Below are 144,179 nucleotides of genomic sequence, written 5' to 3'. Positions count from 1 at the left end.
GCTACCACCTATATATATTCCTTTGGTTTATTTACCACCTGTGGCTGCAGCAGTATTCAGCATGAGCCTGCAGCACTTTAACTCATGTGTTCAATGGATCATCACAATTTCTTTGCAGAATGATCCATTAAGACAAAGCATTTCTTTACAAGATGAAGAATCACGTGCTTAATTGCCTTCTCTGAACAAGCAGAAGTAATTGCGAAGTATCTTGTATTGATGACTCCTCTACACGTAAGCCCAAAAGGAGAAATGAATCTGAGATGAATTCAGTATGGGACTACAGAAAACAGTCACTCTGCAATCAGAGCTGTTTTTCTTATATTAAAAAAGATTACTCAACTAGTGCTGAGTGTTTAAGAAGCAAAAAAGAACTTCAAGAAGCAAATGAGCAATACATTCAGCTGAATACTGTTGCACTCCAGTGGGGAAGAACAAGGTTTTTACTATTAATTGCCTAATCATACAATTCCCCCCTCAACTATAGCAAACCATTTGCATGGACCATTCAGAGACAAAGTCATTTGCCTACAGCTGAGACACAGCAGCAGATTTATTATGCTCATGTACATCAGACATTTCCAAAACATCATGTGAAATTGTACAAATATCCAAAGAGGTCACAGCTAGGGTAAAGTTTAATTTTATTGCCTGATACTATAAAGCTGTATTTTCCTCCCTAGGTTAGCAGGACCTAAGAGAAAAATTATCTTGATTTCCAAAGGCTATATCTTGCTTAGCTTGTATTTCAAAATAATTAACCCTAAACTTTAAAAGCCACACAAACACAACATCCTAAGATGCTAAATGGTTAAAATTCTTGCAATTTTAAGCCTGCGCCCCTCTGTTGCACGTTCCAGTCAGTCCCCTTTGGTAGTCATTAGATCCATTACTTGCAAGCCAAGAAGGGTTGTGCAAGACAGATGTCACTTGTTTCTTAACCTTTTTTCAAGGATTCAGGAAAAGCAGAAAATATTTTGAGTTCTGGCACCAAGAGTGAGAGCTCACAGCTGAGGCTCCAGGGATAGGTCCATGACATCACGTCAACTGTACAACCAGCCACAGATGACCAATGCTGCAGGACTTGAATGGTCTTAATTAGAGTTTCTCAGACAAGTTGCATGCCAGATACTTCACGTGTTACCAAAACTCTGCCTAAACTGATGACCATCTCCTCCTGCTCTCACACAAAGTGTGGGGCCCAAAGTTGCTACCAGCTGCTGCTGTTACCAGTGGCAATACTGGTGTAAACCGATTTTGGGAACCATGCTTCTAAGTGAAGATCTATCATCAGCAATGGCCAGTTAGGAGATGGTGGGGGGCAGAGGAAGTTCCAGCAGGAAAATGAAGGATTTATGTAGGAAGGCAGTGCTTGCTAATACCACCAGGCATGATTGCTCCCTGCGGGCACTGGTCAGGGGCTTCCTGTGCTTTGTACACCATCCAGAAGGCACAAGGACCATAAGAGGAACTGCCAGTGCCAAAAAAATGCATTCTTTGCACTGTTGATGTGGTGGGTTGACCCTGGGTGGACACCAGGTGCTCACCAAAGCCACTCTGTGACTCCTCCTCAGCTGGACAGAGGAGAGAAAACACAAAAGACTTGACTTGGAGAAATTAGCTTAACTTATTAGCAGAGCAGGATAATGAGAAATAAAAAACAAATCTTAAAAACACCTTCCCCCCATCCCTCCCTTTTGCCCAGGCTTAACTTCCTGATTTCTCTACTTCCTCCCTCTCAGCAGCACAGGGGGACAGGGAATGGGGGTTGTGGTCAGTTCATCACCCAATTGCTTCTGCTGATGCTTTCTCCTTAAGGGGAGGACTCCTCACACTTTTCCCCTGCTCCAGCGTGGGGTTCCTCCCATGGGAGAGTCCTCCATGAACTACTCCAGCATAGGTCCTTCCCACAGGCTGCAGTTCTTCATGAACTGCTCCAGCGTGGGTCCCTCCCACGGGGTGCAGTCCTTCAGGAACAGGCTGCTCCACCGTGGGTCCCCCACGGGGTCACAAGTGCTGCCAGAAAACCTGCTCCAGCGTGGGGTCCTCTCTCCACGGGTCCACAGCTCCTGCCAGGAGCCTACGCTAGCGTGGTCTCTCCACAGGGTCACAGCCTCTTTTGGGCACCCACCTGCTCTGGTGAGGGCTCCTCCACAGGCTGCAGGTGGATTCTGCTCCTCCGTTACCCTCCGTGGGTGCAGGGCACAGCTGTCTCACCATGGGCTGCACCATGGGCTGCAGGGGAATCTCTGCTCTGGCACCTGGAGCATCTCCTCCTCCTCCTGCTTCACTGACCTTGGTGTCTGCAGAGCTGTTTCTCTCACTTATTTTCACATCTCTCTCCAACTGCAATTGCTGTTGCGCAGGTTTTTTTTCCTTCCTTAAACATTTTATCCCAGAGGTGCTACCACCATCACTGATGAGCCCAGCCTTGGCTGGCAGTGGGTCCATCTAGGAGCCGGCCAGCATTGGCTCTATTGGACATGTGGAAAGCTTCTGTCATCTTCTCACAGAAGCTGCCCCTGTAGCCCCCCTGCTATGAAAACCTGGCCACACAAACCTAATACAGTTGAGTTCATGTAATGGCAACAAAAAGGAAGCCAAAGAAGCAATTGTGAGCATGGCCTGGCTTATGGCAGAGACCGCTAGAGAGAAGGGCCGTACAGAAATGCAGTAAGAGAGCTCCCTGCCATGTGAACCCAAAGGCTTTTAAATTCCTGTGGAAAATTATACCCTGTGACAAACTCCTGTGGCTAGTGGAAATTTCATCAAATACAGTAGCATGGGAGCAGAAAAGCAAGCTAAAAATAAAGCACAGCTTCAAAAAAATATTAAACACATAGTTTAGTTTGTGTTCATTTACCAGACCAGAATATTAATAGCTTGCAAATATTTGGAGATTGCCAAATATTTCTAAAAGAGTTTGTGGCTCCTAAAACATTGATCAGTATTAACAAGATCATGAAATTCAGAATGTCCAAGTGCATTTCCTTTCTTTCACTAATGCTCTCTCCAGTGCATTTCAGTCATGTAGTGGAGACATAGAAATAGCATCATCAGGATTACTAAACCAAGGCCAGAGTAAGAATAGCAAATAATCAAAAAAATATTAAGTAAACTATATATACCCTACAAAAATGACTAATGTTACATACATCTGGAGGAAATTAGAGTTAATTTGAACTAATGAACTAACCAAGCAGGGCCAACTTCATAGTTGCTATTATTTGTGGTGGCCAGCACTAGCAACAGTCAAAAGATACATCCATATTTGTATGCTACATTTTTTAGCTGTCACTGCAGCTCTACATAATTAATTTTATCACATCCCACATCATCCAGACATATTGCCTAATATGTAAATATAAATTGCTGCATTTCTTCTTGTCTCTCTCCCATCCAAACCACAGATATCTCCTGTATGTAGCATATTATTAAAACTTCGACGAAGGCAAAAGTTAATAACTGGTTTCTCCATAGGAAAACATTTTATGCTACGAAGGGATTTATTATCTGAAGTCAGGCAGGCTACAAAGTTTGCTGATGAGAAACAACCGCTCTGCCGTATTCAACTGTTTTGACAACTGTTAAATACAAGTGATGACACACTTGAAATACCTAGTCTGAAACAAGATAAGATGAATACTTCATATTAAAAGCTTTCTTGTACTAACGCCTGTTTTTGCATGTATTAGCACCAATAGCAAAACAGCACTTGATACGGATGAAAGTAGAATTGGACTTGTAACCTTTAATGTGAGTCAGATGTGATTCATAGCTCAAGCTATGTCATTCCTATCTGTACTTGCTTATTTTACAATAAATAATGGCCCTTTGTAAATACTGCCTAACTGGCATGGGATCCACAGCCTTGCAGTTACATGCTGGCAGTTCAAGCCTAGGACAAGGCATGAATGAAAAAAGCTGTTGCTGCTGAATAGGGGGGTTCACTAAAGGCACCCCAGAATCCTAGCCACATCCACAGTGGGCCCAACACAGGCATCTCTCCATCTCTCCTGGCTTCCAGCCTGAAGTCACCCCATTTCCTCCACTGCCTTTTTTTTTTGAGCAGCAAAGACACTGAACTGGGTCAAGGAGACAGGGTCAGAGGCTTCAACTGATGAGTTAACCCTGCACTCAGTGGTGAGACTCACCCAGGGTGATGACAGCATGCCATCATCCTTCCAGAATTTCCTCAAGGATAGAGCAGACTAGGGAAAAGAAGCCCTGAAACTTCTCAGTGCACAGACTTGTGCTTTAAAAGATATTAATACAGCTATAATGTAATAGAAAAGGGTGACATGCAACCAGAATGGAATCTCTTTATAGGTAGCTTGCCAATAGCCTACACAATAGCTTGCGTGAATATTGAAAAGATAAAGAGAAGTTTGTTTTCAAAGGCCAGTGGAAAGTCTCTGACAAAGAGTAAGAGCAAAGACTATTATTCTTTACTACTTTAATGTATTTGTCATGCAGCATTTTATACACCAGAGGAGAACACCGTTCTGTCCTCAGATAAACCAACCACGTTAGCAGCCTACCAAACTAAAGCTGAGAATTTTTTTTTTTTGTACTGTGTAGATTTCTTTAAGTCTAGCTTCCAGGCTTGGCTAGCACAATGGATTTTTTTCCTGTTACGGACCATCAATATCTCATAAATATTATAACATGTCCAAGCCCAAGCCACTGCAAGCAGAGTCAAGTGCTTGCAAGCAGTCAATTACAGCAAACAGAGCTATGAATGTTGCTATTTATGGGATTTGTCTCTAAAGGCAATCGCAGGATACCAGTGCACTAAGATGAAACCACACTGTTAAAATCAAAACATTTCACACAACTTCTTCCAGAGCAGGGCAGCAACCCTTCTGACTCTAGAAAGCTACCAGTTTAGATAACCATGGAAATTCAATCTAGAAAAGCAAATTGAAGAAGTAATAGGAAATTTCAGATGGTATTTCAGTAACAATCACCACTAGTTTTCAGCTGTTCTCATTTACACATTCTAGCCTGGCATACCCACTTCAGGGAATAGCTGGCTTCTCTATCAAGCTAACAGCTCAAATGGCAGTACAGACTCAAAGAAGGGTTATCTAGCCCCAGAGTGTATTTTCCAGCCTTGTGGTGTGAAAAGTATCAAAGAGAAAAGAACACCAGGTTTTCTATTAATTAACACTAGAAGCCTTTTGGGTCTGAGTAGGGAAAGAGGCTCAAAGTCAGTGCATTGCAAACTGAAGCTCACCAGTAGTACTATTTTCTGTAATTCTATAGACACACCTGTATCTGTTTCATTTAGACATGGTGTAAAATGCTTTTTTGGGCAAAGCTGACACCTATTTGTCAGTTCAAATCATTACCATAAAGCACCCCCAATTCTGTTGTACAGCAGACCAAAGTAGTGGTAGTCTTTCCACAACACTGCTCCTACTCAGATGCAGCAGCATCACAACTGTGCCAAAGCAGACACAGTATCTTGTCAACTGCTGAAAAATGAAACAAAGGTTCCCATCAACTTCTCTCCTAATATAACCAGCAGGCCCACTCAAAGTGGATGAGGTTACCAGGGGAAAAAAAATAATCTGGAAATGCACGTTAATTCACAGGCAGCTGCACTCTGACTCTTGTGCCAACTAACAGATGTTCAAGTAAAGCTAAGATAAGACTGTGCCCATATCTATGGCGTAAGTAGTTATGATCTGCACAAAGCCTGGCACTAGCTAAATGTTCATATCCAAGTATCTTATTTTTCCCAATAATTGATTTCCTATTTGTAGGGAAAGACTAACACATCATTCATTTGTCCGTACTGAAGATCCATATTAAACCCATCCTGAGAGAATTTTAATGCTTCTATTTCATCATACTTAAGTCTCATTGAGTAAAAGGAAGAGGAATATTTCTGCCCTGCCTCAGACATGCAGAAGCAGCTCATGGTCTTTGTGCCTGTTTTCTTCTCCATCATGCAAGCCAGAGCAATGAACATTTCCGTGCAGCTCACTAATTCAAACACTGGACAAGGGTAATCACATTTCACACTTCATGGTTTAAAATGATCACTATATGGATTAGGAAAGAAATTGTGTGATAGTTTCATATGCAGTGAGACACAAGTTCACAGGTCTGTTAGTAGTTTCCTTGCTGTAGCCTCAAGAATTGGGTATTTGCCACAGCTGGAGTCATAGATGCTGGACACGCACATCATCTCCTTTCTGCTTTATTTCTCTAGCTCCATATTTTTGAAACTTGTCCAGAGCAGAAATCAAGACAACAGTTCCATTGCTCTGAGCTGAGCAAACTTTGTAGATATTTAACATGTTGCACTTTCACATACTAATAATGACTTGCTTGGAAAGTCCCTTGCTGTGCTAGTTAAAATGCGCTGGAAGAGTAGCTTTGATCATCTTCAGAGCTATTCTCCTGCATTTAGTCTTCGGGGCAGATGTATTACTTCAGATTAAGATTTAACACAGTCCCCATTAAGACCTTTATCCATTTTGGGGGGGTTGGATTTTCTTTTTTTTAAGCACAAATTTTGCATTTTAAAACTATTTTTAGAAAAATACATATTATTGTTTTAAGAACTTTTGCATAGTGTCCCCACAGTGTGTCTGCCCAGGTGACTGTCCTTGACAGCTCTGGGACACCCACTAGGTAAAACAGCTGAGGACCTTCTCAACAATTCCCACAGTTTTGGTGGGGAACATAACCACTGTTTCCAGGGCCTGAATCCCCATTCAAGAGATGCTGTACCTTCAGCTGTTGCCAGGCTGCAGGAGTAACAGCAAAGCTGTCTGAAACCGAGCAGATGATATGAATAATTATGCCTGGTTTCTCCCCATCAACCAAAAAGAAAACAGGATTTGTCAGGAAGGTTCATCAGAGGCACACAGGAGCAGAGTAGAGAAATGGAAGAGGAAAAGGGTGTTTTGGCCCATTTCAAACAGCTGCATATTCTTCAGTGCTTTGTCTAATCAGCACTCAAGCAACAGAGCTGCCATCCCTTTAAAGAACGTGTCTGAAGGGAGTCACTCGGCTTCATACCCTGCATCTTTGGCCCCTATATCTCACTCCCTCCCCAGCAATTATTGTTCATGTTATCTCACTTCAGAAACTCCAAAGACTCTCACTCCAGCTTCATCACCCCTTTTCCCAGCAAACAGGCTCCTTCGGCATTCTTTCCCATGGCTAGAGTTTGTTCTCCCTTTAGGAATGCTGCACATAAATTTCACACAATAGGCACCATCTCCATGACACCGTGTGCTGTCTACACAAGGAGGAACTGCAAGTTTGCCACATAAATCCTACCATGTAATCAATTTTCATGCCAACATTTCTGGGTCACAGCAAGCACTCATGCTCTGGGGAGACTTTCATCAACAAATTACTTCAGACTGCTCTAACTCTGAATAATCTGACAATGGATATTGTTTATGCTTGAAGCTCCAGTCAAAACTGGAGCCCCACTGATTCCAGATAAATAGGCAGGTAAACACATCCCCTGCCTGAAAGGACTTGCTACATAATTGATGTCAACAAGCAGGCAGAGCAAAGAGGAGTCATCCAAGTTCAGGAACTGGAAGCACAGGGTTGAAGACAGGCAGAAGAAAGCACTGGCCAACATGTTGTATCACTACAGGTTAAGGGTTACCCACCCCCCTGCCTCCCTATTTGATAGCAGAAGCCTAAGACTGAGCAGGACCTCACGAATTCACACCACAGCCATGCCCCCAGGCAGGTTCAGCTGCACCCACACCATCCCCAACGGACACGATCTACATGGTTTGAACAGCAAGTTGACTATCCCAAATACTGTTACTTTCACCAAAATCACCTTAATGCCTTTCTGGACACCATGGACCAGAGAACAGATTATTGCTTTTGTCATTGCAAACAATCCATTTATTTGAAAACTTTAATTTTTTTGTTTCCAGCCTTATCTTTCCTAAATTACATAACCCCGTGTCTTTCTCTTCAATGTGTGGGGCTCTAGTCTTCTTTCTTTCAAGACCCTCCAAACTAGTCTTGCTGAGGAATTACCACTACTATTTCCACATGGAGTAGGATCCCTTTGCATGTATGGTCACCTCTCTCTGTCTAACCTTGAGGAATAACTGTTTTTTTTGCTATAACATATTGTCTCAGTCACTGTCATTTTTGTATCTTTCTGCAGAACAGCAACTGACTGATTATTGCTTGCTATAACACAAAATTCACATTTGTCTTCCTGGACTACAATCTATTTTCAAATTTTTCCAGTTTCTCTCAGTTATTTTGAATCAGAAACTTGTTGCCTAAAACTCCTGAGCCCCACTCCCAGCCAAAATTTTCCATTATCAGATATATTTAATCACAAACCCCTATTCTATTGTCCAAGTCATCGGGATAATACCAACTGACTTCAGGCCTCTCTGATTCATTCCTTCATTTGAATGATGATCCCCTGATTACCAGAAGAGTACTTTTCTGACCCACTGTTTTATTATACCGTATTTCCCTAGACTTACCAGGCAAGACAATACCAACATTTAATTAGAAGGTTTGATTAATAAAGGACACATTCCCACTGGCTTTATCACCTTTTAAAGACTGATGTAAACTACTCTGGTGTTGAAAAGGGACAGTCAAAATGCTTCCCTCAGCAGAGGACTGGCATAAAACAGGCAGATTAAAACATCTTCAGCAAGCATGGATTTACCAAGCAGAAGAAGGAGAATGACAAGTGTCCCACATTCCCACTCTGAAGATGCTGCCATCTTTTGTCCTCTCTTCCAAAAACTGATCTAGTTATCTGTACCTGAGCATCTCTGAAGCAAATTGGGTTGGCCATTGCTCAGCTATTTTCACCACCGCCTTGAAGAACAGACCCTAAGATGTTCTTATAGAATCATAGAACAGTTTGGGCTGGAAAGGACCTTTGAAGACCATCTAGTTCCACCCCCCTGCCATGGGCAGGGACACCTTCCACTAGCCCAGGTTGCTCAAAGCCCCGTCCAGCCTGGCCTGGAACACTGCCAGGGAGGGGGCAGCCACAGTTGCTCTGGGCAACCTCTGCCACTGTCTCACCACCTTCATCATAATTCTTCAAGAGGACCAGAGAGGTTTGATTTGCTGTTGCATCAAACAAAAACTCATTTTTTCCCCAGTTCAAGGGATTTTGGCTGATAGCAAAGTCCATGCTAAGTGCAGACTAAGGACATGCCAGCAGAGCTCATGTGGAGCAAGCCAGCCTCACAGGCAGCCACTGCTTCTTTGCAGGCCAGATCCTGCTCCCCTTCGCACACATGCAGCCAGGCTGTCTGGTGTCTGTGCTGGATGGAGCAAAACATTATTATTGTTTGCTGCACCCTGTAGAAGGCAGAGTGAAAGAAGAATTGCACCTGTAAATGTAAAGGCTTAGGGTACAACCAGTTTCAACAAAACCAGGATCCAAAAAGAATATAAAAAGACCAGGAAAGGAACAGTGCCAAAAATACAATACAGCTTAATTTGAAAAATATTAGCTGATAGTGACAGTGATCGATATGGTCAATTATTTCCCATTAATTCCAAGGGGAATACAATAGCATGATCAAACCAGAAATCTAAGAGTCCTGGATCTAAAATGATTCACACACACAATTTTCCACCACCTGAGTCTGAGGAACTCGAAATCTGAATTTCCAAAACTGCCAAATTAAACCTTTTTGCAGAAAAATACTGTTTTATTGCACACAGTTGTACTATTCTCTTCTACAGTCAGGCATGCTATTGCAGAAACTATTCCTTGTTGACTCTAATAGCACCATTTCTCACTAACACTGGTCAGTGGAACTTTCACTTTGAAGACCAAAGTGAGTATAGTCATTTGATTTGAATGAAAACCAATTATCTTTGCCTTCAAAAGGCATTTAAAGCTGGAAATCAAGAGAGGCACCTTGTCATAATGAAAACTTTTAGAACAATCCAGTTTCAAAGAGGTTTAAAAACTGCCAGCTGCAATTCCCAGTGATTTTTTCCTTCACTTAAAAACTTCAGTATTTCACAAATCTTCCTGTTCTGCCAAAGCCAAAAATTTAACACCATTACGTATTACTCCATAAAATAATGGCTAGCACATCACTTCCACAGTATAGGAAACAAACCATGAAGCAGTAACTTGGTCTTTATGAGAATCTTTTAAGAGAGCACAACTTTTCCACAGCTAAAACCATCAGCAGCAAAACTGCCATTTACTGCTGCTTTAGCAGGATTTCCTGCCACAGCAAAATATTCCTATTTTGGCCACAACAGGAATATGGAAGTTCTGCTTGCTAAAGAACAGGCTTTATGCCATTTCATAACTCAGCCACCATAGCGTGGGATACTTTAAGTTCACTCTTGTTGAGCGTTGTCCCAGTGCTGTCACATCCCACCCTCACACCAGGTACAGGACACTTTGGAGCAGGGTTCTTCCCTGTAAGCACACATATGAAACTTAGATGAGAGATAAGGAAGACTAAGTACCAACACCAGGCTCATCATCCAACACTGAGCCTGCTCCACACAAGCCACCACAAGCTTGCAGGAGTTATTTTCACCCCTTCCAAAGAGTTGTCCTCTCACACTGGAAATCTGCAGTCACACATGCCACCTGAGAGCAACCACTGCCCATCCCCATGGCAGGAAGAAATGAATGCTCTGAAACCCAGCACTGCAATGGGATGCTTTATGGAGGACCTTTAAAACTGAACCTCTCCTTAGCAGGTCCAGGGAACAACACCATCTAGTACTGGGAAAGCAGTACTATGGAAAGCGTGCGGAAACGTGTTATAATTAGCATCTGCAAAATACAACCTTGTAAAAGGCACTTTTTCTTTTCCTCTCTCCATTTTTTACAGATTTACAGAATTTTTGAAGACAGAGATAGCCTTAAATCTATCCTCTTCCCCAGAATGTGGGTCACAGAATTACTATTAATAGTATTCATTAACTTAACAATGTGTGCCTGCAATTGCAGACAGCTAGCAGTGGAGAGTCCAGCAGTTTGTCTGCAATTTAATAACCGCTTCATAACCTAATGCAACAATCCCCAGGGTGGGAATTTGCACATCTTGACTTCACATTTGTTGCTAGAGGCACAATTTTCCCCCCATCATGTTGCTGATAGGGCTAAGATTGCTCAGTTGTCTCAGCTCCTGTGTTTGTAGTCATTTGGGTATGTATTACCTTCGGGTTTACATGGAGGGGACAGTGCCCATCACCACTGCCACACTCTACCATCTCCATTCTCCAACAAAAAGGGCTCTGCTCAGCACATCACTGTATGACCATCCCACTACAAATGTTTTTCATAACCTCGGTACAAAGGTGGAAGTAACAGGCTGCTTCTCTCTCCCCAGACTGGTGAGGTAACAATGTGATGGTACCAAATGCACAGAGGCACCAGCCACGGACTGGTCGCTGGCAGGGATAGCAACAGACTGACTACACACATAGCTGCTTGCTTTTTAATTGCTTCTTTTTATTTGTTTTTTATTGCTTCTATTTAATTTTTTAAATTACTTTTTTACAAAGCCTTATGGCATCTCCACATCTTTTCAAAGACTGCCTGTGCTCCTCCTTTACTACACAGGCATCTCTTAGCTATATTAGAAGCAGTTCCCAAGGCAGTGGGGGCTGATGAAGCCCAAGGGGGGGGTAGACATTTCCCAAGGTGGCTTTCCCTGCAGTGGAGGCGTTCACAAGGGCTCCCCTGCTTGGATTCTCTGATGCCTATGAAAGGTTGCAATCACTTCCAAGCTCTCTCTGGGGGACAGCAATGGCTTCTCCACCCTTTCAATGGCTTTCATAAACCATGACAAAATTTAATTATGTTGAATACCTTCCTCCATCATGCTTAACCAAAGTTGGACAACAGATGCAAAGAATTTTCAGGAAAATAGACACACAGACACAGTAGCAGGTCTGATCAAACAGCTCTGTGTCCTTTGAAATCATGTTATTTTTTACTTGCATTAACCCTCTTTTTGCTGCTAATTTAACCTTTTAAACTTCAGTGTTATTTGACTCTTCCATACAGCCTTTCCTATTTTGAGGTACAACGTGAGAATCAGTGCTTGGCTCGCATCACTTTGCAATGCCAAAACATGTTCAAAAATAACTGTGTACTAAAACATTTCCTTTTACATGAAGGCTTATAAGCCATTCCTTCCATTTTAAAATTAAACCTAAATTTCAGATCTAAACAGTTCTAAGTCACATTTACAAAAAGCTGATACATGTAAAATATGCAACATTGGCTGCAACTGGCTACAGACTGGTGCCAGTTTAGAATATTTATGCAAGACAAGAATAGACAGAGGGAAATAGCTCTCAAACCTCAAAGAACATGCCCTTTCCCAGGCCCTGTGTTTTGCTTAACGCTCAGTCCATAATCATTTTCCAATCTGCTGGAGGCCGGTGGCCCGGCTGCTAGGGAGGGTACCTCTGCCGACTCCTCCTAGACCAAGGTATGCCTGTCAGGGATTTCTCATTTCCACTCTTGCTTTGTCTCTCACACTTCATTTCCCCATCAAAAGCATACTTTGAATCTTTTCATCTCATAGTTTTTCCACCCGACCCTGGTATCCTCCTAGTCCGCTACAGCGTAACACCAGTGTCCTTGCTATCCTACCCATGTTTCTGAGGACAACAAGCATATCAAGCAGACAGAGGTGTCCAACAAAGTGATAATTTTAAAGTATATTTCTTCATGTTACAGGAAGATATTAAGGAAAATCCTATTCACACTACTCCCTCTTCCCTAGCAACACCTCTAGCAGATGCTTGCATTGCTCCCCTGAGGTTGAACTCTGGAAAAGTTTAAGAATAGTTCATTCTTAACAAGAATGAAAGGCTGAAAAATTACTAGTTTTCAGTTAAGACCAATAAAAGTCTTTTAGATGCAAATTTCTGGTTTCAGTAAAAGGAACCATTGTCTTAAACATTCTTTTTTCACTTTCAAATGTGTCTTAAAATATCAGATACAGTTTAGTTTAAATATACTCTCTAACAAGCCAAATGAAGCATAATACCTTCCAAAAGCATGACTGATTAGGTTTAGATGTTTCATTTCAAAAGGAGATATTCTGATTTTATCCAGGCTGAAGTCAAATAGCGGAAACTAAGGAAACTAATCACTCCAATTTTTGTCAAATATTCCTCCCCCCCCCCAAGATCCACAATTTCATAGGAAGTGTTTTAGTTTTGATAAAACTGCATTCTCAGAAAACCTTTTCATCAAAACTTTCTCAAGCGTGTTGAGCTGTAATGCTGGAGAAACCTTCCACTTGCAAAGGGCCTCATCCACAGTCATCAGCGACGCCTCCTACAGTGGATACCAGTGTTTGCTGGGAGCATCACAGTTTCATCCTTAAACTGTCTGCATGCTCTTGGCAGACAGCTACTATGTCTGCATCAATGCAGCTGCTATCTGATAATCCAAATCCTACATTATTGTTTCCAAAGGAAAAGCATGCTTCCCTTCTTTCTTCTCATTTCCTGAAAAAAACCTATTCTCTGATTCAAGAATCTAATGCTCATTTATCCATGGAGTTGTTTCAAATGAACCATTCTGCTTGGCATTCATATTCTACTTTACTACAGAATAAGGGGTTTTTTTGTATGTTGGACAAGATTTTATTCTGTAAAGCTACTGCTCATCCTGCAAGCTTCCCCTTCCATACCAATGGCTGTTCCTCCCTGTCCTACTCTCAGTTAGGACTATCTGAAGAGCATGTGTTGGGTCCCTCTTGAGTGTCATGCTTTGGCTGGTGCAGCCAACCACTGTCAGCTGTGGCACATTGCCTCCAGTTGCCTCAGGGAGATGAAGCCATGCCCATCCTTCCCAGAGGAATCTGGAAGGGTAGATGAGTTTATAAACAATGACTACCTTGTAATTAGCAGCAGTACAATTACGCACACAAAATACTGGTTTTGAGGGGGCTAAACAGCTGCTTCATAGGAAGTCTTGTGCCTGATGAGCTTGTGTGCCCAGGTCCAGTGTACTGTGCTTATTAATATTTGAAAACAACAGCAAAGAAGCTTCAGTTATAAAGGAGCACTGATAACACATCATTCAAACAACTTCCAACTTTGCACAGACACTTTAAATCATTCACCCACAAAACAACATGTCAAAGGCAGCTTCTCAGCACAGGTCAGATGCTGAATGGGAGGCACATTCCATCCCATAAACATTTAAGCCACCAGTAATTAACTTATCAGAGGCCATGAGGGCCCTTTGGTCTGCCTGTGCCTCCTCCCAGTAGACAGGCAGTGGGAGTGGGTTTGTTGGTATGCACCAGGCATTTCGGGCACGAATCCCAGCTTTGTCCCAGCGTACCCCAGTACGTGGGCACAGCCAGCCGGCACGGAGAAAGCCTCGCAAACCATCTCCGTGAGCTGAGATCGTGGGCGGTGCTCAGAGTCAAAACAGAGGCAGCATGAACAGCGATAACATTTGTTATCAGATTTCTCTAATACTATGTTACCAAAACTCACTAAAAAGCCCACAGGGGCTGTGGGAGCTGTTTTGTTTCTGTGGCACCCTTTGCCCAAACTAGAGGAATAGACTGGATCCTAGCCAGTTCTTTCCCCTGTGAAATGCTACAAGCCTGCTGCATCCTCACCTTTGCACAGATAGTTTCTTGACAGCCTCTGAGTGCATGAGAAGAAACAGCTAATTAAAATCCTATAGTTTATCTTCAGATATAATGCAGAAGAACAACTAGTCAAAATCACTAGTGTTGGGCACCTGGCCATAGGGAGTAAAACAAGCCACCATCTTAAGAGGACCTTGATTAGATTCAGCTCTTCGTCCTTCATTCACACCTCCCCCAAGTGACCTCAGGACTTCAGCCCAGAGCAGGCTCCTGAACAGATCACACATTTCAAAGTTATAACCATCACACAGACAGGTGAAATCAGTCCTCAGCAGTCACCTTCTCCAAATATCATCATCATGCAACAGGGGTCTAAAAACAGCACCAGCTGTGATGAAAAGTTGCAGCAAAACTTCCAGGAGGAAGCCCCTAATCCTGGTCTGCAACCTGAGAGGCCCTCGAGCATAACCTGAGATAGTCCTGAACCATCTGCAACTTCAACCAAAGACATTCACTCCTACAAATATTCAGGTACAAACCTGGGCACTAAAAAAAAAAAAACCCAACTGAAAAAAAATCAGTGGCCAGTAAAGGTATGTTGCCCTTGGACATGCAAATGCATTAGAGTAAGAATGCCAGCACTTGGCTTATTTGGAGCTCTTTGCTCTCTGGCTTTTTGTAAATGGTAAAAACCATTTACAAAGAGACTGAGAATGTAATTCACATCAAAAATAACAGGGGTTTTGCAACACTTCACATGTTCAGAGTCTACCGAGACTTTAATCCACACAACACTTATGGGAGCAAATATTCTCCTCCATCCCACCACAAAGTACAAATACTCACAGGAAGTCTGAAGGCAAGACTCCTTAACTTTAAAATCATACTCTTCTTTTCATAGAAAATATTTTGAACAGAGAGAGCAAGAAAACCCCAGAGTAACTGTCCAGGAAGAGTTTTGCTTTTCCATGTGATAAATTTTTCAGTAAAATCCTTTTCTTGCAAGACTTCTCACAAGAAAGTTTCAGCCAGCTCTACTCAAAATGTTTGTACAGTCCAGGGTGTAATACAGAAAGACACGAGGAGACTGTGGCAAGCTTAAAGTGACTTTCTTAAGAACAGAGATTCAAGACAGGGTTGCAGTCACAGTGCAGCTGATCCCCTCATCTGATTCTATTCATGATGCAGCTACACTGACGTGCATCATGTCATCAGCACGCCGGCAAGCTCTTGTGGCTGTCTTGTTTTCAACATCTCCCAAAAGCATTTGAGACAATTCACATTTTCATCACCTGCATAGTAAGCTCATGAAGCAACAGTCTCTCACTGGGACATACCCTCTCAGCCTTTCCTTCATGATTCACCTGAAGTCCCACTTCATAAAAAAAGTTACACTTTTTCTGGTTTTTCGATTATTTTTTTTTTGTGAGCAGAGAACTGTCTATAAGGATTTTTGCAATTATTCCTGAGGAGCTAAATCTCTGTTGACTAGCATGAGGATCTAACTTATATTGTCCCATCACCAGTGCCCAAGCAGGCAGTAGAAGCTGTTTCATTACCTACATCATCTTCCCGACATCTGCTCCAGGCCTGGTGGCTCCCTGAGACCCTCTGGCCATGCTCTCCCCTTGCTCCTGCAAGAATTCCCCAACCTAGCTGTTAGATTTTAAAAAGTGGTTATACAGTTAATGCCTTATGCAACACATACTTTAATACATCTATGCTTCTCCATTACTGTCCACTTTATGCTCTTCACCTCGGCCCAAGCACTAAGAAGTTTCATATCTAACAAAGCACTGAGGGGCAATAATTTAGACACCACTTGTGCATAGGTAAATAAAGCATGCAGCCAGCAGAGGTTTTTTAATCTGATACCTCTCCTTTCCCAAGAGCCACATTTTATAAGGTACACCTCAATTGTGTCCCTTGACCAATATCAGATCCTAAGTCAATATTTATTCCCTAAAAGCATGCATATTATTTGGCAATATTATGGTTTGTCTCCATGTATTTTTCAGATGGAGAATAGCTGTTCACAGGAAAGGGACTACAAAAAAAGAAAAAATATGGCAAAAAAGAAAAAAGATGACATATAGTCTCGTCTCACAAAATACAATCAACCCTCATTCTCTGGCCTGCCTGGTTTCATTCCAAGAGGTTGTTTTAGACAACTCCAGTTATCTTGTACCCAAACTGTTCACTGAAATCAAAACAAGATTCATCACTGTTAACGTTGGCACATCCCTCCATTCCCCTTAACCTTCCAATACAGTTGCTGTCAAAGTCACAAAGCTTGATAGTGAAGGGCTGCTGCACATTTGCCTTTTTAACTTGAGGGATGTTGGGAAGCTGTAACTCTGCCAGAAAACAGACTCATTTGTTATTAACACAGCCCATATTTAGCTATGTGTCTCCAACGTAAAAAGCACATACTTTCATATTAACAAAGCCCCATCTCCTCACAGCTGAGTCCCCAGAGACTGCTGGATCCCATTTTGCATGGCCAAATAAGGTAAAGCAAGAATTTGAAAAATGCAAACGTGGCCTGAAATCGCCCACAGCTTTGAAAAGCTATTTTTGGATTTGTTAACCTTTTGTTAAACAGAGGATGCTGCAAGGCCTTCTTTTTATTACTTTGCCCTGAATACCTAACTGCCAAAAGTATTTTGGAGCACAAGTGAATTTTCAAAGAGATGAAGTGGTGGGAGACCAAGTCTGAGAGGAGCAATGGGAAGCGATATTGAAGAGAATAATGTTAAAGCTTCACCCAAAATACAAATTATGTGATTTGCCAACAGCTACTGAAAGGACATTCTCCAGGTTAGAGGCAAGCACTTCTGAAATGCACACAGGAGGGAATCCAGTAGGCTATGTAACATACTGAACATCCTCAAGGATTTTAATTCTAGCCTCTCATTGAACTTCACTACCTTCCTTCTGAAGGAGTAGCCAGAGATGTTCGTTTCTAATGAGACAAACTATTAGGTATTTACATGAGAAAAACCAGGATCAGTATTCTGTGATTATGTATGAAATATCTTCTTTGCAAAGGTTTCCTAAGGAGGAACTCTGACTTGGTTTTCTCCTGTGCCTTTTTGACCATGAATACATTCTCTAGCACTCTATGCTTCACAACTTGCCACATCTGAGCAACATACAATTGTTTCATGGAAACCGAGAGATCAAGATCCTTATTATGTGTGTGCACTGAAACTACAAACATCTGGGACATGGGAAAAGCAAGCAGCTTCCTACTCTTCCAGATGAAGTACATGTATGCCAGAGTTACCTAGCTTTACATACAAGTGCAAGAAAGCCACCATGGAGACAATGAATACCTGGACCAAATCTTCATTCAGCAGGGTGAAAAAAAGCATAAATTTCTCAATAAGTAAGAAGTGAGAGCAGAAACTCAAAAATATTTTTGCTATTTGTCCTACTTTGGCGAAGAGTTATATGATTAAGCATTGTGGACATTGTGTGACTGAGAAGCTTCTCTTGTCTTCCCTGAGAAATTAAAACATGGTCATACCATGAAGCTTTTTTTTTTAATCATAGTATCTTCCATAAGGTGACTTTAATGCTGACTCAGCACCTCAGCTGACTACTGATTTTTGTGGCAGCGCATACCATTTGAGTTCTCAGCATGCTGCTTGCTGGTCTCATGCAGATATTGAGGAAATACCCTGTATCCATGCAGAACAAGCAGAATGTCATTAGGGAAAATAAGCAGTTACTTCCAGAAACTCATGTTCTGCAGGAGATTAGCAACTGAAACTGTTAATGTGCTAACATCCCTTTCAGGACGGTCATATTAGCAGCACTCAGCCTACTTGCCCAAATTAAAGGTGAAAGAGCAGCTTTAAAGGTTCTCTTCTCCAGGAAATGATTCAAAATAAAATGTAGCAAAGTAAAAAACCAACAAGTTGAAAAGTGAGAAAGAGTACCTTTTGCCACATAGCATCCAAGACACCAGGGAACATAGGCCAGGTTTATCCAGGGTCACTGGGTTCAGACTCCCAAAACTGCCGCCTCATCATACTGTTTTGTACCTGAAGCCAAGACCATGGCCTACAGCAAAGATCCGAACAGCTGTATTGACGCAGCAGTACCATCCAGGTTTCTAGTGATTAAAAGACTCAGGAGAAAACACCAATCCAACTTCATGAATGCTGGGTAAGTCAACACAGGAGGAATTCCAAAGTTCTTCCTCTATGGGCAAATTACATTGCACATCATGTGGGCCTACTCTCATGACTTCTGTTGGTCATGCCGATATGAGATTTTTGGAGAAGGTAGGAGCTAATAGATTTTTAAGAAGCATAACAGGTGAATTTTTAATTTTTTGAAATAGGCAAGATTGTGAAAACAGAGAAAGGTCTTGATCTGAACACTGCCTGATTTCAGGGTCTTCCTCAGCCAAAACACTTCTCAGTTTGAAGAGTACTGTAATGCTCTCTAGGTGAAAATTGCTATAATTATTTTAATGAAGCTATGAGTCTAATTTTGAGAGTTGGAGGGCTCAGAGCTAACTTTGCAGCAGATTTCAGCCCTGTTCCATTCACTGTGGGATTAGAAAACAGACATAGAAATCCCCCTCATCCCATCCTGCGTGATGAGACACCTCTTTCCTTCCAAGCTAATTAATGCTCGTATGAAGCACCAGGTCCCAGGGGTCACACAGACCCCTTTTCTGCTTCTGGGAGTTCAGGGTCTTGGCCTGCTGCACCCTCACCCATCAGGGACACGTCATGCCAAGTTGGCCAGCCCCCCCTCTCCTGCCTACAGTCATGCTGCTGACCTGCAGAGAGCAGGGCTCCATGGGGAGGCCAGAGCTACACCTCTGCCAGCTGGCTGATGGCCAAAGCAGCTTCTTCTACAAGCCAAAACAAGGAAATACTACCAAGGCTCTGACTGCAGCATGAAACTAGAGGTAAAACTATAGAAGCTTCCTCTTTCTTTTCCACAAGGTTTTAAAACAGAGTGAGGTCCTGTATCTGGGCAATATTTGTTCATTTGCCTCTAATGTAGTAAAGCTCAGGGGTGGAAATAAGATTCAGTTCATGATTTTGTTTAGGTTTCAACTCTTGTCAAACCAAACCCAGGATGCTTCTTGGGAACAAAGCCCCAGAGGTGCTGGAAAGCTTTAGCCAGTCACCTCATATTCAGGAACCTTTGGGGTTTTTTAAACTGAGTCAAGCTGAGGAAGACAACCATGCCATAAATAAGACTTTGTAACATAATCAACAGTTGTTTCCCTATTTAGACTAACTCAGGATTTAAAAGAACAAAAAGGCCATGTGGAAATATGGCTTCTATATATAGACTTGGGAAACAGAGAGAGAAAGAGTGGATTGGATTTATCTGGATATCACATCAGGCTCCAGGTCCAGGACAGAACTGGCCAAAGTTTCCCGCAGAACTGGGCTCCACCAAGTGCAACCATGAGTAGCTGTTCTGGAAGCAGGCTTGAAGGGGGAGCATGGGGTGGAAAATGTTTGGGCAAGTGGCAGCAGAAATATCTTGCTAAAGCTGGTCATCTCTGGAACCTCACCAGATACGTGCCACCAGCAACCTCCTGGGATGTCCACAGAAAACTGCCAAGCCCAGTTCCTTGACTTGCATTTCTCATGCTACCACATCACATACAACCCTCCCCAGGAAAGCCACATCAAAACACAAGACCAACCAAAAAAATAACAACCAATGATAGTCCTACTTTCGCTAACTAGAGTGAATGAAGTAAACAGATCTTTGTGTACATTTTCTATCTGTGTTCTTCAGTACAATGCAGAACAAAAAGGCAGCTTTATGCTTAAAATCTTCTCTATAAATCCTCTTTCTCAGGATAAAGGACTGAAGTGAGGACATTTTCAAACACTAAACTGGAACCAGGTCTACACACATGCTTAAATAAGTTCAGGGCATGCTTACATGACAGGCTTGGGTTGTAGATCAATAAATATAACTACTTCTTCCCCATACTCAGTCAGGCTAATGCTCTGTGTGCTTGGCCAGGTCCTGAGTCACAGCATCCAAGTACAGGTCTTAATTTACCCAGTCAAAGCAAATGAATTTGGGATTTGGCTTCACACACTGTCCAGGCTGAACTTCAGCTGGCTTTGCTCAAGGCCCACCTCCATTCCCTATTGCTCTCCAGGCTCAGCCCTCAGCCTCGCTCACAGGGCTTGTGCTCTTCTCTCTTCACATGCTTGGCCTCCTTCATCCTTGTGTTGGTAATATTCAGGAGGTGTCCCGGGTAACTTACCCACTGCCTGCCTTCTCATACAACTCATCACAGCAACACTATCCAGATGCCAGTGTTTGAAAGAAAACTCTCCCTCCATAGTTTTCTATCCATCCTTCACAAAGAGGCAATGTGGAGAAAGGAATCAATCCAAAGAAAGTAATAACACTAGCCAAGAGGTATGAAGGACAGGAAAGAAAGCAAGCCAGGGAAACAGGGGAGACAAAAGACAAAAACACATCTAAAAGACTGTTGTGTTTAGTTTCTGAAAGCATGTTTCTGGAAAAAAGATCTTTAGTTTTGGGCTTGGGATACATAATTGCTAACTCCCTACATTTGTACCTGAAGGGTACTTTGGGTCAGGGGTTTTCACAGCTGGGGAATATAGAGAGTTGGTGGGCCTGCAAGGAGATCACACCATAGTTGTGAGCTTGGTCATTCAAAGCTCTGTGACAAGGGACAACACGGTGAGAAGCTGAGGACTGAAGGGATTTGATGGTCCAGGATCTTGGGAAACAATGCTGCAGCTTATAGCCCATGCTCCTTCTGAGCAGCAAACGGGCATGCTTTGGATTTTGCTGAATTCCCAGATGAATTGCACTTACATACATGTCAGTTTATAGGCAGAGGAAATCCTCCTTTCATGGTTTCCATCTCCCTACTTGTTTCTCCTCCCTAGAATTTTTCATCCTCTCAGTTGAGCCAAGCATCAAATGAGTTGCATGTGTAGTTACACTCCAAGAGGGTAGGGACTCTGAGGAAGCAGAAAGGTGTGGGGAATCTGTGATCTTCACCTTTCCTTTTCCTTGTAACTTCTGCAGGCTGTTCTAACAACACAAATTAACTACTTTCAATTCACAGCAGTTTTAAAGTTAGAAGTTGTTAAAATCAAAGTATTCTCACATTTGATTGCAGAGATTAAAGAAAGTAGTTCTTCACTGGTTACCTGAATCTGTTTTACAAAGACATCTGAAAGGCATTTTATCAGCTGCTGAGCAGTATTTACTCATGAAACTGTTCTAATTGCTTTGGTATGTGCACCCTGGCTGCTGGAACAGCTTGCTCCTGCTGATACACTGAGCTAAGTAATACTGGCTCATAGGACATGCCACTTCTATACAGCATTCATTCTCCATTCTCAAGGTAAAACAGCATAAAAGTTAAAAAATCTAAAGCAAAGACCTCAAACAATAACTTTTACAAAGCTGTCATCTACATGTTTACGAGAGCATCAACCCATCAGCAGAATAAATCACTGCCATGACTGAAATACTGATCAGTAATCTAGTACTAAACCTATCTTGCAGCTGGAAACTGCATGGGTAAAATTTATTCCTGGTGTCCACTAAATCAGTGAAGTCAATATCTAGGATGGAAGAATTGGCATGTCCTGGCCACAGGCAAGCCTTGCCAATTAGCTTGCAGCCTTGTTCTGAGTAGTTAAGCAGTGGAAGTCTTGTTAGATCAAAGAATCTACTCAGTCTTGACTTAATCTTCTGAAACTAAAGCAGAACTTTAGCCTGTATTACACATGCCCAGGCTTAGCAACAGCTTATAAAAAAATTAATAGTTCTATCTGTCCTTAAGACAAAGCCATCCCAAATACTGGGTCACAATCTGGACAGTGCAGTGGGTTTGAACAGCACTTGCTCTATCACAAAATCCTAGTGTACTTTACCTGACAGAATAGTTACTATAATACATGCTGATGTATACAACACAGAAAATTAAGGACAAATCACACTGATCCTCCCAGCACCTATGCAGAAGTGAATCCCTGTAGATCCTCTTGGCACATATGCCAAAACAGCCAAGCCAGTCCCATTGACCTGGGCCAAGCTTTATAAACAGACTTCTAAACTTCAACTGCTTTGAGCTGGTTTCATAGGAGGTGGGAGTGTCACAGCCCCACATGAAGCCTGAGGTAACAGAGTCCTTGGAAAAAGCAGCCTCAGACAAAACCAGGCCAGACTCAGGGATAAAACAGCCCTGGAGACTGCTCAGAGCCCACAGGCCTGGCCATGACAGTCCCTCAGTACTGAGTCATTCAACACAAGATAAGTACTCCATGTGCGGCAGTAATGTTTCTTCTGCAGAAAGCATCGCACATGCATTGAAGCCTGTGCTTTGTGCAAACACAAGGGCTGTGGCCTTGTAAGAGCACGGTGTTTGCTACAAGGGCAGGTAGGATATCCCTTTGGGAGAGGGCAAGTCTTGGAGAAGGGTGAGGCAGGGTTGGAAGCTCTCAGCTGGGAGGAGAGAGGGCTCTTCTCATTACTGACTCATCCAACAAGAATTTTTCTTGCTTTCTGTACCTGACATGCCACCCAGGTCTCCTCCACTCCATGAGGGCACTGTTTGCAGTTCTCTCCACATCTCCTCTCCAGCTTCAAGCTGTACAGGCAGCCCTCAGCTTCCCTGACAGCTGTTGCTGCTAGTGACAGCCTGCCTCTCCGGCCCACCAAAGCAGCACCTCTTCTCCTGTCACCAGGGCAAGTGTAGATGTTTCCCAATTTCCTGCCTTCCCCTGCCTTCCCTCAATCATCCCACAGATATTTCCACATTTCCATTTTTTTTTCTCTAGTCTTGGTTTGTTGTTTTTGTGTTGTTGTGTTGGTTTTTTTAAAAACAACCCCCAAAACAAGAGCTGATTTGTTTTCTTATTAGAAAGTCTTTTTTGGCCTTAAGGCAACATGAACTTCTCCCCATTTTCTCCCACTGTGAAGGGACCTGACCTAGACGAAAGAGCTTTGAGGCTGCAGAAGAGATTTCCCTGCACGACCTTTTTAATCCTTGGCCTCCATTGCTTCAGTCAACACCACAAGTGCCTTCCAGTATGACAATCATCATTTGTTGCTTAGGAATTAAACATTGACTAAACACATCATTCTGCATAGGCCATTGAACTGGAAGAATGTTTAGTGAGCTCAGTGGCTAAAGCTTTATTAACCATCTCTGGTGACCTCCATGTGCAAGGCAAAGGCAATGCTGAGGCTCAATCTCAAACCCTTTCCAAGAGCTCCTTCTGTAATCCACAATAGTTTTGAAGCTCTAATACTGCGCCCCCCGGCCCCCCCCCCCCCCCCCCCCCAAGTCTGAAGTCTGTCAGCAGGTAGATGCTAATTTACCCATCCCACCATGGTATAAAGTTCATAGTTCCACACTTCATGCCGTTTCTAGTTCTCTCTAAACCAGTTTAGCACTACCCTCAGTGCATCTACTGCTCCTTCTGCCACAGTGAGCTTAAGATCTGCACTCCAAGTTAAAATGCAGATTGTTTTCCTTTCTTTAGCATGCCTGCAATGTTTAACAGTGCTCTAGAGCACAGGTCAGCTAAAGGTGTGTTGAAACAGAACAGCTAACAGACAGGACAGCAAATGGAGTTTTACAAACACCAAGCAAATCCATTCATCCAGGAGGATGATAACAAGAGTCCAGAACACCCCTGGGGGAAGATGTCTCCTCCCCAGGTATCAAAACAGGCATGAAATGTGTCATGGAATAATTATATTCTGAAGAGAAGCCTGGAAAGCCTGCTAAGGTACCAGCTTCTTGCTCTCAGGCACTTAAAAACAAGCAAGGAGAGAACTGACTCCAGAATTCCTTGCATTTTCTGAATTCTCTTTTTCATTTACTTGACACACACAGGAGAGAAAAGCACAGGAAACAAGAGCCCACATTTCCCTCAGACTCAATGGTAACATATCCTGCTCCCTTCAGACCAGGAGAGAAAACTTTTGAGTGTTAGGTGGTCTTTCGTGGTTGTTATTCAAGAACAAAGAGAACAGCTCTACCACCTCGCTGGAACTGGACTCTGTCCCATTTGGCAGCATCTTGCCAATGTTAATAATTTAGTAGGGCTGTTAAGTGCTTTTGAAACTAAAAGGCAGCTCTCAACACTAGTCCTAGACCAATCAGCTTGGGGAAAAAAAAACTAGTCAGTCTGAACACCGTCTCAACCTGCAGCCAGAAAGCCATACCTAATCTAATTAAACTCTCTTGGGGGACACAACTGCATGCGCCAGCTACCTCTGAGGAAAACAGCAGCAATAGCATTAATGATGAGACTTGCTGGGCAGAGCAGATGTGTCCTGACTGACAGGAATCCAGTAAGAGTCGAGAGAGGTCTGAGCATGGGCTAGAGATTCCCATCATGAGAAGCTACCAACCTGCCTCTCTTCTCCTGCCCTACAGAGCACAGGAGTCTTCAAGGAGAATAAGGTGTGGTGCCCTGAAATGTTAGAGATGGTATCTCTGAGTGTATGCTTGAGCCTAACTTTGCCCCCAGGGGTCCACATTCCCCAGGGAGGTGCGTCACACTCCCATGAAGTAAGAGCCAGGTGGGGCAGGACCCCTGCACTTGGCAGGAGGCATTCCCAACTCCCTGCCTGGGAGCTGGGTTTCGGCCTGCTTAGCCTAGAGTCCATCTCCGTATTTGCAGTCCTCGGCACCACAGCAGGAGCATCTCTCAACCTTTAACAAATGCAGCGCAACGCCTCTGTGATCTGGGCAGCTGTAATGATCACCACTGCAATTTTCAGCATATTACAAGGTAGTCATATTTTTCTTCTAAACAAACATAACACCACAAGCTATTTCAGCTGATCACTTTCAGAGCTTTTCTTAGTTTTGGCAAGGCTTGAAACCCACCAAGGAAATCCCACCCACCAGTTCCACAGGCGCAAAGGGTGCATGAAGACCACTGAAAGCATACAGACCCAAGAAAAGCCAGATCCTGGGAACAGGACAAGCAACATCTCTAACAATGAGAAAGTATGTGGTAGAGACCTGGGACACCGCACTGGTGAGCCTCTGGATCTACCGACTAGCACCCCTTGGGAGACAGGAGGACAGCAGTACAAACCTGTCTATTAAGCATTACATTTCAGTGGGCATAAGGACAGTAAAAAGGAATTTCCTTCTCATCTTTTCTAAAGCACCCTAACCAACCACTCACAGCCAGTGGGGCAGGAAAACAAGGATTTCGAGCTAACTGCCTGCCAGCCTTCTGTAGAGGCACATGCATTTAGTGGGAGCTCCAGTGTCCTCCAGAGACTGGATTTCCAGATCATTTCCCTCATTCTCAGCTAAAAGCCTTGCTGTAACAGCTTCTACAGCCTCTTCTGCTCCAAGAGTTGCAGTATAGTAACAGAGCAGAGAACATATTCACTGGCCAATTCTTTTTCACTTCACTTTTGGGTAAACAGAATTTCACTATAATCATGATCTTGAGAAGCCAGTTCCCTGGTGCATGTTATTAACACTGCCTTCATCCTCAGAAAGGAAACAAACCTAGCCCCAAGACAGGAGGAAGGAACTAAACGCAGAAGGGAAATTGAGCTACCTGAAAGTCCTTGTTCTTGGCAATAAATCCAAGAACAAAAGATTATAATTATCTAGTTTATTGCTATAAACAAACAATTTTAGTAGTCTAGTTTTTAGGAATTCTTTCCAGGAGATGGCAGTCAAATAACCGACTGAGAATGCAATCCACCCTTTGCACAAAATCCAGGTGGCATGAAGATGGTACTGCCACATCTCCTTCCAGATGTAGTACTATGAAAACAAATTATTACCTGGTAGGAGTTACTAGGACCCTCCAAATTGCATTAGCTTTTGCTAGTGTAAGCTATCCTTGCAGCAGCCTTGCTCTTCCCTTGTGGATACACCATTTCAGCAAGCCTACACTGACTTTTGGATTCATTTTTAATCTTAAAGCCTGTAAAGATTTGTCTGGTTTCAAATGTTACTGTCAGCACTGAACATGGTTGCACAGTGAACATATCCAGCATACTGGGGGGGGAAATCAGTCTTGAGAAATACCAGTTCATCACTCTATAAACATGTTTGCAGTGTGCAACAAAGCCGGCAACACGGTGAGACAGCTTGTGTCACATCTTCAGACAATCCTGTTACTGAGGGCAGTTTTCGAGACAAATTTATGGAAGGCCAGAAAAAGGATTATTTTTGTGATACACACTGTTTCGTTTTGGCAATGACCAAAGCACATTTTCCAGCAATAACCACTATCACACAGGATGAGTTCAGATCATGATTCCTCTAAGAAACACAAAATTAGAGGAAAAAAAACCTGTTGGCATTTGAGATATTTAGGCTGACATACTAGAGGGATTGTTATTTTTCTCAGGAGAAATGTCTGGCATGTAGTTTATTTGCTGCCAGTAGTCTTTTAAAGGATGCAATCAAGTCAAATTCAGCACTTCTGTAAATGTGGAACTGCATTTAGCATATCAGATGAACTTTATACTGGATGTGCTTCAAAGACTGAGCTTGGTGTAATAATTTGTTCTGTCTCAAAAAAAAGCCCCAAAAGACCTTTATTTTCCATTCCAAAGGGCAAGTTGCAGCACCATCTCTACTGCATACCTTTCCTCCTACCTTTCCACTGCTCCAGCCTCTGAGGATGCTTTTTGTTTCTCTCACACTCGTGATTTTACGTTTTGCAATTTCAAGCTGGAAGAAAACCCTGGAATACTGAAAGCCAACCTTTGCTTAGTTGCTATGAGAAAAAAGTGAACACTCAGTAGCATAAAGTTCAAGAAAAATATTTTTACCATCTTTAATTCTCATTTACATAGAGCTCAACAAAAAAACAATGTATGTTTTTCTCCACCCAGTCTGCCAGATGATGGCTTTGATGCAGGGAGGAATATTACCTCAGGCATTTTTTAATTTCCCTTTTCTTAAAGCATATTGCAAGAAGCAACACGATAGAAAACAACTTGGCTCTCAATTTCTTCTGTACTTTTCATTTCCAAATTTTCAACCCAAGAGGAATTGGTATTACAGTTACAAAAACATTTGAAGTGCCAAGGTGCTGTCTGCAGTAGTGAGGGGCTGGGGGGATGTGGCTGGGCCTGCTGCTTGTCTGCACACACACACCCCCCCGGTTAGCAAACCAAAGAGTATCTGCCACTGACAGCATCAAGACTTCCTCGTGACTGTAACAGAGAAACACCAAAGGCATCTACAACTCTGGTCAAACACAGAAATTACCCTTTCAAATCCAAGCATCATACACCATCCAGGCTTTGCACACACCAGTCAAGCTTTTAGGCCATTCCAGTGAAACCCGAAGTCTGCGCATGAAGAGCAACTCATTTGTTGTTCAGCATCTCCTGAGTCACCAGAACTCTTTCAAAGGTTCATGCAGCAGCTAAGGTGTCTGCCTCAATTATAAAAAGACAGTCTGCACTGACACTGTCATACAGTTTCCACTTTACGCAACTACCAGCTAGCTATAATATCTTGATGCCCTAGTGCCTACGCTACTGCTGGTTGCCTCCTTTCTTCCACCAAGAAACTGCTCACTACAGATACAGCAGCACAAAGTCTCCCCTGTACCAATTCTGCTTCTAAAGTAGATGCCAGGCTAAGCAATGGTATCTTGCATCATATGAGTTTGGTTTATTTTTAAACTACTGAAAACAAAAAACCCTACAAAGTAGACACGTATTCACCCTCTTTGAAGTACTATCTAATTCACAACTGTACACAATTTCAGCCCATAGGTTATTATGCTGAAAACTTTTTAGTTTACAAATTTGGCCATGTAAACAGCTCTGCCACAGGCACATGTTCTCACTGGTCACCGAAAGGCACGCTACCTACTCACTGAGACTGAATTCTTGTTGAACCTGCAGATACAAACCTACATAGCTACGTGTCTGATGGTAGCTTCTCCCTCAAGCAGACCCTGAACAATCCTGCAGTTCTTCCCCCAAGGTATATATATTTCTACTGCAGATAACAGATACACAAGACAGGACATAAAAACAACCAGCCATTTTCTACTCTTAGCAACCTTTGCTTTTAATTTAAAGCAAATATCTAAATTGAGGGAAAGTTGATTTTAAGCATGACTATCTTCATTTATCCATACAGCAAGTTACCTGTTAATGATCCTGGTCACTCTGTCTTCTCCAGAAGATTCCACTTTGTCTGGACTTGGGCAGTGGCACTGCTATCAGCTGTGCAGACCAGAAACAAGCAAACTGGATCCCCAAGAAGAGCAGTTGGATTCATTAACCAGCTGTAGTTCAAAAATCACTTGGCTTCTTTTTCCAGCATTTGCTCACCTGAGAGCTTGACAAACTGACTCCCACTTAGTACATTTGAGAGGCTTTTTGGTCAAATGCTTTCCTGGTCTATGCAAATGACTTGTGTGCCACCTAACTGATCAGAAGAATCGGTAATATTACCATTGCTCACCATCAGAGCCTGCCTGTATTTTGCTCACCTTCCAACTACAGGTGGAATGAGAGCAGTTGGCAGCATACACCAGGTTTCAAACTGGCTTTCTTTCAAACAGCACGAAAGAGTTTATCCTCCACAGCTGAAAATTTGCGTGCAGGTTCAGGAGTATCTCCTAAGGGGCAAATACTAAGCCACGTGCAATTCAGGAAGGAGTCTGTTTGAACAGGTAATCACTGGTTTGTGGCAACAGCGAAACTTGGTATAAAGGGCGTGCATAAATTTGTCGCAGAACGTGCATCTAGTTTTCGCAGTCTCGTTGTGTACTTCATAAAAGGTATCTACTTTGTGCACATACATGCACGTATATGCACATGTGCCCTTGTGCAGCATTGCTGAAAGGCACACAGACTGAAAAAAATAATCTATTAAACCCCCTAGGGAAGCAAGATGATGAAATCATGCTCACTCTTGTGCCCAAAGTCCTCTCTGAGGTATACAATTCCTTGCTTGGGGGAACAGCATCTGGAGGGTGGAAAGAAAAAAAGACCTAACACTGCTATTACAAGATATTTAACCATCAATGTTTTTTTACACACTGGCAACTTATGCTGTTCACATTAGACTTATGCTGCACAGGTAAAAACTTGTGGCCCACTCCCTGCCTACAGCACATTTCAGACAGACGACTGGAACCATGGGCTAGCTATGTACGTGAGTCACTTAATCTGCTCTGGTTTGTAAACATTTACCTCAAGGTCTGAGACTACAGGTAGGGACAGCAGTCATTAGGCTCCGAACAGCCAGCTCTACCTTTAGGATTTAACAAAAATTAAAATCTACAAACACAGCACCCATCAGCTGCCCTTGTCTGAAAACAGGAGGGAATTGGGGTCATCCATTCTCCCCTTCTCCCCACCCCCAGCAGTCCCACATCCTCAAGAAAGGCAAACAGAGTAAACCAAAAAAAGGGTCTCGCTGATCTCACTGGGTTACAAACATCCAACATTAGACTAGTCTCTGGACATCATTATCAGTATTTTGTTTCCTGATGGAGTGTTACCATGGAGCTTCATCACCTGTATTACACAGCAGTAGATGTTGCACAAAAGTTGTACTTGCCTTTCAAGACACAACTGGATCCATGCATTAGCATACTTTTATTCCAGTGAATTCAGGCAGACACAACTGTGCATGCAAGTGCAAGCGTACAGAGTTTTCTAATCACTTTGCACTACTACTTCCACAGAGAAGTTCTCAGCATATCCTAAAAATAAACATGTTGTCCAGGTATGACTCCCCAGGGGACGCAGGTGCAGCAAGACGTGGCACCTCAAAAAACAACCTTCAGTGACACCATACTGCATCAGAAAGGCAACTGAGCTCAACTGATGTTGACTCACAACATAATAATCATCATGTATCAAAACAATCAGCAGTACAAAACACACAGTAAGGATGATTAACTCAAGTTGTACTTTTTATTTTCAGGATTAAAAACCTCAATGATATAGGTGCAGAGTAAAGCAGAAACAAACAGATGTCAGCCCAAGTTTATCTGCAGTTCAGATGAGGCATCCTGGTTTCACAAAACTGAATTGGACAGATGGGCAAAGCACAAACTGCCAAGAGAAAGAAGAAAAACTGCACAAAATACAAATTGGTAACTCCTCTTCACCTGGCTCCCTCTGCCCCCTTCCACAGTATAAATAGCACAAATAAAAAAATCCAACTGCAAAATCCATTTGACATTTAGAAAAATTGAAGAACCATCAAAACTATTTTTATATAGGATGTACATACCAATACTTTTTTTCAGAAGAATACACTGCAGTTTAAGTGAGATATGGAAATTATCACAGGTCTATCAAAGGGTAAGAAGTACTGTTTCAATGAACAACACACAATACATAAATAATCAGGAATAGAAAATATGATTACATTCAGAAAACAGTGCTAAAGCTGACATTCCTATTCTAGTCCCTACCATTAAACGTTAAAGCTTGTTTACTTGGTAAGACTTGTAGAGAAATAAATACACTTACAGAAGTACACATATTTCTTTAACAAGATAGACGTATTGAATCAGTGGGACTGGGTTTTTTAATACAAAATAGAGACTGATTTAACAACCTAAGTCAAATAGCTAACAGGATTATCATTGAAAGGTATGGCTAAGTATATCACTACACTCTTACCATGGCCCAACATACATGTCCTTAGCATAAAATTTATTTGCTCCTCAGCATATGCTCTGGCTCTTCCAACCATCTGTTGAGTGAAAAACCAAAGCTGGAATAAGAATGTCAGATACAGGAAGGAAAAAAAAAAAAATCTTCTTTTTCACTGCTGAAAGGACTAAATCTTGACCCAATTTCAATTTGGAAGTTTTGGTTTGGTTCTGTTCCTCACATTAGACAATTTCTCTGTGCTTAAACAACCACTGAAAATTTGTCTGAAGTTTTGTCCCAAACAGTGACACCTGACCAAAGAATTTGTTGATGAGGGATGGGTAACAATATGCTCAAGTCTAGATGAAAGTCTCACTAAAACTGCATATGGACTTTGTATTAAATTTTGTATATTCAAGTAAACCTTAAGTCACACATTATCTGTCAGACTTCCATGGGTAACCTAATTTTAAATCAAAATGGCCATGTCCTTTATCTATACAAGTCCTAATCCATGGTCTGCTAGATGATACAGCAATGAACTCTGACACCTGAGACAGGTAAGCAAAGAAAATATTTCCAAAGGCTTAGCCAGATGAGAACACTAGATAACCATCTTGGCAGATGCCCTACTTCTGGTTTGAGCCAAAATCCCTGCTCAGTAGTGCTTCTTCAGCTTTACAGCACAGATGCTTTCTAAAGTCCAACATATTAACTCAGTACCAACACAGCAGAAAACGGCATGTGTCAGGAGCAAAGATACTATTTCTCCATTATTCCTTTCTTCTCCAAAGAGTCTGTTTGGCAGAATAGGGGTCTTTTTGCAGTCAGTATTTCTTCTTGGAAGACTCCAAGTCTGACATCTCTCACTAAGCACAGCACCCCTGAAATCTGCCTTGCCAGCACTGTCTCCAGCAGGACCCTCTCCATCACAGCAAAGCACATGCAAGTTCGTATGCCTTCAGCTCCTGAGATAAAACTGGACAGCAGGAATCTGTCTTTTGTTCTCAAAAAAAAAAAAACAAAAAAACCCCAGTATTACAACACCCAGCTCCACAGCTGTTAAATGTATTAGGCCAGTAGTTCCCAAATAAGGAGCCGGGAGACTGTCAGTCAGCAAAATCTAGTAGTAATTCCTCTTTTTTTTCCCCACTTATAAGCACACAGTAAGATGCTAAAACCTCATATATGCTTCCTAACAGCTTTCTCCCTGCTGCTTCCCACCAGGAATACACACAGAGGTCTCCTGTGTTTCAGGTATGCCCTTGAATTGCACATGGCAGCCATCAGCACAGGGGAACAGACATACCACCAGTGTGCTGGGCATTCAGTGAGTGCATGTTAAGAGGAGAAGCAAGAGCCATAAAACAATGTTTAAGTAACCTGAATCTGTAATAACCATAAAAGTAATTATTCAAGAATATGGAATTCAACTACTCTGCCTCGAGCAACTACTAGTTTCCTGGCTTTTCCTCTCCTACCACCTACAAAATGGTCAAGTTCTCAGAACAATTCTTCTGGGGGAGTCTTCCACCTAAACTGTTTAAAAGTGAATCCTACTGCTTGGGGAAGATAGAAGCAAGACAATCACTGTATTCAACAGATGCAGGTCTACATCAAAAGCAAGGAACCCCCAGTCTTCTCTTGCATTCCTGCCACTCTTATTTTCCTCAGGCTCATACGTACACGAGCTTGCAGCAGGCTGTTGGCTGCTTCATACTCTACCCAGCTGCAGCCCACTCAAAGCCCAGACTCTCAGTCAAGTTTCTCAGTACAAGATGCAGCCACTGTCACTCCCCTGCCAGACCTGCTCCACTCTCCTGCCTGAAACCTGCCTAAACACTGCCACACCTTCAACCTGAGCAGCGGATGCAAAGCTACTGCCCTACTTCCTTGATTCGCCCTTCCTGCCCAGCTCACGTTTTAATTTTTATAATGCCAGAAAGGAGAGTCCACAGTCCAAAGTCCAAGTCTAGACAAGCTCTGTTTTGCAAAGCATGAGGGAATCTAGGTACATTGTGGTGCTGTGCCAGAAAGATAAGCCTATTATACAGGTAGTTTTTAAGTACCCTAAAAACAAATCTAAACGTCAGCATCAACGTTTCCCAGAGTATCCAAAGGAGATACAGTTGCCTGCAACTGGGTACCTGCCAATTGCCCAACTCACTATTGAGACTGTCAGGTTCCTCAGAAAGGGGTAACACCAAGCACTACTCTGAAATGACACATAAGTCTCTTCAGACAGTCCAACCTTACAAAAGTTGTTTCTTCCCCACGCACACTTAATCATTAATCCTAAAGCTATTTTCCATTTCTTCCCCCTCTGCTAACACTCTTAACAACTAGCATGCCTTTGTCCTATTTCAAGAGGCAAGAGCTAACAGCAAATAGTTAAGAGAAACTTCTGAGCTTATCCTTAAAAATATCTAACCAGAGCCCTGAGTTACAACCATCACATCTTTATTCAAATAAATACAACAGAAGGACTAAGTCATTACTCTTTACGCACAAATATAAATACCGGTTAAGCCCGATAAATCTCTTTTGAGGTAGATGTATACAGTACAAAATATATTAAGGGTCGAATGCAAACATCCTACTCACTTTACCTTCTCACCTTGTCCTCCATGGAAACTTTGCAAACATATTATTTCTGCCCCATCAGCATTCAAACAAACTTTTCTGAGCTCTAACACAATTCACAGTTAAAAGACCACTGAAACCAAACACATACATTTAACACTATTATGGAGTTTCAGTCAGGCCCATGAGAAAAGTACATTGAGACAAAATTCAGCTACAGAAAATCCAAGTATTTTACATAACTGCAAACAAAACAGTGCTGCTGAAAACAGGTTCCAACAGTTTCATCAACAAGAAAAAAATAGCAAAAATAATAAAAACTGCCTGCTGGGGTTTTCAAAGGAGGTTTTAAACTAGAAATTTGAGCTTTAGTTCCCAAAAAACTGATTTTCATTACCTGCACCCCATCACTGAAACAGAGGAATGGAGAAAGACAGCTTGAGAGACAGGCACCCCCCACCCCCAACTCCCTTAGAAAGAGGATTCAGTTAAAAAAATTCAAGGAACTCTAATGAAAACCATGCAAACAGATAAATCAGATTACACTCTGCACAGAACTCAGCCAAGGTTCACATGGAAGGTTTGCAAACCTTTAAACTTGTCCTGATTTCAGAGTTTGGGACAAGCAAACAAAGAGCCTCTGGGTTTTTGTTCTGGGCTGTCAGACCATGATGGCAGACACAGGATATGTAACAAAACAAATAACGAATCTGAAGATTCCCTTTTCTTTTGAGTAAAATATCTGTAAAGATGATACATTCTATTATAAATAACTTCGAGATTAATACAAATTCATAATCACCAAACAATTTGTGCACCAACAGTTGCTTTAGGAAGATGACTGAACACAGAAGTATCTGCTAATCAGTCACTTTTGCTTTTTTTTTTTAACCCAAGATAAATCAGACTGTAGGACTGCTATCAGATAGTCAATTAAGTGCTGATAAGTACCAACATGTGACTGCATTGGCTCAAGCACGCATGGTCACATTTTGTTGTGAATCAACACAAAAATGTGTATGACTACAGAAAGAAGCAGCAGTGATGCCTGCCTGGGATTCTGTGACTATTGCTTGCTTTGTCACTAGTGGGTACAGGCTGGAGAAATTTCTCCCCCATAGCTGTGGCTGACTACAGGCACAACTTTTGAGTCCAATTTCAGAATTCACTTTCACATTGCAAAGCAGAGATTAAATATTTGGGTTCTGAGCAGTCCCCATCAGCTCCAGTTCTTTGAATACCAAGCAAACTCCCACATAGACCACCTCCTTTCCAGAGAAAGGCTGTCTGGGTGTGAGACCTTCCCCAAAGAAGACTCAAGGGATGGAAAAAAATCAAGTGCCCAGCAAGCAAAAGAGAAAGGTTGCACTGTGGTTTCTCAAATGTCTCATAACAGGAATTCAGACTTGTAAATTATGATCCTCATAATTTGAAGACTGAAATATTCTCCAAATTAATGCCAAAAGAAACACACTTAAACATGGTTGCAATAAATGTATTAAAGTATTAAAGTAAAATAAAAAGGTCCAGAACAACAGTTTGGACTTTGAAGAGGCTGAGCGTGCCAAGCCTTTGCCTGTCAGGCCCAAAGGAGAGCTCGGATATTCACCGCAGTGTAACAGCTTCCCCCTGAACAACAGCAATATTGTTTCTTCAAGTAAGTCAGAGGTAGTGTCTAAAACAGCGTAATGAATACAGCAGCAGCCTCCAGCTGAGCCCAGCTATGCCTGAGGAGGCCCAAGAACAATACCATCTCTGCTGGCCTGGTCACACTGCCGCTAACGGATCAGCAGCCATCCTTGGTTTGATCCAGCCCTGGTGTTGGGAAACGAGTAGGATGCACACGCAAGGGCACGGTCAGTCCTGTCACCAGGGAGACATGCAACATAATCGGGTACATCTGCTCCAGAGGGCAGCTGCTTGTTGGCAGGCAGACACCGTGTGGATGTGTGCGTAACTTGGGCAAACACGCAACCACAGACAGACACGCAGCAGCACTGACAGCCCTTCCCCTTCCACTCAGATCCACACATCACTGGGAGAAGGGACCTGCCTGTAGGTGATGAATCATTCTTCCGCTAGAAATTTTTTTTTTTTTTAAAAATAACCGGAGATTACAAAATGGGTTTCACTTAATAAATAAAAGGTTCAGTGTAGTTTGAAGATGTCCACCGAGGAGCACAAGTGGGACACGGCAATCAGGATGCAGTTGCACTTTCATCCTCTTCTAAAAGAAGGTCGTTTAATGCAATAACTGTAGCAGCAAAGTCATCCAGCTCCACAAAGTCTGATGTAATTATGTTAACACCTCTAACACCTGGTTTCTGTGCTTTCACCCAATTTAAAATCATGGGCAGGTTCCTAAAGAAAGGGAAATAAAGAAAATCAAATATTTCAAGAGACTCTTCCCTATACACACTCTACTTAAGTTAAATAAAACAAAACATGCTGTTTACCAATTATCTCACATTTGTGATCAGGTCCTGACTGCCACCCAAAATACAGCTAGCCTGATGAGGAAAGTGCTTAATGTAATGTGGTCATTAGCTATTAAATAGAAATACCAGTCCATCATCAATCCAAACTACCACACATACCAAGTAACATTTGTAAACTCCGTATTCACCCAGTAGACTTAATGCTGCACTACAACTTCATCCATCCTGGTATGGTTTTACCCAAGAACATATTGAACCAAAAACTTAATTTCACAGCAGACTTCAGTGTAGCACAAAGCAAGGCTACACCTGGCCAGAGATGTTTCCCTGCCCACCTCTGCCTTAGGGTGAGCAGAAAAGAAGTAGTTGGGGGCAGCCCACCGCATTTCTACCAAACTCCTTCCAGCCTCCAGACCCACCCAGAACAACAGGATCACGGAAACCAAACCCAGAACCAAGCCCTCAGCTCTGTAAGGGTGGAGCATCCCACCACACATCACTGTAACCAGAGAAAGGTGAGGCGTGTCGGGAATTCAGTTAAATGGAGTTTGAAATTCTACAGCAGGGAGAAGTTTCAGTCATTTCTTGTTCAGAGTGCAAGTCAGGAGTCTGCCCAAGCCTTTTTTGTACTCTAATATGCAAACTCCAGGGTTTTCAGCACAGTTAAGAGACAAATGATTAAATATATTAGATTTAAATTAGTGCCATAATAGACATACAAAATTATATGAGATGGTAGGCAGACAAATTGGCTAACAGGATGGGGAAGAAAAAAACAGAAAACCTAGAGACCTCACAGCTCTTGTTCCAGGAAAAGAAATCATGAGAAGAGAGAACTTGAGTAAAGGCATAATGACTGTCCCTGTCAAGGGACAAACTAGACCTCAGGCAGCTAACTGTGAATGTTGCACATTTCTCCTTTAGCAAGAGCTCAAGAACACTTAAAATATTCACATTCAGGGAAAAATTTCCATATGAGAGGGTAGATGTCTACACAGAATCAGAAAGACAGATTTACACATACAAATGAGCTAGCAGGTGTAAATGTATACAAGCAACCATGCTTTAGCAAATGGTGGCATCTATTTTAAATTTTCACAGTTTACTTTCAAACAAGTGGTAATGATAGGGCCACAGGAAAGGGATACAGTGACGGCAGGCTTCCAGCCTATCAGTGGTTTATAGTCCAGGCCTCTACAGGAGTCACTTGAAAATAAACTGCTTGCCCATACCAAGAAATTAGATGATTCTTCACTAGTTTAAATTCAGTAATGATCTTTCCTTTAATCACGAGATAATAGTACATTCAATATACAGTAGGCAGATATGTTACATCCATGCTTTGTGTTCGGTATCCCTACCAACCACACCTATTTACATTTGTGCAATTTCTGACAGTAAATGCCAGCCTTAAAGCACCTGAGCACCATCTAGTGTCCAATGCTGACCGCACAGACATGGGCAAAGAGCAAGCCAGAACTGAGACCTGAATATATTGAGACAGACATCGTTTTGTTTTAAATATCTTTTGTTATATTAATTCCATGATTTATACTTCACCTGGAGTTTCCTTACTTCTATCAACAACTTTTGTGACTGAAAAAGCACAACACTTGCTCTTTTTATAAAGGATTTCTAAAAAAGTGATCCTGACTTTGGCTCCAAAATATTAGTACTGTAATTACTTCTAAAGTGACTAGTAATCCTCCCAAAGGGAACATGAACTGGCTGCTGAAGATGTGTGTTTATCTCATTGTATAATATTAAGCTCAGTTGCTGATCAAATTAGACCAGTTGTGACCATGTATACAAGATTAATTTAGAATTTAATATTATTATGACAAGATAAACTGTTAGTGACATCAAAACTGGCAATATTAAACAATGAGCCAGGAAACCAGATCCCACCAGGACTGTTACAGTTCTTCCAGTTTTTAGCAAACAGGCTACTAGGTGATAATGCCATAAAACTAAGTCACATGGATCCCATCCTAGTCATGTTACTAATACGATTAAAAAGGTCACTATCACTCTGCGCTTCTCAAAGCAAAACCCTCTTCTAATGATCTTACCAATTAATTGTACGCCAGTCAATGGTATGAAAACGTCAAATTGTTAATCTAACTTTTGGTAAAAATACCCAAGATAAAATACTGCCCCATGTCATACATCTTTGACCATCACTGAAATTACCAATATTTGTACAGACAAATGCAAATATGCCCACAAATACACGAATTTCTCTGCAGCATAACCTTTTTTTTTCCTCCCTAAATTAAGTTCAGCCAATTTGGAATGAATTAATGATTTGAAACAACAGGTCCAGCCCATGTTTTATGAAGTCATATCACATTCACAAAGAGCTTCAATTATTAGAAAATACACTTATACTGTTTAACATATATACCCTGTTACTTCATTATTTTCAGTAAGTACTTTTAATGACTGCAAATCTCTCACAAGCAATAGTAATGAAACAAAACTGCATACTTTGATCAAATCTTATTTCTAAGTAAATATTTCACAGTTTCTTGCTTACTCAGTGAGTCTTTCAACATGAAACACAGTAAGTAAGGAACTAGGAAATCAAGACAAGTCTTACCTATGAACAAGTGTGTTCTTCAGACCACGGATTAGATGCCGTGCAATAGTATTCACTCGAGGTGTAAGAATTGCTTGAGAAACATGAAAAGTCCCATAACGACTTCGTTCCTCAAGAGTGGTCTCCAAGAACTGTAACAGTTCATGCACGTTGGTTGTATTAGCCCATGGTGCTGGCATTTTATACCCTGGCCACAGGAAGGGGTATTCCCGATACAAAGGGTAGTGGTAGAATATAAGAACCTAACAGAACAAAGAAAAACGAGAAAAAAACACCCCAAAAATCACAACTCTGTTATTTATCATGAAACAGGATATTGCATTGGTTTATGCTTATGCAGTACTGCTGCAGCTAGCATAGCAGCTAGTTAAAAGAGGACCAAGCATAAAGAAGCTGTTCCTAAGTCACAAGTGTCAGTAAATTTGTTGCACTATTGCCAGCAAAGGAGATGGAGATCATCTTGGTTAGCTATGTGGATAGGATTGCTTCAGGCTCTAAGGGTCATCAGTTTTAAAGTGAAAAACTTGCCAGGAGTATACTGAAATGTCATTCAAAGCATTCAACCTAAGAGCATTTCAAAGCACCATCAGAAAACATTACCATCTACCTGAAGCTAAGGATTTTACCTGTCTTGCCATCTTCTGCATAACTCCTATTAAGTGCCTAAAGCATACTGAGGGCTCTAGATACCTTAGTCATGTTCAAACTTACATGCTTCACACTGGCCAAAAGGATGATGGTTTATCAAATCCTCATGACCACAGGCTAGCACAACATACTCATCCAGAGAAGAAAACCATTTGTAAGGAGCACAGGGCCCTGGGGATATTATTACTATCCTTATTATTTAAGGAACATTCTTGGGAGCAAGACACAGTCTAGGCACACCATGGATGGAGGCTACACAGCTGCAAATAAATGAAGGGAAACATGCACGCAACATAAAGGAGGCCCTGGTGGGCTTTAAATTAGCCTACCACCAGTGTCCTTGGGCCAAGACCTCCAAGTGGGAACCACACTCAGCCTCTAAATCTTAACCTTTTGGGTTTGAAAAACATTACACATCCTTTCCCTACCTGGTGTTTCTTCTCCCACATGTACTGTAATGTCACATATTCTACACATTCGGCTGAACAAAGTTTGGATCCAAAGGCTGAGCGGATCCTACTGATCAGGAAGAAGTGATGGCTGTCATCCATGGCATAGAAGTGATTGAAGTCCAAGAAGACTACTTCCTTAGGGTGCTGCTCAAGAAAGGTGTTAATCTCCTTCAGCCCATCCCATACTTTGATGCCAAACAAGCCATGTATGAAGTAAATCTCTTGTCCTATTTCCTCGGGTTTGGAAGATACACGAAGATCAAAGTAGCGGATTCCGCCTTCCAACTGCTCTTTGAAAGTCAGATTTTGAGTCACTGACCATTTCTTCATGATCTTTTTAACCAAGGAAATTCTGGCCAAACGTTTGATGGCTGTGGCTTGGTCTGGTCCCACAGGAGATTTCTCATCAACCCAGTAGCTGAAAGAATCATGTGACCCTAGAAACAAAAGCCAAGAATATTTAATTTTAGAAAACTGACTCCCCCAAAACACACATGCCCATGCGCCCTGTAAACTGAAAAAAGTCCTACATGAACAGCAGAGTTGCAGAAGAATTATGCTCAAGCATGGGTCTTTCAGACTATCCTTTACACTTTAGTCTTCCCTGAATATACAACAAGACTTATGCTTAATGTTCTCACTTTGAACTGTTTTTTTGTGTGAGCTCAAGTTCAGTATGCTCTGAAAATCATGGCCATAAGACAAGCATCAGCGGTAAAGGAAACTTTCTTCTAACCTTGCTTCATTTATAAACTATCAGTCTACCTTCAAAGCTTACCCAGAGCCTGGTACATCACTGATTTGATATGAGATTCCAGCTTCATTCAAAGAATCTGAGGGTTTATTTTCATTCTACCCGATAAACCTAATCGTGACCTAATACTCCAAAGTTCTTGGAACAGATATCATTATACACGTGATGGACAGAGGGATCTACACATGCACACGCCTTACCAACACATCTCACTTTAGCCCCTAGATGGTAAATAAATTATTTGTTTGAACAGTGGGCAACAACTGCCTGAACTTAGAGGCAGAACAACTGAGTACACCACCACTTACTGTGTGGTTCAATACCAAGCTCATGCTCAACAAGTTCATAAATGTGTCTCACCTGGCGGTCAGTGCCTCTGAGTGACCATGGTAAGTATAAAATTCACCAAAAAAGGTGACCAACAATCAAAATCGCCAGTCCCTGTCAAAATAATGCATGTCTAACATGCAGGCTCCTGTAACACAACTTGCACCTTGGCAGACAAACTGCATCTCCAGTATAAAATTTGTGCCTACTAGAAAAAAACTCCAACTGAAAATTGAGTAGTAATTGGCAACAAAACTGAGAAATAATAAAACTCTTTCAAAATAACAGTTTCAGAGTCCATAAAAGATCCCTGGCTGAGCCAAGTCAATAACAGAACAAAGAGTAATAGGACAGGGAATCTCAGTTTGCACTGTACCAGGGCAGCATAAAGCAAAGATGGGCGAAGCTGTTTGTAGCACTGACTGAGGCTGACCAGGGACTGCAAATCATTTACAACAGGCACTGGCATCTTGGCCAAGAAGGTGCAAGCACTCCAGGCATGACTTCCCTGTGAAGCGCCAGCCAGGAAAAACACCACAGGAGCTCCAACAGCCCTGCTTCCCTTTTTTCTTCAGGACAGCAGATAAGTCTCCCACTGAGCCAAACCCCACCTGTTTCCTGCGCAGCCACTCTGCTGAAATACAGGGAAAACAGCTTCACTCCCAGTCACCACCAGAAGCTCCTTTCCCAGCTGCCTCAGGAGTACAGAGACCCTGCACCCTGCTGCCAGCATCTGCATTTTCCCTTCCTGCCTGCCCCAGGGTTCTTGTCCCTGATTCTGGAACTATGCTTTTCTAGAATTTCCTCCTCTATCTCAGCCAGCACCCTGTTAAAAAAATACCCCAATTTGTCATTTCCAATTTTAAGACAACATTTGAGGCATCCACAGCCTCCTTTACCCAACCTTTTATTTGTGTATTTATTGTGCTCACTTAAAGACTGATGCATTTCTTGTGATGTAAAATCAGAGCTATAAACAAGATTATGATCTCAATTAGATTACCTTGTCAGGATTTTTTAATCCAGATGCAGGTACAGACTGTGTGCAAACCAAACATTGGTTCACAACAACCTTAAATGCACTCTTTCTCCACATATGTTCAAAAGTACAGAAAAGGAACTGTGAATGTTAGCTTACAGGCTTTACAAACACTAAAAACTAATTCTGATCAACCCTTCAAGAACTCTTCACAGTCCTTGTAAAAGCATGCCTCTTAGGTGGCTTTCCATTCAGTCTTCTAGAAACAAGTGACAAGTAGCAAAAAAGCCGTTTTCAAAAGATGCCAGCTTACAAAACTATTTAGTACCTGTCACAGTAAACTACATGAAAATGCAGTCATCAGTTTTGGATGATACCTAGATTTTTCCCACCTTCAAATGCATAACCCCAAACAAAAGACAGGATCAAACATCTAGCGAAGTCATTTCAGAAGCAGCCCTGTAAGGCCTGGCTCATACTGCAAGCAGATGTTTCAGTTCCCTACATTTCCCTGTACGGCAAAATGAGCCTTTCAAGCTTCTACAATATTTGGAAAGGAGACTTCAATCACAAGCTTGTTTTCTGCCTCTGCATAAGTCACTTTGTACAAAGAAGTCATGGGGGTTTTTGTTTTTCTTTGTGCGTGTTTAGGTTTTTTAAGTTCCCAATTGCATCAATTTCTTCCTCTATTTAGGTCACTGTAGAAAATTGTTTAACACGCTACAATAAGGACATAAGAAACATTTTATTTTCATTTTAACTAAGACTGTGCAGCAGCCTCAAGAGAGCTATCTACAGAAGTCACTCGCACCATTATGTTCCCTCAGACAGCGACACTGATAAATCTGACTTATGAAGGAATGACAATTTTGTCTGGCATCAAATATATTTTCAACTCTGAGTTGTCTAAGCAAATCTGAGCCAAGAAACAGCTTGTTTTCCTAAGTCTAATCATACTTTATAGCTACAAAAGCCTTTCCCTTTGCAGACTGCCACATACAAGGCACATTTAAGGATACAAAGAACAAATTTCTCCTTGCACTATCACAAACCTAATTTTATTTATAGTCCTAGAAAGCAACACAAAAAGTCACAAGCACATTGCAACTTTTTCAACACATACTTTAAGAACTGCTCTCCTTAATAGGGCAGTTGCTATTTGAGAAACTGAACTATATGTGAGACTAATCTATAGTTTGAGAAGATCCTTAAAACTCCAGCACTGTGACTCTGCTTAAAAGCCTAGCAAATTGAACTTCTCAGCTGCAGTGAAGTCAACATGTATACCTAGATATAACCAAGTAGAACACGAACTGGAACATCTACAAAACAAGCTCTCGTTTTCACAGTTGGTAGAAGACCACCTCCTAAAGAAGACAGGGGAATTTCATCAATATCAAGGCTAGAAAGACAGAGCAGAAGTTCAATTCAGTGGTCATTTAACAGAAGGCCAGCCACCAATTGTGAGAAATATCTAGGCCAAACCTGGACCCAGAACTTTTTCACTCTGGTGAGAGAAAAAAGCAAACAGAAAACCTGAAGCAACAGCACTGGATACTTGTCAGACCGAGGGGCAAGAGCTAGGTGAGGATCCACGTCATCCACCAGGTCCTTCTTTAATTTAAGATCACTGTGTTACATTACCAGCTCAGCCACTGGCTTTTAATATAGCTTAGCTGTGATGTTAAGCTACATGCTAAGCCGATTGCATCATGATGTCAAAATAATCCCTGCTCTCCTTCACTCTACCCCTAAACTCCATGAAAGGCCTAGCCATTCTGTAGCTATGGCAGGAGCCAGGCTGGTTGCTGATACAGCATAATTTCTTTCTGAAAAAGCATAACCTAAACCAAACCAACTCTGCACAATTTAAAAGGCAAAGGCCAGAGCCAACACCAGAAGTATGGAAGCCCCATTCTGTTAGCAGCTCAGTGTTTGACCTGCTAACCACATTCTCAATTCATGTCTAACACAAGGATGTGTGAAGATACTCAGATGCTGTAACACCGTACAGTAACAACACTAGGGCTTGGCAGTTCCTGAACAGAGCAAGCATCACACAACTCTCATAGCAACATACACAGAAAAGTCTTTTCTATGTGTAAGAAATCCCTTCTGATCTGTGTTCCCCACCACCAAAATGGCATGTATCTCCCCAAATTACACTAACCACTTTTCTCAGGGAAAAAAGAAAGCTCAAGAAGTCTTGTCAGCAAGACATTTCAGATAATACCTGAAATCTTAAACATAAATAACACCCTCCATAAATTCATTCCTTAAACCTGTTGATTGTGAACAAAGGAACTAATGAACCTATGTAATTAGAACCTCCATCTTGCAGACTGAGAAATCAAAAGGCACAGATAAGCCAGGAAATTTTGTCCTCGTTGTCCTTCAGGCAAACAGAGGCCAGAACCCCACGCTGAACTGCCTCAAGGGCATGTTCCTGCACATGCAGCACACTTCTTGAGTCACTGTACCTGAAAACGGATTAGCATTCAGATTGCAAACCTTACTGAGCTGCTCTAGTGACATGGCATCAGTCTGGGGCTCAGCCCTTCCTGAAACCAAACCAGACACAGGAAATAAGAGATGATGATTTGCCAATCGCTTCCAATGTTTGTAGCATGAAGCAGCAAATATTAAAGTCAAGCATGAAAGAATCTGTACATTCAAAGAAAAAAAATTAGGGGACTGCTAATCAGCTGGCAATTCTTACAGAGTAACAGACAATAGCTGCTCTATTTTGGTTTCATTTCTTTCATCTGACAAAGACTGGAAGCTTCAAGGAAAGCAGTCACATGCCATCAAATGCCCAGATATTTAACTATCAAAGGCTACGATATGGTTAGAATAGTATTAAAGAGGTATCTTTCAGACACCAGGTTGTTAAAATGACGAATAGTCCTCTTAATTTTATCCCAGTAAGTGCAACCATGGATTAATTTTTATTCATATCTTTAAACCTCTTTTTATTCTCCTTACACTAATTTCCCAAGTTAATTGTATGTTAAACAGATCACTTCTCAATTCAATTTGTATGTTAAATAGATTCTATTTCACTATTCGGGGTGATTTTTTTCGTTGAAGCCTTTGTGCTAATTGTTAGAAAGCAGCCTTTTATCATCACATCTGCAGCAGAGTCTAACTTTCCAGTGTGTCTATTTGTCATGCTACTTAGTCACAGATAGTCAAATTAACCCATGGTGTAGCTCAAACAAATGACACTCATCAACAGAATGTTATTAAGCCTTGAATTCCAACAATTACTAGCTACATCACTTTGTATTATCTTTTGTTTCCACACCAGTACTTTCTGCACGTACAGCTGCAGCACAGCGAGAGGAATGAGCATCATCTCACCAATTCCAGTGTCCTTTTGGGAGCTTGCAAATTTACCTTCAAAGGATGTTAAAAATACAACTACATGTCATGCAAAGTGAAGAGATCATCTAACAGAGAAAATACTTGTGCGCTGCCAATTACTTGAAAACAAGACAAGAACTCTTTTGATACAAGCATGTCTACTACTGTATTGCTAGTCTCCCTGGTTGCAAAGCTGTGGACTACTCAGAAGCAGAAGTTAAAGACACCTTCTGAAAAGATCTGGCTACTCAAGAAACAATAAATTAAAGCAGAAAGGCAGGAGACTGCACCGTCGGTAAATTTAACTAGATCAGAATAATTTGGTTTCATCTTCACATTAGTGGAATATTAATGGCATGAAAAAATGCAAAAATACCTCCTGTGTTATGTTAAACATTTGTAAGAAGCAAAGTCAACATACTGTATCAACCCCCTAAAAGCATTAAAGGGTTATTTATGGACAAAGAAGCACCCTAGCTCTAGTGATGCCAAAGTCCTTTACTCACTAGACAAAGTACATTCCCCATATATTACAAAACACCACACATGACATAGCACAGCAAGTATTACATAGCCAAGACATCTAGAAGCACAGTAATCAAGTTCCAAAACACAGGATGCAAGTGCTAGCAAGTTCAGGCTGTCCCACAAATGTTCTTCTAAACCAAATGTCCGGTGTGTGCCAGAAATGAGGGGAAAACAGGGATAAACAGAAGTGCCTCTCAAAGCCCAGAAGCCCTGAGGATTCAGGTCATTATCAATCCAGATTTTCTAATCAAAAGATTAACATCTTAAAAGCTCTTCACTAATGAAAAGCAAATCGAACCGCTCATATTAATTTTCCCAGCAAAAAGTGAGGCAGGAATAACAAACATCCTACTGATAATTATCTAGAACTGTCAAGACAAGTATTTATATTTGAATAGAATCGTAAAAGAATCCTTTAGGTATTCTTAATGCAGTCTCATTAGGGAGGACAAAGCCTAGTACAGACTAAATCCTCTTAGGAAGACTTCTTCTCCCTATCGAAGTACTACCCTGATTTTCCCCACTGCCCCTTTCAGAGTGGGAGGGACTAAAAGGGGTACAAAATGAAAGGGAGAAAGGGGCTGCTTAAAACTTGGACACAGTTATCACACGGTAGCTTGCTTTTTGGCCAGGAGAAATCTGTTTGGCACTGGTTGGAGTTATTGCCATTAAAGTTTTTGGTGATTTTGCAGTGACTTCCCATTTATCAGCAACCTCAGCTGTCTGCATTGGTAAAGTGGCAGTACTTCTCTAACATTTCAATATCTGAATGGATCCACCTGCTCTGAAAAGAAAAAGCCTTCGGAGTCCTATATTCCTATTTTGTGACCACTATGAAATGTGTTGATGAAGGGCTCATTCTCTTTTGAGAAGGCTCTAGGGAAATTTTTTCTTGTTTTCATTACGCAATACCTTTCCCTCTTATTAGACCTTTTCTGGAAGAGCAGGCAAACTAGAACTTCCACACAACACCGAAGGAGAGCAACAACCATTTATATCAACATTATAGGTTTTCTCTGAAGCAAAACTAGCATGTTCTGCACTCATTTACCAGGCAGTGAAGTCACTCTCTAGGGCACAGAGATTTTAATTAAAAAAAAGGAAGAAAGCTTTTCCTGATGAAAAAACAAAGATCTTCATATGCTGTCTTAAGAAAACATTGTGGCATTTCCACAACAAGTCCATTTTAGCTAAACAGATGACAGTGGTCCTTTAAAAAGGAGAAACTCTAAGATCTGAGGCTGGCTCTCCAGGGGAATTCCTGCACAGACCCAGTACAGTTATTTTGCTCCCTGCCACACCAGTTCCTCACATAGGGGTTATATAAAGGGAGTACTCTGTTACTTGGGAATAGTGGAACAACTTCCATTAGATATTTTCATCAGCATAGCAGTGCAGGTAGTTTAATAGCCCCTCTCTAACAAGAGTTGAGATTTGCTGCTGCAATTAAGTAGACAAAGGTAATAAAATAACTTGTCCTTTCAGGAAAAGTTCATTCTGAAAATTCTTCATTTACAAATCATATCCAACATCATCATACTTATGCAGATGTTTTCTTCTGATGGTTATTACTTCATTGATTGGTAGATGCCAATTAAATTGTTACGGAAAGAAAGCTTAGTGAATCAGAACATTAACCTTACATATTTTTTCCCTTTGAGCTTTAATCCAACAGATGGCCAGTTTAGCTCATTCAATGATCCTTTTAATTAGGACTCCAAAGGAGTACTGTTCGGACGGAGGATGCAGTCTCAAGCTCACCACCGCTTCTCCCTTCAGGAGCCATATCCATAGCACACACCAGCCCATGAACAAAGAAAACCCCAGTGTAGGAAGTTCAGCAGCTTGCCTCAGGGTCATGCAGGCAAAGAGAAAACAAATCAAATCTCTTAAGATCCTAACAGCCAGTTCTTAACTGGACAGGGCTGCTGCTTCTTTTAAGAACCATTTCAGTTCTGCTTGGCCAACTGAATGGCGAGCAGTCCACAGGGCTTTTGGTGAACAGTCGCCCTGTTGGGACAGCAGAGCTGGCTGGAACCGGTGGGTGGGGGGATGCACAGGAGATGCCCAGGGCCCCACCATCCCAAGTGTCTTCCCCCCCGCCCTGTGCCCAACACATGAGCACAGCAAGCACCCAGCAGTCACACTACAGCACCACACAGTCACCCACAGCTGCTTGTCATCTCAGGAAACACCTCCCTCCATGCTCTGTATCCCCTCCCTTTACACTCAACTACAGGCTTGGCTGGTAGGACTGCTCCTCATTAAGACTGACTACTAGCTGTATTTGTAAAGCTTTGTTTTCCAGAGCCGATCACTTTGTAGTACTTTGATCATTTACATCAAAACCATTAGTCTTCTGCCTCAGGCTTTTGGGGTGATCTCAGTAAAGGGCAGCAACACTGGCGTGGTATAACACTGAAAGTTTTGACCACAGTCATACTGACACTACCATGAACAAACTATGTAAAGTTACCCAATTACAAGTTGGTTAGAAAGTTAATTAAGAGTCCATGTGTCATAGGGGGGAATCGAGCAGTTTGACTAGTGCTGCAGTCTGGAGCAGAAGACACAGATTTACTGTTTTAGAGGGCCAGGGACACATCTCAGATCAGTGAGCAGTCAAGTCAAGCAAGCAAGTCAACTACTTCAACTCTCCAATATGGTCCAATATTTTAGCCACATTCAAGCCAATATGATTTTCTCTGTTAAAAAAATGCTTCTGGAACTGTAAAAGCTCTAGCTACCTATAATACAGCCTCCCACAGGCAGCTTTCCACCAATCGTCCAACCTGATGCAGGCAGGAATGGCTCCACATTCCAGTTGCTCTGCACTGGTTCGAAATGAGATCCCAGCCATCCTTCCACACACTTTTGGAGGAACAGCTAACACACCAGAAGGTGACAGAAAAGGCTCTGCGCACTGCCTGAAAGCCATGGCTAGGGAGCTGCCCTAACTCTCCCCAGAAAGGCAAGCACGCTCCACACCAGCAGAGCACCCTGCCTAGCGTGACATTCCACTCTAGGCGTACCAGTACTTGAAAAATTGACTTTTGATGGCAAAAACTTCTTTAGAGTTTCTAATCATCCTTAGATGATTAAACCTACAATACAGAAACATTTATATTTCAGGATTAGAAAAAGAAATCTTAACACTCTAGGACAAAAACATTGGTGTAAGCTTTTTTTTTTTAATATTGCATTTCAAAGTGCTGAAGTAAAACATTTTACTTTTTCTGAATTTTATATTTCTCAGCTCTCTTCTCCCATGACTCCAATCAAGCTGCATTTAGTTCAGATTCAAATTAATTGTTCCCAAGCTAAGCTTAATTTTTACTAATAGCAGGTGTTCCACCAAAGCTATATGACAAACTATAATTGCCCATGTTTTCTAAATACAGCCATTCAACATATTGTTCTTTCCTGCCTCCATCTGCAACACCATGACACATCAGGTTAACCTTCATGTTCCCTCAGGACACTCACATACTCCAGTACCTACCCCAGGGTTAGCCCAATCCCATGAACAGTTGTTTCAAGAAGCTTTTCTGGCAGGAATCACTTCTCAGAAAAATCCCTCTAAACCTTCATCATCAACACAGAAAAACTTTCTATCAGGTGAGGAGTAAAGGAAGGCAGGCAGGGGACAGAAGAGGCATTTGATTAGCTTACTTACATATTATGAAAGGGCACCCCTAACTACTCTGAGTGCTCCTACAAGAAGCAGTGGATCCCCACCCAAATAATCGTAGATTTCTTGTAGAAGACAAGGAAAGAAAATTAGCACTGGGGAAGAAGTCACAGCTAACCATCCTGACCAGAACAGGGGACCAATCTAGGGATACAGTTTGATCAAAAACTGCAAGTATACCTGCCTGTTACCTCATGGCTCTTAATTATTCAAAGATGGAGTAACTCAGACAGGATTAAGTAAATGCATTATAACCAAGACCCAAAGAAAAACAGAAATGCCTGCTCTTCTGCTCATCACTTTCATCCATTACCTTGGAGGCTGGACTAATAAAACACTCAATAAGCAAATGCTGATAGTTGACAGTGAACATCTGCTAGGTTGCTTTTGCTGTCTCAAAACAACAGGCATGATCTTATCACAATCTCAGAAAGCTGATCTTAAGACTTGAGAAAAACTGTTTTGCCCGTCCTAATACAATTCATGTAAAAGGTTGATGAAACTGGGAAGTGGTGTGGTATCTTCAGAAGCAGCAAGATTTCTCAGACTCTAGCACCTAGTTAAACATGATACTGAAAAAATTACTTAGAAAGGCAAGTAGTTAATATGGAACAGTACAAATTGGACATGCCACGGTGCTATGAATTATTAGTGTGCAAGTACAAGCAAGGAACAGGTTCATCTTCTCCAGCAAATTCTTTAAATAGCTGAATTACTTAGAAAGCAGATCAGTGAGAGCACTGCAGCTTTTTCTTATGTTCCCATTTCTCAGGAGGGAAATAAGAAAACTAAGAGATACAGATTAAGAGATGACCAAGGAAAATAGCATCACATTTGTACATGATTTCATAAAATTCTTTAAAGTAAATCATCTTGAGATTAAACAAATACTATACCATAAAATACCCTACTAAAAGTCACATTCACACTCAAAATGTTTAAGAGTTCATTTTTAAACCCACATTCAAAGAGGATTAGTCTGGAATATAATTAAGAGAATGAGTTTCACACAAGGTCACAACTTGAAGGTGGTTTGTTTTGTTGACTATATTATAGTCATGTAAATTGATGACATTTTAGTTACTTGATATTTGGCTACTTCTCTTTGCAAAAGATTCCTTCCCTCATGACATCACACAGGAAACCTCATCTCTTCCTTGGACAAGACTATATTGCTCTAACATTTTGTCTAGAGTTTTGACAACAGAAACAAAAGAAAAGCCCAAACTCTGGAACTAATCACAACCCAGCTGTGGAGAATGACCCCAAATTTTTTTAAAGTCCTACTCCATTCTGAGCACAGTTAAATCAGCATGTAAGCACCAAACTGGTATACTTCACGAAACACCCACCTTAAGCATCATCTGCTACCTGTTGGTTCAAAGGACTGAGCAAAGAATTACTTTCTCTGCCCTCAGGTAGCATGATTTGCACCACACTGAATAGCTCAGGGAATCGTAGCAGAATATAGGTTAAAAAGGAACCCAAGAGGTCACAGCTACCTTTTTGTGAAGCTAGTGAAAACAAGCAGCTCCAAAACCAGAATTGTTTGCAACAAAGAGGCAGAACTCTATGCAGACATCCTTAGCTTCATGCAAGAGGTTAAGAATTTCCCACTTACAATATCATACAAGAAATTGACTCTAAGCAGCTTCCTGTGTATGCTATCAATTATTTCACTTCAAATAGCCCCATTATGCCAACATTTTGTACTTTTTTTAAAAAAAGAATCTTTCATTCTTCAAATGCTGCATTTCTCCAAACTGACCAAGCCAAAAAAGCCCAAAACTAAACAGTTTCATGGCTTTGAATGCTGACTTTATTTAAAGTTAAAACATGTTTTAACGTTTCAACTCCAACAGTTAACATCTCTGCTCCTACATATGAAGGGTGACTGAGAAGAGGGAGAGGAAGATGACAAAAAAAAATCATTGGACTAAAATGTTAAAAAACTTAAATCCCCAAAACATCTACTCAAAATGTCTTTTCCTTGCTTCCAAGTTGCATGAAGTACATGCAGGAAAAGCATAGGAAAATACACCAACTTTGATCACAAATAAACGTACACTGCAAGCATTTTCAAAAAACCACTACTCATTTTAAAGGCAGCACAACATTACTGAAACTACAACTCATTTCTCTGATTTCTCTCCTGCAGTACTGGTTGCATGATGTTTGCAAGTGATGGACAGTGGCAATGGTCCTGACACAATCTGTATCACAACATTCCACAAAGTCTCACAGCACATAAGCTGCTACAGCAAGCAAATTGATTTATTGCTGTTCACTAAAATAGAGAAGGATTTCTTTGCCAGATGTTTCAAAAATCTGCAGCCACTTGAATTTTATACGAACGCCAACCCTCCTTTCTGTTCCCCTTCCATGTTCAAATGAACAGGGTTACATAAAATGCTTTTGCTACTGTCAGGGTAGGAAAGGACGCTACTTTTGATTAAAACTTGGCATTTTGACTGGTTTACTTCAGGTAATAGAGTAGTGAGTACTGTGGTACCCCACAGGAGGTGTGTAGCCCCTTCTCAACATGTTTCAAATGTCCTTTAGTTGTCTCTGCTGGCACAAAAAAAGGAAGTTACTCCGTTTCCAGGGAAGTGTCTGTGCATACTCGCTATATAACACATATCCAGAAGGTTTGATGAAAAATCAAGCTTGTACCATTAGGAACCAGAGTCTAACATCCAGTATCAGAATGAGCTGCTACAACAGCCACCCCTGAAATCTTCCCTATTGACATCTACAAGCAATACCAGATTATTTTTTTTTTCCATTTACCTAAGAAAGTCAGCCTATTCCTGAGTAAGTTTAGGGTCATCTGTTGTCTTCCTCATCTGTCAGTTTATCTGTAAACCAGAAGTGATGGGCTGACCCTTGCCGGTTTCTTAAACTACAAGCACTGCACAGGAGCTAGGAGTTAGTTGTTTTAAGTTTAGCTGCAAAGGGGAAAAATTTTATAAGCAACTCCAGCGTTTTAGTGCCTTCAGTGTAACATCACGCACTGGAATATTTCATAACTGTGCTGTACTCTTTTACCCTCTGACAAGCCACAGACAGGTTCTGCTATAACAGACATTTCCTGTGATGAACCTCCAGTTGTTAAGATCAACGTCAACAAACCTTTCTCCCTACCTGCTTTCAGCCTTGCCTAAACAACCCGAGAAACCCTGAAGAGGTTTCAGACCTCCAGAGGTCACTGCTACCTTTTTCACAGCCAGCGAAAATGAGCAGGTGAGCGGGTCAGAGACTCCCAGCTGTATTTACAGCAGATTAAGCCCTCCCTCCTCTCCTGCACCGGGCGGGGCTCACGCTGGCCCCTGCTCACACCCCAAAACAGGCTCGGACGCCCCAAGTCGGACGCGTCTGCTACAGTCCGAGCACACCCGCTCCCCGGCTCCCACGCCCGGGCCAACACCACCCGTCGGCCGAGCCCGCCGCCAGCACAGGCCCCACCGGCGGGGCAGGCCCCGGTGCCCAAGCGACGCCTCCCCGGCCCGGCCCGCCGCGCTGCCCTACCCGGGATGGCCAGGTTGGAGAGCGGGTAGGAGCGCAGCGCCGCCGGCAGCGAGCCCATCCAGTCCGCGTTGCTCTCCGCCATGGCTCCCGCGGCCCAACGCCGCCGCCGCCGGCCGCCCTCCCTCCCGGCCGGCGGCCTCATCCCCGGTCTAGGGAGCCGAGCCGGGCCGGGCCGGGCCCGGCTGGGTCGGGGTTGGGGCCTGGGCCGGACCGGGGACGGGGAGCGGGACCGGCTGGGTCAGGGCCGGCAGCGGCCGCCCGGCCCCCCCTTATGTAACAGGTGCGGCCCTGCCGGGCGCGGTGCCGTCACAGCGGAACGGCGGCCAGCCATTGGCTGTTCGCCGGTCACCCCGCCCCTCGCCCCGCCCCGGCGGCTCGGCCCGCGCGGGGGGGCTGTGGCGGGAAGGGGTGCCCGCCGTGCCGCAGCGGCGGGAGGAGCCGTCGCCGTGGCTGGGTTTCGCTCTGCGCACTCCCTGACCCGTGGAACCGCTACCGCGTGTGTCGGCTCAGGGGAGGGGGGCGCGGCCTGGCGCTGGAGAAGCGTCAGCCGAGGGCCTGCGCGTCCTCTGGCCTCCTACGGCCCCCTCCGCCGCGGCTGGCGGCACTGGCCGCTTCCCCATGGCCGCGCCTGGAGACCGCGGTGGGCCTGGGTTCTGGAGCCGCTCGACAGCACCAGAGCAGCTACCCCAGCGTAGAGGGCCGACGCCGCGGCCCTAACATGTCGAGTGGTCAGTGCGTGGATGGGCTGGAGCAGTGTCCGCGCTGCGCCCGGCCAGCCGGCGCCACCGCGGAAGACCGAAGGATCCCGTCTCCTCCGCGCCACCTGCTCTTCAGCAGCTCCCTTTCCCCGACAGCCCCACACACGCGTGCACCCCGCCTCACGCTCATCTAGCTGCCACGTAAAGCGTTTCGTCCGAAACAATTTCTGGATTTGCTGCAGTATATGAAACGGATCCTCTTTTTTTTCTCCGTGGTGTTATTACATATCTTTGAAGGATAATGCTTCGTGTGAGCAGGTTCTCTTCTTAACCGCTGCTTACAAATATTATGTGCAAACATACTCTTTCCCTACTCTTCACACAGGATATAGAGACGTCTAGGTATACAACACAGAAGTCTACTTCATCGTATGGCAGTGGAAAAAGATAACGCTGCTCTGAAAGATAACTTTTCACTGTCAAATGACTAAAGGCTGAACATTAAATAGTAAGTGTGTACATTTCATGAGTCGCCTGTTTTGCCTGTAAGGAAACGTGTTAAAGAGAATTCAAAAATAAATACTATTTAAATAAAAAGTATTTATCATTTGACCTATTAAAGTTTGCACATTAGTCATAGAATGTTTTAATTAATACACAGTAAAACTACTAACTGAACTATAAGTATAAAAATGTATCTGTAAATACATATATGTTAAATACGTATTTTCACCAAATACAACCAGAACCTTTCTCCTTCCATAAACTTGCATTTTCCTTTTCAAGGAAGGGAACAAACACGTTTTGCTTTTAGAGCTGTGATATTGAACAATCTTAAAAATAGTGCAATTTCAATAAGAGGTTTTCACAAAGCATTCGTGACCCTGGGCTCCTAGCTCTCCAGGACAAATTTAGGTTTGATAGGCATTCAGCTGCCCTGCAGCCCTGCTCCTCCTCCCCATTAAGACCATCTAGTATGCTTGCTTCTGATGTAGGAGAGAGCAGGCCACACTATGCAAACCCACGGGCATGGGATCATAAACATTTTCTCCTGCAATAAAATTTCTATCTTGAAGCAAAAGAAGGGTTATTCTTTGGGAACTCCAGCATTTTCTCTTAGTTACACTAAGTAGTGTATATTCCTGCAAATTTATCTTCTTTAAATCACTATTTCACGTTGCTTCACTCTCTCTCTCGTTCCCACCATCACAGCTGGGGAATGCCCAGCATGTGAAATCCTTAGATATGGTTGGCAACCAAGGCTGGTTTAGTGTAGCATACGGGTAGCCATTTCACCAAGGCTGGTACATTCTCGAGGACATCTCTGTGTCTTTGGGGCAGTATTTCACTGTGGCTGGTGTAACTGTAAACACTGAAGCTGTAGTCTAGAGCCAAAACTATTAGGGCTGAGCGCCAACACGGTACTCTTAGTGACCTTGTGTAGTGCTAGGGCCTGAATAATAGGCACTGGAAACAAAGTTGACCTCTAGATGAACCTCACAACCAAACGTTATCCATTATTAGTATCTGCTAATTAGTAAAATCTGTATTACCATTAGCATTTATTAATTAGTATCTGATCATTAACAAAATACGTATGCTCACTAGCATGAAGGATGTAGCTTAGACAGAATATAACCAGTAGTGAGGATGAAATGTTGTGAGAATGTGTATCCTACTTCCCTTGTTTAGCCTTGTTCAAGGCTGAGAACCCAAGTGTTTGGCCTTGCTAGAAACTCCCTTGGTTCTCTCACCCGAGCCCTGGCCAGGCTTTGGGTGGAATCCAACAGGAGAATGAAACCAGATGTTTCTGCTCAAAACAAAGGTGCAAGTTATTCTGGCTTGCTGATTTTTGGTATGTAAGGCTGGACCTGTTCACAGCAACTCTGGATGCCTCACCTATGGGTGGACGCACTGTGCAGGATTTCCCACTGCCGGGACAGGCTCTGCAAATCCTCACTGTAACCGGGGCTCCCCAGCGACTGCAGAGCTGTTACCATACGTTGGTAACATATGCAAGTGGTGATGGATCTTTCTTAATTACTATTCTCCCCATCGTGTAGCAATGATTAGGTGCATTACCTTGCTTATTCTTATTTTCTTTAATTAACTGTATATAGTAATAATTAAGTGTACTATTCTGTATTCTTCTTATTGCTTATTTTCTGTATTACGGTTATATCCTTTAATTATTAACAGTAAAATAAGCCTACTCTTTTCACTTCAGTGTCTGAGTTTAATTGGCATCCTCAATCAGCAGAACACCTTGCCAGGCCCTATCCTGCGTTTCCCATCTTTCAAATGACATAAAGAAGATGGAGTGTGTACGACAGACAGCAGAGTCTGAAGGGGAGTGGGTAGGGTGTGCTCTGGTGTGGGAAAAGCAGTCTAACTGCCACCACCTCAGGCAGTAGCCTCTACCAGGAGAGTAGGTCTTAGCAGTCCTCTGCCATCAGATCAGCTAGAAAAGAAGGGAGCTAAAGCTGGAGTGGGGACAGCCTCAAACCTGCTCCCTTCACAGCCTCTCAAAAGTCTCTGACCCTTTGCCATCACTTTTTATTAGTACCAGAGCACGTGACAGCATCAGAATATGGTAGCGCTCCCACAGCACAGCGACTTTTCGCAGCCATTTTCAGCATCCCACGCTACGATGTGCAGCATGAGTACAGCCTGGCTCTTGTGATTAAGATTGTTTCTAGACCTCCGAGCTGCAAAGGACATTCAGACTGTGCAGGACGCCAACAGCTCAAAACCAGGGTGATAGGAGGAGGTGCATCCATTCAGCACTGCAGGGTGAGACTTCAGCTGTGAGCATCAGATGCGATGCTCAGATACTTGCTGGCAGTAACCACTGGCAGAACTTTCTTATGGTCCAAAAATCCTTCCTGTGCTTTCTAGAAGAGAAGAACACAAATTGCCAGTTTCCTTCCCCAAAACCTCAACATCTTTCCATCTCCACAGAACTCTGTAATTTTGATCTGTAATCAGTACCAAGCCCTGCAACAACGAACATTAATTGCAATGGCCAGAGGGAACAAATATGCATTAATAACAGAATTTTATTTTCCGCAGATTAAACCCACAAATTATCTAGGGTCTTGTCACTTGAGACCGTTCAACTGCTCCACTGCAAGCATGTGTTTAAGTGGCTGCAAAAATGCAGCCTAAGCAGGCAGGAAAAACATCGTACTATCGACATTTTAAAAAATTCTATATCAGGTTCAGTTGGTTGTTGTGTTTTTCTACGTTGCTGGAGCATTCACACATGAATCACATTCAGCAGTGAGCATGGCCTGCCTGAAACTTTACTATCCATCTTTCCCAATGGATTATATAGCCGTGTTTATGCCTTATGTGGATTTACTGAAAGAGCTCAGCTATTCCCTTGTGCCTTGGTGCAGAGTACAAGCCAATGTCATGGGCAGCCCAGTCAATCTAGCAGTTCAAATGCCATTCCCAGACCCCTAACCTTCCTATTTTCAAATACATAGTGAAAAGATTAGCTGTGCAGATCGGGCTGATGATATTTAAGGAGCAAGAGGCACATGGTTTACGCTGTTAGACACTTCAAACACAAAAATGTGTTTTATTTTAATTTTAATACGTGCCTCTTGGGCTGCCATGTACAGAATATAAAGCCAGAACAATGAACTTTTTTAAGTGCTTTAAAGCAACTGAAAACAAGTTGATAACATCAAGTGCTGCAGGGAGCTTAGCCTCCTTCTCCTTACCACTTGAATACTCTGATAACACACATCCCATTATTCAACAGGGCACATTGCTACTGTTAAAAAGCTTTCAGTTAATGTTTTCAAAATCTTCCATTTCAGCCCAAAATCTACTGTGCCATGTAAATTCCAAATCCTTACACGCAATTTATCAGCAGACAATAGATCAAATAAGTTATTGAAACGGTTTCTGTGCCATCCATATATTTTAAAGGTCACTTTGCTACTGATGAGAAGAAAACTGCAGGATTCACTCTCACAGAGAGAAGCTAATTGCTCAACATTTCATGTAAGTATACTCAGACTCTTCCAAGCTGTTCATTACCATTTTTACCCTCACTGTAATGGAATTATTTAACATTTAAAACCATCAGACACCCTCAATCACAAAGCTCTGCAGACATCACTGCATTTAAAACACTGCTTCTTCAAGTGCAGTAGACCAAATAGCAGTGTTCATTTCCCATTTTATACCAAGTCAGAAAAACACCATGACTATCACAGCACTTTGCATTTCCTAAGACCACTGCAAATACTTAGCTGTCTATCATACGTAATATACCCTTTGTAATACTGACTTCCCCCCTCTTTTCTGTCCACCACTCACAGCCTGGGTGTCAGTTCATATCAATATATTAACTGCTTCTCTCTCTCGCCTTTGTTTGCTCATTTCTTTAAGCCCAGCCCTAGCATCTGAGAGTCATCTGTTTGACAATAGCGAGCTATTCAATACTTCATTTACACCACATGAGGGTGTTTCAAACTGTGTAGGATGCCAGAGTTAATTTGGAAGTCCTCCTGTTTGGAAATGAACCAAGGGGCAAACAGATACATTTTTTTTCCCCACTGGTTAAAAATCTTACCGGGGCAACCTGGTACAGGAGACTTTGAAAGGACAGAAGTGAAACATCATATGCTAGAAACAGATGGAAGAAGAGTCTTAAGGACATAATCTGATGTTCTCTGAAAACAAATAATCTTTTGTGGGGACTTCCCTGAGCTTTGTCTTGTCTTTAAGGAATCATTTTAAATATAATATGATTTCATATTATTTCCATTAAAATCTCCTTAGACAGGATTAAGTAATCATTATCCCCCTGCAGAGGTTTTTAGAAGCTTTCCATTGGCTTATTGCTCAAAGTTAATTGCAGAGTCAGGAAGCATTACCTACTAACATAAATGGTAAATAAGATGAAATTTCTCCTTCATATACTGCTTCTTCTGGAGTTTAAGTGTGTGCAGATCTTTAATGTTTGCCAGCTCTGAAAAGTGATGGCTTTAAATCCAGCAAAGACTATGTGAGGTAACAAATACCCTGCTCTGGTTAGCAGGTATAATTTCTGTACACAGCTTTTTAAAACAACACATACATTAAAGTGAAGCCAGAGCACTTCACAAGACTTTCAATGCCTCTGCAAGGAGGAAAACATCTCCCTAAAAGAGAAAACTCTGTGGGTCCATATTAAGATGGGCTGTTTCCTCAGGAAATCCCAGACAGCAAAGCCTATTACCAGCAACTATTTAGTCGGGCCCTGAGGTCACCAGGCAGCCTGGCTCTCCCACTGCCACACTACCACCTGCATTACAATGGCTGGAGCACACTGTGCAAACTATAGGGATGCTTCTTAAATAAACAAGCCAAGCTTAATTAATTTACAGGACCAAAAGGCACCTTGTAAGAAAAGTCACTGCAGTGCTGTTTAAAAAAGCCATGTGATTCAGAGCGAGGCAGAAGGTAATTCAGGGTGATACAGACTTGGTGGGACGGCTGTCAGGCGTGCCAGGACCAGGGCATCCTCTAAGCTTGCAGCTGTCCCCTCTGCTGTCAGAGAGGTGGAAAGCAGGTGGAGGATGCCCGCCTGCCCTACGGACCCCACGGGCTGGGGGCTGGCAGCTGGCAGCTTTTCCCCCCGCCCTGGTTAGCAGGGCCCAGCACCACCTGGGTGCTGGCGGTAGGAAGATGAACTGTGGAGCGCTGGGAAAAGTCACTCACTCCCCTCGAGTCCCCGGGCCCTGCCACGGACTTCACAAGGCACGTTAGTAACTGAAAACAAATTTCTTGCTTTTATCCTTTCCCCACCTGCTCCTGCAACATTTGCTGTCTCCCCAGCAGCAGATGAAAACCACTTGTACATAAAACCACCTCACTGCTTAGCTTTCCAGTGTGTTCCTTTTACAGCTACGTAATGCACATATTAAAGACCACATACAGCACACCCAGCTAATTTCACAGTATTACATTTGTGTTATACACGACCTCAGATTCTGACTTGGGTCTGCTTTACAGGTTTCATTGTGTCACGGATTTGCATTTAGCCACATAACATTCAAGACTCATATAAAAAAAATCTTTCTATACCCATACAACAAGCTTTGAACACTTTACTCTTATAGAAGAGCTTTTATCTGACACTCCTGGAAGCCATTGTCAAGCATCTGGTAACTTGATGTGGGCTGAATTATTCCAGGCTTGACAGAACCCAAGTCCAAGCTGAGTGATTTGACCCTACATCCTGGGGCAGCTGATGCCAAAAATAAATGCTGGAGAGGTTTGGGGGGGGGGGGGTGGTGGGGGTGGTGGTGTGTGTGTTTGTTTGGTTTGTTTTCCCTTTAAATTAAAGGCGTCAATTTTGAACGTAATCACAATTCCTGAAGTAACTGTATGTTACGTGCTTACCCTGGTGAGGAGCAGAGGAAGTCAAACAGAAACGTAAGCTCCCCTACGCTAAATTTAGCTGCGGGAAAGTGTAAAAAATGGTGGCGGGCAGGTGCAGGGGGGGATTTTCTCTCCTTCCTTCTCCACCCCGACCTGCAGTGACGGGTGACCCTTCCTCCGCCCCCTCTGGAGATGGCGGGGGGGGGGGGGGGGGGGGGGGCCGCTCGCGTCTGGCCGCGGTGCTGCGGCGCCACCTGCTGCGCGGCGGCGGGAGCGCGGCGGCCGTGCCCGTCGGGATTTCCTCGGGGGGGGTGAAGACCCCCGTGGGGAGGCTTGGACGTGCCCTCAGCCTGGCAGGAGGCGCCTGGAGGTCATTACGTTGCTGGTCGAGATTTGTGGAAGCAGCCAGCGTCCTCCGGGGGGGGGGGGGGGGGGGTAGGGGTGCGGTGTAGATGGATGGATGGATGGATGGATGGATGGATGGATGGAGAGATGGAGGGAGGGAGGGATGGGTGAGTTAGGGTCAGGGATCGGGACAAAACTCCCTGTAGCTCTCCCTGCAGTCTGTCTCTGTTAGCAGGTAGCGGTGGAGATCATGCCACGCCTGAGCACTGCTCAAGGCACTCTGCAAAACCGCAGTGTCAGACCCCTGAGCTGAAGTACCCCTGGGGACTAAAAGACCCGAGACGATAAAATAACCCCTCTTCTACAGCTATTCTACAGACAGTCATCCTCATCTAACGACAAGGAAGAAGTCCTGGCTCTCTACATCCCTCAGAATATCTCTATCCAGCTTTTTTTCTTTTTTTCTGATTGTTTTTTAATAACAAAGAGCTGCCTTCTTTTTCAGTGACTGATAGTATGACAAAAGTTAAACTACTTTGCTTCTACAAACCCATACAGACAAGAAACACTCAGATTAATATTGAACCTTCCATGCATGCAAAGTGTATAGTTTTGGAGGAAGGAAAGTGTTTTCTTTTCAGCACAGATGGATCTTAGTGATCACCTCTTAGTGATGGATTTAGAACTGCTTGTACTCTAAGGTAAATAATGCAACAAAGTATTTTAAAAAGGTCAGTCAGATGATTCTTTCCAGCAAGTCATTCATTCATCTAAAGTCCCGGTAAATACAGTGGTCTGAACCCTGACACTCATTGACCAGTGTTTAGCAGTAAATAAAGCAAATCCCATTCCTAAATCAGAATACCAATTTTAAGCCTGACGTGATTGAGTTTTAGTTGATTTGCATTAATTACAGGAATACCATTGTGGTAACAATACGTTTTCAAACAAGCTTGGAGGGACAGTTTCTTGGCTGGCTGAAGGTAATGGAAGACCACACTACTGCCAAAAGCAGTGCTCCTGCTGTAGCGCTCGTGCCCTGCGTTAGTGATAGTGCAGTGCTGACCTGGCTGTGAACTGTGCAGCCGGCTGAGGTGAACCCACCCTGGGCTCGGTCATTTATTTCAAAGGCACAGCACTTCCAAAAGGACTGGCATTGTCCATTGTCTTTAGGGTCCTTTTTCATTTCAGTCCTTAAGATTCTGGTCCACAGGTGACTTGTACATGGGCCCAAAATTGACTCTTTCTTGTGATTTCACCAACAGCAGCTGGGTCTTCTTTGCGAACACTTCCACCAGGCCCGCACTGTGCCCTCTCATTTCACCAACTCCGTGATCCTGTGCTGCAACCCTGTGACGAGAGATGCAGACTATTTTCTTTCCGTGTAAGGTGCTGATTATTTTTTGTTTGGTTTCGCTGTTGATAGAACATTATATATCGGGTCATATTTGTCAATCTTTGCATAGTAAAAATAATAATTGTAAGAACAGCTCATGTAGGTATCAAAAAGCTTGTGTTAAGCCAACGTTTCCCTTGTAATCATGGTGTACATATGGCAGAGCTGTCTCTGTACAGTTAGTAAAACAAAAGGCTTCAACTGCTCTTCAGGCAGCCTGGCGGAGTGATGTGTTAATCTGCTCCCGTTAACAAGACAGCAAATTCCCAGTTGGTCACCCAATTCAAATTAAGCACATGTAATCTCACAGTGACACTCACAACGGTACTAACGTAATGCATACATAGAGATAGACGATGAAGTAACTGTCCTCAGGAGTGCTCAGCTTCCAACATTAATGCCATTTAAGGCTCTCTGAATTTTAATATGGGTCATTAGCACCAAACTCCTGTAATCACTGTTTTAAAGACAGAGCCTTTTAATCGTGTCAGTCTTCTGCCAGCTGCACAAGGCGTGTAGGCCATGTCACAGGTTTTCCAGTTCGTGGCAGGATGGGGGAGTGCCATCAGACTCCACCATGGAGGTGTACTTTATCGGAGGTGGTGGTGGCTTGAAAGATGGAGGTCTGTTCATACTGAAACAGAAGAGAAAAAACACGCTATCACACAAAAGCCGAATAAAAGACTGTTGTAAAACATTCACAGGAGGAGGTAGATGGACTCTAAGTCATTATAAGAGCACCTGACATTTGCTCTTACATACTGTGACTTCCCTGTTTCTGTTCTATAGCCTCAGCACACCTCCTGGTATTCATTTGGCGTTCTCAGCTCCCACCTCACAGTTTTATTCATGCTTTAAAAGAACAGATCATGGTCCTGGTGAACCATTCAAAACCCTTGCAGAGTTCTTTTGCTCACACTGCTCTCTGAAGGTATATTTAAAGTCCAATAACTTTTTTTTTTTTTTTTGGTCAATTTATAGGCCAAGATAAAGAAAGGTCCTGTCCCAAATCTGTGAAAAAAATCAATCCCATTTTTACCTTCGATATATAGGATTTGCAGTCATGTTTCAAAAGGTTTTTTTATAACCACAAATGATTCATTATCACCATAATTTTTCAAACATTTTAGTTATGTTAGTAAGATTAAAAATAATAGGCTCTTAGATACTGCTTTCATCAATAGATCTCCAAGTGCTTTATTAGGGAATTAAACTTTGGTAATAATTACAAATTCAGTGCTTCTTTGACTGGGATTAAGTTTCAGGTAGTCTATTTTCACATACATTATTCACAACTCAAATAGAGTTGCCCTAAAAGTACAATTTCATTAAAACATGTCCTCAAGTAACCATGCAAAATGAGAGAGCAAAAGCAGCTGTCAGGGAGGCTAATAGAAGTGGCGGGCTCTGGGGAAAAAAATTGACTTGTATTCTTCCCTCACACCCTGAAGCTGCACCAGAGCTCTTTTTTTAAAGTTTATTTTATAGATAACCCATGGAACATATGAAAGGATGGAGAACACTGCACATTTCATACTGCTGTATGAAAAAAGTAGCATTAGTGATACGTGTACTTAAAGGCCTCATGCCCCATGTGTAGTGTCAAATGAAAACGTGTAAACCCAAACAGCCGGGTTAGAGTTTATGCTGTCCTCTGTGCCACCCCTCCCACCCCTGTGGTTCCCGTCCCTAATACTTACATCTCTTTCTGGTACTGACACCATTTCCTGATGCCTAAAGCTATTAGAAAGCTGCAGAAGAGGAGCAGGACGGCTACCACTGTTGGCCAGGGGAAGCGACTGGCTTTTGTGTTCCTCGTGACACCTGGAAAGGACACACGACGCAGAGCTCAGCCCAACGTCCTCAGAGAGAAGGGAAATTTGGGCTTGCTGCCTGTGGCTGGCTGCTTGCCCCAGGCACAGTACTGGTGACAGCGTGGCCCCGGACCAACACCACACTGCCAGGTTCCCAGGCTGAGGATCCCAAACTCTGAGCACTGCAGCTCTGATTTACGGACGTAACCCCCTTTTGTTCTGACAGGGTTTGTGGGCTGATTTCATCCACCCATCAGTTCACATGACAAGATTATTCACACACAGCCTGGCAAGCGTTTCATGCAAAAACCATTGGTTTTCTTTGTTCCTCTGTGAGCTTCTACAAGAAGAGGAAGCATGTCACAGTGCAGCTGGGCACATCTGCCCACCCCAGCCCTCCTTCCCACCACCTTGTTTTTCATGCTGCTGACACAAACCCTGCTGAAACATTTGGCCAGGGGACCAGATGCCTTTTGGGGTGGGTTCTCATTGGCAGTGCAGCATCCCTGCCTTGCCCTGGCTGCCTCTTCTCACCATGGTGCTGGGATTCCCCCGCTGCTCCCTTCTGCACAGCCATCTTTGGGGGTGCTGACAGCTGAAAGAGGTGCCCTCAGGGTCCTGGCTATGGGGGAGAAGGAGAGGAGGTGCACGGTGCTCCTCCAGCCGCCACGGAAGGTGCAGAAGTGGGCTGGGTGCCAGAGAGAGCTGGAGCACAACAGTCACTGGGCGATACCACCTCAGTGTCACCTCCCATTGTGCTGGGTCATGACCATTTGCCAGGCTGGTCATACTGGTATGTCACCCAGCTGGGGTCTGAGCCACAGTGGCAGGTGGTGCTGTGGCCAGGCACCAAGTCCACCACTCTGTGTGAGACTTGAGTGGCCCCTGGGGCACAGGAGCGTGTGACCAGTCAAATTTTGCTGCCGGAAGAAAACATGCACTGGGGCATTGCTTGCCCATGCAAGGAGAAGGTAGGAATGCCACAAGCACGTGACAACCCACAGTGTGGGGACACAGCAGCCGTGACTCCTCTTTTCATCACTTTCCTTTTTTGAAATCCCCTGGTCAGATGTACACAATGCTCCAAGTTTTGTGCTTCTCTGCATTTCTTGATGTGCTGGGTTTGTGTGGCGGGGTTTTTTGTAGCAGGGAGGGAGCTACAGACGTGGCTTCCTGTGAGAAACTCCCTGAAGCTCCCCCAGCTCCAAGGTGGAGCAACATCTGGCCAAGGCTGAGCCAGTTAGTGGTGGTGACTGTGCCTCTGTGATAACATATTTAAGAAGGGAAACCTGAGAGGGGGCTGGGACTTGAGAGGAGGCATTACAAGAAGGACATCTGTGAGAACACTGAGGTCAGTGGAAGAAAGGACAAGGAAGGGGGGGGAGGTATGCTGGAGCAGAGACCCCACCCTGTATCCCATGGTGAGACATCAGGGCCACCCTCCTGCCACCCATGGGGGTCACTGGAGGAACAGAAGTTCACCTGTGGCCTGTGGAGGACCCCCAAGACTCTATGGGAAGAAGAAGCTCTTGCTGTTGCAGTTCAGCGCTGGGAGGATTGCAACACATGGGAGTGACCCACGCCAGAGCATCTTGAGAAGAATGCATCCTGTGGGGAGGACCCACGACAGAGAAAGTTTGTGGAGGACTGCCTTCTGTGAGAGGGACGCCGCATGGAGCAGAGGGAGGAATGCAGAAGAGTGCTTCCCCCCGACCTTGGAGAAAGAAATGGTGGGAATGACTGCACCCCCCCATCCCCTGCCCCTGTGCTGCTGGGGGGGAGAAGGTAGAGATGTGGGAACAAAACTGAGCCCAGAAAGAAGGGAGGGGACAGGTGTTTTTAAGATATAGTAACACTTCCCACTGTCCCATTCTGTCTGTTAAGTGTTGTTGTCATTAGCATTTTGAATTACAGTGATCTTTTTCTTCCCCTAACAAGCCTGTCTTTTGCCTGTGACCATAATGGGTGAGACACTCCTCCCTATCCTCAACTCCATTCCTGAGCATTTTGATTCATTTTTTCTCCTTCCCAGCACTGGGGGAGGAGGGGTGAGTGAATGGCTGCATGGTGCTCAGCTGCTTTCTGGGCTCAAACCACTATACTTACTGCAAGGGCACGCTGAAAGAAAAGGATTTGTAGGATAATGTCTCACCAGTACTATTGAACAAACTGTTGGTAGTAAATAAATCTTTTCCTCTGGTAACTGAAATTGGCTGGTCTGCGATGCTGAAGGACAGGTTACCTAAAAAGATATGGGCACAGAACATATTTTGTAACTTTTTTTTTTTGTTTTAAAATGAAGATTTTGTTTCAAATCCACTGCTATTCACCCTGCTGAAGACTGGAAATAAAATTCCAGAATTAGGGTGTCAAAATTCACTTGGCCAGATGCCTACATTTTTGACCTACAACCCAGTGTTAGACAACAAAAAAATGTGCTTTTATCAAATTGAAGAATATTAGGAGAAAGAAAGAGTATTAGAAAACACCTATTAAGATGTTCCTGCAAGCCAGCATTGAGCTGCACAGCAGTCTGGGAGGATGATAAGCTTTTTACCTCTTTGATGATAATGGAAAAGCTAAAGATATTAAGTGGCTTAACAGCAACACAAAGAATCTGACTCTGCTGTGACTGAGTGAAACCTCAGTCTCCTCTGTCAAGTACTGTGTCTGAACCACAAAAATCATCTTTCATCTGTTTGTAGACAGATATTTTACCTTTTGTAATACAGCTAAGCTATCTGTGTTTAAGATCAGTGCTGCCTAAGGATACATTCCTGTTTTTTCTAGCCATCTCCATGTTCATGTCTTCCAAAATAACAGCTAAAATACGCAACTAGACGATGGCACAGTGTTTCCAGAACTGCCACAGCACTTACGATGTGCCAGGGTTGTATTCTCAGAGGAGCGTGTGGCGTTCCTGAAGCTTTGCGGGGATTCAGTGATGGAATCCTTCAAACCTGTACAAAGAGAAATAGTATCCATCAATTAATTATTTTACAAGCCTGTACATGACTTCTTCATTAGGCTCAACTGTGGCTATTTTATACCCTTCACTTTTCTCTGATGCAAACAACAAATGAAATAACAGAGATACCTGAAAATCTCAATTATAATTGCTGATTTATAAATCCAACAAAAAAAGCGCCACTGTTTAAATGATGTAAATGAGTAACCAGACAGAGCCAGGAATATCTCTTTCATGTGAGCTGCTGGTTCTGATTGAAACTGAGTACTCAGGTATGTATGTGTATGTGTGTATGTATTAAAAAGCCCTATGAAAATCAGTCTGATTTTAGGGCACTTCAAAAATTTACTGAGAGTTTTGGACATTCATTCAGTTCAGTTCTTCTTTTCTCCTTGTTATTATTAGGTGTTTGATTTTATGGGGGTACGCATGGTAGATATGGTGGTTTTTAAAGTTATGTATAAAATAGGAAATGCACTTAGAGATCCCATAGCACCGTGCTCTACACAGCACGCTGATGAACATTACTTATTATTATTTCCATAACGACTTGAGTTAGATCCTCCAAGGATTGAAGTGATAATTGTAATCCCTGTTGTCTGAGCCGGGTGGCCCTGGGAGGGCACAGGAACACACGTTGGTATGCCTCGGCGGGCGTACTGGTGCCCATGTGCTCTGAAATTGCCCTCAATTACAGCTGCCAGACTGAGGACCCTTCAAGGCCATGCCTCAGCTGGTGGTACTCCTGTAGGGAAGCTGACAGACGTGTGGCGTGTGGTACAGCCTGCAAATAGCAGTGTAATTCAGCACGCTTTTAGCAAAGATTGCAACCAGCAAGCTGTGCAAGAGCAGGATTGTGGGGCATTAAACGTTGTCACAAGGGTTTGGTCTAAATGCGTGGTTGTGGGTTATACGCAGGTAAGCAAGCACTGGAATGCTGCCAAAAATATATTCAGAAAATGGAAAGGGGCTGCTACATTTATGCTTCATCCAAAAGATGACGGCCATACAAATGCGAAAGTATGTTGACAGGTCCTGCCTCTTCTGAAAGCACAAAGACAAACCAAGACATTAGAAAAGAAAGTCACTTCTGGTTTTCTGCTGCTGAGCAGGGATTTTGTAAAGGGAAATATCTATGAAAAATTGTCCAGCTTCAGGATTTTTTTTTATTGATTTATTGATCTTTAATATGGCTGCCTTTCAATGTTCTATTAGCCAACCTCTATTGCCCCACATTATCTCATTATTTCATTGCTGCTCTGTGATTTTATTTCGTTTCTCCAGTAATTTGTTTCATTTATAAACTAGGCTCAGTACTCACTACATTTGCCTAGCAGCTCTCTCAGTTTTAATATTATTAAATTAAATACATCTAATAAAACCAGGATACTCACACATTTTTTCGTTCCTCTTTTGCCACTGCAAATCCTTGATGGCTTGGAAGACTCAAGCCTTTTTCTTCTAACTCAAGTGCAACTCAACAGGGGAATTGCTTCCCTGAAGTGCTGAAAAGCTGGTACACATTACATCACCCAACTTTTGGTCTCTGCTCAGACACAACTTTTCCATGTTTAGTAACAATTTTTGCATGGTGATTTGATGACTATCAACTAGCAGCTGAGAATAAGCACTGCAGACAAATGTTTGTGGCAAAGGCATCACAAACTGAGGACCACACAGAGCCAAGTACCTGCTGCTGTACATTTGCAAGATACTCCAGATCACTGTAGATTTGCAACCCAACATTTGCTAAATTGGTGCTACATTTGGACTTTGCAGCACCCGCCCGTAACTGGCTTCATAACTCCCCTGTTACAGTCCTACAAAGCAAAAGAGATGCAACTTCTACTCACGTGCTGTTGTCAAACTGTCACTGAATGCTGCGGCGCTGGTATAGCTTTTTGTCTCTGCAGTAGAAATCAGCTCTCCTGCTGAAAAACATACAAGCTTGTAAAAATTGCTGTAGAGGACCATATAATTTGTTTTTACTTTTCCCCTCTTCCTCCCCTGAGGTCAAACAGTTGTAATTTACTACTTGAGATGCTGGCTTCCCTCAGACAAGCACCTCACAGCTCTGTGTCTGGTTTGAAAGTCTGTTTCAAGCTAGAAACTCAAGAGGAGTTTGGTGAGATGGATGAATAAACTTTGACAAAACATATGGGGCATTTAAGCACGTATTTTTGGATTTCACTTGAATTTCAGCTAAAACTTAACAGTTCCAAGTGCACTGACTTGTTTCATCCTGAAGCCAGTAGAGTGATGAACAAATGTACATAGATTAGAATTTAGACAGTTTCACCAGCTCCAATGAGACAAAACTGTTTTCCCAACCAGCAAAAAGAAGTTTTGAAGAAGTTGGTGTATGGGAGTCACAACTGCGATGCCTGGTGCCAAATGCCAACTTATTCAACATTTTCCTTCAGTCTTTTTTTTTAAGTGTTAAGTATTCTAAAGCTCAACTAGCTATTTATCTAATATTTAAACACAGACAGATGGTGGTTAGTAAGTAGACCTCTATTTTCCCCAAGAGGACTATTTCACATTTACTAAAAAGAGTCCATCTTTCCTACCACCTGTCTCCTTTTTTTGAAAAAGTATCGTTAAGCCATCTGAACAAACCTGAGAAGGTGAAATGCAGCTGTAACCCGGCACTCAAACCTGAGCATCTCTGGGCTCAGAGATGGAGTTATTGTGGAAGCTAAGCAAAGGCTGCAGTTTTAACAGCCTTGGTTTTGTCTCCCCTCCTCCTTCTCCTGCCTATATTTGTGCACTCTTCTCTCATATCAATATCCATCTGGCTCTTGGATTTTCGTTAAAAACTTGCAAAATAACAGGAACTGAACTAAACCAAACCCCTTTTTACAATGGCAGACTTGGACTTGGTGTCCTGACTTGGCTACAGCCCAAAGGGTCTGCTCAAGAATCTGATGGTGGCACCAGTGTGAGAACCAGCAGTGGATCAGAGAGGAAAAGCAGTAACCCAAGGTCTGCACACCACGACTGCCACGCACCAGGGGTGTTGGTTAAAAGGAAGTTCTTTCCTGGGCTATTTACAGAAGAGAAATGTCTCAGCTCCAGCTTATGCTATGACTTTGACCTCGTACCTCTTCAACCAGTGAAGATGTAAAATCCGGTAAGGAGAATCCTCTCTGTTCACATTGTTTATTTATAGCCTCTGTCTAGAAATTGTTGAGACAGAAGGGCTTTCAGTCCACTTGGATGAGCGCTTTGCTGCCCCGCTGTCAGCCGGGCTGGGCAAGTGTCTGTGCTTTGGGGAAGGGAAAGGCAGCATGAAAAGCAGCAAACTTTAATTTCAGTGTGGCTGCAAACTGTGTTCCTGCCCCGGCATAATTTCATCTAGTCTCTTCATGCCCTGGGGCTTTCCACTGAGTGATCCAGTTCCTAAACAGCACTCTGCTGGGGCAGGAAGAAGCCTTGTGTCCATCATCTTCTTCCCGTATTACCCCACACACTGCCTGTCGCATTACTCACATCTCTGGGTAAATACTGCTATAGCCTAATGTAGGTTACTTTAACTGAAGGTTGCAGGATTGAATTACACAGCTTGAGGAGGACGTTCAGGCTTGTGAAAGTTAGTCTCTTGCAATCAATCTTTTTTTTTTCGTTTGAGAGAACAAGGCTGCCACAAATACCAAGAGCCAAATCCACTCTTGCTGGCTGCTGCCTCAGCAGAGGACGATTTCTGAGCCAAAGCTTTAGTGCTGCTATGGAGGGGAAAATGGTGTTTGACAACGACTTGCCTCTTCCTCTTGCTGCCTGCGCTGCTGTCTCACATGTGCTATTTTGCCTCCAAAATGGGAGTATGTGCCATGCCTGTGTTTATTCAGGCTGCGTGGCAGCAAGCACACACCTTGCTGCTGGTGAGGGCAGCCCCAACACCTTCTAACTGCTGCTTAAAACCAGCTTGTCCTACAGGGATCGAGAGCTGGACTTCAAAATGGGAAGAGACTTTAGAGAAAAAAATGTTTGCACGCACGCTGTGCTGCAAGAAAATGCACTCTGCCGGGACTGGCAGGCATCAACCCTTTATTTTGGGATCAGAAGGCAGGGGGTGCACAGCTCCACCTGCTCTCTATTGAGGCTGCTGCCGTGCTGTTGAGTGCGTGCCAGCTGCTGGTGCACGTACCCCTCCCCGGGGAAGCGAGGTTGAACCCTTCCAAACAAGTTACCCTGCCCTCCACTGGCCTCGGTGTCACAAGCCCGGAGAAGAAATCACTGAGTTGAGTCATCTGCTGTAAACATTTTGTTTATTGGTGCTTTGTCTTTGTAGTCCTGTGCTCCAATGTTTAGGTTGCAATTTTTCTAGTTCTAATGTCATTCTATTTGTGTATGATATTTAATTAAAGAGATAAAAAGGATAAGTATTGTAAAAATATATACTCAATGCCTGTTCGCTTGCTGAAATTAATGCATCTATCCTGAACGGAGCATTAAATAGATAAAAACAAGACAGCATTTTTCTTGTATATTTTTGAACTGTGGACTTAGTGTATAATGCACTAGGAAAAGGCCTTCAGTGGACATTAAACTGCTTGCTACAAAAATTGCAAGATGGTTATTGTGCTTATGTATCTTTCTCCTAGGTTCTCCAAGCAACAGATAAAGCATTTTCGCTGAATTGATTACCTTGTGTCGTGGAAACAGGAGCCAAGCTTGCTTGACTTGTGAAATCCAGAGAGGCCAAAGATGTTGACTGGTGCTCTAAAGACAAACAGATTATATAGCATCACATTCAGTCGATAGCATCTTTTAAAAATAGTATTAATGAATGATAAAACAACCTGGATCAAAGAGCTTGCAGTAGCTCTTGGGTAAATGCAGACTCTGCAGCAGGAATCCCACTGTTGGAGTTAGGGTTAAACGCCTAAAACACATCCCACAAATTCAAGGGGCACTCAGAGACAGCTGACATTATTAATGCTGACCCTTTCATGTAGGCTAGCTCTGTGCATTATTTATTTGTTTTCATACACAGGGTTCAGTTCAACTGCTGTGGGGTGGGGTTATGCACTTGATGGTGGTCCCCTGCCTCGCCAGGGCCTCGCCAGAAATGGTCCTGACAACATGCATCAGCTGTATAAACCTAGGAGATCTCCTACTTTTACAGGTTTTCTCTCAGTTGCTGAAGGTGGTTCTATAGCTATCCATATGCATGCTCTGGTAAAGCAGTGTTATTTACCTTATATCATTAATGACTGAGAATGATGCATTACTATTGGGTCAAGGAAAAGTGGTGGGCTTAACTTTTGTATCACATGCACCTTCCTGTCATAATAGGACAAACTTATTCATAGTTGTGTAGGGGTTTTTATTCCATTTTGTAAAAAGGCATAAGAATAATATGTGATATTCAACATGCCATTCTACATGCTGTCCCAACGTGACAGTCTGAGCAGGGTTTGTGTCAGATCTCTTCTTAGGTAACTTCATAGCTCACAGATTCCCGCTGAACAGCACACAGGTACCGTCAGTACTAGAACACACTGACCTTTCCCTGGCATGCCTCCGGCTCTGTATATATGACATTTAGGCAGTGGTCAAGCAGAGATCCTACATGTTGACTGAAAATAAAGCTGCCCCCCCCCCCCCCCCCCTTACTTGAAGTAGTTACGACAGCTGAGAGAAGTGCTGAATTTCCAAGGTCTACAACAAATCAAAGCAAACACTTTTACTCAGGGTGAGAAAGGTGTTTATTCTGCTTTACAAAAAGTGGGTGATTCAAAGGTTCAAGAGTGAGAGAGCGTGTCACACTTAATTTCCAAATAATCTTTCAATGCACAGCCCAACCAAGTGGTCCAGCGAGAAACATGAAGCACCTGAGGTAACTGTGCTGTGAAACCCCTAAGGAAACAAAGGTTTTGGGGAAAAAGGTTTTGGAGCCCCTGGCACCTCAGCTCAAAAAGCAGAAATGAGTTACATAGTTTTATCCCATATAAACAGATGCACCTAATTAGCATGCATGTTGAAATTACGTATATGACCTGGTGGTGGGACCTGCATAGGTCCATCCATGAGGCACTTCAGAGACTGCAACTCTGACAGGAAATTTCAGGGACGCTTTGCACTGAAAATTTCTCATTGAATCCTCAAAGAAGAGGAGCAGGAGTTATACCTTGTAATTAAAGGACTGTTAACCAGCCAGCCAAGGACAACAGAGAAACCAACCCGCCTAAGCAGTATTTGCATCTTGAGTGAGAGATTTTTTTATTTTTCCCAGGAGGTGAGGCAAAACGTCACCTGAGTTGGTTAGAAGGAAGGATTAAATCTCCTGAAAGGGCTCCATGAAGGAGGTGATCTATGAAAGCTCACACACCCCATTAGAAAAACATATCTGGGAAGGCAGCCAGAAAATACCTTTATCTGGTCAGGCATGTTGGGAGGCTATTGGGCAGAGTGACTCTCTGCAGATAAGCTCTTAGCATAAGCAGGTAACCATCAGCTCTCCAGTTGCTTTCCTTTGTAAGCATTTGTACCTCCTTTGACTGTTTTGAGTGTTGCTCTTCCTTTTGCATTTCATCTTAACTTTGCCTGCGCTAAGGAGGATTTCCCAGTAGCTGTCTACATACAAGGACTCCTTACCAAAGATGTAGCAGGTCTGAATACCAGAGCTGGTGGGGCACCTCGAGGTGTGCCCAGCTCCCAGTAGGTTTCTGCAGTGTGGCAGGTGAAGCAGGGTGGTGACCTGACACAAGCTGCAGGGGCTGCTTTGAGTGATCACCTTTCAGAGGCCAGCAGAGGAAAAGTCTCTCTCTCCCAGGGACCCTGGGATGGCTTTCTGGTGCCCAGCAGAGTATTGGCTGAACCCCCAGGGCCTGACACACAACCTGCACTCTCAGAAGCAAATTTACATAGGAAACCACACTTCTTTCCATGACGTTTGTCTAGAGCACTTCTCCGACACACTCACATAAACCCCCGCTGAAACACAGCTGCCTCCCGTGCAGAGCAGAGCAAGCCACTCCAGGAGAGGCATCTCCAAAGGGCTTCAGCTGAGGTGTGGAGGGAATGAATGATTTATCTGTCTGCAATAAGCTGATAATAAGACAAACTTGCAGGGGCAGAGCGCAGATTTACCGAATTTACACAAATTAAGAAACATCCCATCAGTTCTTTAATTAGGCAAAAGTGTTGAGGATCTTGGCTGTGTGCTTAAGCAGAAGGTAGAACCATTAGTAGGGCTGTTACTTTTAATTATCAGTTCAGTGCTGAAAGAGCTATATGCAAATGCCAGCTGAAGCATCAGAAATAACATTAAGTACCCCTCAAGGCTGGAGTTTAATTATGCTTGGGCTTAATTACGATAGATTACATCACCAAAATATCTATTTATTCTATTTTCTCTGAAGTCGTAACTGCAGAAATGGGTACCTCATTACCCATCCAGGAACAAGTTTGCAAAACCCTTTCTCCAACAGCTTTAGGAATTTATAGATGCACCTCTAACATAACCCAAGTTATTTAATTCTTTAATTTGTCCTACCTTCTGAAGCCATGGAGGTAAAAGCTTTGGATGAGGATTCATTAGACTTATTGTCTGTAAAGAAAGAAAAAAAAAAAGAAGAAAGGAGATCTTGAAAGTAGGCTTTTGTTAAAAAGGCTGAAAATTTAGTTTGGGGTTTGTGTCATACTGTGCATTAGTATGGCACCTTCACAGAACATAGCTGGGAATTAGTTTAATTCTTTCCTTTCTGTCACATCTAAATACATTAACATTTTTATACAGAGTGGATCTATCTTAGTGTTAGCATAGCCTGCAGGCAAAAACATAGACTGCTTTAATTGACAGCTCTCCGATTTGAATACATTTCTACAAAACTGCAAATTGGGTAGAATGAGTCATTTTGGAGAAAAATGGTCATTTACCTCCCTTCCCTCTGAAGCTACATTTCCAAAGGAGTAAGTTCTGGCTTTTGAGACAGTCTTTCTTGTGGAAAAACATATCAGTAAGTGTATCCACAGCCACAGGTGAACACACTGAGCTGCAAGTAGTCACCACGGTACGTGACGTAACCTTGGAGGCTGCCAAGGGACCGGCAGTGCAGTCGTATTATCTGTGCATATGTAGTCAAAAAGAAAGGTGCAACTATGCATTTGCACCTGAAGAGCAGGCATGCATAAGGGGGTGCTAAAGGAAATAAGTCTGCCCTTCTCGCAGGACACCCTGCATCCTCAGAAGTGCCCTAAACCTCTGCACCGTATCCTGATTTCACCAGCTACTTGAGACAGTATTTCTCCACACTTTTCAGTAATTGTGTAGCTAATTCTTACAGTAGAGGTTATAGGGAAATTTCTCCATTGTCCAAAATGTTCAACTGTTTTGGGGGCCTTTTGCAGGTTTCACTGAAGATGCATGACATATCCCTCACTCTGAGGGTTTGATTTACCAGAGAGCTGCATTTCACCGGTGCAGACTTTCTGCCAGGAGTGCTCAGTGAGAAACACATGATTATAATAGCTCACTGGTGCCATGTGGCCAAGCTAGTGTATTTTTGGATATGGGAAGTGCAGCAAGCTATTGCCTAAACAAACAGCAAGTATCTTATGTTTGTGCAGGAGTTTCTTAGTTCATTTAGAGGCTTGAGCAAAGGCTTGAGCTAAAAGACCTGATGGAAAGTTCAAGCTGTGTGATGACCTTGCACTATAAAGCTTCCATACTCTTGGCATTTCTTCAGTATTTTAAATAACAGAATACATGTGTTTGGTGTTCTTAATGTTTTACATTTCAGATGGGTCTTATCTATGAAAAACCTACCAAAGGAAACAAATATTTCTTCTGATGAAATATTCCGTGTTTCATTCCCGAGGAAGGAAAACAGGCATGCACATGAAAACGTCTTATGTGTCTGGTGGGTCCCTTGCAACATCAACGTTGATCTCAACTGATAGAAACCTTCACTGTCTTGCAAGTCTTCTTGTTCAATAGAAATTTCTTGGGGAAAAAAAAAAAAAAGAAAAGCTGCAAGACCCTCTCATTACACTCCAAAATGTAAATCATAGCTGTGCAAAATATTGGTACTGAAAAGCAGGCTCATATGGCTGCAGGTTTCTTTGCTGAGACACTATCAAAGATGTGGCAAGAACAGTGTGGTTATGGTGAGCCATCATTCCCATCACTGGCCATTGCAGGGGGCTATGGTCACGGCTGTTCCCTAGCTATTCCCTTTCAAAGGGCCTGATACTCTTCCCTTCACCCAGACGGACACCTACAGGCTCCCCACGGCAGGAGTGGATGAGCAACCACTTCTACCACTGCACCTTTGTCCTCCTGACAGGTTGCCTTACCTCCAGGCTGCTCCGTCAGGCTTGCTCTGTCCACGTACCACAGGAGGCTTGGCTTGGGAAATGCCTTCCTCACGATGCAGCTCACGTTAGGCTATGGGGCAGTAAAAGCTAGTCATTAGGCCTCGTCATTCCTTACCTGTCTTCCAGCTTCCAAAATCCCTTATGGACAGAGCTTATTTACTCCCCATCCTGCTCAGGGAGGAAGCACTCCCTCCCTCTTTATTGTGTTTCTTTCCCTCCCACCATTTTTCTAGTTGCAGACACTGTTGAATGAGAGCCCAGGGACATCCTCGTCACCCTAGTCCAGGGGGTCTCCAACACCCTCCAGTCCTGTACTGTGGCTGGAGAGAGGTAGGGTGACCCCCCCATCCTCCCACCCCCAGCCCAGCACCTCAGTGACAAACACCCTCATGGAGAAACACTGGAATCAGTAATGGACATGGTGTGTGTGGGCAGAATGAGACGCCTCCTCATTGCCATGTAAATCTTTCTTTTGTTAGGCAGATAGACAAATCCTATGAAAAAGACTGCCTGGCACATTGATGTGTTGAATATACAAAATTAGATACCTTTGTAGAGGGCATGATATGCAAGAGGTTTCCAGAAGTCACAAGGAATCGCATGCTTTAGATGCACTTGTCCTGGCTGTATGCCAATTGCTCCGAAAATCTGTGTGTGTGCTCAATTTAATTTCTCATCAAGCAATAGATGGGAAGAACCTCAAAATCAAGACTGGATGAAGGGTTGGGCACTAGCAGGGTGGGAGGTCTCATCCTCATGCTGCCTGGGTGTTCCCAGTTACATTTATTTGCCAGCTTATGGCACTAAGAAAAATTGCCTTGCCCATTTAAACAAAGAAAAAAAAAAAACATGTGCTACTCATGCAGCACAAAGTCGTCCTGCTCCCATTTTCAAAGTGGTTCACACATTTAGCTGAAAGTAAGCTTGATGCCTTGCAGCCAGAGGTCAGTCATTTGGTATGAAGACTGAACCTACCCAGCTGAAATGCTTTCTTTGCTGTGGTAAATAACCTCTGAACTTGTAGTGTAATTGTTTTCCCCTCTTTTCTCTTCGTTTTTCCCTTATTTTGCAGACACTTTTAGTTCATAATATTTTTTATAAATGCTTCCTATGAAGAAATACAAATCTGACATCCAAAGTAGAATTATGCCCTGCAAGAAAGGGTGGAAAAGGGAAGGAAAGAAGTTTGTTTGGAGGTGAAGAGTGGACAGAGGCTCTTGGAAAGGTTTCTATTGCTCAGTCTCATAATAGCAGCATTCCTTGCTCTGCTGAACAGGACAGTGTAGACAAAAGCCTGCAATGCCCAACACCACACCTAGAAATAGGTCACCAGGAAAATGACACTCATTTTGCAGAACCAACTGACTCATAGCTTGTCTGAAACAGGTGGATATGATTAATACAAGGTTCTCTCTGCCCACAAGTGCTGTTTCCAAGGAAAACTTTCTTAATTTGGGATGCTCACAGATCAAAAGCTTCAACCTGGATGGATGCAACAGGTGTCAGAGTGGCTTGCTAGTCAGTCATATGGGCCATAAATACATTTTATGCCAAGTAGGGCCAGCACAGTACAGCAGACCTTTAGGTTTTGCCATTACTGAGCATGTGATAAAATAGAGGCCCCGAAGCACATATATAATTGCTCGGTTCTAAATAGGGGCTCTCAGACTTAGATTCAGTCACTCCATTGGCATCTGATTGCTCCAGCTGAGTTCTGCTTATAGCATGACATGTTATGCCTGACACAATCATCACCTTTCCATTGATACATGAGGCCTCAGTGCCCCTAGCACCACTCACACCCCACCTGCTCCTCCCTGTCCCCAGCAGGGTTGAATGGCAGGCAGGGGCTGCCACTGCCTGGCCCCTTGGAGCTGCATGCTGGGTAGCCAGTGACCTTCTTCAGAGAGGGATTTTAAGCAGTGTGGAGAGGGCAGCTCAAGGCTGCTGGGTGGTACTCAGCAGATGGGAAGGGAAAGGGAACATTGCAGCCCCCTGCAACATCATCAGCTCCTCACAGCCTCTCAATCCTGTCCTGGAGTCTTCACTAGGGCTAACAGAAAACCAGATCTTGCCCACACCATGAAGAAGTCCTTAGCTAGCTCCAGTTTGTGGTCACTGAAGCAGTTCATTTCTGTGGGGATGGGAATCGCTCAGAAGAAAGGGCATGAACAGCTGACATTAGCTCATTGACTTGCTTGTCGCCCTGTAAACTCAGTCAGTTTGAAGGTCCTGCCTGTGTCTGATTCAGCTTAGCTTGCCTGGCCCTGCTGGGGTGGGGTGGTGGCAGTCACAGGCATTACTCTTCACTCCAAAATTGCTCACCTGCGGCAAGGTGCCAGCTGAGCCCTCCTGCAGGCTAACAGAGATCTCAGGGTAGGCTGGAAAGCAAACAGAAATGTGTTAGTGAAATGGATAAACAAAGGTCACAGTAACAGCCCTGTTTCATAAAAAAGTGGAAATTAAACCCTACATACACTTGTGATGGTGTGCCCCACCCCCTGTTTATTTCCTGTAACCCTGCTAAAGTGCTAACCACCAGTGGTGGTCATAATGGATGTGTCTGGCCATGATGGCTGCATCCGCCTCAAAGTGGATTCGGGAGAGACAAATAGCAACACAAGAACCAAGGGCTAATTTGAGCAATGCGCCCACCTAACCACAGGGCTGGTCAACGTCTGACTCAAGCCAAACTTGGAGGACACTAACATCTATAGTCGGTGTGCAAATATGACTATGAGTCGATTATCTTACTCCATAAGTAGTGGACAGCCCAGGGCCTGCTGAGCTCTCCTGCATGGCAGTGGGCTGCACGCCAGGATCTCCCACTGAGTAGGGATGCATCTCAAGGTTACTCCTTGAAGTTGAAAGAATCCTTATGACATCAGCTACTCAGTAAGTGAATTAGTAATAAGGCTGTCGAAACTTTGAAATCTTAGCTAAGTGATATAAAGGATTCATTGCACATATATAGTCCTTTAGACATAAATTATTGACCAAGTCTGGGACTAAGGCTGGATCCATCTGCACCTAAAGTCCCCTCTTAGAAGGAGTCTAGAACACAAGTGGGTCCTTTCTGAGCCTCATGACTCAATGGGAGGGCTTCCCTGACAGTTTTGTCTGACCCTGTCCTCTATGCAGTAAATACTCAAGCATACTTTGCCTCTGAATCTTGTTAACCACTATTGTGTTTATCTCTGAACTTTGTTAACTCACTGTCTTATATCAATAAAATATACTGTTGTTTCTCTCTTATAAGTGAAGCGCATAACTCTATCCATGACACTACCCACACATCTAGCAAGATAAAAGCTTGCATAGCTCCAGTTTGAGGTCAAGGAAGTGGTTTACAAGCATACATCAGCAGCTACTACCACAAGATCCATGATGTATCACTGCCTGTCTAAACTACTCTTGAGTGACTTTGCTGGAGAAATGAGCTGAAACCATCCTGCAGTCACGGCTCTGGCAGCAGAGCCACCCTTCCTGGGCCTGCTGAAATAAAACACTCCCCAGTTGTTGGTTCCTCTGGGTGTTTGCTAATCAAAGTCATCTGCAAAGGCTTTAACCATCCCCAAAAACATTGATTAATTTTGGGTACCAGCTATCCACATGCTGTCACCTGGGCAGACGGGTGACACCAGTGTCACACCACAGACGCTTCCTGCCTTGCCAGGAAGCCCAGAGCTCACCTTCACATCAGAGCAGTGGGTCTCCGATGACCACATCCACAAGAAATGGAAAGAGTGGTTTCTTTTGTTTTCACAACATTTTGATTCTAGGCGCAGCTGACTGTATAGACAAAATCTGTCAGGTGCCATAAGCATCTTTAAATTGGCATTTCTAAATTAGCCATTGAGATCACTGGTTTGCAGCAATATTAGCTGACTTGTTAAGTAAGGACTGTTGAAACTGTGCTAATATATAACAAATCTCGAAAGCCTTGGATAAATTATGCTTCTGGCCCTTACTGGGCCTTAAAACTGGATTGGAAGCAAGTGCTGTCCCTGAATTACTTAGGAAATCTGTAATTCTTTCTCTTTCTACCCTAAACCTCACTTTAATCTCTACCGTTAAGATAATTTTATTTTCTTTTTTTTCCTAATCCTGTTAATGATATAGAATCACCTCAGTTCATTACATTCCCCTCTGAGGTGAACTGATCATGTTTCTCTGCTTTCCAAGAATCCACAAAGCATTCTCCTTCTTTTCTTTCATTTCCATTTTTCTGTCTGGTGTTGCTGATGGATTATGTCTGGGAGTGACCTATATTTAATTATCATGGCCTTATGGTTTTCTGGACTTAGTGTACTTTTTGGCTGGAATTTCTCTCTCCCCCCCCCCCCCCCTTCTGTTTGGACTTTTCTTTTTTTGGTGGATTCTTCCTAACAGGAAGTGAATGTCTCAAGATTTCATCCTTGTTCCTGCCTTGCTAAAACTGTACAGATGGTAGTGAAGCTGGCAGAAGACAACCATACTTTTTCAGATGTAAGAAAAATTCTGGTAAACTGGATCTTCTAATCTCAAATAAAAGTTGGTTGGGAGACTAAAAAACATCTAGTCTAGTACCTGCTCTTCCTTTTTATGAGAATGGGTATGCTTTTCCACATCTCTACTGGATGCTGTCCTCTGTTTTCTCAGAAGACTTTTGCTGGGTAACTGTTCTGGCAGGCTGCTCTCAAGCATAGTTCTGAATGAACTAATAGATCTTTTCCATTTAACATCTCAGCCCCTGTTAACAGTTTGACATTCATTTGTCTTGCTAGGATATTTACCGATGTTTTGGGTCTAGCAGAAATTCAATATTTAGTATAGTAGTTTCTGCTGCTGAGCTTTTCCTCTTACAAAAAGGAGAAATCGATATTTGGCAAAGTTAGACATGAAAAGGCCATACATTTTCTCAGAAACTTGTATCTAAAAGAACTCTATTCTAGAAAAGAAATATTTTAAAGCATTTCAGTCCAAAAGTACCCTCTTAAAAAAAAAAGCTCTTTTGATTGAATGTCTGTTTTTACTCAACCTGTCAAGACTCTCAACTTCATTGAGAGACTTGTTCATGCCTTCCCCATCCTTCCCCATCTGCTGCCCAGTTCTCAGTCACACTCAGGCCACCTCAAGCATTGTGAGAGGATGAAATGTCCTATGACTGTCTCAAAGCTTGCTTGTGTCTGTGCAAACCTCCAAGAGAAGCTGCTGCGGCCTGTGAGCTGGTCTGGGGGATGCTGCCCAGGGAAGCGGGAGTGTATTGAAGGATGCACCCCCCACTTCTTGGCGGTTGCATTGTCCGGACTCTTTACATAAGCCTCAGAGGGGCAGACGTGACTGAGCTGGCCCCGTCCTGGAGCGGTTTGTGGCTCTGTTGTGCAGGCCAGACCCCATGCACGCATTGCTAATGAACTGACGAGGCAAACATTCCTGCTCTTGACTGAGGATGCAACAAAACCTGTTGGACCAGAGAAAAAAAAAAAACGAAGGCGAGCAGATATGCTGATCAGCGGGTATGATGAACTTAAAAAGGCAGCAGAAAATCTTGCTCATTGTGCATCTACGATCGAAGCCAGATCTGTGTGCACCCACCACCAAAGAACTGAAGGCTGAGGACAAATGGGACGCCGCTGGATCCATGATGGTGACTATTCTTGCAGCCCTATCCCACATCCTTGCTTTATTTCTGCCTTTTCCTTCTATTCTGTCCTATCGCTACCCCTCTTTACTTTTTTCTTAATATTAAAAACCTATTTTGGATATACGGCATTTGACCTCATTTGTGTCTTAATCTCGCTCTTGGGATCATATCAAAACCTCCCCCGACATTGGATCAGGACAAGCATCTATGGAGAAGCACCACTGCCACCTGTTAGACTTGGGTTGTTCTCCCTGTCTTTAGCTCTGAAGTGTTTGTCAGAGGGATCCTACACAAGGAACTTTCCCCAGGCAATTGTACCCTCCTCTCCTGCTCCCACTCATTACAGCACAGTGGTGCACTAGCTGCCTGCTCTCCCTGCCCTTCTTTCATGCCACCTGACTTGTGAGGCTCAATTGCACTAGTGTTTAGGTGACAGGGGGATGCTGGCTTGCTGACATGGGAAAACCTCTCAGGTTTCAGTTTGCTTGGTTCTCTAGCTACATCCATTCTAATGGCCAGAACGACAGATATAGCCAGTATAATGTGCTCTTGACATTGTCTATGGTTGAGATCCTGCCCTGGCTATTTGAAGCTGGGTCTACCTGCTAGGACATAAATATTCATCTCTTCATTCCCTGGCCATCTTTGGCACAAGGAATAAGACAGGTGCTGTTGTCTGAAGTGGCTGTTTGTCTGTTCCCACCTGTCAGCTGGAGATTGCTGGATTATTCTGGCCACTGTCTCTGCCTGTTCTCTGCCCACCTCTGCCCTGCCAGCACATGGGCACACGGGCTGGCAGAGGGGCAGATCTGGATCACCTGCTGTCGATCTCCCCTCCCACTGCAGCACGAGAGAGGTAAATGGAGAAAAGCTGGTATGATGCAATCATAAACAGTGTGACTTCAGCGAATGGTAACAGAAAAGAGTGAGACAGCATGCAAAATAGTTATTTTACCTGCAAAATATCAGATGTGAAAGGGCTAAAAGCACAAAAATGCACTTCCTCCAGGATCTGGATTCTATTGGTCTGAGGTCTGTGATGCCTTCCTCAGCACCCACCACAAACCAGCTCTCAGGGAGCCCCTCCACCTAATCCTGCCCTTGAGACACCTGCAAAAGAGGCTGACGGCACAACACTCCAGTCTAAAGCCAGCCAGAACTTACTGGGAGCATCATAGGCTGTACACCACCAAGGGCCACGGTTGCTTTCTCTTGTTTGCCTCTCTTCCCTGTTATATGCTGATGTGGGTGCATGCACAGACAACGACACGCCTCGCAGTAATTCAGAGAATAAGCCAAATAAAGCAACCTCTTTGGCTAACAGGTACATAAACGCAGGTGAGAGCATCAGCAGGGATGGAGGGGAGGGAGAGGTCAAGTATGTCAGTATACTTGAATGATTACCCAGGTAACACTGTAGCTATTTGACAGATGTTGATTTTTAAAAGTAAGACCCATGTCTGAATGATGCAAACGCAAGAGGAAATTTCAGATCATTAACTTCTATTTTTATTTCTCTTGCATCAGTGACCAACATCCCACAGACACAGGTTGCTTTTTTTTTTTTTTTTCTGCTCCCTGTTGAATCTCTCTTTGCATTCAGAGCATCAGCCTTGCATGGCTGTGCTGTCCTCGGGCAAGCAGCTACAGTCAAGGGACTGTTGAGAGAGCTGTTGTTTAACACCTATTCATTTTAGGAGCATTGGAAATATGTTTTCCAGACCCAACTGCTCTATAAGCAGAAAATACAGCACGATTTTCTTTGGGCAGCATTTTTCTGATTTGGTTATATCTCACCAATAGTCATGTAATTCCTAAGCCACTAGAAAGGGAACAGAGCAAGTAACTAAAGATGAGGAAGGCTTCCAGCATGAAATGCCAGCCCACACTTTTGCAGTACACAGGCCTTGCCATTCCTGACCAGTTTGAGATGCCCAGGCGGGACCTCATTTTAAGAACCAGAGCCTTTGGCAGCAGTTGAACATCACATGCCTTCGAGGACATGACTTTGCACAGTGGTAGTTCCAAACCTCTTTAGCTGCTTACCAAAATTTGGCCATGATTTCCTAAATGCAGACAGCATGGTCATTTTGTAACTGGGTCACAGAGATCTTGATGACCAAGACGCTTACCTGTAACCCGCAAAGTGCCAACATAAGCTTACATATCAGGGTGAGATAGTGCCAATGTGCCTGCCAGTGATGTAGATATATGTGCAATGGACCTCTTATTTTTGATGTCAGAAACTGAAGGAATGGCCTAAAATTCTTCCTAAGAACATTTTAGCTCACTGAAGATGAAAAAAATACAGTGTAAATATGTATATATAAAAACCCCCCAAAGTGTTTCAAAAGCTATGGCCTTCAGAACTAGAGTATTACTTTTCCAAGCTAGCAGTTGGCATAAGCCCCTTACCAAATACTCTCACAGTGGTGCTGCTCTTCTGGACTCTCTCTGGGTGGTACACCACATGGCAGGAAAACACCCTGCCATCATCCGTGATTTTGGTGGGGAAAACCTTTAGGGTGTTATTCAAGTCCAGGTGGACTCTTTGCCCAGACAGCACACTGCTGTTCCTGTATACTGCAGGAGAGGAGGGGTTCTTGGTCACAAGTTCCTCTTCCTTGCCATTTCCCCCCTGTGAAAAGAGCAACCCACACAATAGGTGAAGACCAGACCTTTCCACACCCCCCACCCCCCCCCATCCCAATATATTTGTAGGCCAGTTCTGTTCTCACTATGAAAATTTTCCCTCTCACTCTTAGAATTGCGTAGTAGTAAGTGCACATTTTTTTCCAAATACATTCTCTCCCAGAACTTCAAAACCAATAGCGGTCATCATCTTGCCAGTAAACTATGGAGTACATAGCTGTGTCTTGTGAGTCCTGGTATCTGTAGCCTGCAGAGAGGGCAACAGAGCTGCTTTCTCACTGCAGCAGTCTTTAAGTTATGCTGAACATTCCATACATACTAAATACAACCAAAATTCCAGGAAAATCCTTGCTCTTAGATTTTAAACAGTGAGAACCTGATAATAATGGCTAAAAAGTAATCTCTTAATGCCTGTGTGCTAGCCACCCTTAGATATAGGTGCAGCCAGCACATCCTGGACATCTGTGCTTCGGTACATATTTGCAAGCTATACTCTGAGTGACACATATCAACATATATATCATTGTGCTGGCCTCTGAGTTTCTTTTTCCCCTCTGCTACTTTGTGGAGTGAGCTAGCAACCCTAAAAAGTAGTAAAGACAAGGATGTTCCTTACAAAAATTTTAAGAATTTTGATATTAAGAATACACTACAAAGGAGAGATCTACATAGATAATGAGCTGGGACAAAAGACTAAAAACTAAAATATTTGAAAATCACCTTCAAGAGAACCCTCAACAGTTACAGGTCCTTGGTGACGATAGGTAGAAATTAAAACACAAAGCTCAAGGACACTGCTGGCTGGTACTTATCCCTACATACTGAAATGAATGCTAAACGGTTACATCATAACATGCATACAAATATTTATCCAGAAAGTGAGGTTCAGTACAAAAATATAATGAGCTCTGTATCTCACAGCAAATTGCTTAAAAATAGTTTCTGTGTGGTTAGCTAGATAACTGGGTTTGTGTGTCTTTGGTATGCATCTGTGACACCGAGGTTAACAAAAACATTACAGGCAGCTCCCTTATATATTTTTTTTTTTAAATTGTTTTTCAAAGCAGCCTGATATCTCACTACCCTATGCAGTAACCATGTTTTTTTCAGCGATACTAAAGCTTCACTACAGCAGAACTCCCTGAGAAATCCCACAGAAGGAATATTTTAGTTCTGTTACGTTTGCTAAGCTCTTTGCCACTTCCCACAGACCTGTTCTACATGTACTTCTGAAAATTAAAAGCAATTAAGATGGAATTTTCCCTCGTTGTTCCTTTAAGAGTTATTGTTTGTGATGTCTATGTTGCAAAACCGTGTTTGTATCTATTCCCTTTATTATCACAGTCCAATACGACTGATATATTTTGTTTAGCAGATTCTGCAGGACACAGTAAAGTTTAACATTTCTCTTTCAATCTGCAAAAATACCCTGTAATTCCTTCTGAAATTTATACCTGATATGAAAAATACTTACCACTAGCCATTTCAAAGGATAATTGGACAAATTTTCTGAGGTTGTGTCCTCAAGGCATGGAATTACTAAAGTCCGGTTTAACTGCACTTCCTTCATGTAATGCTGGTCCTCTTTTATCATTGCAATAACAACAACAAAAAAAAAAGCCCAAGAAGGAAAATCAGACATGTGATGTTCATTGTGCTTTAAAAACCACTGCTGACTAGTCTTCTGCTCAAGGAACAGGCACATTTTTGATTAGGAGGGAACTGTAACTTTCCACCATTACCCGTAGACATATTTGTTAAGTGAAAGCCCTGCATCTGATTCTAGATGCATTTTCATCACTCTAATTCAGCTTTACTTGATTTTTTGCAAAATTCATAAAAATTGTTACTTAACTGCAAGATCAAGATGTCTCCTTTTGGAGGTAAGAAGAGTTTGAGACCTCAATTCTTGTCTTCCATTTTTTTTCTGAGGCAATAAACCTTCACATCAATTTTGTGCATCTGTATTTCTTTTTCGCTGGAGATATCTGCAGAATTTCTTTTCACTAAGCAAGGTGTTCAGCCATGTCAGGCAGGTTAAGATTAACCCTGTTTTTCAGTGTAAATGCTCCTTTTGTTATTCTCCAACCTGCCCACTACCACAAGCAGAGAGCTTGTCACTCTTTCCTTTGTCATAAATTTAAAAAAGTATTTCAGCATCTCCAGTCCACCTGTGGAAGGGCAGAGTGATGCACTGAACAAAGCACAGCTGTAGGCCAAACATCGAGTCTGTGTGCATGCATATGCATTTAAACAGGAAGAGCAGCGGTGATGGCCACGAGATGCTACAAATGTCCTGGTGAGCACCGATGTCTCTGACCCTCAGCCCGGCGGCTGGCAGTATCCCCATGAAGCCCACCATGCCACTCACCCTCCCTGCTGCCGCCCGTGCTGCACAGACCACCTGCCTTCCCCCTTTGCTGTAGGCAGGCATGAGCCCACACTGAGGGGAAACTCTTCAACTTTGCTCCCCTCGTAGCCCCAGCTTGCGTATTGAGATAGAATGGATATATATTTTATTTATTTTCTATCTTGAGGGGAGGGAGAATATCTAGCAGTCCTGGACTGTTATATTACTCAGCAGTGAGGAGTTTCTGGTGATTGTAACTTCCTTTATGTCTGGCACCCAAGCATGGAGTGACAGAGCCAGCACGCAGCCTCTGCCACAGGGACACAAAGAACGGCAGCACCCAGCATGGTGTCCAGTAGACCCGGTGGCAGAAGCAGCTTATCTCCACTCTTCGCCAAAGTGGAGCAGCTGAGGAGCCAGCTATCACGGCAGGACACAGAGCGCACAGTCACTAAAGGGGCTGTATAATGTGGAAGGGATAAAGAAAGGGCAAAGGAAGCAAATCTATAGCTTCCCCAGGAAGAAAACAGGAGATTTTGCTGGGACAATCTACCAGGCAAAAGTGCCGTGTAGTGGTACAAACATGAGTAGTCAGCCCCAGGAGCTCATTCTGCAAACAGCCTCTGCTTGTTGTCACAGTCACGTATCCCAGCTGCTTGTTTTCCCTCCGTCTTTGATTCCCATCTCCACTAACATCCTGTTGGCTAAGGCCCTCCATGTTTGTCAGTCCTATGTAGGCCTGCTGCTCTGTGGGCTTTTTGCAGTATCTACAGGTTGAATCCATCTGGATTCACTTCACTTTGATGTAGTTGAGAGCTGTACTTCATTAATGACTATCACCCTTCTCCATCCCACTCGTAGGCTGGATTAAGGTCTTTCACCTTCTTTTGAGTGGAAATGGTTCATTGCAAAAGATCTGGTTACCTTAAAATACAAATCTGCAAGAGGTATGTTGCAAACTGAATTTTTTAGTTCTCTCTAGCAAGCAGTTATCAGCAGCACAGCTTGCTACATCATGCAGTTGCTGAAAGAAGTCACAATGATGCCAATATGAACGAGATGCCCACGTTTAACATGTAGACAGCAGTAATGGCATCGAACATGCCAGTATCAACCAAGGGCACCGGCAAGAGAAAAGGAGCAATGCCTGATTAGCACTATTACTGTATTGTAAATTGTAAAAATCCCATGAAGAACAGAAGCATGGGAGGGTTTCATGCAGTTATCATCACTGTATTTCCCTGCTCTCTTTGCATGTTCCAACCCCTCTGCCCTGTGAAGCGCAGGAAAATTCCCAAAGGGGACCCTACTGCAGCACACCCCTGTACAGCGAGTAAAGTGGAAGCTTCATCCGTGGCACGATTATCCAGCACGCGCTGTGTAAACACACCCATCCTCTATGGGTTCCTCAGAGACGCTGTCTCTAATTTTGTCTTTGTAAGTTCGTCAGGGTAGGAAGGTGCTGCTGGGTTGCCCCTGAGGTGTGCCTCCGGGGTAGCAGCACCAAACTGCCTGGAGCCACTGCCCTGCAGGGGCCATCAGGGAGCCAGGAGGCAGCTTGGGTTAAACATCCCCGTGCATGAGGCTTGCACAGGACCTCCTCCTGCTGCAGGACCAGTGTGATCCAGCATGGGGACCAACGTCCCTCCTGCCACCAGCCTCACCTCACAGTGCAGGCCAAAGAGGCAGTGGGAGTGCTGCTGCCTTCTGCTACCCCTAACATCACCGGCACCCACCCTGCTCCTAACCCTCCAACACATGCTGCAGCTACAGCCCTGGGCACAAGCAGAGCGAGCATGTTGGCCTTGCTGAAATTGTAACAAGTTTGTTGCATTTAATCCTTCTTGGCTTGTTAACAGAAACCTAGGTCGGGAAGAGGTTTCTGGGGTCATCAAATCCAGTCCCCCCTGTGCACAACAAGCTTGCCCAACATCCCTGCACAGCTCCATCTTCACGGCATTTGGACTTTTGCCCACACTGCTGGCATCAAACAGCTGTTCCCAAAGTTGCTGCACTTATGGTTGCCACTGTTGTTTAATTTGTAGTCAAATCCATTCATGTCCTATTTAAACCCATTTCTTCCTTTGCCAAGATAATTTAAATATCCTCCCTGGCGTTCACACTCTCCCCTTAGGCTTACTTACTAAGAGCAGTCATGCTGTTTTCCAGCTTCCTCTTGGCTTTCAGAAGCAGCCAAGTTTCCGTGATTGTCCTAATCAATCCCCCACTTTGCTCCCGCTTTTTTTTGACAGTGGGGACACACATCCCTCTATTGAGCTGACACCCAGCACACCTTGCAGATGCCAGCCTTCAGCTTAAGCCAGACAAGGGTGTTTTCTCTTTCTGGTGCTGCATGCCCATAGCAGCAGCACATCATGCTTTGGAGATCTGGCAACCTCGGTCCCACCATACCCTGAGCCCCTCGTTTAGTCCTCTCCACAACATGGTTCTCCAGAATGAAAATGTGGAAACTGCCCATCTCACCACCTTTTTAGCCTTGCTACCTAACTTTGTATTCCTCCAGACAAAAAAGGTTTCCTAGTCAGGAGCTGGATAACAACAGCTAAAGAGTGCCTGTAAATAGGAAACTGTGTAGACAGTGGCATTCAGTGGTACCATTGCAAACCCCAAACACGTCACCATCACTGACGAAGAAGTGTTCATCTATGCTGATATTTGTCTCCCTCCACCCCACCCCTGTTACAAAAAAGCAACATCTCAGTCATAATCACTTACCTTCTGCCTTGACAATAAGTTGAATTTCTGCAGCCTTTGTCCCATCAGGGTAAGTAGTAAAACTGCACTCGTACAACCCGCTAAGGGAGATGGTAACATTTTTCAGATGCAGAGCCCACTGATTGCATGTGGCATTTGGATTGGGAGAACACAAAGCCTCCGTAACATTCCAGTCGCAGCACTTCCACGTGCTGAAGGACACTGAAAAGTTGTAAGAAGCCTCAGGAAAGGTGAAGTAGTGGGTGCCATAATCGGGGTGATGAACAGCTATTCTGGTAAGATGGTTGTTGTCTTTCTTGGACCACTGTGTCTGTATTATGTAGGTGGTGTGTGCCTTTGGGAAGCTGCACACCAGGGTCACGTCAGCACCCGGCAAAGCATGGACCACATCTGTTTGTGTGATGACACCTTCAGGCTGGCCTTAAAAACAAATGGGACTGTTTTCAGTGCAAGTAATGTTTAAACAAAGCTTTCTCCTAAGCCATCTTTGACATGAATTGATGTCTTAGCCACAGACAACTACAACTGTAACAACAGGCCTTCCAGGTAGGAGCTTGACAGCAGATCTCCACCAATACAGACTGTGGAGAGAAAACTGGGAGAGCAAACGCACGCTTCTTTGGAAGAGGACCCGGAGCTCCCATCATACTCATGGTAGAGAAATGGGAGCTCTGAGTACCTCTGTGAAAATAGAAATCTTTCAAGTAATATAAATAAAGCAGAAGCTGGGCCCAGTTATTCCCCAGCTCTTTCTGCAAGAAAAAATGAATTATCCCTGCTGGCTGCCCTGCACTGTTCACTCTGCCCATTGCCATGGCCTTCCCTGCTTCAACAGAGAAAACGATTCTTTTACCTCCACGTTATTAAACAGCCCCTGCATGGCCTAAACAAGTGTTTGTTTCAGTGTCGGAGTGAGCTGCCTCAGTATGTATGGTTTCTTCCTCGATTAATTTCATAAGGCATGTTGGTGGTCCTTAGTGTGCTGTATAAAGGAGTAATGGATTGGTGAAATGAAGGGGCTTTCAGCGGGTGACGGTACTGCTTGGGTTTCCTGCTGCTGTAGAAAAATTGATTTCTGTCCCTTTCTCTCTCTGTGAACAAGAGGCTCGCAGTCCGCAAACCCCTGTATGCAGAGTGCTGACAAAATCAGGGAGATGAAGAATTTATGGATGGGGCAATCATAGTGAGACAAGTAATCAGTCACACCCACAGGGCTATGCACAAAAAGGCCCTTTATCAAAAGGGCATGCAAGTCCCCAGAAAAAAAAGAGTTTGTGCAGATGTTCTTAGGTACAACACCCCCACCCCCCAATCTCATTTGTATGTTATACTCCCTGTGTATCAAATTTACTTTGGGAACTTGCCCCGCAGTGCCACCAGCCATACCACTGACTACTCATGCCAGCAAGAGCCCACCACTCACCTTATTTACTTGAAAAAAGCAGGTACCGATTTCTTTCCTTTGACATCTGCTCTGCCATGTGGCACAGGGCTCTGGAGCTCCTGAGCCAGGGGATGCCCTGCCAGAGGCCAGGCAGCCTTGTCAATGCCCTGGAGGGGGGCTGACATGCCCCCCGCTCTCTGCCAGCTCAGCTGGGAGCGAGATACGGACCCAGTGCACCCCCTGCTCTGGTTTGACAGGGAAGGAAAACAAAGACAGAGTCCCACATGCCCACAGATCTGGCTGAGATTCAGTACCTAACCACTGAAGTTGATATGAACATGTGGAGACTCCGTGCATGGAGAACAAAGCTACTGAATGCCCATGGCTAAGATTAGTCTCCATTTTTTGTTGCTGTGCATGATCTGTTCATCTTTTAATTGACTTCCAAGAGATGGGATGGTGTAAGAGGGTAAATAAAAATAAGCCTGAATGAGAAGTGCTGTGAGAAAAATTACTGAAAACTATTTTTGCCAGTCCAAGGAGCTTATTATAGCAAATGCTCACTGATTTCACTGCAAGATTTGCATCAGTAAAAGTTAAGTAAAAAGCAATTAGCAATCTCGTGATCAGACTAGCAGGCAAGGGACACCTAGCAACTTATCTCTCATATTTATACTGATGCTGCATTAGGTCAAAGGACCATGTAAAGAATGCCTACTGAGAATTGCTTGAATATTTTATATTAAGATGAAGAAGTTACATATATAGAAACAACATTTTAATTTGTGTTGTTTGTTCGTAGTCTAGCACTTTTAGGTTCATGCTCTAAACTTTTTGTTAACATCGGAATAAAATTAGTCTCATTTTATTCCAGCTTTATTTTTCCAGATCAAATACTGTCTATTAGCCCATACATGTGCTCTATTTGAAATTTAATGGAGTAACTCCCAGGCCTTTCTGATCTCCACAAAAGGCAGGATGGTCTCCACTTTCACCTTTGAGTAACTTCAGTGAGGATTTTATCTCAGGGGAAAAATCCAACAGTCCTAGGGAAAGACTAGATAGTATTGCTTTCCTGCATGTATATGTCTTGAGGCTTCTAGTTCTTTCTTTGCATTTGAGAACTTTTATTTTCTATGAATACACATTAGAAATATTTTCCTTTCTTTTAAAATCCCGTTTGCCTCAGTGATGTAGAAAATAGGAACGGCTTATGCCAGATTTTGAGATGCATCTTTCAATGCCAGTCAAATACATGAGCTTTTTGCTTTCTTAACTGGAAAAAGGCATATCCTACAAAATTCTTCTTTCTAGCTGGTAATAAGTACTTCTGCATTCAGCACGGTCAGCCTGTTAGGGGGTGGGGAGTGGAAGGGTTTGTGACTACCAGGCTTTCGCTTGGTTTTCCTCGGATCATTTTTGGTTTAAGCTCCCTCTGATAGGGGTGCAGTTCTCCTTACTCAACTTTTCTGAAGGTTTTACTCCCAATGACAAGCTTGTTTCTCAAGCCTTTAATGCAGCATGTAGGGCTGGATGGGAAGGAGGAAGGGAAGAAGCAATTTAAGGGGTTGCAGCTGTACAATTTAGTCTTGCCTTTAAGTGTTTCAGCACTTACTCTCTCTGCATACACAGGTATGCGTGTGCATGACAGAGAGATAGATATTTTTTATTTGCTCTTTGAAAGAAGTTTTCCTTTCTGCCCATTGGAGACGAGCACATGTTGCCCTAAATACAAGTGAGCTCACCTCAGTGATTATTCTGGTAAAAACAGGTTAGGCATTTTGAATAAACTAATCTGCTAGTCAGCACAAGCTGTTTACTCCTTACTAACTGCACGTTATAACTAGGGTTATATTAGAAAGTTGTCAGGAAACAGAAAGTCGTTACCAGTAGCTACAGTTTGCCCTAGTGAGACACTCTAAGCCCAGCTTGCACATCCCACCCTGCCCCTTGCCATCCGCCATCATAAGCTGAGAAAAGGTGTCCTGCTGACAAGCTTACCTGCAATCCTGGGCACTGAGAGCAAACAAAAGAGGGAGAAGAGACACCTTTTTTCCATCTTCACTTGATGAAGCTTCGGTAAACATGCAACTCTCTTGGCCTGCTTCTGGCAGTGTCTCGGAAAAGGAAGATGAAATGGTCTGCCCTGTGCAGACAGGCAGATGTGCAGCACAGTCACACTCGTCATTTTAGCGTGACTTCAAAGAAATGCTTCATTAAATGTGAAAGCCTCAGCTTCCTGCCAGAGTGATAACATTAGTACATCTTGTGAAACCTTTATGTTGAAAATACTACCTATAGTGTAAGCCTATGTTGAGCCCTCTTTTTTTTACTTTGTCTTTTCAGGTAAACTCAGAGGAAGCAGTTTGCTGGTTTACACTCTCCCAAACACTTGTCAGATCTCTAAGGCTGAAAATATGGTACATAAAAAAAAATCTAACTTTTTTTTTCCCTGCTTCATTTCCTTCACTACATTTCTACTCACTAATGTAGTGAGATTTAATCCTCACTATCTTTTAAAAAAAGAGCAAAGTAACAAACCCAATCCCCCTAAATTTAAAACAGAGTGAATTGAGAGTTTTCCAGATTTACCTTTTTAGTTTTTCCTGAAAAGAAGATCATTAATTATTTTCTGAAGTATGAAGAATTACAGCATCACACGTGACAACATCACTTGGTGTGGTTAACCCCCGTACCTCACTCTGTTCAGTCGGTAGCTTTGGTAATGGCAGCACCCGCAGAGAGAAGCGTGTCGTTCGGCCAGGCCCATGACCTGCCTTTATTGCAGGTCACCTGTAAATCCTTCTGAACTGTCCTCGAAGCACACTGCATTTCCATAAACCAGGCAACAACCTGTCAGCAAAGCATCTCACTTCGGGCAAGTCATGCAAATTAGACCTGCTGTTGGAGGCTTTTCAGAAACAAATTGATTTGAGTTCTTGCTTATCACACTTGTTTCCCCAAAACCTAAAGAGCTGGGCAGGACACCTGATGTTCACAGCATGGACGTATGTTATCTGCTGGCTCTTCCCGAGGTGGAATGGGTGTTTAGAAGCACAGCTGGGCAGGAGGCTGGTTGCCCCTGTGTAAGGAACTAAGAGAATTAATGCCTCAAACATTCATCAACACAGAAAACCTCAAGGGCAAGCTGTGGCGTTTGTGATTAGTCCAAGGAATGCTGCCCAAGGAAGGGCGGAGTGTATCGAAGGATGCATGTCCCACATGCCCTTGCAGCTGCATTGTCAGATTCCTTGGTAAGTCTCAAAGTGGGGAATTGCAGCCTTGTAGCCCACACAAATGTTTTTCATCAAGCACAAGGACCGCTGATCAGTGGCTCCATTGTGAAAGCCCAATACTCTGTGGCTCTACTGTCTAAGCCTGACACCATGCAGACCTTGCTAAACTGATAAGAGATGACCACCAATTCAACTGGATGAAGGGGTTGGTGCACCCCATTCTCCTTCAACACATGCGCAGAAACCATGCTACACCTTTTCCCCATCTCTCACGGAAACAATTTCATTATACCTGCCTCTCTTTGTCTAGTATGATAATCAGCTGATAAGATGAACTTAAAAAGGTGACAGAAAACTCTGCTATGTGTACAACCACCACCCATGATCACTGGACCTGAGACAATTCTGGAACCTGGGGTGGTGATCCGGGTTTCTTTGTCTCTCTTTCTCTCCTTTCCTTTTGTTTTCTTTCCTTTCTTTTCTTTTTTATAGATTTATAAGAGACCCCATTGCTTATTATCTTTTTCCAAGTTTAAATTGTTTCCTAATGCAAGTAAAACATTTTAACTGGTCATTTGGTGTCGTTTCGCCTTAATTTAACCTGAGGGGATCATAGAATCTTTACTAGACTCCGGGCTCTCAGTCCAGGCTGTGACACCCTCATAGGGCCCGAGGACAACGCACCCTTTGGACTTTGGCAGAAAGCTGATTACAGCCCACCTGCCAGGGCAGAGAAAATGAGTGGTCTGGATGACATAGTCCCTTAAACAGGCACCAGCAGTGCCCTCCCTCAGGTGGTTGGTCCATCCTTGGGTGATATGAGTCCTGACATGTCTTTTCTGAAACAATTTCTAGGAGGCCTGGGTGTCTTTGTTGGCTCCTTTCTTTTATGGCACCTCTCTTTGCTGCTCAGGCAAGGCCTATGGAAACTCCCTACTACACCAAAAAATGATTCTGAGACATGCCACTTATCTCAGCCTACTGGCAGGGAGCCATCTCTTCCCACAACTCGAACACGAGGTCCCACTCACAGCAGTTTCAGCCACCACCTGCAATTTTCTTCCTAACTGTTTCCATTTCCTTTTGACTCTACTTTTGCTGACCATGCAGCTCCACATAGCATCAGCATGCAAGGCACAGAGTTCAAGGTAAAAAAAGACCTCACTGGTCATTTTCCTACCAGATGAAAACAACTTCTACACCACTTCCCTAATTTGTGCATAATGCAACCTTGGTAGCACGTTTAAGCAGGCTAAGGTCTCCAGCTGGATTAGTTAATAATTTTGGCCAGGCTATGGTCAGGCCTTCAGACATCTTGGAGGATAAATGCTGCTGCACGGTCCCTTTTTTGTCTGCATTTTCCCCTACCTGAGGAAGCACACTAAAAGTGGTCATGGTAAATGCACTGGATGCCCAGATTACTGCTAAGGGAATTGTGTCTGGAGATGAAATCTCTGCTTGTCTCTCAGAAGCCTGTCAGAGAAAGATCTGTCTTAGAGGATCAAGAAGTCCTGAAGTTGAGGATGAACACAACATTCAAGCCATTCTAATTGACTGCCACAGAAGGGAGTAAAAATGTTAAAGATATATGCTCTGGTTTCCAGTTGAGAACAGAGACCACAAAGAACCCAGAGATTATCTGCAGATACTAGAGTCCAAGAAAATTGGACTTTAAGCTAGAATTTGTGCTTTCATTCATAAGTGCAGTTACCTTATCTTCTCTTGCTGATCAGTTCATATAAACTTTGTAACATGAGAGAATATATTTTGTGCAACATTGGAAAAAAAAAGTCTCAAGTGAGACTTTTTATTGATCTGAAACATACCTTACAATTTGACAAGACAGCCCAAGTGCCATGTGGTATATTCAATAGCCACAGAAATCCCTGAGCAGCTTGACTGACTTACTAGATCGCTACATGTTGCCCTTAGAATTTGTTTCCTCTCCTAAAATAATGTCCTAAAGGTATACTGCTGCCATGTTGCATTGTGTTGGCTGAATGCAGCTACCTAGCACTGTTGCTGTGCTTAGTAATGAAAGACAGACAAGAAAGAAACCTCCCAGACTGATGGATTTTTGTTCACTTCAGAGCTGTGCTTTGCCCCAATTCCTACCTTAAGCCCAAAGTCTGAAATAGTCATTCACCCCTCTGCTGATGCTGATGTATGTGAAACAGGTAAGCCTTGCCTCTCCATATGACACCAAAACCCACTTCGGAGACATGCCGCTTATCTCAGCCTCCTGGCAGGGATCCATCTCCTCCCAAGGGCCAGACACAAGGTCCTGCTCATAGCAGTGCAAATTATTATGAGAGGTTCTCCCCTACCATCCCTTTCCTGAAAAGTTACTCACAGGCAGCCTAGGTAGGTGCCATAGTGGGATGTTACACACCAGGTTACAGATGGTGGGGATGAGAGGAGGTACTGAGACATGCCCAGGGGCAGTGAACGCTGGTAGCTGGAAGGGGGACATATCTGTAACTGACTTTTCCTTGGTGGGGCAACTGCAGGGATGTTTGCCTTGGAGTTGAGGTGTGTAGGTTTTTCCATCATGCTTCACATGCCTTTCCAGAGAGACCCAGAAATCACTGTAAGGCTGGGAGGTTTCAACAGAAAAGAAGCTATGCCCAGGCAAGCAACACACGTTTTCAGGGCTTATGTGAACTACTACAGCATTTTCTTCGGGCTGGACAGTTGGCCTGGCTGGTCCTCCCCTGTGTCCCAGGTGGTGGCAGCACTGGCAGGAACCGATGGGCTTCGAGCATCTCCCAGGATGGAGCCCTGACATTGCACTGCAGCTCGAGGCTCTGCCAGCTGCTCAAGGACGCCTCGGCTGCCTCATGTGACATTAATTTTTTCCCCCTTGAGTGGGAGTGGGGGATCCTCTCATTATTTTCTGCTGATCTGTTCGCCACTGGAGGAGGCATTCTGAACACTACAAATGACTCTTACCGTGGCAATCACCCCTATTATGCGTCATGCTCACAAAACTCTCGACTGCAATACAATTGTTCTGCCTCAATTACAGTAAGCTGCACCTAAGGAAGGAGCAGAGCTGCAGTCAGTCCCACAGAAAAAGAAATCTTGAACTCCAGAGACAAATTCAATTATTCACAAAGAGAGCCCTTTCAGAAATTCTAGTGCAGAAGCTCTTCCTGCCAGAGGCGAGGATGATTACCCTTGCAGACTGGTGTCCTCTAAACATTGCTTAAAGAAAGCGCTGCTCCCCAGTGGAAAAAGAGACGGAGACTTTGAAGCAGGGATTTCATTAAAGAGTAAACTAACCTTTCAGGTTTGCTTAGCACAGAAGCTCCAACTTTGTCATTGTGTTTTGGTTTTGAACTTATTTGAAAACTATTCTAATGACTCTATAGCTGGCAGGCGACTTTGTCCATGGCACCTCATGGAGGGGTGGACGAATGAGTGACACAGACTGGGACTGCAGCATGGCAGGGTACAGAGCACTGAGGTGATGGTGGGATCCCCACTGGCCTTCCTCTGACTCCCCTTCCCACCCTTAGCTATCATGCCTCTCTCCTTCTTTCACGTGGGGGAGGAGAGAGCAGGGGGTTTCTGACTCTGCTTCCTCCTCCTCCCTCATGGCTACATGTGCATGTCCTCATGCTGTCTTTGATATAATGCAGCCCCGGTTTCAGCTGGGGTGTTCAAGCAGCATGGTAAGGCGTATATGCTTTCTTAACAGTAATTTTTTCAGCTGAAAGATACTTAAAGATCTGAATGGACTTTTCATCCCCACTCCCTCGCTGACAGTTGGGAGTACGGGAGAAAACCAAGAACAGCTCAGTCCCAGCTGCTTCCTTGCTCCGTCTTGTCCTGCCCTGGTGCCAGGGCTGCTCCATTACCTGCCCCAGCTCTGCTGATGCCAGCAGAATTCAAGAAGGCCATTTCTACAAATGTTTCATTTTCCATTATATCCTACAGATGTTTTGGGGCCAAACTGAACCAGACGATGGATCTTAAATTACACCTTTTGCTCATGCCACTGGTAAATACTGCTTTCTCCACTTTGTAAGCGGGGAACTTGCTTTTGAGCAGCCTTGCCCAAAACTACAAGTCAGAATGAATAGATAGGCAAGGACTATAGCCCTTAAATCCAATCTTCCTGCTGTCTGTGGGAAAAATCTCTTTATGACCACTCCATGTTTACAAAGCCTTTCAGATAAGACAAGAGCACACCTTTTGGGAGTGTAGGAGGATCACGGAGAGTGATCTAGTGCTGGGTTCCTCTGTGCACATCTCTGACTCTTCATTTCTGTGATGTAAGAAAAGGATTGCAAAAGCTGGCAGTAGCTTTTCTATTTAAAAGTCCTAACTTAAGTTCATGTTTCAGAGAAAGAGACCATATGTTTGGGAATAAAAGGAAGAGAATCATCTCCCTCACCTTCTCTGCCATTCCAGCCACAGAACCCTGTGGTCCTCTGCTCCTGTTTAATGCCATTTCTGCTGAATGATGGTACATCAGGGTAAGCTGCTTTGCACATTTCATTGTGCAAAGTACAAGTTACTGAAAAAGCAGACTATAAAAAGCGCAACCAGTGAAGAAAACAAATATAAAGCATGTTGACCCAACTACACACCAATGAATAATCACTGTGTGAAAGCCAGCCAGCCAATTCAAAAAAATTAAAGACTCTACAGAGTAATTATTTCCAAAATGAAATGGAAGACACATGTGAGACCCACCCTGCTTCCTTTGGTTGCTTTCTCTTTTCCAGCTACAGCACAAACTGTGCTTCCCCCTCATTTTGCACAGCATCGACTAAAGGCTTTTCACTTGTACATCTCATATTCCACATTTTGTAAGAAATGTTTCTAGGTAGGTTAATAACTGTGTAACAAAATGGAATGGCACCCATAATTTTAAAAAAGGCATTTCTTAGGAAAGGGTAACCCACTGCCAGTGCTGGGAAACATCTGCTCATGTTAGACTACAAGGTTGAGGTTACCACTGAAGCCTTCCAGAAGGGCCAAGTCATCCCCTGGTCACTTTGGCAGGAGCTTCAGAGACAATGCTTGGAGCAGCTTTCATGAATCACGCCAGCAAGAGAGAACAGGAGTCTGTTTGAGTAAGGGCTTTTCATAAACACGGCTTGTGGGGTTTTATCTTGAGCTCTGCATGAAAGAGGGAGTTATGAAGACAAGCAACAGACTACTCAATCAGCAACAAAAAGCTTAGGTTCACACCCAAAGTGCTGTAAACCTAGATGGGTTGCACAGCTCATTTTACTGTGCAGACTATCTTTAATGGATTTTGTTCCCCAATTAATTTAAATTCTCCATACTATTGTATGCAGATACCTCCTTACAGACACACAGCCACCAGTCCAGAGCTCAACGCAGCAGACTGGTTAGAATTCTCCACTGAAGAAATACATCAAATAGAAAAGATTAAAGGTGCAAAAGTTAACTTCAGATAGAGTAAGAGTGACAATCTGAGGGCAGCAGCTACCTTTTCATTATAAAAAATATCAAGTAATTTACAGCAATAAAAGGCCAAGTTACAGTGACATTGAGAAACATAACTTGGATTTTTAATTTTTTTTTGACAGAATACTTTGAAAGCATCAGACGTTAATGAGTTTGTTTGCACGCAGAATCTTCGTAGCTCTATAAATACCTCTCATGCTATCAGCATGTCAGAATCAACCACCGGAAAGTGACATCTCTCTCCCATCACATCCATCATCTATTAAATTGTCCTAATTCTATGTCTCTTTAGAAAAGGTGGTGAAGTACAAATGAGAAAAACAAAGCAGAGGTTGTTTTTCATGTTGAGCCAGACTCTGCAGAGAAGAAAACATGTAGCCTGTGTTTGGACTCCCGAGGTGTTTTATCCTGAGCCTTGGAGAGCAGGACACATCATCCAGGTCTTGGAAAGAGGTGGGTCATGTCCAGAAGGCAACACAGAGCTGAATGTACCTGATACAAGGGCAGCACAGGGCAAGTGCATTCCTAAATCCGGGTATCTCAACAGAGTTAGATCTGAAGTTAGATGGGATAAAATACAGCACAAGAGTAGCTAGAAGGTAAAATGGAGAATAGGAAGCTTCTGGGATATTTCTGCATAATGATATTTTCCAGACCATAAGAGAGTAACATTTAGCTACTTCAGATGTGGATCCTTTTGGTTCACTCTGTGCTTGAAGGCATAATGTGAACCTGCCCTAAGGAGCCTGCGAGGACTTCTTAGCATGGCAACGTGAGCTGAACACTGATCTCCTTCCAGAGCACTCTTGGCCAAGTAGCTGAAGAAAAGGATGAGGAATTAAGATAGTTTTCAACAGATAACACTTTTATCATTCAAAATGAGTTCCTAAAGTTTCAGCCACCGCTAAAATTAAGAAAGATTTGTAATTTTGCTTGGCTTGTAAGGGTCACTGCCTATGTAAAATAGATGTTCAGTTTCTAGCTGAGATTGTCACCTCCTGAAGCAATACCAGGAAAGGCCTGTACTGTTGCTTCTTGTTTCAGTGCAACATCATATCCCAGCTACCGGGGATTTAAAAGAGTCACTGATTACACATTTGTTGTTCAAAGCGGAGGAAGGACAATCACGTCATGAAAATTGGTCCAGAGTATCACCTAGACTGGAGTTTTAGTTGTGAGTCAAGAGTAGGTTGATAGTCACCTCCTCCAGCCCTCCTCACAGGTTGACCCCTTGTTCTAGATACTATTTCCATCCCCGTCACTGATGTGTGACCTACCCACTCCCAGAGCCTGATCGTGACCTACTGACACACAGGAGCCAGTTGACTGAACACCGATCTTCCTCCCGCCTGAAATGAGGTTATGCTTTAACTTCTCCACAGCTGATTAAGTTTAGCAATGCTGCTAATGGAAATGAAATCATCTGAGACCTCTACCAGAGCAGTTCTATTTTGCATGATTGCCTCCATTTTCAAAATGAATATGCAGCGGCTCAGTGGGTTTAAGAGCCTAACCAGAGCACTGCCCAAGTCAATGGGTGGCACCTAGGCACTTCCAGACTGTGTGTCCGAAAAAGAACACCACTGGGTAGACAAGAGAAGCTGCTTGTGTTCCCTAGGCCTTGCTTCCCAAAAGGCTGAAGCCACCTTCTGCCCCTTGGAAAAATCAATCATTCAGTAAATTAATTTCAGTCTGTTACTGTAATTGGATTAAAAAAAAGAAGCATCTTGCAAGACTTTCCTTAAAGTCAGTAAGCTGAAGAATTGCACTGTGACTGAGCACAAATCAAATACTTCTAATGTTATTTGACATTTTAATTGCAAATAAGGAAAAAAATCTCTCATTACAGAACTGAACCAAGTTGACTTGTTGTGAATCAGACTTTCCAGAAGACACTTCCCTCCCCTACCCCCTGCTCAGCTGCACAGCAGCCAAAGCAGTAAACATCATGCAAACTAAGGCAGCCGTGGCCATTACCAGTCATCCTATCTCCCTTTAAAATTGCACTGAATCACATGGTGTATTTCTCTAACAGATGCTACCGTGCAGCAAAGAGCTTGTCAAGGAGGGGAAAAAAAACCTCACCACAGAGCTGCATGAAAAAAAGAGGTTTAGAAGTGCCATAGATCTGTTTGCAGAAGGCTGAATCAAAATGATTTCAGGCTCATTTCAGTGATTTACCTGAATACACCAGGGACGCATTTGGCTTGCAGAGCTTCTGGAAAGTCTTGGCTGTGGCATTTCAGGATGCAGAATAAAGTACCAGGTCTGGGGATCAGTACAGCTGACCACCTGCTCAGAGTACAGGTACAGTTTTAGAAGTCTGATTTAATATGTTGTTCTACTAGCAATGTTTGTGTCTAAATGGGAAATAAAACTAATCTATCCTTATTAGATTTGGGCTGTAATCTCATATCACCTTCAGATATTGGACTTTCCTGGCAGGCTTCATGTTTTGCACTGACTCTGGTTCCCTGGAAGCTGAAGAGAGCAAGGTAGATAATGAAAGAAATTTAAGTTAAAAGAAAATTCATATATAGTTCAGAGGTTTGAACAGTAGAAACACTTAACACCACATATATGAAACAAAAAGTTAAAGAAGCTGTCTATCAGTGTGGTCTGTTCACCCAGAAGAAATTATTTATTATACCAATGTGAATGTTGCCTGTGTCTGAAAACACCGAGTGCAAAATTTCTTTGAATCCTAGAGTGGATTGCCCACTTTTCCTTAAGAGAAAAAGTACATGCTCAGCTTTATGGCATCAGCACTTATATCATACACTAGTTGCCCACAGGAAAGAACTAGGATTTTTTCAGGGAACCAATCTGCTGTTTCAAAATATTGAACAGAGCAAGTATACTAGCTATCTTGTGCTTAGAATTACTACCTATAAAATATATTAACCAAAAAGAGCTTAGGTGCAGTTACTCCGGCTTTGGCACAAAATGAAGAACTAGATCTCCTGACAGTCTCTCCAGCACGTTTTCCTGCAATTTTCCATTTTTCAATTGCAGTGGCAGTTTCCAGAAGTCTTTCTCTAAAGGTGACCTTGCCTTCTCTCACCAGAAGCATGTTTTGCTACCCCCTGACCTGCTCCTCATGTAGTACTCAAGTAGTGGGGTGGTTCCTCTGAAGAGGAGGTCCCCAGACCTATGAGGCAGTTACCTCTGTAAGACCTCACCTGCCACCCCTCAAAAGGCAGGGATGACCTCCTGTTTTATTTTGTTAATTAAACCCCTCACACCAATTCTCAGAAAAAACTTCGCCATCCATCGTCTATGCAAACAGACATAAGTGCCCTGATAACAACAGTTTTTTATAGGACCTAAGGCATAGCTAAGAGCTCAACGTTCACATTTTCTAGGAAGCAGGCTTTAGCAACCCACATTAAAACACCACGAAGAAGCCTGTATTTTTTATTTTTTTTTTTCCTGGTTCCCCATACCGTACTTTCTCTTTGGGAAACTGCCAAAGTCTGTCTCAGGAGATTGTTATTTTGCTCCAAGAGACCAAAATCAATCAATCCATCGCTTGGCAACACTGGAACAGAAGATTAGGACTCTCAAGGCAGATTATAAACACAATCCCCTCAATTAACTTCTCTGGGATGGGCTAGAGGTGGTTAGATCCTCATTAAGTCAATTATTAACACAGATGGTCAATGTGCATATTTTTTATGACAAATCTTATTAATTTCATGGGCAAGCAGTAAACCCAGAGAAAGGCTAAGAAGCAGGGCTGCTGCTCTGCCTGCCAGGCTGCTGTGAACAAGCTGCATGGAGCATGTTTGGCTGCTGCCACATGCAGAAAACTTTTGCCTCTGGCCAGCAATGCCAGGGCTTTTCCAGCCCCCCTTGTTTTTCAGGCATTTGAGACCCCACATCCTACCAGTCCTTCCTGATATAGAGATGCCAGTAATAGAAAGGGCTCTGAATTATGCAGCTGATGTTATGTTTTTTTTAAAGCTACTAGTTTGCATGCCAAGGCTAGCACTCTTGCTTTGGAGGAGAGAGAAAGGCTGGGTAGGACCCCTCTAGCATCACCTTTCACCGTCAAAGTCTCCTGAGACTCTCAAGCAAGAAAGCTCAACAGGCATCCACAAGGCCCTACTCTTTGCATGAAAAAAATCAGCTGAAGAAAACTTTTTGTGCCTGTATAGTTTAATCCATAACTATGTAATTCTCAGTCAATTTTAAGTGCCCAGTTTTCTGAAAAAGCTTGCTAGCACATGTGCATTTTTTTCAGCTGGAAAACAGGCACCAAAAACTGAACTGAAATTGTTCTGACAACTTGGCCTTGATGCAGTTTTGCTGCCAATACAATCATCATCCTCAGAAAGCCCTTCCATAATATCCCACTGCATTTTTTACAACTGAAATTCATCTGTCTTCTTCCAGACTTCTTCAGGATTTAGCCTTAAAATGATATTGGCTATAGTTAATCTTGCTACACAAACGAGTTACTTGTCAAGAGGACAGAAGCTAAGTATGCAAGTGACACTTTTTGGGTCTTTGAACATAAAGGCCAGTTTCCCCTGTTGATCCATGTCATGCCTGTGAGGCAGCTTCCTCATCTGAGTTATGAGATCAGCCTCTCTATTTGAAAAATGAAAGCATTCAAGGCTCTGCCAAGGGGGAAAAAACCCCTACTCTTAACACCGAGTGTAGATTGAATTCCCTTTCAGGAATTTAAAGGAAAGAAGCTGAACTGTGACCCAGAAAGACTGAAATTAGTTTAAAAGTGTCCTGTTCCATGACACAGCACTATATCCATGCTCCTTGCCTGGCAGTAATTTATTAAAACTCCTTCCTGCCTGAACAACATTTAAGGGCAGCTAAATGAGAAGCAGCACTGTTAGGCAGTATCCTGCACTGTCCTATTGAGTAATTAAAATGGTGCCAGGCAACTGTCTGATTTAACCTTTTGTCAGGCTCCTGTAGTGCATCACGTTGTACAAGATCCTGGCAGTACTGCTGACCTCAGATAAAGAACCCCAAATCGTTGCCCTGTGAAAAGCTAGCAGATGGACTGGCTCTGGTGGCCGATGTACTTGGCACAGTCTGACAAGTGACTGGGAGCAACCCAGTGAAGAGAAGGAAGGGCTGGCAAGCAGCTGGAGACACCCCGATGCTCTCAGCAAGGAAGACAGCATGTCAGCAAGACCCACCAGTGAAATATGTGGCTGGCTAGGAGTGGTGACAGCTTAAGGCCAGAACTGATTCTTGCAGTCATCCCTCTGGATAAATATTTGTTGCTGTTATGTGTGCTCACCAGTGGGAATACATGATTAAAACATTTCTAATTTTCAGAGCCTTCAAATGCATTCAAGACAGGCTCCATTCTCCAGGGGATGTCATTTATAAATTCTCAATCTTTTCCCAACTTCAGGTATTATTGCAGCTTAAAATTCAGAAAATTTCTACTTTAGCAGCCTGTTAAGTGCATGTTGCCATTTGGTGAAGATTCAGATGTATATCTGCAACTCCAAATCAAGCTCATCTTCCCAGTGAATATGTAATTGGTACAGGTTGATGATGGAAAAAGGTAATAAGCATTTTTTGTGAAAAGGTAATCTATCTTACCTTATTCATCTTTTTGGTCTCTGGCCTTGTGTTAGCACCTTTTTGGTCTGCTCAATGGCCCGGCTTTACAGGATTCAGCATCCGGTGTATATGACCCGGGTTCTTACCTTACACTGTTAACTGCAACCAGTGGTAACATTTTCCTTCCTACACCTCTTTCTTCTGCTCTCTTTATACAGGCTCAGATAGGACCAGCCAGACCAGAAAAGCAGAAAGCCTAATTACTGGAGCTATGCAACTGAAATGATGTAGTTTCTTAAGACTACAACTGAGATAAGAAGCTGCCTAATAAACAGACAAGCAGGATGCCTGTAGTCCGTCAGAGGAGTAATCGAAGCCTGGATGAGACATTTGGGGTACTTTACGACAAGGCTGTGCAGACTTGGAGAAGTCCAATTACAGCATCTCAATTTATATGGAATAAATTGAAGACAGGGCTGATGGTGAACAGACCCAGAATGAAAGCTGAGCACTTGGCAGAAGACAGTGATTGACAAGGAAACACACAGTTCCCTCTGTGAAGAACTTAGAATTTATTTAATTTATGTAAAAGGAAAGCCCAAATCCAGCTTTTAGACAGGCATTTTTACATTGCTAGACCCTGTTTGTGCTACTTTTCAGCCATTCTACTTGAATCAAGAAAGTTGGGGGTGACAAATACAATACTGTATCAGACCTGTGCTTAAAGACAGCTGAGTAAATTAGGATTCCTGGCTGGGGCATAGGAGGAGGCAGAAGGGGCAAGGATGGCCCGCTGAGCGCTCGTTATGACTAGGTGGTGTTTTCAAGCAGCCAGCCTTGGCAGAGCTCGTCAAACTGCCGCTGTGCTGGTAGTGACTGGTGGGAGAGGTGGCTCCTGGGGAGAAAGCAGCAGCTGTGGCTGCATATCAGTGCTTGGAAAGTCCAGCATGGCTTTCTGACAAACAAGTTTTGAAGCATTCATAATTAGAGAAGCAGCACAGTCGTGAAGATTTTATGCATGTTAATTTCTCTTCTGGCTTTTCAAAAAAAATAGACAGGGCCACCCAATTTTTTCCTAAGGTAAAAAGGAATTTGGGAAAAATTTTATAAAAAGGTTTTTTCCAGGTATACACTTTTTATCACAAGGTCTCTGGTGGTACAGAAAAAAAGAGTACAGATCTTGAGCTGCTCTGGCTGAAACCAAAATACCTCTTCCCTGCTCCCCATGCACTCTGTTGTACTTACAAGGCTGTTCCTGAGGCACCAGCATCAGATGCATCAAACTCCTGGATGTCTAAGATGAGGATGGGGGAAGCAACACAACCCCAATTCAGGTCACTGATTCCAAATTCTATGTCATGGAATCCAGACCCCTCCCAGCTCAAGGGAGCTGACTCTCTCCCTCTACTCTGCTCTTGTGAGACTCCACCTGTCCAGCTCTGGGGACCCCAACATAAGATATGGACATGGGCCTGCTCAAGTAGGTTCAGAGGAGGCCGCGAAGATGCTCAGGGAGCTGGAGCACCTCCCCTGTGAGGACAGGCTGAGAGAGTTGGGGGTGTTCAGCCTGGAGAAGAGAAGGCTCCGGGGAGACCTTATAGCGGCCACCCAGTACTGAAAGGGGCTACAGGAAAGGTGGGGAGGGACTCCTGACCAGGGGGTGTGGGGATATTGTGAGAGGTAATGGTTTTAAACTGAAATAGGGGAGATTTAGATTAGAGATAAGGAAGAAATTCTTTCCTGTGAGGGTGGTGAGACAATGGCAGAGGTTGCCCAGAGCAGCTGTGGCTGCCCCCTCCCTGGCAGTGTTCCAGGCCAGGCTGGACGGGGCTTTGAGCAACCTGGGATAGTGGAAGGTGTCCCTGCCCATGGCAGGGGGGTGGAACTAGATGGTCTTTAAGTCCCTGCCAACCCAAACCATTCTATGAATCATTGAGCCCTATGAAGGGACACCACCAGCCTCCATCCCAGCCCTCAATGTCCCCAGAGTTGCTCCCTAACTTTATCAGGTTTGTGACTACCCTTGAACTTTTCCCCTCTCAGCTAAGGTACAGATAGTTGCTGCCTGTAACATTATGTTACCACACTGCAGACCTTTAGCTACTCAAAGGGATAAACTATATGAAGGTCTTAAAAACCTCCTGAGGCCAGGCTCAGCTGAACCCACATAGCTCTGCTTGCTCCCCTGCCAAGGCAGCCATGCTGCACATACCCCTCCAACCCTCAGCTTTGTAATCAGTGCCTCAACAAGATGCTAATGAGTAAGATGAGCATTTCTGAATGTTAAACATTTTTTGCAGCTGGTGATGCCATTCCTCCACAATTACAGGCAAATGTCTCAAAGGTATTTAAATCCTTGTTTGCTGCCAAGACAACTACACTTCTTGGAATGACAGGCTTAAATCTTTCAACAGAACTCACATTGCTGTGCCACTATTATTTATGGGTTTTCTAGAGATATAGCAATTGTTATGCTTCAGGTGAAACTGTGTAAAACAAAAAAAAACCCTCCCATAAATCAGAAATATTTTACTTCAGGAAAGGTAGAGTCATTAATAACAGCAACACTGTAATACATACTAATTAGACTTTTAGGAAATGTTTCCAGGGAAAGAGACACAAGGTTGTGCCACAGCCCAAGTCATTAACATTGAAGGCTTTATCTTTAGAACAGAGGCTTTGGTTAGAGGTATTTCACCTGACAGTAGTTTGTCCCACCACCATCAGCTGGCTGCTTTCACATTTTTGTTCACACTTAGTGGCATTGTCGAATCTCTGCTCTCTGTGGGGCTAGGCTGAGAAGCTGCTGCAACTTACTTTCATTTCTCCAGTTGATTTGTTTGGGCTGTCCTTGTCCCATACTGTTTTGAAAGTCAGTGGGTATCTCATGTCTGGCTACCTTATGGCAAATCTACCATTTTCAAAACTCTCCATCTCCTATCTTTGGTGTTTGTTATTGAGGTCTAGGGAGTAATTCCTAGAAATTAGATTTGTAATTATTATTGTTGTTCTTTGCAAATATGGTTTTTCCCTTCTGTTCCTCCAAGCTAGGATCAAGTATGGGAAGCATGTTTACAGGTTTAGTCTCTGCAGAGGACTTACAGAAAAATCAGTTTAGCTGAACTTAGGCTCAGCTCTGCCTATGCCCATCTCAGGGAGAGCAGATACCCCTGAATGACATGTACTCACCTAGTTTATTATCATTTGTTCTGTTTCCAAGCACTATTTTCAACCCAAACTCTACAGAAGATAAATCTAGCAAACCCTCCATCCCCTCAGTGCTTTGCAGAGAATTATCTCCAAACTCTGAACACAGCAAGGGGTACAATGCTGTCAGGTAACGCCATCAATGCTCGCTGCCCTGTCTACAGAGACACCCAAACACTTGGTGCCTGCTGTTGGGTCTCTGGTGAAAGACTGTCCACCTGAAGGCCAAATGCAGCAAGAGCAGGAGCGGACGCAGGCTGGCACAGTCCTGCAGCCTGCCCGCAGCCTTGTGCCACCACGAACCACATGCCTGGCTTGGCAGGGAGAGGCAGAAGCAGAGCGCTGCTCTTCACCACGTGCACATCCTTGGTAAGGGGTGTCAAAGGGGGAAAAAAGGGTGGAACTAGGTGCCTGCTCCCATCCTACTAAATCCCATCAGCATCCTCTTGCTGGCTCTGCTTGAAAACCCAAAACAATTTTAAAATCCAAGGCTGCCTTTAAAGCTGGGTCATTTCCCTGGCCCAGCCAACAGTACTGCAGTTGGGTTGGTTATACCGGGCAGCAGCAAGGTCAGGGCAGGAACAGGGACACCCAAGTCCCCGTGGTCACCAGGGAAGGCATGACTGCTGAAGCAGGCTGCTGGCACTTCGAGGTGAGGACTTGGAGTAAAAAAAAAAACCAAACCCACACATAAATAACCACTTTGAAAACGTGCTAGCAATTTCTTGCACACAAAAATCACAACATGCCTTACACAAAAGCCTTCCTCCTCTCTCCCTTAACACTGGCCTGCCTGCCAAGTGCAAGCTGTCTCAAAGCTGAAGTTTCCTGGTGCCCGTGGATTTTCAACCACAGGGTTTTAGCACTGTCAGGCTTTGTCTGGAGCTTTGTCCAGAAGAGATAGCTGTGACCCACGGCAGAAGTTGCTTTTCCCCTTTCCAGTTTATCTGGTTATTGGGAGGCTTCATCTCTGAGCCCATCAGTTAATTATTTTCTTCCTGCCTCTCATTTAGAAGTCACCTCTGGTGGTTCAATAGAGACTTAGTGACAGCACATTTTCAAATAGGTTCAAAATTCAGATGACTTAAATTGTCCTGAGGTAATTTACCCATAAACTGCTAATGTAAGAGCATCAGACTGTCCAGGTATCACTGAAGCTAAGAAGCAAAGCTACCTTGAGTACATAGGAGCAAGCTCTTCATTGCTCATATCCTGAATTGCTTTTAGGCCAGCAACTCTCCTTAAAGCAGACACAGAGCAGAATCTCACCCAGTCACTGCCTCCTAATGCATTTTGTAATGTATTTGATTTTAATATCAGAATATTACAGTTTCCAGTACCAAGAGATAATAGGCAAAACACACGGGTTTCCATGAGACATTGGTGTATTTTGTCTTTTATATTTGCTCTGTGCTTTGCTTTGGCGGTACAATACGCTTATATGCCATTACCATGAATTCAATTGTTTGCAAATTCGCTCTCAATTTTGCATCCTCTGGCAATAAAGCTACATTTAGAAAGGGCTGTCTTTAGCAATTGCTTGCCATCCTTTTATTGATGGATTCTCTGAACATCTCATTGCACTTTTATTCTATTATCTGTTTAATGGTTTTTCATTTCCTCCAACACAGACAGCCCAAGGAATGTTTTACCACAATAGCTGCCAGTTCCACTCTCCACTTGGGGGTAGGCCAGGGGGTGGAGGGGGAACAGTGGGGATTTTTTCCAATTTTTTCTATGAATTCATTTTTTAAATGAACTCTACTTTTATATACACTAGATCTTTGGTGCCTTGAAGAGTCTTCTTCCTTATTTCTCCTCCCTAAAATACAGGGACTATGCATTGAAACTGACATTTAAAATTCTGCTAACGTATGTGTTGGCTGTTTAAAACATCTGATTTTTATCACAAAGCACTCAAACCGAATAATTTTTTTTGACAATTATTACAACAAGATTTACTTTAGTAAATTTACCCAAAAACATTGCAATTACTAGTAAAATCAGGTGACAGATACCTAATAAATTAGCATTATCTAGTGTTTATTTCAGTGTCTCTCATTTCATCCGGTTGCCAAATTAGGATGTGCAACTGTTTCTTAGAAACATGGTAGTCTGTAGATATAAGTGGGATCTGCAAGGAAAGGGAATGTTTTTCACAAAACCAGTTGATAGAACTGTAAAAAAACCCAAGAGCTAGGTGCACTGTTGGGCACATGAGACTTCTGGTGTGGAATATAAGAAGCTATGAACAGTTTTAATTATGATACACAAAAAGTCTGAAGCCAAAATTACAGTGGACAAACTTCAGTTTTGTTATCCTTATAAGGTTTATTAATTAAGAATTTATTAACAAACTCTTCTGTTGTTTAATAAACACAGCCTAGTCTAACAATTTCTAGAGAAGTGATATCTACTCCCTCTATGGTTTCAACAAAATCCCCCATTCTGAAGGAATAATTTCCCTTTATTAAGCCATTTAACGTCCGTCTCCTCAAATAGCGACCGAGTCAGCCCTTTGATGACAGCAAAAATATCTTACCACTGTTTTGATGATCTAGCACGGAGATGGCATTTCAACTTGTAGAGAAAATGCATCTGTTTTCCGCTATGTATATAGCAGGATGTGTATTTCTTCAGGAGGCTCCATTCACCCATAGTACTCCATGAACCACTGCATAATGAACAGACTAAACCTGTCCTAATAAATGCTGTTTGAAGAAGCTATTTTCCGTCCTAATGAAGTGTTGTGAACAGAGATTAGCGCCCAGGCTCCCAAACAACTGAGATTTCCATTCAGATCTATGGGAGGCTCGGGCCTGTGAGAGCAGTGCCATCAGCCTCTGAGGGACTTATGCAGTGCAGCCTGCCATTGAGGAGGCTTCCATCATGCAGGATACAGAGAGATGTCTTGGCCATTAGAAGGGCACGTTGGCCAAAATGTTTAGCACAGCACACAAAATACTATCTACTTAAAAAATGAGTGGAAACAGGTAGGAATTAAATCTGGTATATTAAAGAAGTACAGCAAACTACCTAACATCAAAAATAAGTGATTAAATAAAAAATAAGCAACTACATCTCATTTTAAGGTTAAATGATCACTAGTTCAATTCTGTAATGTTTAAATTTTAGATTAAAATATATCTACATGACTGAAACTAGAAGTAGCCATCAAAATAAATCTCCTTCTACGGCAGATATTTGCCTGTCTTTGAAGGGTTTTTTGTCATTGAAACAGGCACATGCTAGATGTCATCTTCATAAAAAATAGCTGAAGGCTGGATAATTCTCCATAGCATTGTGACTGAAGAAAAAAAAAAGTAAAAACTGACCAACCTCAGGAAACACATGACAAGGAGAAGCAAAATGACAGAATTAGAAAATGAACAAACAAACAAAATTACCACCCTTCTCCTACTATTTTTTCTAACTCACAACAAACTGGTCTTCCATTTAATGAGTTTCAGTGAGGCTGGGTATGGGGGACAGCATCTTTGGGGCCCCAGGGCCTGCTGTGTGTGTTTAGCAGAGAGACAAGACTGGCACCCCTGGGCCGATGGCCCTGACGCCACTTGCTCAGAGTAGTTACAGGGGAACTGAAACTACTGCTAAAAAAGGCAAATATCATATTACTAACAAATTACAGGTTAATAGTACAATTGGACTGGGCTGGTTTGAAGTCAACTGCTTATTGTCTGTGGACCTAGCTGGATTTCATTATCAGACATAAGCATTTTGCAGTTATTTAGAAGATTAGTTCATTTACAGGACAATCCTGCAGGACACAGTCCGCCTATTCCCACCTTAGCCTCAAACTGCACAAACTTACTGACTGACTGAACCCCAAGAAACTGAATAATTCTTCAAAGAGTGAACCTGGACTCCAGTGGGATCAGAAGTCTCTGACCACAGAGAAATAATTTTATTTTCTTTTCACTGTTCTGCAACTGAGAAAAATCATCATCTCTTCAAGAATTTACAGATCATTTCATTCATACAACAAAATTAAAAAAACCTGGGAAGCATGATCTCTTTGTCTGAACTCAATCGTTTATTCTGCTCAATACCATTTCAGGCTGAAATTAAATATTTTTCTCTCCTCCACCATAATAAAATGTGATCCAACGTATTATGCAGTTCTAATCTATTTTGGCCAGCTACATTTTTATGCTGATAAGGGAAAATTAATTTAACCATATATGCACAGGAATATCATCACATTGTTCATGGAAGATAAAATCTCACAAGGCATTTGGCTCGTGAATGTAGCTTCCAGGAGGATGTTCATTTCCAATTGCATTTTCCCCCCAATAGATTCTTAATTTGCCTTGTTCTGTATAGTTTCCAGTTATCATTTTGTACAGCAATAAAAATCAGTGAAGCAGCAAAAGCTTACAGGCCTATGCCTAGGTTTGATTTATATAATGGATGGCACAATATTATTGGTCTGCATAATTGAAATTCATTCAGCTCCCACTGTTTATAATGCAGTTGTAATGTGCATTATGTACTTATTGATAAACAATCATTTTATTTGCAATAGTGCTGGAAAAAGAAACAGGTTGCCTTCATTTTCTTGTTCCAGGTGTGCTTTATATGTATGAAACTTGTAGAGCTATGTAAAATCTGTTTACTGCTATCACCTTCCGCTTCAAAGCCTTAAAGTAGACTGATATCTCCTTATAAAGCACAACTGGTTAAAAAATCAGGATGTGGCAAAAAGTCAGAATTTTAAGACTTGAAGTAAGTCACCTATATGCAAAAAATCTGAGTAATGAGTAAACTCAACAGCTGACACAAACGTGTCTCAAACACTCTGCACTCTCCCACAGTAGAAAAGTTCCAGCTCCAGCTACTTTCCTGAAGTTCAATTTTCCCCTAATCAGGGGAAATACAATCAAAATGTAATTATCTGAGACATCTCCTGTAAGGATTTTTTTTTTAAATAACATTTATTTAAAGAAAACACTGAAGCCTCCTTGCAAAAAACTCGTAACTGTCCCGTGAATTTAATCAGGTGTCTTAATCCTACTGTCAGGAATATTACAGGCACCTTTTATTTTTTATTTTCCCCTCCTTTTTAGAAATGCTATGTGCTATATTTATATTTCTGAAGGCATAATTTTACAATCCTGTTTTCACTTTTATTTTCCCCTTTTCCTCATGGTGCAATTAAACAAAATCATGTTTTCTATAAAAGCTGTATTAATTCTGGTGAGGGTCATTAGACTGACAGCTTTGAAGTAGAGAAATTTTCATTTACCCTACAAGAAAGCAGAAGAAAAGCAATAACATGCCTTTATCCTAACCCTGAATCAACCACTTCTGTGACTGGTCAGACTAAATACAGTCTCGAGGGCCTGCTTCAGTTCATGACACCCCGCTGGGAGTGCTTGCAAGAATCAATAGAATTTCCTGTGCAATGACAATTCAGTAACCTGTCCCTTTCTATAAGGGATGTACTTGTCTCCAAAAAACTTATTTCACATTGGCCAAATCTAAGTCACTGAAAGGTTATCGCTTTAATTTACTTCTGGATTGTACCGAGCGTGTTTCCAGTCCTAGTTTCAAAAATGCACCAGAACTTGGATTTACCACATGAAAGTTTCAGTAGGTTTTACTCTGTGGTGGAAAAGCCAACCTATTCATTGCATTTTATTTCATAGCTTCAGCTGGTGTTCTTCTGAAGATGTCTTAGGCCAGCATGTAGACTCGGCAATCTCCTGCACTGTGTCCTCACCTTGAGATCTGAAACCACAGCTTGCAACATGTTCTGCTTCTTGCTAAATGACAAAAATGGAAATTAATACCTTTAGCGCATAGAAACAGTGTTGAAACATGCTGTGAGCGTTGGGTGAAGAAAGACATGTTGTTCACTGCTTATCCACGTTTCTTGGGGGGGAGAAGAGGCGGTGGTGAGGGGAGACTTCCCTCTCCATAGCAACTAAACTCACTTTTCAAAAACACACTTGAACAAAAGTCTGCCTTTGCAGCAGACTGCAGTGCTAGAGGCAGGATCTCTCTTTACTGCTTCCTGGGGACAGGAAAAAAAAAAAAAAAAAAAAGAAATCGGTTCTTTAAGATTTCCTCTTTAATAAGAAAGCCTAGGTAATGACTCTGTTATCCTGATATTTATCTGTGGAAATGTTCCACCTGTGAATGTGTGGCAGGTGCCTTTATGAGTTATTGCAGCCTGCTATCTCTTGACATCTTCTGACCAAACCTCCTCTCCTTCTAGCAATCTAGAGGATTGATTTATGGTGTTCAAAAGCCATTCCTGACATCTATAGAGTCATTGGTATTGGCACACAGTGCTATTTCAAATGGACCTTACTATTTTTGCTCTTTTAAATGTAGCTGGCTACTGGATTTATGGTCCCCTATGAGGCATCTTCGGCTGCTAAGCTCAGGAGTGTACATGGACTATGATACTTGCTTATTTACTTTTGATTTCTTGCCATTGAATGAAAGATTTAGGAGGTACACAGGGGACTGATTGATACAGTAGGGTACCACACCACTGTTTTCAGGTACCAGGTCACTCTCAGGGGGTTTCCTGTTGGTTTTTTTGTGTGGAAATTGGCCCCAGGGCCTCCCCTCCATGACAGCAGCAATGCCCTGAGGACAGGGAAAAGCCCCCAGGCATTTAGCAACTGGATGCTAAAAGCAGAAAGTTCTGAGACAAGAAAACCTCAATAATAAGCTGCTCTGAAAGCAGCCCTGGTGAGGACCCACCCCACACCCCTTGGTCAGGGTGTTTATGGCAGAGGGAGCTGCAGGGATGGAGAGATGAGGAAACCAAAAATATGTTAGGGAGCAGGTTTTCAGGGGCATAGCTGTGCCATGGTGGTTCATCTCACAGTGGCACAAGTGAGGAGCTATAGGTTTTCTTCACTGTGACTGGAGCCATGCTCTAGTTGGATATGGTCTGTGGCGTGTCAGAACTGAGACTGGGCCAGCCCATTTTTTAATAGCTAATGCAGTCGAAAACAATGATTCTCCTGTTCACTCATCTCACCCACAAATGGGAAAAGAAAAGGAACTAATTTAACTTCACGTAAAGAAAACTCTACATTTAGGATGGTTTTAAAAATTAGAAGAAGCTGAAGCTTGAAGGGGTATATGGTAATTTCCTTTTTCACATACTGAAAAGTAACATTCTGTTGTACAAATATATTCCTTTGTCAGATCAGACTAAAAGATGAATTCCTCAATTACTTTGGCCATCTTTAAAATACTCGGACTATTCAAACATTCATTTGAAATGTCTCATGAATCTTTTGCTAGCCTTTAACGACATTTTAAAAAGTTTTTTTCTTGTACTTCCCAAGTACTGAAGTCTCTTTCCCTTTCCTAGCCTTTATTTATTTTTCTCTTTTGAATCCTTATACCTTGTACATGCCAGCTTCACTGACAAATGGGTACATGAGCATCTATCTGGGATTTTTGACTCAATGAAAATAATATGATATAATTTACTTAGTGCACTGTTAAACTGAGCACAGAAAATTATAGAATGACCAGTAGAAAAAAGATACCTGGGACTGGGGATTTTTTTCCTAGAATTTGCTTTTCTCCACCTCTGGAGAATACAAATACTTTTTTACAGTTGCCATTCAAATTTATAGCATGTAGATATATTAGTGCTTACCTTTCCTTCCCCTTCTTAACTACCAAACTTTATTGCTTATGATACAAAACAATCCTCAGAAGGCTTACCAAATTCTAAAGAAGTATTGGGAGAAATGGAGAATTCTCCCTCACCACCTCCAAGGAATAAAGAAACCCCCACAACATTCATTGACTCTGAATGAGAATAAAATAAAACTCTTCTGGAAATTCAGGTACATTTCAGATTGATGTAATTAAGCATGCAGTTTTCAAGACACTCTATCATGTACCACAAAAAAAAAAAAAAAAAAAAAAAAATCCCGCTTTCAATAATGTGCCAAAGTAAATAAGCATTTTTGATTTAAAAAAGGCATGCTGCAGCGAGATGTTGGTGAAATTTAATGGCAGAAGTTTTTACACCCTTTTAGAAATGTTTTTCTAGGAAAAAAAAAAAGTAGCTACTCACAAGAATTGTTAAAAACAGTGAGTAAGCTTCTCTGTCTCAAGTCACTGGTTTGCTTATGATTTACAAGACTACCCGAAGCAAGAATCTGGCTTTTGTAACCCATCGATGTACAAATTAAAATGGAAGAGATGAACATACCTAAGCTCTTTACTGGCATCATAACCAAAAGTATGAGCCTTTCTCCCCTTCCCTGCAGCAATGCTGAATGGCTGAAAGTGCTATCCATATATGAGATGGTCACAATCTAGTTATATTTCATCACAGATGATGACAATCACAAGGAACTAAGTTTTTGGATGATTCATTGGTTTGGAGACTAACTATGCAGTAGTTGACTGGGATAGCTTACTTGATGCCCAGCAAAACACTGCCAATACTTTTTAAGGAACTTTCTACAACTTCTTCCTTGCCACTAGGAACTTGTTCTCCAAAGCTGGTGACATGAGAAAAACTGTTTGTGTCCTCCTAAAATAAAACTCTCAATAATTATTTTGAACAGGCGTGGCAGTGACTGGTTACTTGAAACCAAGTTTCATGTACACTTGCCAGAAATATTTGTCTTTCAGGTTATCAAAGAAATCTTTGAACTGGTTAGGACTCTAGCTGGGAAAACACAATGATGGTGAAGCTTCACAACTTGCATTCAGTCCTTTTTGTGCACTCACATTGCTAAATGTGTGTGAAGATCCATGAACAGAGGTGCGTGTCCAGAAACGGTGTGAGACTAGGGAGTAACAAGTTCATGTACCAAATTGAGCAGCATATAGGAGGAAAAGAAAGTTGTATGGTACCTAATTGCATGACAAACTACTGACTAAATACAATTAAGGAGAAAACTGAATTTTTAAAACCTACAGTTGTGATTCTACAAAGGGACATTTTGTTTCTCTCATCCCACGATGACACAGCAAGTATCATATCACAGCCTCTTCTAACTGAACCACAGCATCTCTTGACTTCTGAATGCAAAAATGAGGCACATCCACAATAAGGATTGTTCCCAATGAATAATTCAGCAAACTCCAGCCATGAAACCCACAACAAGCACTGCAAGGAAGATGAAGTATGTTTGTTGCCCATCATTATGTATGTTCATGCCACAGGGATTTTTCAATTATTGAACAGTGTAGAGTTGCCTTTGTTTGTAGAAAATGTCAATTTGAATTGTGTGGCTTCTACACATTCATTTATGTTTGCCGAAGGCTGCTTAACATTAGCTTGGCTTCTTACTCGTCTGCCACGTGAAGTTGCAAATCAAAAATACTGAATGATTACTAACATTTTGTGAAGCATCTTCAGTTGGATGTTTTAACTGTCAAGACATTTCCAATGATTTCTTCCCATATTTTCTTATCAGAAAAAGCTGTAATAATTTTGTTTTTATTCACCAGCCTAATCATTGTAAACAACTGCTAATGTTACATAAGTGTCTCAAGTAACAAGAAAGGAAAAGTGAAGTAGATAGTACTAAGTTTATAAGTTAATATCCTGGAAAATGTTCCTGCTTTTATTTAATTCATACTGCAATTCAACCCACAGCTTAAGAAGGAGCCATCTTTTCAATTTACAGAGTGTATGAGAGCAGTGCTTTGGGCAGGCAACAATATTTTGCATGTAGATATACTGAGCTTCATTTTGGTGATATAGATGACTTATTTTAGATAGTGATGACAGAAATGAAGGAGTTCCTTATGTGTGAGCTTGGAGGCAAGAATCTACCATTTCCTGGGGCACCAGAAAGAATAGAAAAACACCTTGTAAATTACTGTTCTGTGTATTGTGTGACAAAAGCTATTGCATTTAATTTATTTGTGAGATACGAGGAAGAAACTCAAGTTTGTTCTAGAATTATAATTGTGGCGTAATCAAGTCTGTGCCTGCTTGTACATCCAGTGCACGTTTATGTCCTTAATTCCTTGGGTTCCAGGATTTTAGCAGATCCCTTTTTAGTCTCTGCACGGAGGAATCAGAGGACTTATAAAACAAAAGATGGATGCGAGGCACGGTGTTGACAAATTCCTTGTCACTGTCACAGCAAAACACGTGACAAACTTTCTCAGCTATTCAGGAGGGAATTTTGGAAAATGCTAGATTCTCCCAGGTAGATCCCTGCTATGGGTAGAGCAATCTGTATGCTTCAGTGTGCTGATGAGCATCCTAGGTGGGGATCTAATAGCTGTCCCAGGGACACCCCAGGCAGTTTCTACTGCAGAACTGACCACGCTCTGCATAGGTGGGACATTTGGAAATAGTAGAAATAGTTCCTGCAGATGCAGAAATGGTCACCATGTCCTGAACAATTAGGTGCTTCATATGTAGTTTAAGATAATCAGTAATAATGGATACAATGCTGATACAAAAACTCTTGCAACGGAGAGCCCTGCTGCCATCCAAACTGCAAACAACCATCTTGCTCAAGAGATTTGCGTCCCCACACAACCATTACCCTTACACAAAGATTCCAATACAGAAGGAGGTTTTCAAATTTGGTTTTGTTTTGATTTGGATTTTTAAGCGATCTGTCCATGTGTCCAGCAAGTGAATATAATAGGATTGCGCATATTACACTCAACTGGATGGTTTCTCCCCTGGTTCAGAAAAGATTGTGCATATGCTACAGGTTTTATGCTAAATAGAGTATTCTATTAGTCAGACAAGTAGGACTGATAGTGAAAGTGAATTCACAGTTTTATAACAAAACAGAACTGAGAAATGTGAAGCAACAGGTTTGTTGAACCAGAACTTTACAGGTCACTCTATTTCATATTCTCTGTATCATCAACATCTATGCATGATAAATCATGATAGCGAGCCACCATCAACAAGGTAATGACAAAAATCACAAATAGAAACTTTCTTGGAATGTCACCGTTTCCTATTAGTTTAAACATAAATAAGATCTCCATAGCCTAAAATCAATCACTCTGACATTGAATCAGCTGCTAGATGTTAGGCACCAGATCTTCATAGTAAGATTTTTGTCTAGAAGGCCACAGAATATCTTCTTTCAAAGACAGTCCACACTTTCCTAATAGTTTAATAACTGAACACAGAACAAGATGATCCCTGTAGAGCTGAATACTGTTACCTTTCTTAACGCTAAAATAAAGTTCAAGGTTCCTGCAGTGATTTTGTTCCCATGGAGACAAATAATTACTGATGTTATACCCCTCAGTAAGACCTGAGAGACAACTTATTGATTATGATGAAGCTTAACCGAGCAAGATAAACTGTAAAATATAAATGCAACAAAGTTCAGCAATTACAACTAATTAGTTCAATAATTTTGTCTGAAAAAAAATATTTCTCAAATACAGAACTATTTGTATGTGTGCCCGTCCACATGATGTTTTAACTTTTTTGATTTACTTCATGCTCTCCGAGTACTCCCTACTGTTATATAATTGGGAAAAGCCAGTGAAGGAAAATTCAGAAGAAATCAACAGATATTTTTACATCTAAGGATTTCCACAGGATTACAAAGATTGTACTAATGAGCACATTGCAGCAAAAGACACAATGAAATTTCCCATTAATCACCATATAGCTTTTCTATTTCTAAATGTGTGTAATTATTGTATTTTTGTCTCAGTCCTGCATGCTATGTCTGTGACATAAACATTAGAAATACATACTTATCCTAAGATACTTGTCTGATAACCATCCAGCTCTGGATATTTGTGATAGGCATTATGGGCATCTAATGCGCTTACACACCAGATGCATCCCCGAGGCACAAATGTGTGTAAGTGTACGTACCGATGCATTCTATGACCCAGCTCCCATTTTGTGAATTGCAGCCAGCATCTCTGCCTTTTACCTCCCCCATCCCAACTCCTGTCTTACAGGGACACCTCAAGTGAGAGTTACTCCTTTAATAAATGGGCCCTTGCAGCCATCACCTTCACCAAGTTCATGACAGCCAGCCTGAACACACAGCCCACAGGTGAAGGGAACACAACCGTCACCACAGGCTTTCCTGAGAGGCAGAGTGTGATCTCAGATCAGCAGTCTGGGAACGCTAACCCAAAAATCCAGTAAAGAATGATACAACATTAAGACAGCTTGGAGTTATTGCTGGGCTGCTCGCACAGCCCACCCTCACCCTTGCTTTATTTATACCCTGCTCTGGGGTAAGATCTCAGCTTTGTGTTGGCAGCTCTCATGCGCACACTGATCCTTTCCCTGTATGAGTGCCTCCTGGCAATTCTTGCCATCAATAGTAATCTACAGCAGGCTGAAAAACAATTATTTGGTTATATGACGCAATGATCACTCATTGTCCTCATTTCTCCTTGGAGAAATGCATCTGAATATACACCATACCTGACACTGTAACACCAATACACAGGGAAGAATTACAACCGGAGTTATCCACCACTACTAGAGTGAATTTAACTAATAGTATGACCTCTCCAGACTCCATTTCCAGCTATCTGCTTTCAAAGATACAAAAGGACCGAAGCAAAGGGACTAGAGAAGGGAACTGTGATGAATATGAGGTCATGAGCAATCAGTGTGTCCTGCTCCTGACCTTTCTGATAACACACCACTTCATAATTCAGAGATATTTATGACATCCCCATTACCTAAGCCCATTTTCCCACTTCTAATTTGCATAAGTCAGATTGACTGTTACGCATCTATCTTCTCCATAGACATTATGACAGTACCTCTAAAAAATCTTATATAACGTAGCTAACAAATAACAAGTTCAGTCATTAACAAGTTCAGCTGCAAATCATGATCTTATCTTCTATGCTTCAGAAAACAGTTTGTCCTATCAAAAGCAACCAGGGCAGCTGGTTTTCCTGAAAAAAAAAAAAAAAAAAAAAAAAATCTGGCTTTTTATGTAGCTATGGAAAGATACTTTTCAGACTTCAAATACCCTAAATCTGTTTTCAGCTCCTGCAGGCTTTGTAAACCTGGGGAACCAGCTTCACCTTTTCATCCTGCAGCTCCGCACATACAAATCTGAGTTCCTCTTTCCCCTCTACTTTCCTTTGGGACAGGATCTCTCCAGCTTACCTATTGAGCCTGACAGAGCTGGTTATTCCAGAGAGTGATAACCCAGACAATCAGCATGTTTAAATTATGCGAAGCAGAAGTGCCAATTTCAAAGCCAGCCTGAAGACAGGTTTCAAGCCAACATTGTGCCTGTGGGATCTGACACAGAGCCGCAGGATAATTCAGGCTGGAGTGGACACCGGAGGTCTCCAGTCCAGCTTCCTGCCTGAAGTGTGGTCAGTCACAGAAGGCTCAGAGCCTGAACCAAAGGGAGGAAGAGGCTGCAGCACTGTTGCATCACCACGTCACTGAGGATGTGTCAGGACAGACTGGGGAGAAGCAAGAGCAGCCACGAAGTGAGTCTGATGTCTACAGCTGGGGACATAGACCGGTCTGAAAACTATTGATTGGTTTTAGCAGAACAGGAAATTTATAACAATGGGAGCATCATTTGGGACTGGTACAAATAAAGCGATTTGTAAGACTAACAGGTGAGGGAGGGAAAATACATGCCCCTACTGCACAGGCAATAAACTTTAACAGAGAAGGATGTTTTGGTCAAACTCATCCTTCACCCAACACCTTTTTCAGCTCTGAAACAGGTTTTCACCTGCACGTAGGTGCAGCCAGGAATGAAGAGGTACATTGCTAACAGAAAATACTGGGGGACTTCAGGCTGCTAATCTGGGGAGATTTTCAGGAAGGGACCTGACATGGCATTGGTTGGTTTTCACCAGTTATTCATTTGGGAATGTGTGCAAAAGCAGCAACACTGTGTTTCTGTTATTGGTTGTCTTCTGTACTGTTTTTTCATGAGACTATTTGGTGGCTCTACCATCCATCCTCACTTACCTTTCTCTGCATGCTGCCTGAACCTTCGTTGGTGCAGAGCCCTAAGGACATTATGGCTTGCCTAAGACAGTGTCTTTCCTACAGGAGCCCATTTAAAAGCTCATACATTTTACTGGGTGCTTATCATGTTCTCATGATATATTCCTCATTATTGTAACCTGAAATTTCATTTCCATGCAATGACTCTCAGATCTGTCTTATTGATGGAAAGCCCATAAACTGCTCTAAGTTTCCCAGTTGCCTGTAGGGCAAATGAAGGCTGAATCAAATGCATCTTGGAAAGGCTTAAAATGGGTGCTGTCTGCTCTCAACCTCAGTCCATGACCACTGTCTACGTATTTTGATGCTTCAAAAACATCACTTGAAGCCTGAGCAAAGATCATGTCTTCAGGGAGAAAGCTCATGCTGAGCTGATTTTCAATTAGCTTTTTAATTAGGCAGACCGTGAGAAAGATGAGGCTATCTTTCAGAATACTGTATTTTTTCAACCAGGTCTGTTGGCAGCTTCCATAAAATCAAGCCACCCACTTTTCCTTTGGACACAATCAGAGCAACACTCATCTGGTACATCAGCTCCATATAAGATGACCCCTCTTCTTTCATCAGCATCTTCACAGTATGGCTGCCAAAGAGCATTGTCATGAAAGATAGTTCAACGGGTATCATAGCAACTTTACTTGCAATAGAGAAGAGAATGCTAAAGGAGGAAAGATTAATTTCAAGGTTATGGTGCTAATGCGCAAAACCTTTTTAAGGCAGAGCTCTGTCTCTATTTGCAGTTTCCTATCTGAGTGTAATTTACTTATGTTATTTATGGTCTAGCAAGTCACTCCTCCTGAGCCTTGACATCCATGTGTCTTAGCGACTACAACTTGCTAGATTTATGTTCTGTACATAAAAAGCTCCCTTGGGACTCTGTGCCTCTGAGTAATCTCTGTTTTATTATTGATTCCTGAATTTTCTTTAACTTTCTATTTATCACATTTACCCTTTTGGAAAGGTTGTGCTTGAAATGATCTGTTGGAGTATGCAAGGGCAAATGCTTGTACTAAGAAGGTATCATGCACTGAGTTAAGCAGTCAGTTTGGAAAGACTGCATGATGAGTTTCATCAAATAAATTAATAGCACTGAAAGGAGGGGAAATTAAAAAAAATAAAACAACAAAACAAACCTACATAGCAATTACATATATGTCTCAGACTTCGAGCTTATTTCCTGCCTTTGCATTGATACAGAACTAAAGGCAAATGCCCACATTGGTCAGACATGGCCATGGAGACAAACAATTTAAGCTTGCATCAGAATAATGGTAAGGACAGGGTAAGCACAGGCTTCTGAATAGAGCTGAAGACACATGCTAAACTCTAGGGGAGTAGCACTTTCTACTAGGAAATATGGGTCCAGAAATATGGGTCCAGCCTGCATGCAGTGCAATGACTCCACTGGAAAAATAGACTTAGTCCTAACAAAATAAGTAATTCCATTAAATGTTGTTGTAGTCAGGTCTTCACTTATTTCTATGGCCAGAGCTCAAGTGCCATGGGATGGGATTTACATTACAAACAACTCAGTGCCAATGCCAGATGATAAGACCAAGTAAATTTGGAGCCATGAAAAAAAAGTTGGATATTTTTAAGCCTCTATTTTTTTAGCTGATTTTATTATTAATTATTATAATGGAGAGGTTTTCCTTCTTCACCAAACACATTAAGTGAGAATGGGAGAGCCCTTCCAATTGTGCTCGTTTTGCATTACACATCCATTTCAAGTCAGGTCAGGAGTGTAAAGAGCTCACATTGCTTCTAATGAAGCCATGAGCATTTTACAGTGAGACAGCAAAAATCCTGACTATTAGCAATTCCAGCTTTAATCTACAGAGTAAAAGTGGAATAATGTGTTTTTACAAGGATGAGGATAATTACAGCTGAAAAATAAGCAAGCAGATCAGCAGCTTCTCATTAGTACATGTGAAAGCTGCCAACAGTCTTAGGCCCACAGAGGTTAGATTTTAGAGCATATTTCATTCCAATATTGTGTTAAGACCAGTGATTTATTTAATCCAGGTCAACAAGCCTTGCTGCCTTTGCTTGAAGAGCAGGGATCACATGGAAGGCTTCTTTCTTCCAGGCAGAGAAAAGACACTGCACAGATAGGGCTTTTTAAATACATCAGAGATTGATTCCTAAAACCTCCATCTTTGGCTTCTTTGCAATCAAAATTCATCACACACCTCTGAGCTGATATTCTATTTAAAATCTTGAGATTACAAATAGCCAAAGCTCTTTTACTACAGGTCTTCATATGAGATTGTCCTGTTTTCCAACATAATTACTTTTTTTAGTAAATTACCTCGCTTAAGCAAGTTGTTTTGACATGCTTTTAGAAGGGTTTTCATCAGCCACAAGGACAGGTTTATAAGAAGTGTGATATTAATTTTCCTCAGTCTCAGCATGCTTGAAGAAGAAAAAAAACCAGAAAGAAGCGTCACCACTCTTCATATGGGTTCTTGTAAGGAAAATGAACAGTAAAACAGTTTCAGAGTCACACTACCCATATGATGTATCTTGGCACTGGGGAGGAGAGAGAAATGGAGAGCAACATAATAGAAGAGACAGAAATGCTCAGCCATCAGAAACAAAGATGCAAGTTTCAGCTTTCAAAAAACCTAATGCATGCAGACCTGGTTACTAGGAAAAGTGTAAACCTTTAGTGACTGTTGAGGGACCTATAGCACCTCCAACAAAAGCACAGAGCAAATGCATCCAGAGACTAGAAAAGAATCCTGCTCTGTTAGTACATTTTGGGCAAGTCTAGCCCTTATACCTCAGTGTCGAGCACAGTCAGAGATACTGTGCCCTGACCCCTGCAGAGAACCAATACAAAGCTCTAATATCCCTCTTCCTTTCAGATCAGGAAGAATCATCAGGCCCTGAATAGATCTTAACAGACCAGCTCATAAATAACTGTTTATTTTTCCACATAGCATAGTAGCTGAAGGAAGGAACACAATGGGGCAGGGGGAACAAACAAACAAAAAAGAAACAAAACAAAACAAAACAAAAAGTCAAGCTCTAAGGCCAAGTTCACTGAGTCAGGCCAGAATTCATAACTTGTGTGTAGACTACATGCAAATGTCAATGTCATGAACCTACTAGGGCCATTTTGTCACCCTTATTTTCAGGCTAAGTTGAGTCAGATACGTCACCTACTATCATCCATAACTGTGATACCTCCAGAGAACACTGCTCCAGGACCAGCTCATTTTGGGTCATACCAATATGACTCCATTTACAAAAAAAACCTCAAACCCATCACCTTTAAGGTAAAGTTTGTATTTTCCTCTTTATCATGCATACTGTTTATGTCTCTAGGCAGCAGCTGCTGCAGACAAGTAAAACAGTATTTAACCTTACAGTGTCACATCTGTCTGAGCTAAATTGTTGCATTGCTGTGATCTTCACAGGGCAAAGAGTGTTCACTAGCAGAAAGACGTGGTTGTTTATGAGACTCTAACGATGATTAGTTTAGGCTAAGTCAAAAACCAGAGAGTACTGTACTACCAATTCTTTGACACCATCTCCAAAGTTGCTTGCTAGTATTGTAAAAAATATCTCCTGTGCATGCACTTTGGTTAGGAGCAAGAGAAGTAAAAGCCTTATATCTTTCTGTGCCAGGGTTAAGCAATTCTAGATTCAAGGGTTATGTTTGTTTTATAAAAAAAGGTTATTATACCCCTTCTTTAATTTGTCTTTCCCTGTGAAAGCAATGAAGCTTATCTATACCACAAACAGACCCTTACAACTTAACTCAAACCCCAGCTGTTTAAACAGATTTTTATTTATTTATTTTTTTTTTTAAAGAGAGCACCATCTGATCTCTTAAGAAGTCTTTTTTGCAGCATCTGTTGCAACTTGAGGTCAATTTGAGGACGACCAGAAAGAGCCAGGAAGGCAGTGAGTCCCAAAGGCAGTGAATAAAAGTGGCGCATGTTAATCCTTTACCTTTCCTAAGGATTCAAATCCACCAAGGAGCACAAATTCCACCCACCGCTCTGCTGCAACTTCACATGGAGATGAACCAGCATCCCCGCCCTCATCCTTGCAGCAGAACAACAATGTGGAAAGTGAGACTACCCAAGACACTGGGATCAGTGTAATTTCTCTTTCAAATAGCCTTGTTATGCCCAACAGGCCACAGTGACCTCATGAAAGTATCTGCACAATCAAAGCCAAGAAAACCTTACTTGCCTCTTTTGTCATGAGAATACATATTTTTTTGTTGTTTGGTTTGAGGTTTTTCTTTGTAATACAAGACATCTTTCCCATCTGGCATGATAAAGGTGGCTATAGGAGCATGAATTTAATGAGAAGAAAAGTATGGCATTTTAACCAAGTCTATTGACAGCAACAGCAGTATAACATGAAATGAGGATGATGCTAAATTTAAGCCCATGAGGCCCTCAATACACAACTTACAGCTCATCAGTAGTCCACTGTTGGCAGTCCATTAGTGCTGTTGCTTGTGCTGAGATTTGGTGACAGAAGTTAAAAACAGTGGCTTTGAAAACTGTTACTTTTATCTGGGGAGAGAGCTACTGTTAAAAGCTGTTTCTGACAAAATATATTTCTGTCAAAACAGAGACCTCACAGTTACATAGGCATTTGGACAAAGTTTTATTATTACTTCTTTTTGATGAAGCTTAATTTCACGTTCATGTTCTTGGAACTGAAATCTTTCCAGGTGTCTCAGAATAATAAAATTAACTGTACTTAAACAAATTAGAGATTTAAATTTGAAAAAGCAAGCTGTAGTATTAGGAAGTCTCCAGTGGGCTTGCCCAGCTTCTGTTTTGCTGAGGCTCACAGTACTCTGCCAGATAGATATGTGTCATGAATACACAAAGTGGGTCTTATCCACTACACATAGAAAATAACACTGCACACGGCCAGCGCAACACGCTGTGCTGCTCCATTACCGTATTCCTAGCATGAAAAGAGAAAAGCAAGACACTGAATAAAGGTATCATCAGCTGTGCCACTTCCACAGCATGGACCTCCCGGTGTGTCACCACTTCTATCTCTAGAATAGAAACAAAATCAGACTACAAAACCACAAAGTTCAATGCATTCATACTCCTGAAGCTTTTTTCAGTTACCAGAGGAAAGGCCCTATATGAAAACAAATTTCTCTTTCATTAGATGCATTATTGGCAGGAAGAGTCATTCTCCTGGGTGCCAGTCTTGCACCCAGGCTGGCATCCAGAATCACATCACCAGCTCCTCTCCCTCTCCCCATGCCCCACATTTGTGCTCTCTGCTTGCCACCAGCCTGCTCTCAAGTGTCAGAGCAAGGATCACTGCTGGGACTGCACAAAGGATCCATTACTGACAGAGAAAGGAAATCAGGGAACATGCTCAATCTCAAAGAAATTATGTCAGGAGGGAAAAAGGACTTTACTCAACAACAGCTCACATCGCAAGGGCCTGAAGGACTAAAGAAAATCAATCCAACCTGAATTCTACCATCTACTCAGTGGCTACACAGGACCATGAATTTCCCCTCAGACCAAGACATTTTCACTCACACTAAGGAAATGCAGGTTGAAAGGGCTACAAGAAATGGCAAGACATGAACAAAGACAACCCCTCACACATTCAGATTTTCCCAATTCACTTGCATGTTTAACCTGAGACACGAGTCAGCCTCTGCTGAGTACAGCCTGACAGCTTGGTGGGACACAAATACTTTAGGTGAAGCAAACAAGGATGATAACTCAAGAACTACCACAGCCGCAGAGATTGGAGGTCCGTGTAAAACACAATGCTCAGATTCAGTGTATTTCCTAATCGTGGGTCAGTGTTTCTCATCCTGTGTCCAAACATCCTTGGGCTGCCAATCTACTGACAGTAGTAGCCTGCACATGCATTAGGCTGCATATGGCTGAAGGTTCCCCCATTCTACCAGAAGAAAGCATTTTGTCTCCCTGGTCCCAGTGCTGCGATCCCCCTCCCCAGATCCAAGAGATTTACTGGTTATGCTGTGTATAATCCAGAGTTTCTTCACTGCTTTGTGCCATGGATGATATTTAAAAGAGCAAGCCGTCCTCTTCTTTTGTCAGTTTATGGTGTATTTCATCTCCCACTATCTCATAAAGTGACAGTTTGATTATAATGTAATTACTTTTTTTAGTGAACCTCGCGCATAATTTTATTTCCAGATGGGTTTATGTTCCTTATATTTAAGCTCATTATGAACAAGACGGCTTCACAGGAAAAATACAAAGTAAGCTGCTTTTTAATTTTTTTTTTTTATTATTTTAAAGGTGAACATTTTGAAGGGCCTGCATAGTGAGGGAAAAGATACCAGTGTCACACAGTAGAAAGGATGAATCTCAAACATGAGAGTACAAATGAGCTTGAAAGTCCTTTAAGGCATTTACTCTGAAACCAAAAAAAAAAAAAAAAAAAGTTTAAGTTTTCTTGCTTGGAATTTGGTAAAAGCTAATAGGCTGAATAACTTCAAGATCCAAGAATCAAGAGCAAGGATCAGAGAATGGCTGCAGACGACCATGGCAGGGATAGTGCCAGTTCACAAATTGGTGAAATGAAAGTCTTTTTTATTCAGTCAAGTCTCCAAGCCTCCTGTGGCTGGGTACTTGCCAAGGAGCTCGTTTGCAAGTCAAGTATTATTTGTTGATGCTAAAAAGCAAAAGCTGATACATTTTGCCAAAACATGTGACAAGAAAATCCATGTAAATCAACAGTGCTTTGCAGCAGAAACTGTGGTTCCTCTCTGAAAACTGTCTCAGTAAAATGGCACCCTGGGGTTTCCTGTTTATTGCATCCCAGTGACTTCCAAATCAAACATGATCAGCTCAGACGCAAGTGATAATGATTTTTTTTAACTGCTGCTTCTATGAAAATAGAAATGAAACTGTACAGTCAAGATGTGCTTTCTGGCTCACACGTCAGCAGTGTAGATCCTACAACTGGTATTTAGTCAATAATCCTATTTATGACTCACAATCACAATCTTGTCTATCATCCAGTTTGCAGTTTATTGGCATTAAAGGAAGAAATAAATCCAGAAGAAAAAAAAATTAATCCCTAAGCAAACATGTTAACTTACCCTAAAATTGAAATCAGATCCTCATTGGGGTCAATTCTTTAGCAGTGCTTTTACATCTGCTCTAGCATTTGATGATGAAAATTTTGTGTCCACCCTAAAGGCGCAGGGCAGTGCACTACATAGTGTACTACACTGACTACATGTGTTTGCTTTTTCTGAAGTGGGAAATTACTTAAATAAGAACTAACACAAACAAACATTTTACAGTATTGCTGTAAAACAGAATCGAGAGATACCGTGAGTCTATCCACTTCTCATTGCCATTTTGACACTCATGACACTAATAACGGTGACATTTGAAATCTGTGACTTGCACAACTTGTACAATTTATTGGTACCGCTGGCCAGACTGCAACCTGGGATTAAAGGACCTCCTGCTGAAAACTCCCACACTTTGCTCCTTGCTACATGTCAGGCCTCTTTCTCTTTGATCAGAGATTGCTTCAAAATAAATTTCCTGAAAATAAACAGAATTTTGCTTTAGAAATATATATATACACATATGTTCCTGTTTCCAAAACAGTTCTGGGCTCATTTTCCCGTATTTCCAAGTTTTAGGCCACTGCTAAGCAACCTAATCTGCTGTAATGAGAGTATCGCTCGCTTTCCACGAGGTATCTGTTCAGCAGCTCTCCTGGGACACTTTAAACTAGCATGTAAGAGTTTGATATTCTAGGCACGTATTCTACCTTATTCTCTTGCTTTGCCACAGACCTCAGTACACCAACTTAATTGTTCATTTTTTTGGGCCTGTCTATTCCTCCATTTTCACACTCCCACCTCGGTACGAGCCTTCAGTTAGGTGGTGGGAAAACTCAGAGATTATCACATACCCCAGCACCATTTATTTACTCTATCAAACAGCAACTATTGATTAATGAAGCTTGTTCAGTAGCAAACCTGCAACATAATTTTAACAAGAAATAGCTTAGTTCTATATAATAATTGGACCTTAGAAATTCAGATAAAAGATTTGAAACACAGTTGCTTTGCTGTTACCTTTTCAAGTGAAAGAATTAACGTATAGCAACAAAAACTAGACATCTAGAGAAAAGAAAAGGGGAAATCATGTGAGAGAAAAATCAGAGATAAAGAGAGAAACAGTTTATGTTAAAGTTTGGCAGTACCTGGGGGTATCGTGAAAGTTTCTGAATGGATGAAGCATTTCTAGTAATTACAATGAATTGAGCAAATACTGTCAACTTCAGGTTTGCTGCAAAGCATCTTAAAAAAAAGGACAACTGAATTTTTAATTTATTTTTGTTGAAACCAAGTTAATGTCTTGATTGAGTGACTAGGATCTGCATACCAGAAAAGCTTTTTGTATGGGATTTTCAACACTTAAAAAATAAACATAAATTGATAATTTTTTAAACTTTTTTTTTTTTTTTTTTTACACAGAGGAACCTATTCCCTTCCTTCTCAATCAACTCAGATGAGCAGTTTCTGTAGATGAGCCATAGAGTATCAGAAAAAACAGCATCACTATTAGAACTACCTTCTTTTAAAGCAAAATGACTGGAGGAGGTCAGACAGAGTTCAAAGACTCATAATTCTTGGGTACATTCAAATTTCTCTTTAAGGTCCACAGTAACACTGTCCCTGCAGAAGCCTCCACACTCCACTTCCCCTTTTTTCTATTTTGTCACATATTTTGGCAATTAATCAATGCTGAGGCATCAGACTTCTTCCTGCTCTTCCAGCAGAGGTCACTGAACAACCTAGGGACACAAAGGCCCACAGGAGGCTATGACTGTAGAGGTCCCAAAACCACAAAACAAAGATCTTGCAGATTAAAGCCATATATGGGACAAGATAAGGCAGTGATAAAGTTGGGACCCTCCTCCTTATCCAATACCACGGAACAGCTCTTGACTTCAACATGCCTGACTCCATGCCCACCTTCCAGAAAACATGAGTCATGGCTGAAGGTGTCTCCTCAATGTGCTTAACTGCTCCTTTGTCTGGTTTTGTTCTAGTCTGAAAAAGAACCGAATTAAAAATTATAAATCATGGCAAAAAGGACATTTGAAAGCAACACTTACCAAAATGTCTATTTTGAAAGCGTAAAGAATGTGTCTTGAATTAAGGTCACAGGCCACATCAACAGTCCTTCAGAAAATAATTCAAAGCAGTTCTCAGCCTCTTCATATCAATGTAATCGGAAAGATTTATGAATAAGTGGCACAGGATTAGTTAATTCTGCAGTTGTGCTTTCCTCAAGTGAGGAAGTGGCCCAGAGGTCAAAGCTTTATCTGACTGAGAGGCCATCAAGATGGTGACAGCTTTACAAAACAAAATGCTGAAGTTTCTGTTAAAAACTGACTCTATCAAAGGAGAAAAATAAAATCATGTCAAGAGTCTTATTATATGACTCCATTAAGAAATTTTTTTTAATCAATACATGGTATGCAGTCCACATAATTCAATTTGAGAAAATTTTAACTAGATTATATCTTGGCAAGAAGACCTTACAGGTCACTTTAAACTCAATTTTTATCTGTCGAAATAATGAACTCTAGAAGGTTAAGAGATTAGCACTTCATAGTATGTTTTAGTGCAATCAAAGGTTTCCTGAGAGGAGGCTATTGTACTCAAATTGTTAAAATCTTGTCTGGATTATCATATAGATAAGAAAAACCCCAAGAATTAATTTCTGCCAGTTTCCTCTGGCAAGATAAAATAGGGCACAGACAAGGTGCTAAAAGAAATGGAGACAGTCATTTCCATTACTGAAAAAACTTACCCCAAAACAGCTGAAGGAAATGCTAAAAAAAAAAAAAAATAAATTACCCAACACATAGCTATAAAGATTATATAAATTTTTAAGATGTTATTTCAAATATGATTGAATATCTTCTTTTCCACAAGTAATTCTTGACTTCATTCTTTTCAGTCATAAATGATTGCTACCTTCCTTTGCATTTTACTGTTTTCTGTGTGTGTCAAAACCATGACCCAACTTTTACTCTGCATTTTCATTGGAAATCTTTTGAGGAGACTAGTGTGTGCAAATCCCAACATTTCTGTTCCCTCTGGCTTGTACTTCCATGCACAGAAAGTGGGAGGGAGAAGAGAATTAAAAGGCAGCCTGACCCACTGCCTTGCTAGAAGGGAGGCTCCCATCATATCTGTCTCTCACACACTCCCTGGTAACCACCCGCAGCTGAAATGCCAGCAGGTCCCCAGTCTGTTCTAAGTTTCACCATCTTTCAGCACTGAGAAGTTTTTTTGTCTTATGTCTTGACCAGGGAAACCCAGCAGATTTTGTCCTCTCCCCTGAGGATGGGGACAACTGAGCATCTTCTCACCATTGCAGTCGTTTACCTACTGACAGGCCACGGTGTCCCCAGTTTCAGTAATCTGGGCAGAAGTATTCCTTCTTCCAGTCCTTTCCAATGCTCCCCAGTCCCTGATCACCTCGCGGACACAGGAACAGCTGCCTTGTAGAGTGCTTCCCCACCTCTGAGCCCCCCTGCCAATGGCAGGGCCTAGGGGCACACGCAGAAGCCAGGCTGCTGGCTCTAGCGGGCACCTTGGGCGAGGACCAGCCGTTCCAGCAGGACCACCAGCACTTTGTCCCACTGGGAGACCTGGTGTCCTGGAGGTGCAGTCCATGTGAGCTGGGCAGTCCTGCAGCTCATGGATCTGATCCCAGAGTAGATCACCGTCTGTCATTGCGGCAAAATGCCATCACTCAGCAGTGCTGCCCATCAGTGATGGCTGAAGGCTGGTGGACACACCAGTTGCTGGGGAACAGCCTTGCAGGAGTCCTTGGGGAGCCTCAGCCCTGTGACTTACGCTCAAGTCAGGGAGAATTGAGATCCAAGAGCCTTTTACAAAGATAAAATACCACCCATGAACTGTGTGGCTTTATCTGGCATTTGAGAAAGGCAAGCTGCTCCAGACCCAGCATGCTGCATAGGAAATGCCTACAGGATCTTAGGGAGAAGGATGGCTCTATTTCTGCAGGGGCCCTAAAAGGAAACCGCCAAAATCATTAAAAAGAAGAAATTAGTGGTATAATCCACTTTCCATAAGTGTATACGGAAACCACTACAGCCTGCATTTGCTATGAATGCTGGATCAGGCTGCAATAAGGCTCTTTTGCCAGTGTCAAGAGAAGGCTTGCCTGTGTGGCATCTTTGGCCATCAGCCTCATTACAATTTTTATTTTCCTACTGCCTGATACAGTTGCATATGACCTGCTTACATTTTCTATGATGAATGGGTAACTTTGGTTATCCAGAAGAAGGGTAATTAAAAAATAACATGAGGCCAAACAGACAAAGATAAGTGAATATTAAAGCATCTGACTGGCCCAGGTGCTTGGAGATATTGCTGAAAAGGTCTCCAAGTGAAAAAAAAGACAAATTACCACCTTGACAGGTTATTAAATGTTTAAAGCTTCTGGCAATAAGAGCTGCTAATAAAGAAACAGCGTAAACCAGAAGACAACAGCAGCAACGGTAATTACGCAGCAGAATGATTAAAAAGCACGCAGCTATAATGACTATTTTATGAGAGGAAGTCAAAGATTCAGCATTCAAAAAAAATCAATTAGGGAGCAAAGGAGATGGAAAAAAAAATTCATTTAAACTGAATTCCTACAATCAAGTGATAAATCAGTCATGAGTAATTGTAGGGATTGCTGCAGCTTACTGTGTTTTGGTAACACTGGCTACTCCACCAGAGATTGAAGAACTGCTCAGTTTCTCGGCAACCAAAGGGACTCCACAGTGTAATCTGTAAGAAATTGTTGTGCCTGAAAAATTGTTCTGCTTGGCTGAAAGAATATCCAGCACAATCAAAATTAAGAATCTTGCTTCAAAGAACTTTTCTTATTTTCATAGCAACCAAGCTAATTTCAGTTCAGTGGCACCTAACAGGCTCCTTAACTCTTAACCAGTTATAGATATTCTGTGTCCTCTTCCTGCTCCTCCTTTATGTTTTTTCTCTCTCAGATAAGTTGTTTTCAGCTATCAGCTTCTCACGGTGATGCTAGCCAAGGAAAGGTCATTCTTGGACATCTGCCATGTTTCGCTCCACTCTAGAAGCCAGGGAGTTCAAGGGAAGAACAGGAGGAAGATGCATGGGAAAATCTGAGGTGATTCCCAGCCTGTCCTCTCACAAAGCCCCGTTTCCTTACCACAGACCCTAGGTACTTGAACGTGATGTTTCACGCACTTCCTCATGTTCATGGCCAGGAGGGATCCCACCCCTCATCACCTCCTTGGTTCTTAGCTGCTGAACTGGGCAGCTTCTAGCTGGTAGGGGGTTTCCTCCAGGGCGCCACTCCTGGCTCTGAGAGGTCCTAGAAGCAAAAAGCCAGCTCTTCCCCAGCCACTTGCTCCCACTCTTAAGAAGTGACGTTCACTGTTATATATGGGAAGAGCTTCAGGCCATGCACCCCTGGACCCAGTGTGGGGTGGTCATGGGGTGGCACAAGCCCAGACTCTCCCTGCCTTCATCTTCGCCAGCCCACTCCCTTCCAGCTTCCTGGCATGTCAGCCCCACACCCCTGTAACTGCGTTGACATTCACAGTCACGTACTGCTCTGAAAAAATGCCCTCAGAAAAGGGACTGTTTCATTGCACTCTCACCCCATCCTAGACCTGCTGGAAGGGAAGCTGAGGGAAAGGGTGACAAGGACTGGTGTTGGCAACAGCCTGGAGCTGGGTCAGATTGAGTGTGCAAAGAAAAAAAAACCTTGTATTGAAAACTTTCTACACCAGATTAAACAGGCCTGTGTTATTGTAAAGGTAAAAATACATTAGTTGGTTCCCCTACTTGTCTCTTCCTTGCTCATTTTAATGAGATTATTTTACATATCAAAAATAAAGGCCTTTCTAAAGCTTTTGTTTTTATTCCTGTAGCTCTTTCCTCCACCTCCCATTTGCAAAAATTTTTTTGAAACACGGAAAACAAAACACTACCACATATCCACCTTACAAATATCAGAGAAAAAAAGCGCAACAGCTCCCACCCCACAAATATTGGTATGCCTATATGAAAGAGATATTTCACATGGGCTCTTTTTAGCGTGGTGGTGTTGGAGACTTGGCCTGATGTGCCTTGTTTGCATTCCCCTTCAAGGTCTGTGTGTGCCGAGATCCATGACCCTCCACCTTGTTTGGAAGATGCTGAAATGCTTCTGAGAGCAGAGGATTGGGCCGGAGTAAGCACATCCGATGCAAGGACTAAGTACTAACAATAAGTAGCAAGAATGTGGATTAGGTCACATGAAAAATCTGTCTGTGTGTTGGGATAAAATATAATTTCTCATTTTCTGCTTTTCTATGTAATTCCTCTTTTCACATTTAAAACAAATACATTAAACGAATTTTTAAAATCATGATTGCACACCTCTACTTTCTGTAGAGTATTTTATTCTCAATTATCAAATAATTTAAAAGTCAATTTTCAGAAGAAAGTGGGAGATAAAAAAATCCAGTGAGGACTTACTGGTGCCAAAGCTGCTCTGCTTCTCAACATTTCCCTGGAAAAAATAATCATTGATCATTATCACTATACCATCCCTCCTAATTTGCTTACTGTTCAAATTTCAGAGTGGGATGCAATTAATTAATATGGGTTTACATGTGTTATGTTTTTAGATCTAGAAGTTATTGACAGCCACTTGACATTAATTATTTGTATTATTGACATCTCTGCAACTGTTGAAAGCTCTCTGGAGAAGAAATTGGGAACATGCCAGAAGTGGAGAGGCACAGTCGCCAAAGGCAGGTAGGGAGATGCTGCTGTTACACTTGTGCAGACTGGGTAAGCAGGTATTGCAACACACCAAAGCTCAGGGTGCTTTTGTTATTGCTTCTGTTTTCATCGGTGAGGCTCAAAATGGAAGAAAGCAGCCTCAGTTGTTTTAAATCCTTGCTTCAAAGCATTTAGGCATACTGTGACTCTACCTAGCTTTGGGATGTGGCCGTGGCACAAAAGACACAGAGAGACTTACCCCTGCCACATACACACGTGTGAAAAAGCAGCCTTCCCAGCTAGGTGCTCAGGGGTAGGTGAGTTGAAAGATAAGTGAGTCCCTGAGGTTTTCAATAGAGACATACACACAAAATTAGCAAATAAACAAGTCAAGTAATGAGCAGAACGTTAAACTTCAGAAACAGCACCAGAGAGGCAAAACTCAAGTTTTAGGGGCACTGATTAAAGACCCAGAAATCAGATAAATCTGAATGCCACGGCTGAAGATGAAGCAGTGCATCCTTGGAGACAAATATGGGGCAAGCACCAATCTGAGGGCAGGTGTGGAGGATCCACATAGCCCCCAGTGAGGCTGCCTGAACAACAGCAACCAGGAGGAGACCAACCTTGATGTAACCCGGGGGTCAGTGCAAGACCCGCAGCTGTGTGAGAGGGCATTCACCCCAAAACTGATAAAGCTGGGAGGAAATTACCAATGATGAACCCTCCTTAGGTTGATCATCAGCTGGATTACATCACAAGTAAGGGACTACTAAGAAACTTTGAGAGCAGGAGTCAGCTTGAGAAGAAATAAAAAGGTATGAAAATTTGTGACTGTGGAGAGAGACATTGTAGTAGGAGAGTGGTAATCAAAACTTGGTTAGAAACTCAAAAAGCCATAGATGTTTGTTAATGTTTTGTTATGTCTAGTATTGTGGTTTACCTTGTTGATGTTGATCCTGAACATGTATTTCCATGATCTCTATTTGCTTTTCATTAAAAAAAAAATGTAAATCAAACTACTTTGATGCTGATCTGATTTAGCCACATAAACTGTGGAGCTTTTTCCTGAGAGAGCAGGCAAAATAAACAACACACCTTACCTAGTGAGGAAAGAGGTATCAGAGAAACAAATTGCCCAAATGAAATATTTCCTGCTCACCTGTATGTGTTGAAGTTGGGGTAAGCACCTACCCAATGCTCACACGCTTCTGAGAGCTAGTGTGCCGAAGGGAGGTAGGACAGCCACATGTTTCTCCCTTTGCCTAGCCCAGGCAATAGGCCGAAGAGAGGAATCAAATAAGAAAGGATTAAAACATTTCCACTCAGAGAAAAGTTCTCCCCTTAATTACACAAGCAATAGTAAGGAATTCAACTTTTTCCTCTCCACACGAGTTATACTATACAGTATTTTTTAGGGAGGCACAAACAGAGGAAACAAAATATTAATATGGGATGCTGCTTCACAGCCAACAGCTTGTCCCTAGAGGTCACCAGACATCACTGCAGGTACCAGCACTCCCCAGATCAGAGGAAGAAACACCCATGGTTTGAGTCTACAGCAGCAAACAGGAACCAAATGCAGCACAGAGATGTTTAATGAAGAAGTACCTTATTAATGATCACCAGAACAGATTTAAAAACTCCAAGTTTTAACAGCTGTCCTTAATCATTTATCAATTACACCCCAAGATAGGCAGCAGCAGAGCTTTTGTCTCCTTCCCACCAGACGACTCTCACTTTGTCAGGTTTTCCTTTATTGTGGTTGGATCACATCTCCCTCCTCCTCCTTTTGTTTTGCTTTAAGCACGTGATTTGGCTCCCAGAGGTCTGCTGTTATCCTCTGTACCCCAAACGCAACCTCAAAAGCTCCCTCTAAGATTAAAACTCACGTTTGTCTCTGGTGGCCTCGCTTCATTTTGTAGCGTGCTTCGATTGCCAGAGCAGCCAGCTGGGGCAGTAAGTTAGAGAAAGATGTTGTTCCCATAGTAACTCATTTTCTCTACCCACTCATTAGATTAACACATTTCAGATCAAAGGTAGACATGAAAATATCTCAGAAATGATAGTCCAAGGCATTTCTTAAACATCAGCTAAATCCACCACACTATCTCAAAAAGCACTGCTTAATATCAGAGCATACATCTATAGCAGCAATGCTCATTATGCGGTCCTGCCTGAAAGTTATCAAAAGCATCTTGGATAGTTCATTTTGTTGCTAGTTTGCAGACAATTGCTTAAGTACAAAAACAAATAGGAACTTCCCACTATCAGATCAGAGCAGCAACAAAGCAGAGAAGTTCACCATCTCTGTGATCAGCACTTTCAGTGCACTCAACATTCGGGTAACATTTGCATCTTTGCTGCAAAAAAGGTCTGATTCACTCTTATCAGTTTCATCTTCCCCAAATTCAATTTTGTTACATTTTTAGTACTCCAACGTGAGTGGACTTAATGGAAGTTCAAGCCCAAGGAACAAATTCATGCACCAACACCATGTGTCCAGACAATAAGAAAAGCCTTCAGGCTGCTCCTGTTCCATCACCATACAGAAACTCTGCCACACAGGAAAGCGCAAGAGAAGCCCTGAAAACTCCACGGACCTTTTGTCACTGGAAGTTTCCAATAACACCTTCTTGTAAAATACACAGGGGCAAGGGACAAGAAACCTTTCCCAGCATTTGTCATGCTTTCCCTCGAGCTTTAGATTATAGTGTTTAATTTTTCCCAGGTGCAAATCCCCAGGTGGAAAATGAGCCATTTATTTTGATTCCCTTTCTCACCATTCATCTCTCCAAACTGATTTTGTGGTTCTCATAGGGCCTTACCATGTATATATACATACATATGCAATACCTTCCTATACTGCTTGTGAAAACTGCAGTTGGTGTATTAGGTTCTGAACATGCCTCTAAATGCTACTGTAATGCAAGCACTAACAGTGACCCTGCTAAAAACCCCAATCCCAGTCCTTTGCCAAGACCCAAGAAAAGCCTATTTACACCTAACAACACAATTTAGAGACTGACTTTCACTGGCATTTTTATGCTGTTGTCCCCTGTCCATTTGTATCTGAGAAACAGGCTTTTCTCAGTGACCACCTGCAATTTCACTGGTCTGTTAGAATTACCAGGAATTGAACTTTGTTCTTCTTACTTTTTTTCTCTGCATCTCCCCTTGTCAGAAATCTCATTTGCCAGCTGTGCAGCCTTGGTGTGCTGGCTCACCCCACCAACATCTCGCCTATCTTTTCCTCATTACAGCTCCTCACAAAAGTGCAATTTGCAGGTGGCAAAAAATAATTCTCATCTCAGAAAGTTGCCCTAGAGTTCTGGCAAAAATTCATACCAAAGGTGTGATGTATATTAAGAACTTAGAAGAACTGATGCTGTTCATAATTTCTGATGACAAAGTCAGTGCAACCCTTTGTCTAGTGAGGTGGAGGAAAATGTTATGTGCGTCCCATTTAAGTCCTCTCACATCAGATGCTGTTACACCCTCTTCTAATAGCTTTGCAGTATTGGTTCATTTGAATTTTCCCTTCATCTTTATTTTCTTTTGTCTCATTGGCTCTCTGTCCTGCCCATATCTGTTTTGTTCCTGCATAGAAATGTATCACTAGATTCTTGCAAAATAACTCACATCGATTCTGTAATGCTGGATAGTGCATGACTGGGTGTTTGCTTTTGTACTGGAGACTCTCTGCTGGGTTTTGTCACCTGGGGAGACAAAATTCGGTCCCAGTTTCCAAGTAAACTGCAGATGAAAGAGACTTTGCCTGCTTTGTTGTGCTATAACCTTAGGCTAGAGCTTTAAAATAGATATGATTTTGGTCATTAAAAAAAACTGTGGCCTTTTTCCTGTCATTTATGTTCTCTATCCTTTGTGCCACAGAAACATGAGAGGAATACAGGCATTCCAACACAATGGAAATGACAGACAGCAGCCAGTATATTTTGCGTGTTAAAATGCATGCATTAAAATGGTAACTGAATGTAGAGAACAAACAGTTTTTCCTCTTAGCTTCTATTATTTACTGTGTTTAGAGTATAATAGTCAGAACAAAATCACAGACTTAAACTAATGAAAGTAAGCTGAATGGTAGAACTGGCCATGAATTTCATAAATTACTTCTACTTAATAGCTGTAGCCCACTATGGTTATTCACAAGAAAATACATGTCAACCATGTCACTACCCAGGGAATAATCGTTCTCCGAGACTCACGTCCTTGCTTCTTTTTATTGGCGGAGGACAACTGGTTAAGCTCGGGAAAAGCTAAGTTGCCTGCTCCCCAAAGGCCGGCGGGCAGCTCCATTCCGTGGGGCCACACAGGGAGTGAAGGGGCGTTTTCAGCTCTGAACTAAGTGTTGTTCACTTGGGAAACAGTTGCTGCCCTTCTCAGAGCACAGCAGAGGCGGGGCATACCTTTGATCATCAGATACCAAGGTAACCGACTGGTTTTCCTGTCTCTCAACTCCTAGATGTTGCTTTCTCATTTTAAGCATCCAAAAGCAAGAGAAGACAGACGGCCGTTTTCCCCAGAAGAGAAACTTGCTTGTGTGAACTGCTTCTCCTACCTCTTTTCAAAAAAGGAGATGGCCAGCAATTAGAAGAGGGCAGTGCTTTAGGAATAATTTTGCGATTTTCTCTGGTTTGGCATTTCAGAAGATTCTGCTCAGTTAAATTCCCACAAACAGCAAATGAATGTTCGTTCAAGTCTACCTCTGCACCAGACTCAGTGTCATACATGCCTGTGGGTAAGTGGTGCTTTGTCTTTGCAGGTAGAAAGTAACCTACCACACAGACTTTCAAGGTTAACTGAGCTCTTCTGGGACCCTGAGATTTTACCACAGGGAAGGATAAACTCCTCTGCTACACGGCATGTTACAGGCTGAGAAGGAGGATCACCTTCCCCGGTACTTCTGGGGTGGTCATTTTTCAACCCTTGCTTGAGACGCTGGAGGGGTGAGCTGGCACACCGACCCTGTCAGAGCTCCGTCTTTCTCGTGACTCCATATTGCTGGAAACACAGAGAAAACTCCAGCCACCTTCTCCTTTTAAATCTCTCTTGCTCCTTGCCAGCCCCGTCTCCTGCAGCATGAACACCTTTCTGTTGTGGGAGCCAAGTGATTTTACAGCTGGCAGGTGGGAACAGTGCTGCCCTGAGCAGGCTCCACTGTCTGTCCATGGTGTGTGCACATGCAAAAAACTTATTTCAGTGTCTAACTTATGTCACTGATTTGCACTTAATAGTGCACTTACTTTACTTCAATCCTGTCACAAGCTACTCACTTGTATCCTACGTGTAACTACATGTAGTTCCTAAGCAATAAACAGCATAGGGGGGGGTTGTTTTTTTTTTTTTTTTTTTTTTTTTTTTTTTTTTTTTGTGTTTTTTTTTTTTTTTTTAAGTAGACATTACCCCAGCTGCTCCTAATAGTTAAACCTGTCTCTAATTAAAGTGTCGTGCTCTGGTACGTGATGTTCGTGTTCACCCCCTGGGATCCATCAACAGAGCCAATCAATACCCCGTGCAGAACACAGATTACAAGAGGTGCCACCCAGCCACCTTTGTGCATGCAGTTGCTCTCTCTTGCTGGCAGCTTTCCCAGCATTGCTGCAGATGGCAGACACAGCACAACAGAGAGCAAAAGTAGTTTATTGGCAGAGATGCACACTGTCACACAAATTGCAGACAGCTGCCCTAACACATCCTGACAAGGAAGCTCTGATTGGCCTTGACATCTACAGGATATACAACTCTCCAACTTTCATACAGGTCCTAGGGGAGTCCATCGGAGACCTGTTCCCCAGGAGAGAGGTGGGTTAACACATGCCGGGAGTTAGCCAGCATTGCTGCTCCCTTGTTAATATAAACAGCAGCAACTTGCCTTAAAGAGGAAGGCACAAAGTGACCTTCACCGCCTGGCAGTCAGCGGTTTTAAATCCAGCAACATGCACAGCACAATACCTTACAAGTCTCCTAATGGTTTTTAAAAAAGAGCTGGAACATAATAGTTGCCTCCCCCACAATATCTCAATTCAGCCTGCGACTTTAGTGTTTCCCTGCTAAAGCTAAACCTTCTGCAGCAATCGCTCCAGCTGCTTGATGCCTGAGGGCTGTGTCAAATGCACAGCGAGGGCCCTGGAGGCACACGTGTGGTATGAAGTAACACCACCCCATAGGGCACACAGCAGTGCCCCTTGAACGTATGTGTGTCCTCCACCCAGCTGAACACATTCACTTCCCCGAGGTTGCCAAGTGCTACTTAGCCAAATGGTTCAGCAAACCATTACTCTCGCAAGAGAGCCGCCAAGTTCAACGTCAGGGAGCTACCCTGAAGATCAAGCAGAAAGATGCTGGTGACTTCAGCAAGGCAAGGATTGTAACTGAGCAGGTGGAACTTGTAGGAGTAAATGCCTGGTTAATGTAGCTTGCCAGCGTGCTGAGCTGCTCACCGAGCATCCTGTCGTGGTTTAACCCCATCTGGCAGCTAAGTATCGCCCAGCCACTCGCACACTCACCCCCGCATTGGGATGGGGGAGTGGATCAGAAGAGTAAAAGTGAGAAAACCTGTGGGTGGAGATAAAGACGGTTTAATAGGTAAAGCAAAAGCTGCATGTGCAAGCAAAGAAAAATAAGGAATTCATTCACTCCTTCCCATGGCAGGGGAGGTGTTCAGCCATCTCCAGGAAAGTAGACCTCCAGAATGTGTAACAGTGACTTGGGAAGACAAACGCCATCACTCTGAATATGTTCCCCCCTTCCTCCTCCTTCCTCCAGGTTTATATGTTCAGCATGACATATGGCATGGAATTCAACGGTTGGACTAGATGATCTTCAAGGTCCTTTCCAACCCAGTTGATTCTGTGAATATCCCTTTGGTCAGTTGGGGTCAGCTGTCCCAGCTGTGTCCCCTCCCAGCTTCTTGTGCACCCCTGGCCTCCTTGCTGGCAGGGCAGTATGAGAAGCTGAAAAGTCCTTGACTAAGTGTAAGCACCAGTCAGCAAAAACTAAAACATCAGTGTGTTACCAATATTATTCTCATCCTAAATCCAAAACACAGTACTATACCAGCTACTAGAAAGAAAATTAACTCCAGCCAAAATCAGCATGCATCTTTGCAAAGGAACGAAGCAATCCTGTAAGAATATACTTCCAGCAAACTTTCAGACAGTGATTCACTTTTCTGAAATCAAAAGGCTTTATAAAGGAAGTGCTTGTATTTTAGTCACCTGCTTATTAAAATCAGTTTGAGCAGGGATGAGTGGTTTCAGGAGGCTTTAGCTGATTGCAGTGGTTGCAGCACCCAAAGGTGTTCTGGACCTTGGCGTTACTTCCCTCCCCTCTTCGACAACCAGCATTTCCTCTGTAAAGGCTGCGTCTAACTTATCAGCTGGTTTTCATCTTTGTCTCCTAGCACGCATGATGTAAGAAAACATATTCACAGGTTATGACATTTCTCCTCCAAACAGCCAGCTGCTGACCCATTCCCTGCTCCTCCACAATTTTCTGGGCGGCGAGACTGGCCTTCTCAGAATGACACAGATCAGCTTTATCATCTGACATCAGCCTCAAGCAACAGATTAAGATTTTTTTTTAAAGCTGTAAATCAACAATGCACAACGTGTGACAGTGCCAGATATTATAATAATTTTCCAAACTTCTCTCCCATCTTGGAGACTGTTTCTGAGTTGGCTGTTGACAAGTGTCACATTAGGGACCTCAACCACTGCAGTGGGCTGCAAAGCTCTGCTCTGGCCACATGTCCTCAGAGGAGCCTGGCCTCTGTTCTCCACAGAAAAAACGCAGCAGAAAAAACCTGTGACCCAGCTGACAGAAGAGTTTCCTGAAGTGAGATACCTTAAACGTGCTTCTCAAGTTCAGCCTGACAGCTGGTAACACATGCAGGCACATTTTGCATTCACCTTCCGCTTAGCACCATGGAAAACCTGAAGTTTGATACAGGCTACAGGTACCTCCAGCACAAGCCATCAGCTGGACAACTTTTTTATTCTAAGTTACACAACACACAGCAACCTAGAAAAAGTCTCTGGTTTAGGTCTAAATACTTACACAGAAAAGCATTTCAGCTCAGTACCTCACTGGGTTTTTGTTTAGTTTAATTTTGTTTTTTCGATAAATGGAGGGAAAAGG

General features: G+C 42.7%; 2 protein-coding genes across 2 annotated transcripts; both read right to left on the bottom strand.

Moving 5' to 3' along the window:
* Positions 1–32,242: 32,242 nt before the first annotated feature.
* Positions 32,243–53,386, bottom strand: PLCXD2 (phosphatidylinositol specific phospholipase C X domain containing 2). The gene is made up of 4 exons (XM_074898925.1): positions 53,126–53,386; positions 39,929–40,389; positions 38,853–39,094; positions 32,243–36,173 (listed from the first exon to the last, which is right to left on the bottom strand). Exons 1-4 carry the CDS (start codon positions 53,265–53,267, stop codon positions 36,011–36,013), a joined length of 1,008 nt encoding a protein of 335 aa, XP_074755026.1. The 5' UTR covers positions 53,268–53,386; the 3' UTR covers positions 32,243–36,010.
* Positions 53,387–62,473: 9,087 nt separating this feature from the next.
* CD96 (CD96 molecule) lies at positions 62,474–92,990 on the bottom strand. Its single transcript, XM_074900501.1, has 15 exons — positions 92,804–92,990; positions 89,419–89,838; positions 85,807–85,916; positions 84,096–84,318; positions 78,380–78,435; positions 76,034–76,124; positions 75,504–75,680; positions 74,232–74,285; positions 72,350–72,394; positions 71,378–71,452; positions 68,584–68,661; positions 66,642–66,722; positions 65,915–66,004; positions 63,649–63,772; positions 62,474–62,582 (listed from the first exon to the last, which is right to left on the bottom strand). Exons 1-15 carry the CDS (start codon positions 92,988–92,990, stop codon positions 62,474–62,476), a joined length of 1,920 nt encoding a protein of 639 aa, XP_074756602.1.
* Positions 92,991–144,179: the final 51,189 nt, after the last annotated feature.

Source organism: Athene noctua, chromosome 1 (genome assembly GCF_965140245.1).
Source record: "Athene noctua chromosome 1, bAthNoc1.hap1.1, whole genome shotgun sequence".
NCBI classification, from domain to species: Eukaryota; Metazoa; Chordata; class Aves; order Strigiformes; family Strigidae; genus Athene; species Athene noctua.
Note: the sequence above shows the minus strand (reverse complement) of the source record. Positions and strands in the feature narration are given on the sequence as shown.

What these genes read in the sequence shown, in the direction of transcription:
- PLCXD2 (XM_074898925.1), bottom strand. Translation starts at nt 53,267, where the DNA reads ATGAGGCCGCCGGCCGGGAGGGAGGGCGGCCGGCGGCGGCGGCGTTGG. An exon ending in CTCCAACCTGGCCATCCCGG is followed by an intron (nt 40,390 to 53,125) that starts GTAGGGCAGCGC and finishes TTTTGTTTCTAG; the next exon opens with GGTCACATGATTCTTTCAGC. An exon ending in AAGAACACACTTGTTCATAG is followed by an intron (nt 36,174 to 38,852) that starts GTAAGACTTGTC and finishes CCCTTTCTTTAG; the next exon opens with GAACCTGCCCATGATTTTAA.
- CD96 (XM_074900501.1), bottom strand. Translation starts at nt 92,990, where the DNA reads ATGACGAGTGTGACTGTGCTGCACATCTGCCTGTCTGCACAGGGCAGA. An exon ending in ACTTATTGTCAAGGCAGAAG is followed by an intron (nt 85,917 to 89,418) that starts GTAAGTGATTAT and finishes CAATGATAAAAG; the next exon opens with AGGACCAGCATTACATGAAG. An exon ending in TGTCAGTACCAGAAAGAGAT is followed by an intron (nt 62,583 to 63,648) that starts GTAAGTATTAGG and finishes CTTCTGTTTCAG; the next exon opens with TATGAACAGACCTCCATCTT.